Genomic DNA, 116,128 nt, shown 5'->3' with positions numbered 1-116,128 from the left:
ACGATCATTTTCCTGTTTACCTCAGCCTTGAGTGAGTAGAAACGCTATACTGCAGAGTCAATAGAATGCGATTTGGGGCACACGTTTCCTCATTCTGTGAAATAATCTATAAACAGATTATTGTTTACGACCTGCTGTCGATTGCAGGCCCTTGTCACGGAGGCATTTATTGCAACGAAGGCAAGTGATTCTTTTATTTTTTTTGTTCCTGATACCATACTACACAGAGATATTGGTTGATGGTGGCTTGTTACTATCACTGTCTTCTAGATATCCGTCGAGTGTTTACTCAGTCAGCTGTTCAACACTTCTTAAGTTCCTCTGAGGTTCGACAATCGAATTAATAAAGAAGAATACGAATTATTAGGAACATTAGGAAAGACGGCTTGGATGAATTAAATATATGCTGTTTCAGGGGCACGTTTGCCAGGCCTATTGCGCCCGCACAAAAACTCCTCAGAAGTTGAGGATCCGTGGACATAGCATCACCAAGGTTAATTCGAAGAACTCCTCAATGAAATTTAGAAATTGGTGGTAATATGATTTCAGATCCATTGTGGGATTACAAGAGATGAATGGAACGCGCTATCCTTGCCCGCTGCGGATGATGTGAGGCTGTCATGGTCTCTGGGGGCCGCTCTGACGTCAGAACAGCCATGAAGGTTGTCAATAGGACTGTTAGATCTGTCCAGCTCTGTCACTGTGCAAATCGGAACAAACACACAACGATAAACGGGCCAGTTCTGCATGTTTAATATTGACAGTCGGCTTGGCATAAACACATGGCAAGGTGGAGATGTTATTTTGGGGGGAAAAATGAGCATTTCACTGTCGATAAGTAATACTGTTCTACACACGTAAGTCCTAGCTTATTTAGAATGGTCTTCCACTAGGAAACAGGTAAATATATTTATATGTATATGGTTTCGTTTCAGGTTTGCGTGGGAGGTGACTCAAAGACTGAAATGCCATATTGGTAACCGTTGACCATTTAGTTGAACTATTATCATAGATGTAATGGCGACAAACACAAAGCGTCATAATGGCGTGTTGGAATATATAGAGTTAGTCAACGGGTGACATGTATTCCGAAATTACAGATGGGTGTCACTTACACAAAACGCTCTTCTTCTACTGCACATCTGCATCGCACTCTCCTGTCCATATATGACAGCAAATCATTACTGGACTGCTCAATAATCAGCATTTCTTGAAACTAAATAACGATGAGCACTATTTTCGAGATGGCATCTTCATCTCTCGAAGTATTTCATTTTAACGCAAATGTGTTAGGTGAGTGGTAGATTGACCATTAAGCTCGTCATTGGATAAAAACTCTCCTCCAAAAATCAATACATTCTACGAACGCATTCTGAAAGAGCCACTGTACCATTTGATAAAATATAGACGGAAAAACGATGTCTGAGGCAAAGGAACAGCAAGCAATATTCTGAGTTCTTTTCAAAAATAGGTTTCTCGCAAAATGCCGAATAAATGTCAGATATACCTAAATGTCATTCGAGGGACTTTTTGTCACAGAGCGGCACAAAGGCATGTGGTTCTATTGGAAGTGGAACGTAGAGATTGGCTCCTTTCGAAAGACTGCTGTAATCGTTGAAGATTTTTACTAACATTATTATTTTGTTCAGTGATGAAGGTATAAAGACAGTAGTCTTGCCCAAGCCGTATATATGGCATTATATGTCGTGTGATTCATTTATATAGTTGGTGACTGACAAGAGGCTTGTATTGAGATTCAGAAGGGCACTATTACTTGCAGGGAGAGGTCGATTCTGCGTGTAAGTGGATACGCTATTTGTGCATAATAAAGAAGGGTAGTGTTGATCTTCAGAAAGACTATATTGCTTTAAAAGAGAGGATGACTTCGCGAATACGATGATGATAAGTTTGTGCAGAATATAGGAGTTTTGTGTTGATCTTCAGCAAGATGATATTACTTGCGCAGAGATGTTGATTCTCTGTGTTAGTGGATGCACAATGTGTGCAGAATAAAGGAGACCTGTGTTGAACTACGGAAAGTCAATATTGCTTGCAAAGAGAGGTTGATTCTGTAAGTGGATGCTCTATTTCTGCAGACAGACAATAATACCGGGTATCTGTCTAGAGACATATTGTATCCCTTCAGTTTGGCAAACACAATTTGCCACTGAAGAACTGGAAAGAGCCAGATGTCGCAGTTGTGAAGTTATTAACGTAGCATGGGAGCTTTACACAACTAACTCACATGTGTGAACCTAAGTAATGTAAACATATTGTGTATTTGGTAGCTGAATCAGCATGGGTTACGATGACTCTGAGTCGGCCGGATCGAAACCTACTTACGTTATTTCTAGTCGGTCGTTACGGTGTACTCGAGACATCGGGGGCTGTTCCGTCCCTGTATGCTATGTGCTTGAGTCAACAGAAAAGACGGCTAACATGTTTACTAGACATGTGTCGATAAGTCATGCATTTTCGGGACAAATGATGCTTATTTTACATAGAATTCCAACAGGAACTCCTACGAGGGGGAGCGTATAAGTGAGTTTGGTGTTACTTCCTAGTCCCGCACTGAAGCTAAAGGGGACGCTACCACGTGTTTGAGAGATTGCAACCATATTGTATAATCGTGCCGAGGGTTATTGCAAGGCGAGTGCCGAATCTCTCACCTAGAGGCTTGGGAAAGACCAATGAGATGAATTAGTTTCAGACAGTAGTTCATCTTGCGGAAAACAGTGTGCTTATATATGAGAGGAAGAATGAACGATTTTCAAGTTTTCCTCAATCACCTTAAACCTGGACTTGAAACCATGGGGTAAAACACCGACTCCAGTCTGTGAGTTGTAGGTCTGGTTGTGCAGTATCACTGCAGTCGCGAACACACAAGCGAAGATTCTGCCAAACGTGACCTCAGTTCAGAACCCTTCGTCCCTCTCTGCATAAATGCGTAAACAATTGTTCGCTCGTCATGCTGAGGACCAGGGTTCGATTCCTCACCTGAACTCACTCACTCTAAAAGCGCAAGGGGGAATCGTGTTATATTGAGTTCTGTTTCATGCTGCTATTTCAAAGTTTGTTATATATGTGCATCTCTAGCAAACTGACAGTATATGACATACTAGTGTATGTGATAATGCTCAGAGGACTTTGATCTTTGCTCACGGTATCAACCACATGTTTGCAGGGTGGTGGAGTAGCCTAGTGGTAAAAGCGTTCGCTCGTCCCAGTGAAGACTCATGACCCGTGAAGGTCCCGGGTAGACTAGGCCTTCAGCAACCTATGCTTGCCATAAAAGGCGACGATGTTTGTTGCAAGAGACGACTAAAGGGATCGGGTGGTCAGGCTCGCTGACTTGGTTGACACATGTCATCGGTTCCAAATTGCGCAGATCGATGCCCATGTTGTTGATCACTAGATTGTCTGGTCCAAACTGGATTATTTACAGGTCGCCGCCATATAGCTGGAATGTTGCTGAGTGCGGCGTAAAACTATACTCATTCACTCACTGAAGACCCAGTTTCTATCAAAACCATGGGTACAATATGAATAGTTTGTTTCCAGCGTCACTTGCTAGAATACTGCTAAAGGTGGCACAAAAACGTTATCGGATAGATTGGTGATATTCAAACTTTGAACGTCCAACCATGACAGACAAATCTGTGTCCGTCAAGCAATGCTTGGTACGCCAGTGTTCGCCCTAAAATGCTTGACACGTGCCACACAAGACTTGGCACTGTGTGTTCACCCTACAATGTTTGGCACGCTTGTGCTCGTCAGATAATGCTTAGCATGTATATGTTCGTCCTACAATGCTTGGCACGTCAATGTTCGTCCTACAATGCTTGGCACGTCAATGTTCGTCCTACGATGCTTGGCACGTCAATGTTCGTCCTACAATGCTTGTTACGTCTGTGTTCGCCCCCCAGTGCCTAACACATCTGTGTTCGTCAGAGAATGCTTAGCACACAGGAGTATGCCCTACAATGCTTGACAAGTCTGCGCTCGCCTTAAACTGCACAGCACATCTGTTTCACCCGTCCTACCAGAAACTTGTGTTGCCTTCCTTCAGTCCAGCAGGACATGGATCTATTCATGCACTGTCATACCGGATAGTATCAGCTGCTGGAACCTTTCAGAGATCAGAGGCTCCACTTATACATCATATGTGTGGCTCAATATTTGATGAGAGATCCGGAGAGACAACCATAGGCCATCAGCGACGCGTTCAGCGGGCAGGGTTATGTCAATCATAAGAGGTTTAGGTGTGACTTGTCATCCACTTACTCCGGCCACTCTGGAAATGGGGTCACGTCTTTGGTGTCGTTAATAGAACTTTATGATGTGGGAGCTGACTGGCGAACGTGATCTCATAACCTGCTCACCGCATTCCATTCCTCACTGCATTCGGTGCTGTGCTATAGGCTTCTGTTCCGGACATACTTCGGATTACTGTTTATGTGTTGTGCTTTTACAAATCATCCTGTTGTGTTGATTTTACCCTGGATAATTCAGTTAATCTTTAGCAACCCATGCTTGCCGTAAGAGGTGACTAACGAGATCGGGTGGTTAGACTCGCTGACTTGGCAGACACATATTATTGTATTCCAGTTTCAGAGATCCATGCTCATGCTGTTGATCACTGGATGGTCCAGACTCGATTACTTAGAGACTGCGGCCATATTGCTGGAATATTGCTGGGTGAGGCGTTAAGCAACCAATGAATCGAAGCATTGATGAATGCACTTCCATGCTGATGCAGCGTAATATATTCTAATATCTGAAAACATATTTGTGTTAATTCGATTAATAATGTTTATAGTGTAGTGGTGTATCTGTATGAAATAAGGGGAATGTAATATGAGTAGTTTGATCTGTGGGGCATGGATGCACCAGGGGGTTGTAACGTTATATCTCCGCTCGTACTTTATTGATGAATTAGATGTTACATTATTATATTATATCCCAGCATCATTTTCACTGAAATTCTTTTGCCGTGCATAATTACATGTTGCAAATGTTCAACATGTAAAGCACAAATCAACTTATTCGATAGTATCAAATTATAATCAACTTATACATGAGATCTGTGATTTCAAACTAAGGGTAATCCTTGAAAACTAGTGGGTCAAGATTTAAGGTAATCGAAGTTTCCGTATCTATCTATCTATCTATCTATCTATCTATCTATCTATCTATCTATCTATCTATCTATCTATCTATCTATCTGTCCGTCTGACTGTCTGTCTGTATATATTATAAAGTAAAGTGATTAATATTCTCTTGCAGGTCACTCTAACATTGCTCGTGTATTAAATAATAAATGATTGTTCTACAGGTATAAATTTGTACCGCCGAAAGTTGGAGTAGACTGGTGGTTAAAGCATTCTGAGGCTCGTCATGCTGAAGACCTGGGTTCGATTCCCAGCATGGATACAATATTTGAAGCTGATTTCTGAAGTACCCTGCCTTGAGCATTGCGTAAAACAGCGTAAACCTACTCACTCACTCATGTATATACCTTTATCTTGTATCTGCTAAGTTATCTGCTAAGTTTTTGTTTATTGTATGATATTCCAGCCATGTGGTCTGAAGATAAAAGAGCCCGAACCAGACAATCCAGTGGTCAACATCATGAGCGTCGGTCTACACAGCTGGGATGCCAAGATATGAGTCAACCAAGACAGCGAGCCTGACCAGCCGATCCCGTTGATCGCCTCTTACAACAAGCATGAGTTTCTGGAGACGAATTCTTCACGGGTCTATACTATGAAGAACTACACGTATCACAACACAATTGGGATACAGTGACAGGTGCCAACCTATGGGAATTCTGATCACCGTGGCTCCGGTGGCTCTGTGGAAGGGGGCTCTGTCCCACATCAAAGCACATGTGAAGCATGTGGTCTCACCCTAGGCAAGTATGGGTGTTCATAACTTATCTCTGCTAATGGGTACCCGGTGGGATTAGATATATGACTGTTTAACTTCAGGCATGTCGGGTACATATTTTGATGATTCGTAAGTCTGGTATTGCTCAATACCATAATCATTTCATTTCATTTTGTTAATCCTGTGTAATTATTTTGTTGTTGTTGTTGCTTAACTTTTTGGGAGCAGTATATTATCTACAACTATCGTAAGTCTTCGTTAGGGTATTGGAGGTACGATCGTCGCACCGCTAAGATCTCTTTGTGTAAGCGTACTCTGGTCTTTATAGTTCCAAGTTGTAAGCATACAGACATCCGTCTCAGAAACCATGCTGTCATGGTGAGAATGGTAAGGTAATTGCCAAACCGTGGCAAAATATGAGCGTATCGGTATCCTTCGGTACTAAGAGCATACCATCATCTGTGGGAGGTCAACAGTATTGTTTACTGGGCCAACTGGTTTCATTATTGCTAAACAAAATAAGACTGTCTGTCTTATCAGCTGTAAACTGTAGATGGGAAACACTAAAACAGACCACAAGGCTGTAGGCAGACCATTTACAGGAACAAAGCTATTCTACCCCATGCTATTATTCTCCAAGGCATCTAGAAGCCTTGCGCTGAAATGAATTCCAAACAATTACCCCAGACAATATTTTCTTACCCCATTTGTGATGGTTTGCATGTGGACAGATAACAAAATATGCAAATGTTTTGAACAATATGTAGGTGTAACTCAATACAGCATTATTGAGTTTAAAACTTCTCTGAAACTCGGTTTAAGCTTGTACTTTAAGATAAGATGAATAGCTGCATACGCCCAACGACAACGAAGCAGGCAACGTCCACGTTCGACTCCTCATGACGTTAAACAACGTCAAAGCATCAAAACACTTCCATTACAGTATAACATGTATCTTTGTTTCGCCAACAATTAGATTCGAATCCGGGACCTCCACAGATGTAAGTATTCTAGCAACACCATTGTTGTCACTGTTACTGACGACCACATGCGTCCCATTCATATCCTTAGGAACAATTGATTTACGCTAATTGTTTGACGTATTGTTCTTCAGCGTAAATATATAACGTCCACACTACAGAATAATCTCTGCCCGACTGGGTGAAACAACAACCCGATCTAAATCCAGCCATACAGTTCATGCATAATTCACATATAGTTCCCTCTGCATGATTCACACGTGACACGATAATATACTCAAAAGAAATAAAAATGTTTCAGTCAAATGAACTGAACAGTTTCACGCCCCCGACGTGCAGTGTAAACTGTTGCCATTTCGTTTGCAATGGATACTACTCAGATGGAGTACATTTTTTGAAGAACACCTTATTTCCTGGTATAGTTGGAAATCTGTTCAGTCATGATCAAAAACTTTCAGGATGCAGCATACAACTAAAATAACTGACATGGTGGGACCCAGCTGTGCGCTCAGACAGAATAATTGGCATAAACAACCAGAGGTTATTCTTGTAATGCTATCGTTCAGACAGATTAAGCAGGTTTCAATTGCTTCTCATGGTACAATTTGTAATTGATTGATAACTTTTACGTGCACAGAAGGCAGCAACTGTGCGTCCATAGGTGTCATCGTCTACTGTCATCAATGACAGAGCAGCGAGCAGAACGTCAATACTTCTAACCTTGGAATCGCCATACCAAAGGACTCACTCACTCGGCAGGCAGGCAGGCAGGCAGGCAGGCAGGCAGGCAGGCAGGCAGGCAGGCAGGCAGGCAGGCAGGCAGGCAGGCAGGCAGGCAGGCAGGCAGGCAGGCAGGCAGGCAGGCAGGCTCACTCACGCACTCACGCACTCACTCACTCACATTCACGCACTCACGCCCTCACAAATACACGTTAAAGCACATCGCAATGTAAGTACAATAGTGTTTACCCATGAAGATCCGGTTTGGAATAATTGGTCAAACAACCCATTCTTGTCGTAAGAGGTGACTAACGGGATCGGGCGGTCATACTAGTGTAACACTTCGAAACATTAATATTTACAGTGATAAATAAATAAACACAGAGAGAGAGAGAGAGAGAGAGAGAGAGAGAGAGAGAGAGAGAGAGAGAGAGAGATACGCATGCATGCATGCATACATACATACATACATACATACATACATACATACATACATACATACATACATACATGCATGCATACATACATGCATGCATACATGCATACATGCATACATGCATACATGCATACATACATGCATACATGCATACACACATACACACATACACACACATGCATACATACATACATACATACATACATACATACATACATGCATACATGCATACACACATACACACATACACACACACATGCATACATACATACATACACACACATACATACATACATACATACATACATACATACATACATACATACATACATACATACATACAACTTTTAGAAATATTAAAGCAATAACACTTGAAAATGGGTTCAAACATTGCCACCTCAATTCACCCTGGAGGATCACAAAAGCATCCTATGGCGTAATAATTAAGTTCACAGACACAAAGCAGTCTTGGAGATTTATTAACGAATGCTCTAGGTAACGTCATCCACACGTTTTCACGGGCTCATAGGTTTCTCTTTGTCACTCTACTGACGTACTGACGGTGACATTACTGATGACAATGACGATTATATTTATGACGATGTCATTACTGGTCACGCTGACGACATTACTGGTGACGATGAGGATAACATTACTAGTGACAATGACTATGACATTCCTCATGACGATTTCATTACTGGTGACGTTGACATTGCTGATGACGATAAGATTACTGATGACAATGGCGATGACATTACTGAGCACGATTATATTACTGTGACGATGACACTACTGGAGTCAATTATATTACTATGACGATGGCATTAGTGGAGACGATTGTATTTCTGTATTAATTACTGTATTACTGTATTAATTGTATTACGATCACGATGACATTATTGAATACGATTACATTACTGGTGGCGATGACATTACTAATGACAATTACAGTACTATGACAATGACATTAATGATGACGATGACATTACGCAGACACCTACTTCACGTATGACTGAGCCAAGCTAACCATGCTTTGTGTCATGGAGCTACTAAGTCACTAGTAACATTGATCCTTGTCGGAAATGTAACTATTATGACCGGACATTATTCCTCGCAAATACCTTAATCTATAGCGTCTGTGTTATCCGACTAATATAATAGCTTGACACGTGTGTGAATATAGAAGGTGACAATAGCTTCATTTTCTGAGGGGAGGCGGGTTATAAATTTTGTTGTTCTCCAATTTAGCTGTGTGGTCACGTGGGTAAGACAACAGCCAATGGTCTTATGGTTGCGGCAGTAGGTATGATGTATATATGTCCTGTATATTCATATATCAGAGAATTACCCTTTGGGACAAGCTGCGTCTTATAGGTCGGAATAACAAAAACACTGTTTTGCCCATACCGTAAATTACTGCAGATTCGTGTGATTGTTCCCCTAAAAGAATCAAATATGCGGGTATCATACTACCCTGGTCTAGTGGGTCGGTGGTTCAATCCCTCACAACGTCATACTAACAACCGTATGAGTAGATGATAGATAATGTTAATCTGCCTGGTGCTTAGCTGTAAGGGAAAAGGAGACTCGTAACTGACACTAACACTATGAACAATATACTCTGTCGGAGTAAAACCAAATACAATAATACATTGATTGTACGTCAGGAAATATTCATGCAAAAGAGGATAGAGTATAGGCGGTTCCCAACCTCACACCTTCAATCATTACAAACTAATCAATTTGGTTCCTGAGTACACAGTTTATTCCCGAGTTCTGACTTCAAGAATGCCCTTCAGAATAATGTGCGCCTGTAGACACGTGGCCTGTCGTCAGCTCGTTGAAGAGAGAAGCATGACTCGGAGAAGATAACTCTTCTCCACTCACGTGCTGTTTGCTTCAAGACTACGATGAAGACGTTCTGGCAGAATTGCCTGCCTGGCTGGATGTCGTGGACACGTAGACGTCGGTACGTGTATGGTACGGGTTGTATGGATTGCTGGCTGGAACCTTTGTAGGAGGAACACGGTTCGAATCTGTTGGTCTGGTGGGGTCGTTACTGGCGGGCAACCACTACGGGGACGGCCTCCTTTTAATGTGACTATGCTCACAATATTTCTCGAATATGTCATTCTGCTTTCAAAATTCATGCCATTCAAACAACTGCTCAGTTGAGTTTGCTCAAGCAGTTTTACAAACTCTTTCTTCGGTTCTAATCCAATTATTCATTCACAAGATTACCAATGACGGGGGCATGGTGGGCGAGCAGGCTAAGGCGCTAGGCTAGTGATTGTGGTGTCGGTATCGAGCCCACCTGTGACCGGGTGTAAAAACCTTGGAGTCGACATTGTGTGCAGACTCTTACAGTGTTGTCACAACCCTAGTGTGAAGTACACAGCCCTAGTGCACAGTACACAACCCTATGCACTTTAAAGAACCCACGAATCCGCTGGTTTATGTCCAGATGGTGTCTACATGTGCAAACACCTAGTTGCGGGTACAGCAACGTGCAGTGAACTTGGACAAAGTACTGTGACTATATGTCCCAATTCACCCAACTGTTAATGGGTAACTCGTGAGAATCTTGGTGCGCCAAGTGGCAGCAAGAGTTGTATACTCCCCAGGGAGTTGAGATTGAAATACGATGTGCTGTTGAGATTGACATCTAGTGATCGAGAGAAAACTACCAGCGCCTTGAACATGCACTAGTACGGGGATATGTGTGCTATATAAATATTCTATATTATATCAGTGACATTGTTCCATGTCACAACAACTTTTGCGTCTGAGTACATACCGACCTTTTCAATCATAATTTATTCTTTGGTTTTCTTTTATGTTAAAGTTTTTATCTGACAAATTAAGCACGTATACTGTGGGATCAGATCAACAGCATGCTTCTTTACTCATTTACAGTCGTCTATGAAAATGTTACCTCTTTTCATAAATCACGTTGAAACGTTCCGTCCTGTGTTTGATGGAAGGGAAGCCACTCCCTCCCTTTCTGCGCTTCGCTATTGCTGACATTGTGTGAACTACATGTAGTAAGAGGGTTCGAGCCCCCCTCCCCATCTAAGTCACAAAATGTTTTTGTACATTTATTTGACAAAATGACCCGGAAAAAGATCTTAGTGACAACTGTGTTTTAGTGACTGAATTTAGCAAATTAGTGCTGATTATGAAAAGTATTTTGTCGCCTTCATTTAGCGTGTCTATACCCTGCAGTAAAAAATATAAGCACGTAGCATCGGAGTGTAAATAGAGGGCCTTTTTTCTAATGATATATCAGCAGGCCAGTCACGTTATATTTACATGGGATTTTCCAGTGCAATGAATGGAATTAGATGGAAAGACCATCGAATCCACAATCCTGTAAAGATTTTACTCTAATATCACTGGAGTGTATCGTCCTAATCTAATCCTATAATAATCTGATTCAGTATTTGTTTCAGAAAATCATTGAACATTGTGCATATCATCACACCCAGCACAGCTGTCATTCGTGACCATCTCGTGTTTTTTCCGGGACAATCCGAATTGCTCCGGAAAAGGGCGAGTGCTTCTATGTTGAGACGAGCATTTGTAAGTGCACACCAATGTTAGATGCGGTAATACATGCGTAAAAAACTTCACCCCAAATGTATGGGCTGACACTGAGCTAGACATTTTGTTACTTATGGTTTCACATTAATTGTCTGAGACTGCCAAATTGTGTAAAGAAATTCATCAGGCAAAAGTCCAATGGATGTCATCTTCGCTGACAATTCTGCACCAGGGCCTAGATTTTCGAAGTTCTCTTAGTGCTAAGACCCTCGTAAGTTAATGCTAATGCATGGTACTTACGACTATCTTAGCGCTAAGAGGGATATTTCGAATATCGATCCATGAAGAAACTGTTGAAATACATTGGCTCTTACGACAAAATCGGTTGCTGAAGACATGTTGTATGCCAGGTTTCCGGAATTATTTATCAGTTATTTAAAGTACCTTGAAAGAATGTAAGGACAACGTTAAGGTCTCAACATTACTGATAATTGTGACAAGAATCTTTTACTTGGTGAGTCTTGAACGTCGCTCTCGTGGAAGAAAATAGTATATTTTACGCACGTTTCGCAAAACAAACGCCCGCCAGACCGTTCTGTCCACAGAATGAAAGACAAGGCTGCCTCGTAGTCCCTCAACCACATCATTTTCCCTACTGCCTTGTCTTCTCTGCAATACTAAAGCCCAAAATGAAGCAAGTGTAGATTTCCACGGGTCCGGTTCTGAATTTCTGGTGTCCCTGGGGCTCCCTTCCAACTTAAATGAGTTTGTTTGTTACTGTCAAAATTATTCATATTCAAACTTTAGTTTGGATGAAAGACCTTTGGTATATTTCCCTGTAAATGGTCCTAGGACACCTAACATGGAATTTGTCGACTCTGTGTGGTTGAATAGAAGAAATGTTCTGATTTGTCTTGGCAGGTTATATGCTTTGGAATAATCGGTGCTAAGCTTTTACGTCGATTATATGTCCCCCCCCCCTCCCTTAAGTTGAAGAAGGAATGAGTTGTGTTTTACGCCGCTTTCAGTAATTGTCCAGCAATATCACGGTGGGGCACACCAGAAATGATCTTTACACATCATACCCATATAGGGAATCGAACCTGGGGCTTTAGCGTGACAAACAGGCGCTTTGACCACTAGGCTACCCCACCGCCCTTGATGTGCAAAGTTACATGGGGTTTAACATCTGGTTAAGGAGCATGTCCAAAGTTCTTGTTCGAATCCCCTTAATTCCAAGCTTTAGTTAGGGTTACAAGGACCAAGCCTTGAGTCATTGGCTGTGGGCTAATCTGGTGGTTAAAATAAGTGTTTGTTCGTTACACCGAGAACCCGGATTCGATTTCCCCTTATGCTAACAATGTGTGAAGCCCTTCTGTGGTGTTTGATTTGATTTTTGTTTGTTTGTTTGTTATTTAACGCGCCACTCAGCTATATTCTAGCTATGTCATGTGGGGGTCTGTATATTGTTGGCTGTGGATGAGGCCATCCAGTGATCAACAACATGTCAGCGTGCCTAACCACCAATTAGTCGCCTCCTACGATAAACACGGTTACCGAAGGACTATTCTAACCAGATTCGTCAAAGTGGTCTTCAGGGAATAGTTTAAGCTGTATGAGAACTTCACAGTACCACAGAATCATAGACGTTAAGGCAGCCTCTTATGGGTCTCACAGCACCACAGAAACAGAGACGTTAAGGCAGCCTCTTATGGGTCTCACAGCACCACAGAAACAGAGACGTTAAGGCAGCCTTTTATGGGTCTCACAGTACCACAGAAACAGAGACGTTAAGGCAGCCTCTTATGGGTCTCACAGCACCACAGAAACAGAGACGTTAAGGCAGCCTCTTATGGGTCTCACAGCACCACAGAAACAGAGACGTTAAGGCAGCCTCTTATGGGTCTCACAGTACCACAGAAACAGAGACGTGAAGGTAGCCTCTTATGGGTCTCAGTATCACAGAAACAGAGACGTTAAGGCACCCTTTTATGGGTCTCACAGTACCACAGAAACAGAGTCGTTAAGGCAGCCTCTTATGGGTCTCACAGCACCACAGAAACAGAGACGTTAAGGCAGCCTCTTATGGGTCTCACAGTACCACAGAAACAGAGACGTTAAGGCACCTTCTTATGGGTCTCACAGTACCACAGAAACAGAGATGTCAAGGCATCGACTTATGGGTCTCACAGTATCACAGAAACAGAGACGTTAATGCTCCCTCTTATGGGTCTCAATACCACAAAAACGGTGACGTTAAGGCACCCTTTTATGGGTCTCACAGTACCACAGAAACAGAGTCATAAAGCTACCCTCTTATGGGTCTCACAGTACCACAGAATCATAGACGTTAAGGCAGCCTCTTATGGGTCTCACAGTACCACAGAAACAGAGACGTAAAGGCAGCCTCTTATGGGTCTCACAGTACCACAGAAACAGTGACGTTAAGGCAGCCTCTTATGGGTCTCAGTACCACAGAAACAGTGACGTTAAGGCACCCTTTAATGGGTCTCACAGTACCACAGAAACAGAGTCATTAAGCTACCCACTTATGGGTCTCACAGTACCACAGAATCATAGACGTTAAGGTACCCTCTTATGGGTCTCACAGCACCACAGAAACAGAGACGTTAAGGCAGCCTCTTATGGGTCTCAGCACCACAGAAACAGTGACGTTGAGGCACCCTTTTATGGGTCTCACAGTACCACAGAAACAGAGTCGTTAAGGTACCCTCTTATGGGTCTCACAGGACCACAGAAACAGAGACGTTAAGGCAGCCTCTTATGGATCTCAGCACCACAGAAACAATGACGTTAAGACACCCTTTTATGGGTCTCACAGCACCACAGAAACAGAGTCGTTAAGGTACCCTCTTATGGGTCTCACAGCACCACAGAAACAATGACGTTAAGGCAGCCTCTTATGGGGTCTCACAGTACCACAGAAACAGAGACGTTAAGGCACCCTCTTATGGGTCTCACAGTACCACAGAAACAGAGATGTTAAGGCATCGTCTTATGGGTCTCACAGTATCACAGAAACAGAGACGTTAATGCTCCCTCTTATGGGTCTCACAACACAACAGAAACAGAGTCGTTAAGGTACCCTCTTATGGGTCTCACAGCACCACAGAAACAGAGACGTTAAGGCACCCTCTTATGGGTCTCACAGTACCACAGAAACAGAGATGTTAAGGCATCGTCTTATGGGTCTCACAGTATCACAGAAACAGAGACGTTAAGGCAGCCTCTTATGGGGTCTCACAGTACCACAGAAACAGAGACGTTAAGGCACCCTCTTATGGGTCTCACAGTACCACAGAAACAGAGATGTTAAGGCATCGTCTTATGGGTCTCACAGTACCACAGAAACAGTGACTTTAAGGCAGCCTCTTATGGGTCTCACAGCACCACAGAAACAGAGACGTTAAGGCAGCCTCTTATGGGTCTCACAGTACCACAGAAACACAGACGTTAAGGCAGCCTCTTATGGGTCTCACAGTACCACAGAAACAGAGACGTTAAGGTAGCCTCTTATGGGTCTCACAGCACCACAGAAACAGTGACGTTAAGGTACCCTCTTATGGGTCTCAGTATCACAGAAACAGTGACGTTAAGGCACCCTTTTATGGGTCTCACAGTACCACAGAAACAGAGTCGTTAAGGTGCCCTCTTATGGGTCTCACAGCACCACAGAAACAGAGACGTTAATGCTCCCTCTTATGGGTCTCAGTACCACAAAAACGGTGACGTTAAGGCACCCTTTTATGGGTCTCACAGTACCACAGAAACAGAGTCATTAAGCTACCCTCTTATGGGTCTCACAGTACCACAGAATCATAGACGTTAAGGCAGCCTGTTATGGGTCTCACAGTACCACAGAAACAGAGACGTTAAGGCAGCCTCTTATGGGTCTCACAGTACCACAGAAACAGTGACGTTAAGGCAGCCTCTTATGGGTCTCAGTAGCACAGAAACAGTGACGTTAATGCTCCCTCTTATGGGTCTCACAGTACCACAGAAACAGAGACGTTAAGGTACCCTCTTATGGGTCTCACAGCACCACAGAAACAGAGACGTTAAGGCAGCCTCTTATGGGTCTCAGCACCACAGAAACAGTGACGTTAAGGCACCCTTTTGTGGGTCTCACAGTACCACAGAAACAGAGTCGTTAAGGTACCCTCTTATGGGTCTCACAGCACCACAGAAACAGAGACGTTAAGGCAGCCTCTTATGGATCTCAGCACCACAGAAACAATGACGTTAAGACACCCTTTTATGGGTCTCACAGCACCACAGAAACAGAGTCGTTAAGGTACCCTCTTATGGGTCTCACAGCACCACAGAAACAGAGACGTTAAGGCAGCCTCTTATGGGGTCTCACAGTACCACAGAAACAGAGACGTTAAGGCAGCCTCTTATGGGTCTCACAGTACCACAGAAACAGAGATGTTAAGGCATCGTCTTATGGGTCTCACAGTATCACAGAAACAATGACGTTAAGGCAGCCTCTTATGGGGTCTCACAGCACCACAGAAACAGAGACGTTAAGGCACCCTCTTATGGGTCTCACAGTACCACAGAAACAGAGATGTTAAGGCATCGTCTTATGGGTCTCACAGTACCACAGAAACAGAGACGTTAAGGAAGCCTCTTATGGGTCTCACAGCACCACAGAAACAGAGACGTTAAGGCAGCCTCTTATGGGTCTCACAGCACCACAGAAACAGAGACGTTAAGGCAGTCTCTTATGGGTCTCACAGTACCACAGAAACAGAGACGTGAAGGTAGCCTCTTATGGGTCTCACAGCACCACAGAAACAGTGACGTTAAGGCAGCCTCTTATGGGTCTCAGTATCACAGAAACAGTGACGTTAAGGCACCCTTTTATGGGTCTCACAGTACCACAGAAACAGAGTCGTTAAGGTGCCCTCTTATGGGTCTCACAGCACCACAGAAACAGAGACGTTAAGGCACCCTTTTGTGGGTCTCACAGCACCACAGAAACAGAGACGTTAAGGCAGTCTCTTATGGGTCTCACAGTACCACAGAAACAGAGACGTGAAGGTAGCCTCTTATGGGTCTCACAGCACCACAGAAACAGTGACGTTAAGGCAGCCTCTTATGGGTCTCAGTATCACAGAAACAGTGACGTTAATGCTCCCTCTTATGGGTCTCACAGTACCACAGAAACAGAGACGTTAAGGTACCCTCTTATGGGTCTGACAGCACCACAGAAACAGAGACGTTAATGCTCCCTCTTATGGGTCTCAGCACCACAGAAACAGTGACGTTAAGGCACCCTTTTATGGATCTCAGCACCACAGAAACAATGACGTTAAGACACCCTTTTATGGGTCTCACAGCACCACAGAAACAGAGTCGTTAAGGTACCCTCTTATGGGTCTCACAGCACCACAGAAACAGAGACGTTAAGGGAGCCTCTTATGGGTCTCACAGTACCACAGAAACAGAGATGTTAAGGCATCGTCTTATGGGTCTCACAGTACCACAGAAACAGAGACGTTAAGGCAGCCTCTTATGGGTCTCACAGCACCACAGAAACAGAGACGTTAAGGCAGCCTCTTATGGGTCTCACAGTACCACAGAAACAGAGACGTTAAGGCAGTCTCTTATGGGTCTCACAGTACCACAGAAACAGAGACGTGAAGGTAGCCTCTTATGGGTATCACAGCACCACAGAAACAGTGACGTTAAGGCAGCCTCTTATGGGTCTCAGTATGACAGAAACAGTGACGTTAAGGCACCCTTTTATGGGTCTCACAGTACCACAGAAACAGAGTCGTTAAGGTGCCCTCTTATGGGTCTCACAGCACCACAGAAACAGAGACGTTAAGGCAGCCTCTTATGGGTCTCACAGTACCACAGAAACAGAGACGTTAAGGCACCCTCTTATGGGTCTCACAGTACCACAGAAACAGAGAAGTTAAGGCATCGTCTTATGGGTCTCACAGTATCACAGAAACAGAGACGTTAATGCTCCCTCTTATGGGTCTCAGTACCACAAAAACGGTGACGTTAAGGCACCCTTTTATGGGTCTAACAGTACCACAGAAACAGAGTCATTAAGCTACCCTCTTATGGGTCTCACAGTACCACAGAATCATAGACGTTAAGGCAGCCTCTTATGGGTCTCACAGTACCACAGAAACAGAGACGTTAAGGCAGCCTCTTATGGGTCTCACAGCACCACAGAAACAGTGACGTTAAGGCAGCCTCTTATGGGTCTCAGTACCACAGAAACAGTGACGTTAAGGCACCCTTTAATGGGTCTCACAGTACCACAGACACAGAGACGTTAAGGTACCCTCTTATGGGTCTCACAGCACCACAGAAACAGAGACGTTAAGGCAGCCTCTTATGGGTCTCAGCACCACAGAAACAGTGACGTTGAGGCACCCTTTTATGGGTCTCACAGTACCACAGAAACAGAGTTGTTAAGGTACTCTCTTATTGGTCTCACAGCACCACAGAAACAGAGACGTTAAGGCAGCCTCTTATGGATCTCAGCACCACAGAAACAATGACGTTAAGGCACCCTTTTATGGGTCTCACAGCACCACAGAAACAGAGTCGTTAAGGTACCCTCTTATGGGTCTCACAGCACTACAGAAACAGAGACGTTAAGGCAGCCTCTTATGGGGTCTCACAGTACCACAGAAACAGAGACGTTAAGGCACCCTCTTATGGGTCTCACAGTACCACAGAAACAGAGATGTTAAGGCATCGTCTTATGGGTCTCACAGCACCACAGAAACAGAGACGTTAATGCTCCCTCTTATGGGTCTCACAACACAACAGAAACAGAGTCGTTAAGGTACCCTCTTATGGGTCTCACAGCACCACAGAAACAGAGACGTTATGGCAGCCTCTTATGGGGTCTCACAGTACCACAGAAACAGAGACGTTTAGGCACCCTCTTATGGGTCTCACAGTACCACAGAAACAGAGATGTTAAGGCATCGTCTTATGGGTCTCACAGTATCACAGAAACAGTGACGTTAAGGCACCCTTTTATGGGTCTCACAGCACCACAGAAACAGAGTCGTTAAGGTGCCCTCGTATGGGTCTCACAGCACCACAGAAACAGAGACGTTAAGGCAGTCTCTTATGGGGTCTCACAGTACCACAGAAACAGAGACGTTAAGGCACCCTCTTATGGGTCTCACAGTACCACAGAAACAGAGATGTTAAGGCATCGTCTTATGGGTCTCACAGCACCACAGAAACAGAGACGTTTATGCTCCCTCTTATGGGTCTCACAACACAACAGAAAGAGAGTCGTTAAGGTACCCTCTTATGGGTCTCACAGCACCACAGAAACAGAGACGTTAAGGCAGCCTCTTATGGGGTCTCACAGCACCACAGAAACAGAGACGTTAAGGCAGCCTCTTATGGGTCTCACAGTACCACAGAAACAGAGATGTTAAGGCATCGTCTTATGGGTCTCACAGTATCACAGAAACAATGACGTTAAGACACCCTTTTATGGGTCTCACAGCACCACAGAAACAGAGTCGTTAAGGTGCCCTCTTATGGGTCTCACAGCACCACAGAAACAGAGACGTTAAGGCAGCCTCTTATGGGTCTCACAGTACCACAGAAACAGAGATGTTAAGGCATCGTCTTATGGGTCTCACAGTACCACAGAAACAGAGACGTTAAGGCAGCCTCTTATGGGTCTCACAGCACCACAGAAACAGAGACGTGAAGGTAGCCTCTTATGGGTATCACAGCACCACAGAAACAGTGACGTTAAGGCAGCCTCTTATGGGTCTCAGTATGACAGAAACAGTGACGTTAAGGCACCCTTTTATGGGTCTCACAGTACCACAGAAACAGAGTCGTTAAGGTGCCCTCTTATGGGTCTCACAGCACCACAGAAACAGAGACGTTAAGGCAGCCTCTTATGGGTCTCACAGTACCCCAGAAACAGAGACGTTAAGGCACCCTCTTATGGGTCTCACAGTACCACAGAAACAGAGAAGTTAAGGCATCGTCTTGTGGGTCTCACAGTATCACAGAAACAGAGACGTTAATGCTCCCTCTTATGGGTCTCAGTACCACAAAAACGGTGACGTTAAGGCACCCTTTTATGGGTCTAACAGTACCACAGAAACAGAGTCATTAAGCTACCCTCTTATGGGTCTCACAGTACCACAGAATCATAGACGTTAAGGCAGCCTGTTATGGGTCTCACAGTACCACAGAAACAGAGACGTTAAGGCAGCCTCTTATGGGTCTCACAGCACCACAGAAACAGTGACGTTAAGGCAGCCTCTTATGGGTCTCAGTACCACAGAAACAGTGACGTTAAGGCACCCTTTAATGGGTCTCACAGTACCACAGAAACAGAGACGTTAAGGTACCCTCTTATGGGTCTCACAGCACCACAGAAACAGAGACGTTAAGGCAGCCTCTTATGGGTCTCAGCACCACAGAAACAGTGACGTTGAGGCACCCTTTTATGGGTCTCACAGTACCACAGAAACAGAGTTGTTAAGGTACTCTCTTATTGGTCTCACAGCACCACAGAAACAGAGACGTTAAGGCAGCCTCTTATGGATCTCAGCACCACAGAAACAATGACGTTAAGGCACCCTTTTATGGGTCTCACAGCACCACAGAAACAGAGTCGTTAAGGTACCGTCTTATGGGTCTCACAGCACTACAGAAACAGAGACGTTAAGGCAGCCTCTTATGGGGTCTCACAGTACCACAGAAACAGAGACGTTAAGGCAGCCTCTTATGGGTCTCACAGTACCACAGAAACAGAGATGTTAAGGCATCGTCTTGTGGGTCTCACAGCACCACAGAAACAGAGTCGTTAAGGTGCCCTCGTATGGGTCTCACAGCACCACAGAAACAGAGACGTGAAGGCAGTCTCTTATGGGGTCTCACAGTACCACAGAAACAATGACGTTAAGGCACCCTCTTATGGGTCTCACAGTACCACAGAAACAGAGACGTTTATGCTCCCTCTTATGGGTCTCACAACACAACAGAAAGAGAGTCGTTAAGGTACCCTCTTATGGGTCTCACAGCACCACAGAAACAGAGACGTTAAGGCAGCCTCTTATGGGGTCTCACAGCACCACAGAAACAGAGACGTTAAGGCAGCCTCTTATGGGTCTCACAGTACCACAGAAACAGAGATGTTAAGGCATCGTCTTATGGGTCTCACAGTATCACAGAAACAATGACGTTAAGACACCCTTTTATGGGTCTCACAGCACCACAGAAACAGAGTCGTTAAGGTGCCCTCTTATGGGTCTCACAGCACCACAGAAACAGAGACGTTAAGGCAGCCTCTTATGGGTCTCACAGTACCACAGAAACAGAGATGTTAAGGCATCGTCTTATGGGTCTCACAGTACCACAGAAACAGAGACGTTAAGGCAGCCTCTTATGGGTCTCACAGCACCACAGAAACAGAGACGTTGAGGCAGCCTCTTATGGGTCTCACAGCACCACAGAAACAGAGACGTTAAGGCAGTCTCTTATGGGTCTCACAGTACCACAGAAACAGAGACGTGAAGGTAGCCTCTTATGGGTATCACAGCACCACAGAAACAGTGACGTTAAGGCAGCCTCTTATGGGTCTCAGTATGACAGAAACAGTGACGTTAAGGCACCCTTTTATGGGTCTCACAGCACCACAGAAACAGAGTCGTTAAGGTGCCCTCTTATGGGTCTCACAGCACCACAGAAACAGAGACGTTAAGGCAGCCTCTTATGGGTCTCACAGTACCACAGAAACAGAGACGTTAAGGCACCCTCTTATGGGTCTCACAGTACCACAGAAACAGAGAAGTTAAGGCATCGTCTTGTGGGTCTCACAGTACCACAGAAACAGAGACGTTAATGCTCCCTCTTATGGGTCTCAGTACCACAAAAACGGTGACGTTAAGGCACCCTTTTATGGGTCTAACAGTACCACAGAAACAGAGTCATTAAGCTACCCTCTTATGGGTCTCACAGTACCACAGAATCATAGACGTTAAGGCAGCCTCTTATGGGTCTCACAGTACCACAGAAACAGAGACGTTAAGGCAGCCTCTTATGGGTCTCACAGCACCACAGAAACAGTGACGTTAAGGCAGCCTCTTATGGGTCTCAGTACCACAGAAACAGTGACGTTAAGGCACCCTTTAATGGGTCTCACAGTACCACAGAAACAGAGACGTTAAGGTACCCTCTTATGGGTCTCACAGCACCACAGAAACAGAGACGTTAAGGCAGCCTCTTATGGGTCTCAGCACCACAGAAACAGTGACGTTGAGGCACCCTTTTATGGGTCTCACAGTACCACAGAAACAGAGTTGTTAAGGTACTCTCTTATTGGTCTCACAGCACCACAGAAACAGAGACGTTAAGGCAGCCTCTTATGGATCTCAGCACCACAGAAACAATGACGTTAAGGCACCCTTTTATGGGTCTCACAGCACCACAGAAACAGAGTCGTTAAGGTACCGTCTTATGGGTCTCACAGCACTACAGAAACAGAGACGTTAAGGCAGCCTCTTATGGGGTCTCACAGTACCACAGAAACAGAGACGTTAAGGCAGCCTCTTATGGGTCTCACAGTACCACAGAAACAGAGATGTTAAGGCATCGTCTTGTGGGTCTCACAGCACCACAGAAACAGAGACGTTTATGCTCCCTCTTATGGGTCTCACAACACAAGAGAAACAGAGTCGTTGAGGTACCCTCTTATGGGTCTCACAGCACCACAGAAACAGAGACGTTAAGGCAGCCTCTTTTGGGGTCTCACAGTACCACAGAAACAGAGACGTTAAGGCACCCTCTTATGGGTCTCACAGTACCACAGAAACAGAGATGTTAAGGCATCGTCTTATGGGTCTCACAGTATCACAGAAACAGTGACGTTAAGGCACCCTTTTATGGGTCTCACAGCACCACAGAAACAGAGTCGTTGAGGTGCCCTCGTATGGGTCTCACAGCACCACAGAAACAGAGACGTTAAGGCAGTCTCTTATGGGGTCTCACAGTACCACAGAAACAGAGACGTTAAGGCACCCTCTTATGGGTCTCACAGTACCACAGAAACAGAGATGTTAAGGCATCGTCTTATGGGTCTCACAGCACCACAGAAACAGAGACGTTTATGCTCCCTCTTATGGGTCTCACAACACAACAGAAAGAGAGTCGTTAAGGTACCCTCTTATGGGTCTCACAGCACCACAGAAACAGAGACGTTAAGGCAGCCTCTTATGGGGTCTCACAGCACCACAGAAACAGAGACGTTAAGGCAGCCTCTTATGGGTCTCACAGTACCACAGAAACAGAGACGTTAAGGCATCGTCTTATGGGTCTCACAGTATCACAGAAACAATGACGTTAAGACACCCTTTTATGGGTCTCACAGCACCACAGAAACAGAGTCGTTAAGGTGCCCTCTTATGGGTCTCACAGCACCACAGAAACAGAGACGTTAAGGCAGCCTCTTATGGGGTCTCACAGTACCACAGAAACAGAGACGTTAAGGCACCCTCTTATGGGTCTCACAGTACCACAGAAACAGAGATGTTAAGGCATCGTCTTATGGGTCTCACAGGATCACAGAAACAGAGACGTTAAGGCAGCCTCTTATGGGGTCTCACAGTACCACAGAAACAGAGACGTTAAGGGAGCCTCTTATGGGTCTCACAGTACCACAGAAACAGAGATGTTAAGGCACCCTCTAATGGGGTCTCACAGTACCTTTCTGTACAGTAAAGCTGTTGTGCTTCATTGAGCATGTGTGGATTTCCAGCAATTTCATGATCATTAAATCTGTTTTCATTTTTAATAGTGTTGTTTCATGTTATTATATATTTTTTTCGGAGCCAAAGTATGTGAACCAGGCGTGTCTATGAGGAGAAAACCCGAGTATCAGATACTTGTTGACAGCTATGACGGCCCTGAGGTCACGTCTGCTGTCACCCGTTATCTGGTCATGCGATCTAGGAAGGTCCCCAGTATGCGTGTAATAACGCTAATAAGCCGATCAGCCGATATTAGAAGAACCTATGTCTCTTGAATAAAAGTTAATAAAAGTGTTTGTGGACTTCCAATGACTATAGACCACACTCTCAGCAGATACTGAACCCCAAGCAGCTACTGATAATGCTAGAGCCCTAATTTCATGGGAAGAAAACTTCTTAGAAACCGATTCCTGATCTAACCCTTGATACGCAAGAACAATAGTTTTCCTAAGCCATGAAGCAATAGTGTTCCTGGAAATCCCAACCTTAGTTTTACATGTCTAAAGTTCGCTGTACGATGTAGATACCATCTCATCGCATCTGCAGGACCCAGTCTAAAGGCATGGGAAGGAAGGGCTGGTATATCATAAGATCTGTGACCTAAAGGACCTGCGGCAGCAGACTGGTTCTTAGCTGTAAACTCGGTTACAGTTCTGCATGACATTGACTTATATCTTGCTGTGAATGCAATAGACTTAACATCAATTGCATGTAACTCTGATACCCTTGATGCTGTAGCAAATGCTAACAGAAAGGTCGTTTTGAAACTGAGAAACTTTAAATATATGAGTTGCATAGGTTCAAAGGGATATCTCTGTAAAGCTTGTAAAACTACACACAAGTCCCATTTTGAAGAAAAAACAGTCGGGGAGTATAGTCTTTGATTTGGAATGATCTAATAGGTCTGCTTAAGGAGCAATCCGATTCTACTGACAATCCTTATAAATCCAGCACAGAAGCAACAGCCGGTCTATAACCTTCGATGGTATTGTTTCAACTTCCTAACAATTCTTATAAGCATAGGAGAAAATCAGTTATGGCAGGCATGGGGACACAAGAATTCAGGAGGTGTCGCTTTGATCTCTACTGGATAAAGACATTCCACATGGCGTCATAAAGGGTTGCTGTTGAAGGTCTAATGGACTCAGAGATGGCCACAGTTGTCTGTTCATTAAATCCCTGTATGTATGTAGATTTTTGCACGGAATGTTACACGCTCTGATATAACATTTCACCACGTCCGCTGAATAACTCCTGTGTGATCTGAAGAAGCTGATAAGATCTCGTTCCTCATTGTTTGTTTATGTAGTACACTACCGTATTGTCTGTAACTAACATGATGCCAGGACCAATGGGAAAAAGCCAAATCCCGAACGGTTACACTTGAAGCTGGAACCTCCGGCCGTTCTCTGCAAAAGGAAGATGTTTCTGCAAGTGAGGACGTGCAGATAAGCATCCTTCAGGTCCATGCTGATAAACTTTGAATTCTGTTCAATCAATGTTCTCAGGTTCCTCAGTGGATTCCATCTTGAATTAGGGTGGTTTCCTTAAATAGTTCTTGTTTACAACTTTTAAGTCCTAATCATCCTCATCATCCGTGTCCTTCTTGGGAATGAGAAAAACTGGGGAATAGAATCATCAACCAGGTCGACACCGTCCCTGTCATGTGAAGCCTCTGGTTTCTCCCCTTGTGGGGAACGGCTTTCTGATCTGGTCGGAAGGTGATATCCGGACCTCCCGGACAGCGCACCATAGACGAAACCTTTGAGGTTGTTCAAACAAGCTATGGGTAACGTAACGTCAAGGGAGGTAACTCTGTAGGTTAGGATTACACCACTAGGGATAGCTATGACTTAAGTGTTCATTTTCATTTCATTTGGGTATGTGTATTCGAAAACGACAGATTAAGGCAACCGTAATCCAGAATGAATGTTTACCCTATAATTATTCTAAATGCCATATTTGCTGCAAGAGTCGTATGACACCCTGACCGTTGAGATTAACATCAAATAATCCAGGGAAAAAATACCAGCGTCTAGAGCATGTACGGCGATATGTTTGCAATATACAAGAGTATAGGTGAGCACAGTTCACATACTCCTGCTTCCCATTTGAGACCTTAAATGACTACTATTGATATATATTGTGACAAGGGTCAGCAGCTCACAAAACTTTCGTTGTTTTCGTTGACTGTACTAAGCTTTATATACATGTTAAATAATAGTTTCCATGGTTGTCTTTCCATGGAAACAGCAAAAAAAACAAAACCAAAAAAACCCCAACTTCTGAAAAACTTCAAAATAGCAAATCTTTGTGTAATGATTAACATGTGTGTGAAGTTTGGTGAGCTCTGGATGAGACAATCCAGTGATCAACAACATGTCAGCGTGTCTAACCACCAATTAGTCGCCTCTTACGATAAACACGGTTACCTAAGGACTATTCTAACCAGATTCTTCAAAATGGTCTTGACGGAATAGTTCAAGCTGTATGAGAACTTCACAAATAATAGTTTTCATGGTTGTCTTTCCATGGAAACAGCAAAAAAAAAAATTCTGAAAAACTTCAAAATAGCAAAAGGCACATCTTTGTGTAATGATCAACATAGGTGTGAAGTTTGGTGAGCTCTGGATGAGACAATCCAGTGATCAACAACATGCGATCAGCAATAGGCACATCTTTGTGTAATGATTAACATGTGTGTAAAGTTTGGTGAACCTAGCATGTAAATATATCCCGGACAAAGTTTCGGTACGGATGGAAGGAATAATTACTTCGTAGCGGGCTTATGATCATAAAATAATAATAAACATATCCCCAGCATTACCTTCAATTTCAGTTCTGCTCCGGAAACAGACTGATGGGGTGCATTTTAATACAGCCCGCAAAACGCGTTGCGGAAGATAGTATTATACTGTACCCAAAACATTAACCCATTCACTACAAAAAACAAACTGTCACAGTTGGTAAATACATTTTATTGCAAAATGAAATTCATTGCATAATTTTCTACAAAATAAAGTACATACCATTTAATGCAATAAAAATGCTGCATAGGTATATGAAAATAAGAGTCTTAGACAGCCCTTGGCTCAATGTTTTGCTTCAGAAAAAGAGTGGCACATTCTGGCCTAAGTCAACATGTATTTGCAGATAAAACCCAAATACCAATCAATATGTGGCTTAGGTTTAGTTTTGGTGTGGATTATCGTTGTGGTTTATTTTCAATTAATTTCACATACATTGTAAACAGATCTTCACATTCCATTCTGCTGTGAAACATTATAATTGTTTTATTGACAAGATTGTAAGTATTTGTGAAATTGTAATAGTCTGGACTTAGCAGTAGCCCATGTATGATTGTGACATGTCAGCTCAGACGTTAAACTGAATCAACAACAGTCAAAGTTCACAATCTGAAAAAGAAATTCTTTGACATGGAGAAAATCTGTGAAATTTGGAAGCAGCAAAGAAAACTTTTCATTCAAACCTGGACTCATAACAACGCATTGTTACATGGATTTCTTTGAACTTGATAACATAGATCAACATAGAAATTAATATTGAGTTCATGGAAGCTGATCATAGGTTTCGATAATGAGTGAGTGAGTGAGTGAGTTAGTTTTATGCTGCACTCAGCAAGATTCCAACTATCTGGCAGCGGCCTGTAAATAATCAAGCCTGGACCTGACAAAACAGTGATCAACAGCATGAGCATCAATCTGCATAACTGAGATACAATGACATGTGTCAACCAAGTCAGCAAGTCTGACCACCCAATCCTATTAGTTGTCTAATACGACAAACAGTCAAGATCTTGATAATACATGATTTATAAATGGTATCCTAAGCAAAGTGCTAGTGAGAGAAGGTCAACAGCCTTCATCACAATATATTGTTTCAAGTTCAGAAAATAAACCTGTCAAATTTTATTGAGCATAAAGCTTTCCTTTACTGATGAAAGTTACAAATTGAGAAGTTCATGCCATTTACCACACTTAATGCATGTACAACATTCATCATAATAAGAACCCCAGATCTTTCGTAAGTTAACAAAATAGTGGTGTTTATCAAAATATACTCAGATTTAACTTATTGTCAGCGACTGAGTGGTAGAAAACAAATGTAGCATTAGCAAAACATTGTCAACAACAGATACTGGCCAGTTACATACCCCTTTCAACTCTGTTTTCTGTAAAGATAAAGGAATATACATAGGAAAATATGGACTATCATATGTTTGGGGGCTTTGTGAGAATTGCTTAAATAATTACCTGAAGAGTATTTTAGAAGTTGTTCAGGGGAACTTATTGGAGATGGTTGCTTAATACAGTAAATATAGTTAAAGTGTTGATTCTGTGTTGTTTTAAACTGGTTTTCAGTCATATTATAATCTGTAAAAGCTTACTGCCCAGGTAGAGACCAATGCCAATACAGGCTGCAGACCAGGGCATAAATTTTCATAGCTCTCATAGCTCATCGTAAGTGCCATTTATTAACATTATCCTAGTCATACAAGAGCTTTGAAAATCTAGGCCCTGACCACTAAACTGAAACACTCAAACAGTGGTAAGACCCTGGATTGTAATCAGCAGATACTAGAGAGGTAAAGGGAAGCAACTCTGCACAGTGACTTGCACCTCTAATGCCTCAAGGTGTCAGGACGTGGAAATCAGGAACAGGTCACCCTAAGAGAATCTCTTAAGAAATAAGTTAAAATACCATCTTACTTTTAGGGGGGAACCCAAATTCTCCCCATGTCACAGCATTGATAAGTAATGATTGAACTCTTAAAAGCCTAGTGTCTGTTTCCCAGAACAACAGAACAAACACAGCCAATGTGTTTTCTGCAAACCTGGAGACATGTACATTTACTCCTGAAATTGCCTTACGAAAGTTGTCCAAGGTAATATATCAGTTTGTGACCTAAGTACAATCATCGTCTCCTAGAAGATGGACCTGGCGAGATGATACGATTGGCCCAAAACTTCTAATGTGCTGCAACTCTTCCTGCAAAGCTGCATCCCTTTGGTATCCAAGGATATGTGACTATGAGTCTGATCTCAGGGTTCGTTTCTGGTCTGTCAACACCAACCGTACCTGAGGTGTTCAGGATAGCAATAAACATCCACAACTGACATCATCCTGGACCTTTCCCCCATACATAACCTCACACGATATGATACAGCTAATATAATCATCCATATGGTGATCAGCTTAACTCCCTGATGACATCGTCACTCGCCATTATAGAAATACATGCTCCTCTCCTCCTACAACATCTGTTTCTAGCTTCAACAATATCTCACGTCATAAGCTAACAGAAATTAGGGATTGCCTGGTAGTTATAGAAATATTTACAAAATATACATTCAAAAGCTCTTTGAGCCATATTACAGCCAAAGACAATGTACAACTGGTTAAAAATCGATACATTCAAATCATGTAAATTATCCATAAAAATGTAAGCATTTTGATTTTTTCTCAACAAAATAATATTCAGTGGCTACAAAAATGATCACATGAGTTTCTACTGTTATTGATGATTGTGCTCAGTATTCAGTAGGTAACCTGGAGGTGGGTAGGTGGAAGAGATCTGCTTGATATGGCCATTAAATCACTGAAAATGACCAAACATAGTGACTACTAAAAATGTTGCCCATCTCTCAAACATCACTAAAGATTTTGAAATTTGGAGTTATATACAATTATTGTTCCTTTCATAACAATAACCTTTTGAAACATTAATGATTATTTTTAAATGGAAAACATTCTTCACCTCTGAAAAAAAAAGAGATATTTTTTTCTACTGCAAGACACTTTTCTGGGTCAGAATTTCATTGTTTCACAATCTGAACAAATCTGCAGTACACTTCTGATAAAGCACTATCGTATTAAAAATACAGCTGGCAAATGAATAAGTTATTGCAAGTCTTACATCGCACAGCAATGCAGAAGATTTGTGAAACCGAGGTTTGAAGTTTAAACAAACACAATTCCATTGTTGTATAATATGTACCCCTCACAAAATCTTGCAATATCTGTTTTTGAATAAAGTAGAGCTTCTAAACCAGCAACTGATGGTTAACACAGTTTTGTACATCTTGTTTACATTTAACACATGATGCCCTTTTTCTCCAATACAAAAAAGGGCCAAAATTAAATAATTTATCTGTAATACCAAACTCCAAGTCTATTTATTGTATTGCTGTATGTGTACTGTACTTATCAAATATATATATATATATTTCATTAACTGAATAACTGTCATACAACAAGCAGGAAACATTCCACAACATTCAGTTTGTAAAACACTGGAAGAAATCCTGCCTAACATTAGATAAGTTATCAAAACTACCTTAACAGTATCCAATAAAAAGACTTGATAGAATTTATGTCTAAAGAGCCATTTACAAGCTATGACAGAAACACCATGAATTAACATGTAACTGTTACAGAATAGGATTATACGATTTCTAGTTTAAAAACTGACATTATTACTTTATAGAGTTGGAAAAAGTGTTACGTATCATGTTAAAAAAGTCAGGTGAGGTACAAAATATAGTTTGGTTATCGAGCCTGATTAAGCTACGGATTTTCAAGCTGATGATCATGACATAACCACTGATGATCTCAATACCTGGCAAATCATGCTAGGACATGATGTCCCAAACTGGCCTGACTGACAGAAACTGACATAAACAGTTGCATCTATAAGACTGGAAGACTAGGAGAATAACATGTAAAAGCTGGACGACAGCGACGGACAACAGCGACAGATAACAGTCACTGACAACAGAAATGGAAGCCTCTAAGAGATTGCTTACAATCTACTTGACTGAGGTAAGAGATCTAGCCACCGACACGAGAGCCACTTCACTCGAACGAATACATTTTAGGAGACAAAACTCTGTCCTTAACTTGCAGTCATGTTTATTTTAGATTGGTTGAGTGATTATGCTTTACACCACTTCAAGCAGTATTCCTGTCATTACACTGCAGGGACACCAGGAATGGGCTTCACACATTGTACCCATGATGGGAATCAAACCTGGGTCATTAGCATGGTAGTGAGTGCTTTAACCACTAGGCTACCCCACTATATTTAGACTGTTGAGACATGAAGGCAGGAAGCAAACCAACATGATGTCCTATCAAAATAAACAAGTTGAAGATCTGTTTCAGTAATAAGGAAATTCAGACTATTCTCAAGACTAAGATAAATTTCTTTAAATTCAAGTAATTTCAGGAATTTAAGATAAAACGTTTTCCAAAAGGGTGTTAGACAAAAACTTAACAGATTTCATCTTTCTACTCAAACAATAAAAAAACAAAATTTGAGATGGTTTGAATTTGGAGTTTCCAAAAGTGCACCTACCTCACAGCAATGAGCGAAATGGGTGATGTGTCAGTGTCCTAGATGAAACCACCACTATGGTTGCTTGTGGGTTTGTGGGGCATGATATTCTTACATCATAGCAGATAAATGCTAAAGATTCAGTATCACGTGATTTATCCAGCAGCCGATCTAAGTACAACCGGCATATCCTTTTCTAGACAGTTTTCTTCAAAATAGTACATTCACTTACTGCATGAGACGTAACTATGAGACATCTAAAACTCAACAAGAAGAGGCATTGTTCAAGAAACATATTACTAACTCACAAAATTGGCATCGTCTGGTTAAGTATAAATATTGCTACAGCCATTATCACTTCCTGGTAAAGTAATACTTAAAACAGTTTGATTTAATTCATATTTGCACAATCAATTTTTGATTAAAATGAGTACGCTAAAACTATTTAAAACTGGGACAACAGACTTCAAGAACAGCAATGTTTGGCATGTTATTTCACAGTTTGGGCTGTCGGGTGGGGGGAAAAACACATATGTATGTACATATATACAAACAGGGGGCCCTTCATACAAGAACCACAATTGTGACTTGATATGGTACAATACACTACATAAAAATAAATACAATTTGGGTTATCTATGACATCAGAATGACCTATGTACAAGAGTTGTATGTTACCATGGAAACGGACTTCATGATGCTTATGCTATGAAAACTGTACACATTGAATAATGCTCTAGGTTCATATGTACAAGGATGACATATTCAACTGACCTCTTTGTGGTAAGCATTAAAACATCGGTGCCAAAGGGGTAAAAAAATCTCAATAAATCAAATTAAGATTTCAACACTGAACTGATAATTTCTGTCTCATTTAAGATGTATTCCAAATTATTTTGTATCATTTAACAACAGATATACATTTCAAATCTATCTGATATGGGATCCACGCCATTTGCTTATTCTTTAAAAGGTATGCGCATAAATTATAATTTATCACAAACGATAGTTGAGCATGGAAAACAAACAATTCTAGTGATATTTGCAGTCATTCAAATAACGCTGAGATTTATAACTATATTGCCATTATGTGATCTGATAAACAAACAAAGAGGGATGCAGGTTTGTTCTGATGAAGGGAGTAAAGGCTGATGGAACAATGAAATAATTTTGTAAATAAATTATAAAATGCCATTTAAAGACTGTCCGTGGTGGGAGAGGTTAGGTCACTATTTTGCTGGAGCAAGTTTATTCTGTAAGTTTGATCAAGCTCTTTTGCTGGCAGACTATGGTCCAAGGGAGATAATGCTGCAAGACAAAGGCCTTCGTTAATTGTTTTAACTTGCATTTTAAATACAATACTAATTTCAGGATTGTGAATGAATACCTTTTGGAGTTGTAACAAAGATAAAGAAAGATAGCCATAAAATAAGTTGGCCAATTAAAGTCAAATATATGCAACTTCTAATCACAGAAAAACACCCATTAAACTTATACATTATCAAACTATTTTAGTAAATTATTATTCTACAGATAGATAGAAGAAGAAAACATAGGGCAGCAGATTAGAATACTCATTTTCAAATGAGTGTATGTCTTTAGGTTTTCATTTGTACTAAACAGAGTTATCTCCCTTTGGCCAAACAAGCCTGTAGAATTAGTTTCTCATATGATTCAACAAAACAAGTTGCTAGTCTAGTCACATAATCACAGATGAAAGGACCCATGATATCAGCAAATTAGGCCAAAACATCCATGAAAACATTGATTCAATGATTACATTTCCTGTAGATTCATTGATTCAGTCACTGAATTCTGCTGATCTACACTTATCTGAATAAATCATATCCCAACTCCATATAGTCCTGTTGTTGAGCAATCAGTTTACAAAATGCATGGAACGAGACATGCATGATCATGAAACTTGCACAAGGCTGGGTGTGGTTGCACTCCACTTTCCACATGCTGCCACATCTGTCGGGGACAAGCGGCGTAGACGTGGCGAGTCCATACTCGGTGCTCCGTTGCACGCTGGGTCGGTGGGCCAAGCAATCTCCTCATCAGTGAGAACAAGCATCTGTACACAGCACTATATATTCAGCATTCCCTGATTAAGTTTAGATCCTGTCTGCCCGATGTCATCATGACTGAGACAGCTTTGTGTGGAGGTCAATGCTCTCTAACATCTTCCCCAGTGTCTTTTTAACACGCAATGATGTGAGTCTGGCTGCTGGGTTGGGGCTCCAGCACTCGATCATCACCTTCGTCAGGATCTTCATGTACTGTGGAGGTAAGACAGAGGTAAGGTCACACACAATGCTAATTAATTACTTAAAAATGAGAGAAACTGCGACAGCTGAGTCTCAAATAAACAGAAAGTTTTAATTTAGCTGTTTTTCTGTTGTACAACGCTACACTCAGCAACATTCCAATGAGGCAGCAGTCTGTAAATCTGGACCAGATAATCCAATGAGCAAAAGTATCAGTATCAATTTAAGTATTTGTAGAAGTTTCAGTTAGTGCTGATGATTTAGAAGATGCTATACTTTCAGTACATGAGGTACACAGGATTCTAACAACAAACATATAAGTGATACTTATATCCCAAACTAGTCTCATGTTCTACAGACTGCATGAGTCGCATCCCTGAACACAAAAGCTGTCTAAAAGTAAGTTAAAACTCACTAAACTGTTGGTAGCTAACTGATACCGTCAACCATCTCAGCAGAGTGGTGATATTATGAAAAGATTACAGGAAGCAGTGGTGATTGGGTAGACAAGGGGTTTCATGTTTTTATGGAAAACAAGAGTCATCAGAAGATGACATATCCCCCGGCCCCCACATGTTTGAAAGGACAAATAATCTGAGAATTACTCATTGTTTTTTTAGACTAAGTTTGAATTGTTTCCATGGAATTCATGAAAATTATAAATGCCATATATCTGTAACCGGCAAAGTCACAATTGAAAGATCTGGCTCATATGCCATGATCAGTTACGAAATGGTTTTCGAGTTGTGCTCTGGGAACGAAGCCCATCCCTCCATTTTGAGACTAAGTCTGAAACGTTTCCATGGAAACCAAGAACATAATACATCACAAAAACCTTTGAAACCAAAAGGCACCACTTTAGGGTCTGCCTAAGATATCTAGAAAGTTTTCTAGATGCATATTTAGAAGTTTTTTTGTTCTGCTCTGGAAATGAAACACATCTCTCACTTTTCAGACTAGGTCCATTCAATGGTAATTGAGTTCTGCTCTGGAAATGAAGCCCACCCCACCCCACCATTAGACTAACACCAAAATGTTCCATGGAAAAACCCAAAAATTTACATGCCAAAACTCTGTAAATAGCAAAAGGAACAACTAGAGGTTGAGATTATTATATCTATCAAGTTTGGTCTATAAATATTGAACGGTTTATGAGTTATGCTCTGGAAACAAAATGATTACGGATGGACGGACAGACAGATGAAGCGTCGACTATATCCCCTTGCATTACATGCCCGGGGGATAAAAAGAAATGCAAAAATTATTTATGAAACATCTATTTATGACAACTATTCCTGAGGAAACAGAAACAGGTAATCAACAGTTCTTTAATTGGAATTTGCGGTCATTATCTCTCCCCAAATTTCACTATTTTCAAAATTCTTACCTTGACACAAAGTACGATTCCATTGCATAAATAATATCTGTGAAAGTTTATCCAGATGACACTGATAAATGTTGAGTTCAAAAAATGACAATTCCAAAGCTGCTGAATCAAATGTATATGAACACTAGAAGCACCAGAATGACATTTTAAAATGCCATTGGTGATTTCTTTCAATTCCCTGAAACTACTCACAGGATCGGAGATCCATCTATTTGGTATGGCTGGTCGGATCTGTTCAACACATACTATCTTCCGAACATCTTCGAAGCTGGGATCACTATGAAGACAGTCGAAGTAGGGCAGGGCATGGTCCTCTGCTATTCCTGCATCAAGAAAGTGCTCAAATTAATCAAACTCTGATAATATTAGACACTGATTTCTCCCCAACTGCATGTCTAAACACCAACACATTATCATGGAAACTTCTTAAAAAGGTCATAGTGTACAGCCGAACCTACCAACATTTTTTTTAATTATTATTTAAAAAACAAAAAATTATTCCAGTAAATCAGGTTACAGGCAGGTGTGTATTCACAAACAATGGATACAAATGAGTAGCAAATAAGCAACAGTTCTCAGTCAAAACAATCAATAAAAGCATTCACAAGTGAATGAATGTCAACACCATAGGCCTTACAAAAAGGGTTCACTTGCAACTTGTTCGCTGGTCTAACAAGTCAATGTCAAAGTGTATGTATAATATTACAAGGCTATGGCACATATGTTCAAAGCGAATGACACAGACATCATGAAATGTAAGTGAGATTTAAAAAAATAAATATTACACGATAAAGAAGTATACAGCCCAACAGACACAAAGAGTACCATCAGAATGATCCAACCAATGCATAATGGTTTTGAAAGACTAAATCAAGTGACTTCTTCATAAATGGCTGACAGAGGAGGTCATTTTTTGAAAAGCACACCCTTTGTTATTCTTGCGGGCACTGAATGTTTCAACAGAGTATATATCTGTTTGAAGATTTTTAACATGGTATCAACTGAAAGGTTTTCACTTTTAAAACCACTTAAGAATACATGTATTTTACATAACAAGAGCAAGTGGTTAATTAACTTAAATTTGGCAAAAAGAATAGCACAAGTGTCCATTTTTATTTCTTCATTGAGAAGCGAGTTCAAGAATAATTCCACACTCAATCAGAATTCTTTGATACGATTACATCCTAGAAAAACATGCAATAATGGTTTCACCATCAAGAGGGAAATCCACACTGAAATTTTCAACACATTTGTTACACACAGGTGGCAACTCGTTACAAACATTAATGTTATCATAGAAAAATCTAGCACACTTACCAGGTTTGAGAATATCTGTTTATTTATGACTAATCACATATTTGAATTATTGATACATATTTGGTCATTAATACGATTTGTTCAACTAGGAGGAATGAAGCTTAGCATCTAATGGTAATCTAAAAACGCTACTGCTACACATGCCTTTTACAAAATAAATTCCATTACTATGCCATTGTTTATTTAAAAAGGTTTTTATGTTTAAAATGATGACTCAGCCATAAGGGTTGGGACAAAATATAATTAATATTAAGAGAAATTTCTTTTTCTATTCTTACATAGTCGCCCAAGCCTCCCAAACACTTTGCTAATAAGACCCATGAAGGTCCCGGGTAGAATAGGTCTTCAGCAACCCAAACTTGCCACAAAAGGCAACTATGCTTGCTCATGTTATGATCACTGGATTGTCTGGTCCAGACTTGATTATTTACAGACCGCCGCCATATAGCTGGAATATTGCTTAGTGCGGTGTAAAACTAAACTCACTCACTCACTCAGCCTTGCTAATAAAGGGTTCTCACAGTGAATATTTATTAACCTTGGCACCCAGTGTGAATATTTCATATACAGAAAAGCAACAGGGTTCTTGAAATTAGGTGATTAATGATGAGCTTAAAAATCAGATGCACATTCTGACTCTTGACTGCAGGGACAATGAATAATACACCCTGGATTTTTTCACTTTTGGTTAGGCGAGTCCAAAATGCCAGAAGCGTGTCCTGCCAACATGGCCCCAACTTACCTCCAATTATACACCTTCTGGCCACCTCCCAAACCACCAGCCCAAAGGCATACATGTCAGCCTGTTTGTAGGCATCAAAGTGGTTTTTGTTGACTCTGTCTTCCAGCACCTCTGGCGCCATGTACCGTTTTGTACCAGATCGGGTGTTAGGAGCAATATCAACTTCGCTGCTTTCACTGTAAACACATCACAAAAAAGCACTGCATTATATCATTCAGATGATAAATCTGAGACTTCAAACACACCCATTTCGGATCAAAACATGGAACTGCACAGCTGGCACCAATCACGGGTACCAAACCAAAAAATTCATCTACAAGAAGTCTACAAACCATTCTTTATTCTCTTTTGTTACATGAACACAGATTAATGGAGTCTTTGTGTCCTATGGATTTTACTTTAATGCAGGTTGTCTAAAAAACTTGGAGAGAAGAATTTGTTTCTCTCTCAGCCACAGAAGAACTCCAATACAAGTAAACAATCCGCTGAACACTTATTTACCAAAAATGATATATTCATGTCAGATGCTTGCCTAAATAGCAGAAATCTGTTCCATATTATTAAGAAAATAACCTTTCCACTGAGATACAACTGGTTTGTTCGTGTCACTTAAGACAATCTAAACAGTTGCTCTTTCAGAAATATTGCATGTTTATACAAGTGTCAATCTCGGGGCCCTGATAATGTTGACAGCACCAACAAACCCCTCCAAGAGCATGTTCTTGTCCTAACTCCTATACCACCTACCTGATGTATCGGACAGCCAAGCCCAGATCGGCGATACAGCATGTACCATTTTTCTTAACCAGAATGTTCTTTGTCTTGATGTCTCGGTGGGCAATTGCTGGTTTCCCTAGAAGTGAGAGGCATATCTTGATTGTCATGAACTTGACATTACATACTATTAATAATTTTGACACAAAACGTACAGAAAATAATTAACCTCACTAACTCTTGTCATATGTTTCAATGACCCATTCAATGTTCTTGTACAATCCCTTCTAACAAAACAAGTCTCAACATTTTATCATAAAATGTCCATTTTCCATAAGCCTAAATATGTGTAGAAATGTAAATAATCAACTCCAAGTCCTATTTGTCTGTGATCCTCCCTTCTATCACCCTGACCCACTATCCTAAATAATAAATGACCAATCCTTTTAAAAGTACAAAAATTGAGAATAATTCATTTTGAAATCTTCAACAAACTAGAGGAGAAACCATCACATGACAATGATATCAAACTTTCAACAACTTGCAAACAAATAACAAGTTGTTGGTCATTACAGTTATCTTCCCTTACAAGACAATGGAGAGTTATTCCCCCTACTGACCTCTGGTGCCAAATATCTCAGTGTGAAGGTGAGAGATGCCACAGGCAGCACTGTGACACAACAGCAGCATCTCATGAGTGTCCAGTGTATGAAGCTGGAGGTAATCGTATAAAGACCCATTTTCATGGTAGTCTGTGATGAGAAATAACTGAGTCCAAGACCCTGTGCCCTTGATGTCAGCAGCAATGAAACCTGCAAACAAAAGAACTGATTAGCTGAGAGTACTACTTCCTGTACAACATTTTAATAACTGGTGACACCATTAACGTCTGTTGGAAACAATTATTTAGCATGATCAATTGTTCTGCATATTATCCACAGAAGTACTTGTGTTTTTAAACAGTTGCCAAAGAACAATTGTAGGACTGAAAATTGCAAAACGGTGACAGTTTGAAATATCCAAAATATGAACACCATTATTAGTATCATAAGAAGTGGAGTTCTAATGTCTCTCACAAAACCCACAGCAAATACTGAAAACTACATTCACCCCTGTTCCTCTCTAATCCTCCCTCCTATTCCTCTCTAATCCTCCCTCCTATTCCTCTCTAATCCTCTTCTTTGCAGCTCAAAAACTGAGAGACATGCAGGTTCCATAACAGGACTATACGCATTTCATCAACCTTAAAAATAACTATGATTTCCATGGCTAAATGTAAACCAAGTTCTTTAAGCATTTCTCAGGTGAAAATTTCACAACCTCACAAAATCATGATAAAAGATTGATCATGATAATATAATTTAAGTATTATTACGTAACTCTTTGACCCGTTGACAAATCCAGACATTTTCATCCTTCACCTGTCAGATGTGTTATCTTTTGACAGCTACAAGAAGGACAGATTGTGACTATGATATACATGCTACCATCAGATAGTATACCTACTGCCTCTTTCATGTGAGTGAATAAGTGAGTGAGTGAACGAGTGAGTGAGCGAGCAAGGTGAGTGATAAGACAGCAGGGACACAAGAAATTGACTTCACAAAGTGTACCCTTCTGCAGATTTGAACAGAAATCTTTAACATGAACCATGGATTGACTTGGGCTGTGATATCAGAATTTTTTCACATCAACTGCTATAAAATCGCACTCATATATATCTGCAGCGATTTAAAATCACATTCTGCTCACCTGTATGATTAGAAATGACAAAGTGTTTAAATCTGCTTTACTCAGAATGTCTTTGTCGTTGTTTTTTTCTGTTAGAGATATTCACGTTGCTTTCTACCTATTTTTAATCTTAGAAACATAGTTTCCAGTATGGAACTTCAAACATTGTTCCACAGTGCTGTACAAAACGAGCTGCACTGCAAAGAGTATGGTAAACTCTGAACCTCGCAGTACATTCTTGTTAATGCACAGTGCCGTGCTGTACCGAGTTCGCGTTCAGGATTTGCGTTCTGCAACATCATGCCTCCCAAAATTCATCAGCTAATGAAACCATCCATGGGTTTACCTCCCTTGAAATGAAGCAGCCGTGATAATGAACCAAGTCAGAGCTGGAGGGTGTGCATTCAAGTGTAACGTAGCCTTTTGATTGGTGACTGATTTATTTGCCAATATGCTTGGCCAACTCTTTGTTTATGGCTCATAAGCCCGATAGGTGTTAAATTCAAATTGTATGTGGTCAATGATTGCAGTTGTGCATTGCATATTGTCATTAGCAGAGAAGCAGACGTAAAGGTGTCAATAAAACCGACATTGAGTTTTCTCTGTGACAGAGTCTGCTTATCGCAATCAACATGCTTTTTTATGTAAAAAGTAGATTATTTACTTGTTTGTGTACAGCACCAAGATTAGATTACTGCACATGACCTCATACTCCGGACAGGCATACTGTTTCAAGCTCAGCGAAGGTATTTACTGTGCATGTCTTACGAGCACATTGCAGTACCACTTTTTCCCCAAACACAGGAGGAAAATTAATGAATCATTTGAACTTCGATTTTGCAGGCTTTTTTCATCACATTTCTTTTCAACTTTAGAGGTTGAATTCACATTTTTGATGATTTGTTTTGAATCTGCAAAGCTGTGTTTTACGTTGCAACCTTTAATGAAAGTGGGCCATAAAACCCTGCCCAGACAAGCATGTGATTGATAATATAAACAACAGTCCAAAATGTCTGAGGATGTCTACATCAAGTCTGAACATGTGATCCATTAACTACTTCCTCTGGTACAGGTTGCAGAGGATATTTTTTAAACTGGAATCCCTTCGGGAGACATACAATAATGAGAAAAATACATCTGTCATTTCAGACACTACCAATGCAGTATCTTCACAATGTCATAATCAATTATGTATACAACACACTACAACACATACAGACCTGCACCGTGGTATCACATTATAAAAGCACGAACAACATCAATAGTGGTTTACTTTCAGACTGGACATGTACGACAAGCAAATATTACCATTACATCCACTGAAGTCCCAAGAACACAACACCTCATTTCTTGAACCATCCTATACACAACCGTAATTGTTTCCTTCATTTACACAGAACTCTTAACTCAACGAGCTACAGCACAAATTTCAACACAACATACAGATTACAAACGTTGCTGCTTTTACAGAGCCTGTTAAGTAATACAATATAGAATAACTTTCTATGAATTCCCTTGTGAGCTCTGCTACACCACACTCTGATTCTGATGCTATTAACTCCTCTGAACATAGATCCCCCACTGCAATTCACCGAGTAACAAACGCTGCACACATTGGCCTCCGTGATAGTATGTGACACCAATTAGCTTAATGTCATAACAAATATTCTCCTCCTGCAACTTTTATCTTGGTGTGTATATTTTTTTTCAGGAAACTGTTTGCCCGCAAGTCCTGATATTCTCTCTAGAAATACTTTAATGGTGCATTAGCACATGAGAAGGAATACACTAATAGAAAAAGCGGAAGACACAGAACAGAAACCTAATTCCTGTCATGTAATTTGTTAACAGGAACCCTGACAAATAGCTATCATAGAAGCCTGCAATGGAGAAACCTGTTTGGTATTTATAGCCTAGCTCTCACCTCTAAGCCGTTAATTTCCATTTTTCTTCCCCTTCAAGTTCACAAATACGACCCATAATAGTTTTCAAAATACTATGTTATCAAACTGAAGTTTTTTTCCTGGATACAATTACAGAAACATGACACCTTAATCCAAGATAAATTGGACATCAGCAGAGGGGCCTTTCAAGCAATCCTTGTCAAAAATGACACAACCACCACGAAGACTCCCAATGGTCTGTGTAATTTGGTTTATAACTCATTCTATAGCTGTATGATGTGATTTTGGCCCACATGAGATTTCTAGAATTGGATTTAGGTAGTTAAAACATACAGTATTGAGTTATTGGTATCAAATTATCGTTTGAAAAAAATTTCCCCTGCAAACATTGTAATCTGAATGAAATGTAAGTATCACTTTTGTACTTGAAAATTGGAATTTCATTTCATTTTCTTCCATAACAATGACATGGCTAACATATTACCTCGGAGATAAGGATGTAGATAAGTCAAGAGAATTGTGGATGATGTCAACAGTATGCTTTATTCACAAAAGTAAAATCTTTAGAAAGATTCTTCTCAGCCTGTGAAAAATGACAAAGTTCTGTAATGGACTCGTGTGTTATACCATTAATGTATAATACCCTAGCTGTATATAATTTCAAATCTACCACAAATCCTGTGTCAACTATTCAGATTTCATCACTTGTGCAATGGTAAATTGTGTTGAAAAGTATCTGAGAAGAACAATGAAAATGTGCAAGGACACTACAAAAAATGGTAAGACTTTCTAAGAGAAAGCCCATTAGCACCTATAACTCCTACAAAACTGTATTCAAAATACAAAGTGGCCAAGCAGCTTTCACAGATGATCCCCCAAATTTCAAATCCCTGAAGCCAAATCTGTCTCTACCCAAACAACAAATGCTTAACAATGGCCTACACAAATGAGAGAATTGGCAGGGACTTCAAATCAAAATCAGGAAGAAAAGCATGTACATGTGTTATCTAAACATTTAACTCATGTTAGACAATAAGGTAATTCAACAATATCACAGTTTGAGCGAGTGAGTGAGTGAGTAAATGAGTGAGTGAGTAAATGAAAGAGTGGGTGGGTGGGTGAGTGAGTGAGTGAATTTAGTTTTATGTCGCAGCAATATTCCAGCTATATGGCGGCGGTCTGTTAATAATGGACCAGACAATCCAGTGATCAACAGCATGAACATCGATCTGCACAATTGGGAACCGATGACATGTGTCAACCAAGACCACCCGTTCCCGTTAGTCGCCTCTTATGAAAAGTTTAGTCGGCTTTTATAGCAAGCATGGGTTACTGAGGGCCTATTCTACCCCGGGACCTTCACGGGTCATCACAGTTTGAGGCAACAAGAATGGACCATATGTGACACCAATGTAGGGCATGGAACCCATGCCTGCAGAGTGATGAGTGAATGTACTGAACAGTGGACTGCATCATCGCCATACTGCCAAATCATAAGCATTAAAAGTTCCTATAGTATCCTTCACATGGGTCTAGTAACAGTAATCCAAGTGAAAAATGTAACCTGAATGAACATTAGTCGTAGCAGTAATTTTATCTCAGAGAAACACAGACTATGTGTATGGCTATAGGCCTACTGCAATCTCACTCTAGTCTCCCCATACTGGCAGTGTATAAGGATCTGTAACCACTCAGTGGACTTAGTAATATGTTTTCAGGAAATGGCAAGCACAAACATAGACGTATCAACAAAATCAATTTTCTGTAACTTAATTGACAACCCTATTTCAGCTAGCCTACAGTGCAATCAGGAAACGTAAGCGAGACAGACAGACACTAGGTACGGAAGTGAAGAAAATTAAAAGGAAGCAGCCACAGGTGTGTGATCAGAGTTTATAATCATCTTGTTAACCTTAGATCAGCTGACAATTCAACATTTTTACTTTGGAGAATTTTCGAATTCAGAACAAATATATTTGAGAGTGAGCATTCATATGAAACAGCTCCAAGTGGACTAAAAAATTATGTCACATTGCATCTGATGGATAGTGATCAGTTTTGCAATATTGAAATTCTCATTCTCATTAAAACTTTTTGTCAGGCTATTTGAATAATACTTCAGTTAAAAAGTTGCTATCTGTAGAATATAATGAGACATGACATTCAGCCTGGAAACCTTTTTAAGGGAATCTGTACATGAAAACTTAACCTGAAGAACATCATGTCAAGGAACCCTGTAGCTCACCTGACATAGTTTTCACAAGGTGAGTGAGTGAGTGAATGAGAGTGAGCGAGCAAGTGAATGAGCAAGCGAGTGAGTGAATGAGAGAGTGAGTGAATGAGAAAGTGAGTGAATGAGTGAGTGAGCGAGCGAGTAATGCTCTGAATACTTTAGATACACTTAAGAGCCTTAGCTGAGAGTGGGAGAAATGGGTGAATGGGTAATGTTGCTTTTAGCAACATTATAATTACATTTTGGATAGAGACACTTTACATGGTGAATGTGGAATGAAAGCACATAGCAACACAGATGGTAGTCACCAGTCTGATGTAACCAATAACAGCATAAGATTGCTCATCGCAAACCAAGAATCATATTTCACATAAATATGAGACACAAACAGATCAGCAGATCCTGGCACACCAATGGGACATAACTGGGGTGAGCTGAACCAATGTCCATTCTTTGAAGAATCTGAGATTCAAACATAAAAATCAAATGATCATTGAATACCAAAGGCAGGCATACTTGCACGCAAGCGGAGTTGCTGAAGACCACTAAATCACCCATTACATGACTAATCCTGTCACAAAACTAACACTTCTTTTTATAAACAAGAAGTCTTTCAATAATGCTTTTCTAACAACCCACACGATCACTTGATTACAAAGAAAAACAACAGCCATAGGTCATGGAAGTTAACATATTTGTAAGCTTCATAAACATGACCAAGATGAACATATCAGGCAGCCACATCACACGTTCCAGGTGAGCTATCTCAAGTATGATACTTTAACAACAGATTTAGTAGCAAATCATTCACCCTGTGGAAACCGAGACAAAGGCTCTTATGTCCAACATTTTCCAGATTGAGTGACGAACGAGGTTTCTCGCTATCAGAAAGGGTAACGTGTGACAGGCAAGTGCAGCATGCCCTCAGGGGGAGGAAGGCACATAATTAGTGCATTGATTTTCCCCAGGTTAACGGAGAAGCGCACATCAAGAAATTATGCCATTTGGAAATTTAAGGCTTGCTATTGATTTTATTTTGTGTAATTGAGAAAACTTCCGATATGATTAAGTGTAACTGAAACATAAACAGTTTCAGTGGAAACATCTTATTGATGTTCAAAGGCATAACTATAATGATGTATTTTGTAAGATAATAAAAGTGATGTGATTATCTTCGTCATGGAATGTAGGGCAGATTCATTCTGTTTTCTGTTTTATTAAGCTTTAGGGCAAGTAGAAAATTGACCTTGACCTTTCATAGTGTCATAAGGTAAAATGGAGCCACACAGGAGCATGTCCCAAAAAATTATCTACATCATCTTAAACAAGTGGTAATAAACATTGGGCATGGACCTGAATTTTCAAAGACAATGGAAATAAAACACAGAAATATTACATCCAACACTTAATAAATTCGCTTGCAAACATGCCTTTATAGTTCATGACCATGTCAAAGTAATGCACAAAAACACTGCACATGTCGTTGAAACTGTCTGCAGCTTACAATGATTTACCAGCTGAAGCAACTGCCTCCTCGAAGTACAGTTCTGTAATTTCAAACTTTACGAAGTCATTTTTCTGGCATGTCCCAAAAACGTATCACATATAATACAGTGTAATGAAGTACCATGGATGTTTCATGAATTTGAAAGATAATTTTAATCAGAGACTCTTACAAACTTTTAAACATGTTCTAATACTGATTGGCATATCAAAAAATTGTTCCCATTTTAAATGTAAATTCAAAATAACTAGATATGCAAGTATATATCTGTCCACAAATTTGTATCACTGGCTACACTAAACTATGACTGCAAAAAGGACACAAATGTTCCAACCACGTAAAAAACATTTCCACCTAAATGTCTGCTTCAATTTCAAATAGCAGAAAATCCTCCAAATAGGTGACATCATTACAGCGTGTATAACAGGACAGAGCTCTGAAAGTAGCCAATCAAAGATTCCGAGGCATGTAGCGGAAACTCCGGAAACCTCACTCCCAAGAGCTTCCATCCGATGAGCTCCATTATGCAACGCTGGTTCTCAGAATCACTCGCATGCCTGCCACAACTTTTATTATGCCCTTGAAAGATCAATACCAATCAAGCCTATCGCCAAGTGGACCTACCTCTCAGATGGGCTGCTGCAGCAGCAGCTTCTGTTAAGGCACTCAAAAAATCCCCAAATCAATGTAAAGACTACAAACATAGCTTTTGTTATTTTGGCAGTACCCTCCGCCCAATATGGCACCAAGTAATTTTGCAATTTCATGCCAACGCGAGCCGACATGAAAAATCAAATGGCTCCATTTGTTGTCCTACGTACGTCTCCATGGATACCATTACCTCCAGGTCCCATTTTGTGAAAGTATTCAAACTGTGACTGAATGGCCAGGCTGGTTCTGACCACTACAAGTTCTCGAGTTCCCTGGTGGACGATCACGTTACAGCTGACTCAGAAAATCACAGTGCAACAATAATCTGGTGGTATAATGCAAATGTATCACACACATGGTAGACTGTGTGTAAACAGTGGACGAGACCAGCTCTCGGGGGGAAGGACAAACAACCTTCAGTATAGTCTTTCTGTGCTGGAATACATTGGGACCATCCACTGGTGGATCGAAAAGGGGTGGGGGAAGAGCACTCATCTTCATTTTTTCAGATGTCATGACTACAAAACTGTATACACTGCTATACTCAGCAATGATTGGCAGAAAATCTCCCCACTTATGATTCTGTGGTATCTGTACATTTTTCCTAATATTTTCCAAATATTTAATTAGATCTGGTTACAAGTATTCGTAATTGACACAATTACAAAAGCCATTACAGCTGGATGAGAGATCCATATTCATTTTAGAGATACATGCTAAGTTGACAATGCTCTTGGTTAAGTTCCTTGGTAACTGGCTTGGTATTCTCAAAACATTCATAGCCCTACAAACTTCCTAAACCCATTCTTAACACACTGGCTACAACCAAAGTTTAGAATTCTTAAGACTACGAAAATTTTGTGAATAGGGGAACTGGACATCAGAATCACCCCTTTGTCAGAAATCCACGGGTCTGCCTCTGCCCTTCTAACTGTACTTCATCTCACATCACCACCTAACATACTATCGCTTAAATAACACCTGGTCTCTGCACTGGAATGTTTTCACGGAAGTGAGTGAGTTTAGTTTTACCTGCAAAGTAAATCCACCCTCTAGTATTGTGAGTGAAATACTAAAACCACCTCCTCCACAATGGGAAAATATTCATATGCAATTATCCTTACAAACAAATCTTTTCCATTTAATTAGATTCCAGATAAATTACCAATATCCTATTTTTGCCATGTTCTACATCCTTCATTCAAATTCTGCTTTTGTTCCATTCATGGGTTGAGATGAGTGATGTTATGCGCAGATCTGTCCTCATACGCCCTGTTCTGTAAGCTCTATTCACTTGCCATGTCAAAATTCATTCAAAATATTGGCAATTCACTCAAAACTATTGGCAATTTAAGAATAACTATTCACATGTGTCAAGTAAAGCAGTGCTCAAAGCACTGACTTTTTCACATCTGCCATCAAATGCATTTCTAAATGTTTCTCTCAGTGATGTAAACATTGCTCTATTCTCATGTTCTATGTTATGCATTGCTCAATTAATATCTGAAATGTAAACACAATCTCTATTCCAACATGTCAAGTTAAACATTGCTCAACACACAGTGGTTATGTCAATACTGCCTTATTCACATGTGCCATGATCAACACCATCCTTCTCAAAGATATTTACACTACCACCTCTGAACTGCCCTTATAGCATAGTATAATCCATCTTGATATCTTGATAAAGATTCTTGGCAACCACCCAACTGTTTCAGTCTTATACTAAAACTGGATAGTTTCATGTTTACCAGAAAGAACACATGAAAATACTGGACTATTATTGAAAAATTGTCCAATCAACTCATTCCAAATTAATGGACTCTAGTCGTTCACTTTTCATCACATGCAATGAATTATGCCACAGAACATTGTCTCCCTGGATGTAACTTACCTTGTGACAAATTACATATCCAACACCACAAGCGCTATGTCCACGTCGGTATATGTGGTTTACTCATCAATTTCATACATTGGAAAAAACAGTTACCACCCCTTTGTGTATACCCTCCCACAATCTCAGTGGTGAAGAAGTTCCTTACAGCATTGGCTTCACCCCTTTCAACACAATCTCAGTAAAGAAGTATTTCAGTGTCTGCACTGGCTTGGACCCTCTCCAAGTTAGATGGCTGCAAATGAGACCTGAACATCAGATGGAAAACTTTTTATAACCCTTGAATACAGCTGCTACCATTATTGGAGTATAATGCATTTCCCAAAGTCTGTCTGTGATGATTTGATATCTATTATTGAGGAAGGGGTTCACATGTTGCGCAACTTGCAGGAGAGGTACCACATGAAAATATACCAGGAATTTACAAGACTTTCAGACAACCTTGTAACTGAGATATTTACAATAGAATTCAGTGTACTTGACATTTGCTGGCACTTGTTCTTTTCCCAGACAAACTTCAGGCACTTAAACAAGTCTTTGTACTTGTGAATGAAGTTAACACACTTTGATCATACAATTACTAGTAACATAAGCAAGTAAATGACAATATTTCACACAAATCAGAACAGTTAAAGAATAGATCATATTTTCATGGGTAATTTTTCATACCATATCAACTATTCAATTGTTAATTTGTCATGCTACAGTAACTAAATAATGGTTAATTTCTCATAAAATATTAACTACATGATGACTGATTCGTCATCCTGTTTTAACAATATGTTAGTTAATTTGTCATGCTATATTATCTTTATGACGGTTAATTTGCCATCCCATATGAACAATATGATGGCTAATTTGTCAGGCTATATTAAGTATGTGCTGGTTGATTTGTCATTCTATATCTACCATATGGAGGGTAATTTGCCGTACTATATTAACTACACAAGACTTAATTTTCCATACTATATCAACATACTTCTCTGCAAGATTTGGTTGTTCAACTCAATAGTATATATAATGCCACAAAGCATAAACAGAAAACATAACAAAAAACATTCTTAACATCTTTTGAGTTGTGCTACAACAGCTGTTAGTGGTGTCAATTTCACAACACGCTTACTCTGACGCTTCCCCCATCCAACTCTGTGGTGTATGTCAAAGACATGCATCAGAAACATTGACTTACAAAGTAAAATCAGGAGAATTTGTAACATACTTAAGATCTTGGGAAGCAATCGTGCAGGTTTTTGAGACAGTGCAAAATGCAAAACAGATTGCATGCCAGAACAAACAGCCTTATTAAGGCAAAAGCGCTGAATCTTTGACAGCTGTCACAGAACATGACGGACTCAGCAGGAAATCGCGTTTCGCTTGCGTATCACAGATAGTGCCTGTCACTCATAGAATAGCTCGACTTTGTCAATGCGTGTTATTCTTCAGTATTCAAAGGTCAAGAATTCTCTTCCATAGTTCTCAAATCCAATCAACTTAAGGCAAATATATTCCATGAGGGTGTTGAGGGAAGGCTTTGATGGTTCCACTGTCCGGCACAGTTGTGTGTAGATCAGATCAGATCAGAGCATCTGCCTTCTTCCATGCAGCTCCACTTCACTGTCAAAGACGCTTGCGTCTTTTTTCTCCAAATCTACTTAGAGAGCTCGCGACTTCTATTACTTTTTGTGAGACTCGGAAGCTAAACATGTGACAAAAACAAAGGACAAAATAGCCTGCTAATCAGATTGTACATCTATGGTGTCGGTTCTGGTAATTTGATGTGGGCACTTGTACAGACTGTGATTGGAATCAATGTCCACCTCCCATCTCTATGATGTATATAAGCTGCAACTGACAGTCAGTGGGAAGGAAAGGCATAACGCATTGGGCTTCCCCATGACAAACACACTTTTTCTTAATCTATCCTTGATACAGCATAACTCAAACTTCAGTAAGACATGGAAACATGGTATTTCATTGTTCCAAAATCGGTATTATTTTCACTGCATTTTAATTTTGAAAAGTACAAAAATGGTACGATATGACATGTAGTAAAAATAATTTCAATGACAGTGGATATAGCCAATCAAGAATTTATGGCTATGATGTGAAAGAGGCTAGGAATACAAGGGAACTATACAATTAAAAAAATGTATCTGTGTTCAATGCATTGTGTATTCCATCTTAACGATTTGATTTGATTCAATAAATGGTTAAAACTTTGAAAATGACACTAACAGAAGCAAAGGAAATACTTCCTCACTAACACACAATATTCAGACAAAGGAATACTTTCACACTAGTGAAATCCAACATTTCATGGTCAGTACTAGTTTTCAAATCTAAAATTTAACTCAAAATTTAACTCACTGCAATGACGTCATGATATTATAACAATTAATCCTGGGCAATTCTAAACATTGTAAACATGAATTTCAACTATGAAACCGATATAGCTATGTCACTAAATTGTAAGTGAATGCTATATGATGATGGATTATGGATTATTGAGAATTTCAAGTGATTTCACAATCATAAAGTGTTATGCCAGCCAGTGTGATACTAACAAGGTCTATGAGGCTATTGTGTCAGATCACAGCCAGAAGAAGATTTTTGTTTACATAAATTTTCTCAAGTGTACTTCAGTCCGCATCTGCCAGACAGGGTGTGATAAAATATTGCCAGATGATTTTGTATGACCTGCTTTGTAATCTGAGTGTTGCAGTAATCATGACAGAGCAAACAGATTCACGTCACAAAAGATAAAGATATCATTTAAAATGTTACCCTCCTACAAGTAAGAGGTTTTTTTACCCCAGATGTCCAAGACATTGTTGCATGACCTAAGGCATTATCTGTTTGATTTGGTTTAAAACAAGGTGGTATGTAGTACAGAAAAAATGTGCTTGCACTCACTGCAAGGACCTGTTGATTGACAGTATTTCCACAAAGGCTGAAGTGGAACTATGGTCTCACAAAACAGGGATATGAAACAAGATGAGTTTGGGCCAGTCTTAACCAGCATTGAAGACAAGAAATATCTGCTTCCAAGTGAGGAGAAATGAACTGGTCATTAGTGTGAATGCCCTGACAACTGACCCAACCTAATACAATGAATCTGAGAACAGGCTCATCAGAAAAAACTGACTGAGTGGCTATGAACCCATGCTGCTGGGTACCACTATCTGATGTAATTCAGCTTCATTAAGGCAGAATGTGAATGAGAGTTTGTTCCAGACCAATGAGTAGTTGGAAGTATGTCCACACTATTTACAAATGCTGTTCAAATCTTCATAACATTGTACTTGACACATTGCATCCGTTTGATCCTCACTAGCTGCCACTTGTGACCATCCTGAGATACTAGGGGCACACCAAGAATTTCCATCTGGGCGCTGTGTCTGAACCAGATCATTTCTGATGAATACAAACAGACAAATTCTGGCCAATTGTTGCCCTGGACCTCCTTTCACAAAGCACAAGGGTGATCGTAACTCACTGAGGTACCTTGTGTACAATGTCAAACAATGGGAACTATGGTTAACCTGAGTAGATGTTACTTTGTGAAAAAGAGTCCCAGTTCCAAATTAAAATGGTTCTAACAACTAGCATTCAGTCATGGGTACCTTCACTGGTCCAGAATCCCATAGTGATATATCAGATTTCCACATAATAGTCAAGAAACAGAATGGAATAACAGTATCTCAGAACAGCACCAAGTTGTATCTAACAAAGGAAGGAGAACACTTACCAAGTATGTTGTCATGTCTTAGGAGGACTGTTTGGTAAAGCTCTGTTTCACGGAACCAGCTCTGCTCTTCTGTGGTGAAGAAGATCTTGACAGCAACATTCTCGCCTCGCCATTTGCCCTTCCATACTTCACCGTAACGCCCCTTGCCTATACTCTTGATCAGGTGAATTTGCTTAGCAATTGTTCGTTGAACCTAGAAATCAAATTATCAATGTCATGCTGATATTCTCAATTGGAAATAGTACTTACTTATTCAAAAATGACATCAACTTATTATTCATGACGCCAGTCTTGTATACTCATGTTTGAAAAAGTAATACAGACTAACATGGTTAGAAAAGACCACTAGTCAGAGGCTAAGTTAAGTCCAGGGGAACTACCTGTTTTCTACAACTGTTACCTAAACTGCTTGTACTAACTGGCTATCGACGAGATGGCTTTACATCAAGGTGTCCTCAGCATCATGCATTCTAAGCAGGAGGCTGTGCATGTCCCTGCACATTAATATTTTTGCCAGCAATTACACCCAAAGCTAATTTATCCTACATTGTCGTCTTCTGATTGGCTGACATCTGATCCAATTCAGTCCGTTTGCCAAAGAGACACTAATCATCATGCTAATGATAAATTTAAAATTAAGTTTTAAACTTAAAAATTGCCATTGAAGAACCATACAAACCCAAACTTTTACAGTTTGCAAGTGCATATGTTTTTTTCCCTTTGGGAGATAGGATTATGAAGGATACATATGTGTCACAAAAGAGTATTTTCAGCATACTCTGAGAAGTGATCTGTTTCTTTGACAACGTAGCATTACTATACGCTAATCCCTGGTGTCAGTCATGGTGACAGAGTGACACATGTTCTATCTTGTCACTGTGTATGATGAAGTCCGATACTCTTGCACTTCAGAAAACATGCACACCATTGGAGTTGCGTTTACAGCCACAATAAATAAAAACACGAACACCTATCAGCAGACAAAGTCAGACTTGAGATCACCAAGAAACAGACCTTATCATAACCTTTGAATATTCATCAGTGCCAATTATGAAACAGATGACATGGTTTTATTGATAAAACTAACTTGGGTCAGGCGCTAACGACATGTACAAGAAGTTGTCAATACTAGAGCCTATCTATATCCTCATTTGTCCAGGGAGTGGTGTTTTTGCAGTTAGCTGATATTTACCGTCTTACAATGCTATGAATAATGGCATTGCTGGTAAAAACTACAGTCGGATAAGTGTTTCCTTAATGAGTTGAGAGGTAAGGTGATATGTTACTTCTGCTTGAGGAATGAGCTCTGAGGGGAAGCCAATCTTCCGCTGCTTCAAAACTGAATTGAAAATAGAATTTAAGGTTTCACAACTCTACTTCCCCATTGTTACTGATGCAAAAAAAGAAAAAGAGTTCAGAAAAAACCTCAATGGCAATGAACTCACACATTTTCTTTCACATGCTCTTTACACCAGGCCTATCTCAATGCCCAGCAATATATAGGATTAGAAAAACGGAATGTCTCAAACTGGGTGTGAAACAGACACTGAACTATCCCAGACACTTACCAATGATGCTATTATCAACAAATGTAAAACATAAACATATGCTGAATGTATGGTCTGAACTTTCAGAAAAGAAAAAAACCCAAAACAAGACAAAAATGTGTCCAGGGACACGGATGCCCCCGCTGGCTCTTGTAAGAAGCATTCCCTACACTGAGTGTGCTCTGGTGATTAATTTCTCCTAAACAAGTTCAATGAACATCCATGTAACTATGATATGCACACCTTTGAGTCCAAACGAAACACTGTACAAGCTTAATCAATTCTGTTCAGCAGTTTTTGTGGAGAAGTGGATAGACTTAATCCCTTATTTCACTATCATCAGAAAGAAATTCCACACAATTTACCTAGGTTTACATGTCTCTAAACATACAAAAACTATAAAGTACAAAAACAAAATAGTGTTGTGCCGTGGGTTTTGAGGAGAAGTGGATAAAGTACACCCCTGCTTTTTGGGAAGAACAGGATGAATAGAACTAAGTTCAAATATCTGTAGAAGTGACAAAATTAAGAAGTTGGATGAATAAGGTATGACATGTACATCTTTAAAGTCCCAATGAAACACATGCAGAACATCACTCAAGCCGTTTTTGTGGAGAAGTGGATAGACTTCATCCCCTTCATCTACATTCACAGAGAAATTCAATAATATTTATGTAAGTTCAAACAGTATTAATATTGGAAAAGTAAATAAAAATCAAAAAGAAATTATAAAACACACACCTTCTGAGTCCTATAAAGCACATGTGTAATCAAATGAATTCCATAAAGTAGTTTTTGAGGAGAAACAGGCAGGTGTTGTTGAGTCTGCTGAACTCATCATCACTGTAACTGTTCAGCACTTCTGAACTCAACAAAGTAACTGTTCAGTACTGCCTAACACATCAACACTGTAACTCTTCAGTACTGCTAGCAAATTAACACTGTAACTGTTCTGTACTTCTGAACTCAACAAACTGTTCAGTACTGCCTAACACATCAACACTGTAACTCTTCGGTACTGCTAGCAAATTAATACTGTAACTATTCTGTACTTCTGAACTCAACAATGTAACTGTTCAGTACTGCCTTACACGTCAACACTGTAACTCTTCAGTACTGCTAGCAAATTAACACTGTAACTGTTCTGTACTTCTGAACTCAACAAACTGTTCAGTACTGCCTAACACATCAACACTGTAACTCTTCGGTACTGCTAGCAAATTAATACTGTAACTATTCTGTACTTCTGAACTCAACAATGTAACTGTTCAGTACTGCCTTACACATTAACACCGTAACGGTTCAGTCCTGCCTAACACATTCAAATTGCAACTGTTTAGTAATGGTAACAACTATGAAAACACCATTTGCAACTGTTCAGAAATAATAAACTCAACAATACTTGAGCTGTCTTCTACTGCAGAACAACTCAACAATGAAACTTTTCGATTCTGTTGAGTAAATCAGCATTTCAACAGTAAACTACTGCTACACACATCAAGTTAATGATCACTGCAGTGCAGAAGCCACTGTAAACAGATAATGCTCACTGGCAATCTGTGTTTGTATAAAATATTAGTGTTGATGGTCCATCAATACAGCTACAAGCCTAATGTTCATTGCAACAAAAAATCCTCTTACCAGTAATGGAAGCCCTGAGCCACTGCCAGAAGACTGGGACTGCTCTATGAGGTCGTGCAGTGTCTCTCCTGTCCCGATGAAAGTCTCATTCTCTGCTTCTTCCAGGATCTGCTCTCTCTCAAGCTCACGTTTACGATACCTACACACCATCATCAGCAATCATAATCGTGATCATCACACCAGTATCATATTAGGAAGAGAGAGAGAGAGAGAGAGAGAGAGAGAGAGAGAGAGAGAGAGAGAGAGAGAGAGAGAGAGAGAGAGAGAGAGAGAGAGAGAGAGAGAGAGAGAGAGAGAGAGAGAGAGAGAGAGAGAGAGAGAGAGAGAGAGAGAGAGAGAGAGAGAGATGTGCAAAAGGCAGATTAATTCTAATATGAAACGATTTTGTGATCCTTACCTTCTGTACATTACTATAAATATACAAGTGGTATTCAAACATGGATCATCTGACACAAAATATCAATAAGCATCAACACCACTGTCATGGCTAAGTTACTGCTGAATTGGTCACACCTGCTAGCAAAATTTCGGACATGCAAGATAATAATATTAAACACTTTGGCAAGTGAGGTAAAAATTCGATTTCTGACCTTGATTTATTTGAGAATTCACTGATAAAGATTGCTAAGTTTAGTAACAAGTGACTTATCAATAGACGAGAGTCTAGGGGACTAACTACAAAACATTTATCAATAGTGATCTCTAATAGTGGATCTTAGTGAACAATCGTGAACAATAACTGGCAACTAACATTCAATTTGGCTAATAAATTCAAATTTTTATTTAGCTAAAAACAATTAGTCTAAATATGAATTTGGAGTGTTCAAAATTGAGATTCATTTTAGGGTTCCCTTTTAGAATTTGAAATAAAGGATCTCCTGAATACGTAATTCTTAACAGAGTGATGAAAAGGACCAACTGACCTTCAATCTGAATTATGGGCAATAAACTCTAAGGGTGACAGTGACTACAACAACCTGTGTCATCAAATTCCACTGGCACAGTTTTCATTACATCACACAGTAGAGTTTCCTGGGATACTACTCTCATGAACAGGTTTCATAACAACCACTTGGTGTTCATGTTAGCTGCCTCTTACAAGCACAAAGTACTACTCAGCCACATGGAAAACTGGAGAACATTATCAACAACGACAGACATCAACAGCTATAGAAGTTGTAACATTTATTCACTGGAGACATGACAGAGAAGACACAAGCAGACATGATATATGTTGGCCACCTACCTGAGGTACACAAAGGTCACAGTTATGATGAGAATGACAAAACACACAGTCACTGATATCAGCAGCGCAATGTGGGTGATGTTTTCATACTTCTTGGGCACCTCGTACTCTGCAACAAACAAACCAGACAATCACAGGCCGTTCACCAGTGAAGGAACTCCAGAAGCACAAGGGACAAGTAGAGTTCCAGGATCTCCTGCAAGACTCCTGTTATGTGTGTCCACTGCTTCATTAAGTTGTCACTGAAAGTACTATGTGCACACAGATTCTTTACTTGTGACCATAAACCCCAGTGTTTGCAATGATGTGGAAAACATGCGTATTTGATGCAGAAATTAGCACAAATACGTTGTGAATTTAGAAAATTTGCTTCACTGTTGACACAATGCTTCTGTGCCCTGAGTCAACCGCTTCACTGAGCTGACATTGATAGTACAGGGCACACACATATTTTCTACTTGTGACCATGAGCCCCAAGCGCATGTGGGAGCTTGGGAAGGGCCAGGTGGGGCACCATGACCTCCAGTAACACTGCCTCATGTGATACTGACAGTACAGGGCACATACCCATTCTATAATTGTGGTCATAAAACACAGCATGGGCACCTGGATAGAGACAGATGGAGCACTAGCATCTCCTGTGACACTGCAACATGTTTCCAGTGATTCATGAGAGGATACTGATAGTACTGGGCACACACAGATTCTATACTTGAGATCATGAACCACAAGGGCAGATGGGCACTTGTGTAGGGACAGATGGGGCACTGGGATCTCCTGCAACACACAGCACCATGTTTCCACCGATTCATGAGTTGATACTGATAGTACGTGGCATTTTTTTTTGTATCCTTGAGATCATGAACCCAAAGGGCACATGGGAGCCTGTCCATGGACAGATGGGGCGCTAGGATCTAGTGCAACACACTGCATCATGTTTCCAGTGATTCATAAGTTGATACTGATAGTACTGGGCACACACACTTTCTATCCTTGAGATCATGAACCCCAAGGGCACATGGGCACCTGTCCAGGGACAGATGGGGCACCAGGATCTCCTACTTCATGAGTTGATACTGATAGTATGAGACATGTACAGATTCTGTGCTTGTGACCTCACTGTTTCTGCCATAAACCCCATTTATTATGTCCCTGTCATTTCAGTGAACACAGCATTAAGACTTGGCCATGATTCAAGGTCCTTCCTGACAGAGATCTTACAAGTAGGATCACAAAGGTTTTATAGTTAAAGTTAACTCATGCACTCTGGCTGAAAGTAATGCAGGCATTAGTGAAATGAACAAAGAAAGGAAGGTGTAGGCATACCTGCATGATGTAAACAACTGGGAAACACTGAATAATTGAGATTGGAACTTAGGTCGATTACCAATGATCCATGCTACTGGGACTTGTTAGTTGAGCTAAGAGAGTAATTTACACTTTATGTCGTACAGGAGTTGAGCTAGGAAAGTAAGCAACACATCATCTGATATCTGTGTTGTATAATTAAGACTTTACCTTGAACAGGTGTTGTGCTGGGAGGAAAATGTCTTACCTGGTACAGTGTTGTGCTAGGAGAGTAATTAACACGTCATCTGTTCCAAGTGTTGTGCTAGAAATTCATCGTCATACCTGGCACAGGTGTTGTTCTAGGAAGGCATCTTCTTACCTGGTACAGGTGTTGTACTCCGCTCCACCACTGTGGGTGTCAGTTCCCAGTTGCAGTCATCTCCGCTGTCACAACATGCTATCGTCTTTGGCACATGGTGTGGCACCAGGTCACCCTTACACTGCAACAGGATAAGATGGGTCTGAGTGTGGCTCAATGTAACACCATGGAAGTGAGTGAGTGAGTGAGTGAGTGAGTGAGTGAGTGAGTGAGTGAGTGAGTGAGTGAGTGAGTGAGTGAGTGAGTGAGTGAATATGGTTTTAGGCTGCTCTTGGCAATATCTCAGCCATATCATGGCAGGGTACCTCAGAAATGGGCTTCACACATTGTACAAATTGTGGGGAATCGAACTCAGGTCTTTGGTATGATGAGTAAATGCTTTAACCATTAGGCTCCATAACGTCTCTCCCACGTCAATAAAGGAGGAGATTTATCTTGTATGATTAAAAGAAAAAAAATAAAAATTCTTTCCTTAAAAGATCAATCCAATAAAATACCAATAAAAATAAAACATAAATGATCACAGTTTTACATTAAAAACATACATTGAACATGGATTGTGTACTGCATCACAAACTCCTTAATTTCAAAGTATTTAAGTGATATGTATGAGAAAGAAATTAAGAAATTTGGGGTCAAGTTATAACATATCACATCAATATGGGTGGAAAGGCCAAAGCAAGTCAAGTATTAGGTATTACCATTCTGATGAAACCCAGGAGCGTGGCTATGAAGGCAACAAACCTCGAAATATTATCAAAGAAAACAGGATTTGAACACAGGATCTCAGTTTCCTGACACGCTCCAGGGATGTCCTCTGCGAGAGGGCCACTGTCTACTGGGCTACCTAAGCCCTCACAGAAATCAAGGCTGTCTGAACTTTCAGGAGATCTGAAGCAGTGGTTGAAGGAGGGGGAAGCAAGAGAAACTTTATCAAGGCAAACAGGGATTTGAACACAGGATCATAGTTTCCTGGCATGTTCCCAGGATGTCCTCTGTAAGAGGACCACTGTCTACTGGGCTACCTGAGCCCTTAAAGAAATCAAGGCTGCCTGAACTTGCTGGAGATCTGAAGCAGCGGTTGGAGGAGGGGAAAGGCAAGAGGAAGAAAAGGGAAAGGGGGAGAAAGTGTGGCAGGGGGAGAAGAATTGTATCCAACTTTTGCACAGGTAATAACAGAACAAGACAAACCACACATGACCTTTTGAAAAAGGAAGCCATTCAAACAATGAGAAAAGCAGGCTGGGCAGAAATTACACCTCGTTAGAACAGCAAAAAGTGTGCGGATTTGTGCGAAAAGAGAGGCTAGGGATCTGTGGAGGCTGAGAGTATTCACTGTACAAACTATCAAAACCCAGCCCAAGTTGGCAACAAAGTCCTCTATTTACTTTGCTTTCAACTTCTTATCTTGACGACACAGCGGGCAAACACACCAGTCTCTAAACATCAAGTGTTAGATTGAGGCAACACTGTGACGAGCCCCAATTATTTTTCTAGCTTTATTTTTAAAGCTAAAACACCCTTGTTGAGCCTGTCAGTGGTGTTGAACTACACCTGGCTTTGTCCTGGTGAGAGGCTGTGGCGTGAATGCACAGTCTAGTGACATGCACCCTCAGAAAAGAAGAGCAAGTCTGATGTCAAATAAAAACTGTTTTCCTTCACACTAGTTGTCATATTACATATTAATCCAGTAGACCACTTTCAAAATTAAGTGCAAAAAAACCCACACATGATACAAGTCAAAAGTTAACATAACAGCATTGAAGATGCCCATTTTATCTCAATAACATAGTTTTAGTTTTATTTAACTGTTGCCTTGGAGATTCAAACAGAAATATTAACAAACTTAAAACATTTTGTCAACTTTTCTTTTTGGAGTATAAAGTGTAATAATTCAACAAATCTTAGATCTAAGAAAACAGCTTGGCTGTATCCTTCAAGGAGTGTCAGCTAGCCTCAGAATATTTAGTCAAAAGACTGCAAAAAAGGCAAAAAATCACACACAATTTCCCCTATGTTCAGTTCACCTACTTCAAAGGACAGTCACTGGAGACTTTCCACAGACAATTTTTGTCTTTTCAACATGACAATTTTTACAGAAATTGCTTCCAAAAATTGTGACATGGTCCCCTAGGACATCAACAAAGCTGTCTCTCCCGGCTTTTTGTCCTGTTTTTCGGGGGGAAGAAAGGCACATTTATTGTGACATGATAGCTCCCTTCAAAGGTTAAGCACTAAGTTGATGTTCTTAAGTATCTCTATAGAAATCTCACTGTTCTAGAGAAAAGAGGTTACAGGGGCAGAGGGCTTCTGTGCTTTATCACTGCCTAGCGTAACAAATAATTCACCATTCACATCACCAATAGGCAATAAAATGATCATAGAAGTGATCATAAATTTTTATGCTCTTCAGGCTGAGAAAAGGCAAAAACTGCCTAGACTTGCAAGATACTTCAGATAATGATCGTGAATCAGTTTACGGTACAGTTAGGTGGTGAGATGAATAGGCTAAGGTTGTGCTCAGGGTGATAACACTTGTATAGTAATGTGCATACGTCAGGGTGTCTGTGTCAATCTGCATGTTTGTGTCTGCGAGTGTCTGTGTATGTCTGTGTGTGTGACGTGTCTATGTCAGTGTGCCTCAATGTCTGGTAACGCTAAGAGACCATACAGATTTTACTGTGCTTGTGACCTCAGACATCACATCACGTCACATTTTTATCATGAAAACCCTTGATGCAGCACTGACTTGGACCCAACAAGTCTTTTCTTTTAACCTGTCAATGCCCAGCGCCAGTCAGGGTAACAACAAGTACAATCTTTCAAAGGTACGAAAACACCAACATTTGGGTCTCTGCCCAATAAACTAGTCCTTGGAGGAAGTTCTGTACAGCTATGAGATGTTCCACCAATCTCCACTGTCAGTGAAGCAATATGCTTCATGCAATGATTCATGTACAAAACATTTGGTAAAGGATTGGAGCATCTTTCATGCTGACTTGTCCGTATTATCTAAACACCTGTTCACAATGTCTTAGTAGGGTTATGATGACTTAATAATGGATGATATACCACATCTGAACAAAGGGATATGAATAGCTTTCACCATCCTCAACTACAAACAGTGATAACATGACCATCCATAGTGATCACATATCTACTATAGTGATCATATGACTACCACAGTCATCATATGACTATCCATAGTGATCACATGACTACCTATAGTGATTACATGATTACCCATAATGATTAACTGACTACCCAGTGATTTCATGAAAACTTGACAACTCATAGTGATCACATGACTACCCATTGTGATCACATGACTACTGCAGTGATCATATGACTAACCATAGTGATCATATGAAAGCTAAAAAGGGTTTACCAACACCTGGAATAAATTCAGTTTTTAATTTACATTTTCAATCCAAAAATCATATTTGATAAATTTATATCCGACTTGTAAAACCACTTCCACTAACGCCAGAACAACTTCCTTATGAAAGAGTAACAAATACGAACATTAATGGCTTAAACGTAAATCAGTCTTCTTATAGTCTTCCACTATCACAAAGACTATTTTCACACTTTCACGTTGAAGTGGTCAAAGGATTGCCCTGTGGGATGTGTGTCAGGTTAGCAGGAAGGAAACTCTGGTTCTAATATAGTACTAGTATGCCCGCATGGATAGTGTTGGTGATGTCCTGATTAATGACACCAGGATCCTAGCTCATGGGTTTCACCAAAGTGTTTAATCTTTTAGACCTATTTCATTTCAGGCATTTGTCCACCATTTAACTGAAAAGCAATTATTTCCCTCAGACACTCTTCAAAGTGGCTTCAAGCCAAACAGACTCATTCCTAATTCATTATGCAAGGGTTAAAATTTTACTGAAGGTTGCACCACAAAGCCCTCAATCTTTTTGCGCATGTAAACTTAAAGATATAAACCACAATCCATCAATCAGCTGGTCACCTATGTTACTGCATACACAAAGGTGGAAATAACTTTGCTGCTGTACTCGCATATGTCGCACAAATCCTTTGCCATGATAATTTCTCCACTATAATGGACAATTTTCTTGTTGGTTTATTACACCGGTACAATATTATATACAAATCTACTTGCCTGACAGAACACTGGAATGGGACATTGGGCAATGGGTTATTTCCACCCTGATACAGATTAGAAATTCAGGCAATGTTAATCAATTTCAGTTATTAATTCCATCTCACATCCCACATACGGAATGTCAAACAGGAAACCACCATTCTCAGCTTTGGAGAACAAAGCTGGTGACAAAATCAGCCTGCAGTGGCAGAGAGCCAAGCAGGTCAAGGGGAGTGACAGGACACACTATGTTACATGTATGCCTTCTATACTTTTCTGCATCACTGAAGCACAAGACAGAGTTTAATCCTCATTTTGCCAAAGCTTACCCAGATAACTTTTTACATCCACTACATTTGTAAAGGTAGCAAATGCTTGTATTTGTTACGTGCACAGACGCACTTGAACGTTGTATTGATAGCAGTTATTAAATGAGGGGTCGTTGAGAGCACGGGACACCTGTTTCAAATGAATGATAGTCATCGTGATATGAACGATTATACTTGAGGAAATCTTTATCTAACAGGAAACATCTTCGCTCATGCAAGTAGAAGTTATACTTAACTACACCGTGTATTACTATCAAGGCTGGTATCTTTAGGAACACCCGCTTCATCTCAGCCACCGCACCTAATACTCCATTGAAATGCTACAGCAGTCAGCACCGTAAGAAATATTTTTATTATGAATGAAACTGACAACAATCACTTGGACAGTTCACCCGGAAATTCTGTTCACAATTTGGAGGGGAATATGGGAAGTTAACGTATGTACATAGCTTCAAAGTAAAATGTCTCTCACACACTGCATCCCTTCTATCATCGTGAGTTAGTTTCAAGATGTATGGGGTATGAAACCCTCTTATGTTAGTTATATACCAGATGCCGTAAAATGTACTGGACCATTATGCTTTTGTCTTTGTCTTGTTTAAACTCAAAACATAATGACTATTTGATCCTACACCAAACTCACCGTCATGTTCCTAAACATTTTTCAGTCTGGTAGCTAAATGTCTCACGGTCCTACTGCAAAACATCTCATGGTCCTATAGCTTTACAATGTCAAGGTCCTATGACTTATTTGAAAATCTCATGGTTCCACAACTAACCATCTCAAGGTTCTGTAGAAAAACCACCTCAGCTAGCAATAACATTCCTCATACCTACTCCTCGTCGTGTTTCTACTGTTAACCAACCAATGGATTTCAATCAAAATTGAGTCCTTCTTAGAAACATCACCAACCCATGGTTGTTGTAAGAGGCGACTGACAGGATCTGAAGGTTAGGCTCACTGACTTGGCCGACATATCATCGGTTCCAAATTGTGTCGATTGATGCTCATAATATTGATCACAGGACTGTCTGGTCCAGCCTCAATTATTCACTGACCAATGCCATATAGCTGGAATATTGATGAGTGCGATGTGAAATAACAAACAAACCATAGTTAGTGCTCATTCATTCCCCAAACTGGATAAAAAAAACACACAATAACTTCTTTGAAAGGAATTTAGTAGTTGTATAGGTGAAAGAAATCAACTTCTATGGATAGTCAACTTCTTTAATGCAATGGGTGCAAAGTTTCAGTGTAGGTACTAACACCATTATCAAGCAAGAGATGACCTTTAATAGTCACACATTTGCCTGATAACAGTGTTAGTACCAACATCAAAATGTCGCAGCGATTGCAATAAAGAAGCTAACTATCCATAGAACTTGGTTTTCCTTTATCCCAAACCACACCATTTGTCATAATAACTTAATGCACAAATTGAACATGTCAATAGCAACACTTCTATTTTGGCACCACAGTAAACATCAACAGCTACTCAGTTGCCTGTACTACACACAAGAGTTCTACAAGTATCAGCTTGCATAGTGCGAAATAACCCTCGACATCATCTCCAATGCAATGACATGTCCACAAATTCATATCTATTTCATATGCCTTCGTTAAGTCCCTGACAAAGCATACAAGTATTTGCTCAAATCATTTCACTACTCAAACACGCATCCAAGGTTAACTTCAATCCCAGAAGCCAGCGTCAATACGGTAATCCAGGTAAATCATTGACTCACGATACGACTTATGTTTACCAAACGATTGATATCTACCAGTTCTGCCTGGCTTGGCAAAAACAACAAACATGGGTTGATATAACACAATCCTGCAGCCAAACATATCCCGTCACATATAATCCATGTTTCATAAAACCCTTTGTCAGTTTCTCATAAAGCACTTGTCAGTTTCATAAGACAAAGACTTAGTGTTCATGCTGATGGCATATTGCGACTATTAAGCGCCCCTTTGGTTGCATGATCGATCTCCATGATATATGGCATTTTATTGTTCTTAGGACACAAGTGAGAACAGAGAAACGGCACAAGTCGACAGATGTGACCATAGGCTTGAACTACTGGCGCCAATGCTCGCAAAAAATGCTTCACTTTCCATTAGCTGCATGACAATGCATACATTAAGCTGTGAGGCAGCCCATAAGAATGTTATTGTTCACAGAAAACACCTTCTAAGTTGTCAGATGATAATTCACTGAAGCTCCGATCCTTCTTCATTTTATGTAGATACATGGAAATTGTCAAAAAGATTAATAAAATGTGAATTAAACTTTTTAAATTTCATTATTAAATTTTCACACTTTTGTTTTCTGTGTTTCATCCAATAATTCTGTCCACTGTTTGTATTATGTAACACTGAACCAAATTATATTTCTCTATTACAGAAAATAACATATTTCGCTACATTTTCTTACTCCCAATTTCGTAGCAAACTATTCTCATTTCGAGTCTTCTTTAAAGGGTAGAATACAGGAAGCATTTTGGTTACTCTATAAAATTCTAAAGGATTTGCTTTGAAAATAGGAACATATACCATATGAATAATTCATTTCCAATTCATTGTCCATAAATAAATATTTTCAACCCTCAAATGACACCATTATACATAAATTATTTCCCATAACCAGTATGGATGCCAAAATCCCACAAATTTAGACAACCTAAAACTTAAAAAACTATCAAAAGGATATCTTAAATAATCTTCACATAAACATCCTTGTTACATGATATGCTAGCTTTGAGAAAAGAAATACTTTTTAAACAAAATGTTTTTGCCTCTATGACCATGAGATAACCGTAAAGAAAAGAAGCATGAGAAGAACTCCTAGCATATTCTTTCATACCGAGCTGAACATCACAATTCAAGTGTTTAAGCACAGAAATCCAAATATACATCACAGATAACTATCAAACTAATTTGCAGAGGCTGAGTGAGGCGTTAGGTCACTCCCTTTCATTAAAATCCCAGACAGTTCACAACTCAAGGCCACCACCACCTCCTACGGAGAGTAAACAAAGACTTCATTGAAATCTCACCCACTTTGGGGCTTACAGGAGCTGACTTCATGGATCTACCAAGCGAAAAATACCACAGCACAGTCAAGGTCCAGAGAAAATAATTACATGGATGTAAACAAAATTACTTGAAGTCTTATGTTAAGGCAATTTATTACTTGGGGAAAGGAAAGCTCGGAGACATCCGTGGACACAAAACAAGAAACCTATATCCTAAAAGCCTTGATATTTAATTTCCAAGGTTTTTGTTTTTGTCATTTGTATCCACCATATTTTAACAGTTTATGTTAAACCAATCACAATCTGCACAAGACAAAGGGTTTCTGAATATTGGTTAAATTCACAAGAAACACTGCCACAAACAACTAGCCAGTTATCACACTGGTGTCATGATATTTGAGTGAGTGAGTGAGTGTTTGTTATTACTCACAACAGTGACTGCTTTATGCTGGATGAAAGTGTCTTGGGTGAAATTAAAGAAATGCAGTAACACTGGAATGATGAGGATAAACCAAATCTAGGATTCAAATTTTTATCCCTGGATTCTGATATGCCATATGGACAAAGTGAGCCCTTAGAAAATTAGTGCTTTTCACAAAAGGGCTAAATGTATCACTCCAAACATTATTCAGTTTCTACTACATATTTTGATTAAACAGTAGACACTTCAAAGTCAATATACTGTCCTCTACCCTTCCCAATGACAAGTCCATGATAATACCATTACATTGCAAAGCCATTCTTCGGGCAATTACACAACTGACTGAAGTGTGACTTCCATCACACAAGCATAAATTCCACATCTAACCATGCTCGGCTTGGCCCATACAACTGCAGGATTGGTTTCGGATGGCAGCCGTGTTGAGTTTCCGTCCATGCTGAGGTGTAGGCACTCCTACTTACTGCACTTCCCGACTGGCTCGCTGTTCTAATGCAGACAGCCAGGTGCAGGGCTGTAGGTCTTATGTATTTTGTAAAAGATATTTCAAAACTGTTTGATTATGATAGTGCAAACACACAATCTCGTCACATTGCCTCATCAAACAAGCATTTCAAAATCAACAATATGTAACGAATGAATCAGATTCTCAAATTGTACTCAATCCTTCTTCGACATGCTAAAACGATTTTGCAAGATTATAGCTTTTCCACGATAGCGTTATTTCCATTTGAATTTTTAGAGATTTAGAATCTGAAACTGCACTCACCAGCAGCAGGCGACACCAGGAATATTACAGACCATTATTATCTTTTTTCAGAAGCTTTGGTTTCATTCCATATGTTCCTGGATATTATTGATGAATAAAAATAGGGATTATTTTTTTTTCCAATAGCACCTATTTTATTGTGGAAAAGGTCACGATGGTACTGCTTGGCAGAATACACATAATGCTTGAGGTCCCTGTTAAAAAACAAGCTGACACTGACTGATTGCCTGCCAAATGGAATGTCACTCTTCTCCACAGTTTTATACACAGCTACAAATTTCAAATGACGAAAAGTGTGTGTTTTTCTCCAGAATATGCTTTTTTCCTCTCCACCACAGCATCATACCATTGGCTGAAGCTATTCTACCTTGCATTTTCGCCATTTCTTCTCAAACTACTAATTACTGTTTGAAACATGAGCACTAATGGCTAAAAAAAGGACCTTGGCAACATTTTCTATTTAATTTGTTTCAGGTCAAACTGTGAGGCTAAAACCTGCTTCTTCTTTCCAGAATCTGTGTCTAAAGACCACTAAGCACTGGTGTTTGTACACACAAACTTGAAAAACAGGATAGAAAATTCATAATTAGTCGGATGAGGATGTGAAAAATGAATCTACTGTGAGCGACAACTGACAATGAAGAACTACCCTGATGAATGGACCGGATAACCCAAGGCTTCCAAACACAGAGGAACAGGAATGCAGCTACAGTGAAGACATGATCAGCAAGGCGCTTAAGGTTTACTGCACATCCTGAGTATGTTAGTCTGTCTATAGATGCTCCAAACTGATAATGAAGAACTGTGCAATACCAAAATATATTGTTACGATAGCCTGTTAATGAACAAATGCTGATAGACCATCATGAGGAGCTCCATCTACATATTATAAGATTTACTTGTCAGCTAAGAGATTTTGAGAACTGTAAATAAGAGCCTCTAAGAGATCATTATGAACTAGATATGACTGACTCTTAACTATGATAACGTAGAAATGAGAGGCATAAAGAGATTATGATGAACTTAAATTATAGCCCCATACAGATTTTGATGTACTGTAAATGAGAGCCTTATATAGAATTTGATGACCTGTAAATGAGAGCCCCATACAGACTTTGATGAACTGTAGATGAGAGCCACTTACAGATTTTGCTGAACTGTAAATGACAGCCACTTGCATATTTTGCTGAACTGTAAATGAAAGCCCCATCCATGTTATGATGAGAACCACTTACAGACTTTGAAGAACTGCAAATTAGAGCTGCACACAAATTTTGATGTACTGTAAATGAGAGCCCCATCCATATTTTGATGAACTGTAAATGAGAGCTGCTTACAGATTTTGATGAACTGTAGATGAGAGCCCAATATGAGTCTAACAAAACCTAGCAGAAGGCCGCGTCAGGTAACCTTTGAGTGACCTGTGACCATCAAATCAAACGCGCGACGGTTAGATAGATTTAACCAATCAGACAATAGCTACTATTTAGGGATCGGAGGGACTTTCAAAATATTCAGGTCACTGACACAGATCTCTCCACAAACAGAAATCTGCATATAACACAGTTATTTGACCTGCAGTATAGACGCTTTGATGTTTCTGTTGACATAGTTACCATTAGCTAATATTTCTGCAAGACGACATCTTTGAATATTGCCAAAAACACTATTTTCAGCAACTGTTTACTTACCGTTGTCATGGTTGTAACGTATGCCATGTGCATCAGCCGGAAGCGAGCATACGCTAAATAGCATTTGGAATCATTCGGGTACAAACCTTTTCGAGATAGAAAGTTCAAAAGGAAGGTGAGAATGTGCACTTTCGCGATTTGGTAAGCTGTGTTCTGATTGGTCAATCTCAAGGGTTACCTGACGCAACCTCCCAAAAGGTTTTGTTAGACTCGGTAGTGGAGTGTAACGAAAAGTATTGAGGATAAGTTTACCTAGACTGGAGCCCAGTACAGATTTTGATGAACTCTCGCTGAGAGCCCAATACAGATTTTGATGTGGTGGTATGATGGTGAGGTTCCATGTGATGGTAAGATGAACAATGACGTGTGGTATGGTGACATAAGATCCCATGGTAAATCGGCTGTATGTTTCACAATGGATTGTTTCATAAACTGATACATCCACAACTATTGGTATATTTAGAAGAAAATATGATTGGGGATATATGATAAATAGTCACAATAACAAAAACAAAAAATTCCATACCTCGGTGACACAGAAAAGCTATTTAATCCCTCCTGCCACGTGAGGCATTAGAAAACCCACATAAATCTAGCTCAATTTTAATGCAGAACTATTTCCACATCAATTTAACACCCAACCTGAGAACCTGTGAGCCTGCCCTTAGGCCGGTAGCAGGAAGATCTCAGACTGGGCCCAGTTTCACAAGTGTATGGTCTTCAATAAATTTACATCTGGATTTATTATTCTCACAAAAAACATTTTTTCCAAATTGGTGGTGAAGAGCTACGTTTAAGCTCAGGAGGTTCTAAATTCTGTGAGTCTTTACAGACTGGCATGCTTTATCAAATAGCGTTGAAAACACACATACACATCATTGTAACAAGTAAATTCTTATGAGAAGCAACCGCCTGAACCAATGACTATAATATTCATGCGTACATGTTAAACTTTCCCGTCCCGGAGACTGACTGTATGCTTCCTGTGTCTGCAGTCCCTGAGTACTGTGAAGTCATCAATATCATCTGTAAATCCCCACTATCTTATGTCTCCTTTCTGATTACTGGGAACAGCCATCATTAAGTGCTCATCAAAGTGTTGTAACATGTTCTAAGCCTGTGCTCCCAGCATGGGGAGAAATTACCCTGGCATCTCTTACACTTAATGTGTTTGAGACTGACAGCACTAACATTCACTGCAGAGAACATTTTTCACAAAACCACACAATACTGTCTCAATTAAAACGAACGGAAATCAATAAAAGATGGATTTTTATTCAATGTTGAAATTTACAGCCCGATTGCTTCTTTCAGAATTTACAGCTTTAATTTTTCTTTCACATATTTAGTCAATATTTTACTTGTCCTTCTTAAAAATGTTTTCTAATGACACTGAATGCTTCAGTGATTGTAGATTAGGTTTAACAAACATTGTGCTCTAGCCACTTAAGTAGTACTGACGTGGTCTTATTATGACAACAGGCCCTTTGATGTTGAGATACATCACGACTATACCAGGTCAATAACTGGACTCAAGTGAGCATCTTGCACCTCAGTTCATTTTCCCAGGAAAAGTGGCATTAGGATATCTTCATAATTCTATCAATTTAGCATGAAAGGACATTCATTTTGATTATTACTCATTCTGAAGAACAAATCTTCAGGTAATCTGAATGATGGTCTCCTATTAAATTGAAGTGATCTGAAACCCAGCACTTATCACCATATTCTACCATTTACATTTTTCATATCAACTGCAGTAAAAGGAACTTTGAATGCAGGTCATTTCAATGATTAAATATTTTCCAATATCATGAGGCAAAATCAGTTTTTAAGAACAGTTTGCATATCTCAGTCTACAATGTTGTGCCTAAATTAGGAGATAAACATCATGTGTTGGCCAATTTCCGGGTGTTATTGAGTATTTGAAGCACGGGAATGCATTTGGAACCAACGGCGTCAGCCGGAGGTTTCAAATGAAATATTCCCGTGCTTCAAATACTCAATAACACCCGGAAATTGGCCAACACATGATGTTTATCGACATTGTAAACACAAAAGTAAACCAAAGGGGTTTTAGTGTCTGCACTCGTTTACATCGAATACGGACACAGCGGTGAAGTGTCATCAGCTGGCCGTTTCAGCTGGTTCTCATGGTAGCATCTGGAGTTGCTCATTTGTGACGTCATTCTAACTTTACGTCACAATGATTTGAATGACGTCACCACTGTTGATGACACAACAAAACAATTGTTTACGTGTCAATACGCGGTGAATAGTCTTTCAGTTTCCGGGAATCTAATACCATTTAATAATGTTTTTCAACCAATCAGATTACAGAACACAGTAACTTTTGGTTTACAATCTAAAATAAAATGGCGAAAATATGCTTAATGAGTGAATGTATAGTTTTTTGTTTTCAAAATCAGAAAACTTTCCAGCTGCTGATGTCAATCCATATCACAGCCCAACCATGACCACAGCGTATTACCATCATCTGTTTGAAATATTGTGAGGTTTTAGAGCATCCATGAAACACACTTGCAATGAGGATGTACCTAGTGGGTGTGAATTGTGCAAGAATGTGCTGAATGTGTCAAGTTCCATCAGTGTCACATCTTAGTATCTGTTTCTCTACTGGATCAAGTTCTCATATTTATCAATTCTATCGATACCACCTTACCATCCTGACACAAGCTTAGACTGAAACTATTGTTTTAAATGATACTCATACATGATCCCAATCTGTATCCTGGTACAAAGTTAGACTGAACTTACATCAAATGATATTAATGCACAATCAAAATCTGTGCCCTGATACAGAGTTAGACTGAATTTACAATGAAAGATACTCATACACAATCCAAATCTGTACTCTGATACAGACTTAGACTGATATTACATTAAATGGTGCTCATACACAATCCAGATCTTTGTCATGATTCAAGCTTTGCCTGAACCTAGTGTCTCAATAACACTGCTTGTATCTGGTGGGAAGAGTCTTGCCCTGAATTTTAATAAGACATTTTTTATCTGACAGATGCTTCTCCTATGAGAACTAAACCATGACAAGAGATCTTCCTTATCAAGACACACCTGACTAAAAATTCCACGTTATGATTCACCCTGTATTAGATTGGCAAACAGTTGACCAAAACTGACTGAAGTATGTCTGCTAACAGGGATTTCTGTCATTATGTTTACAATAAAAATATTTTCTACAGTGCAAGACCATCACAATTTTTACAGTAAAAAGGAAAGCAAGAAAATTGCTTCCTTGAATACATGATATTGCTTTTTGTCTAACATAAGTCATACAAAGGGGCACAGTCAAAATATGGACCCAATTATACCACACAGGTTTCAGAGTTGTCTCTCTTTGTGACCTCCAGATTTCCAACTCCAATGAATCTTTGACTGAAACAATGTCAAGTATTTGAAAACATCTTACTCAATCCTCAGAAATAGTGCAGATAATACAATGAAAAACTTAGCAACTAACAAAACAGTATCTCACGAATCTGGCCATTGCATCAGGCACGCCATGAAACCTTACAAGCAGATGTGAGGTAAAATCAACACAGCGGTGAAAGAGGATCTAGGGGGTGAAGAAAGCCCTCTTCTCCTGTCTCCTATCTTTGGTAACATCTGCCTATAGGTGCCTGCTCTCAGGCATTTTATGTGGGGCCCAAAGGGCCCGTAATGTGATCCTCAAAACAACATGCTCCACCTGTTTTGAACACTAGAGATGTGGTGCTTTTGTTTTCCTATACAAGCTCCTTCAACCCTGAATATGCTATGGGCCTGATGTTTGCCAGTGATAAGGCAAGCATTGTTTCCATGTAATTTGTCCTTAACAAGAGGCGGGCTCTTGGATAATGAATTTAGATTCTACAGAAAATATTATCTTTATGATATTTACTCTTCCAAGAGGAAACATCTTCAAGCGGGATGGCTGTTTAGGATTTCATAAGGTCATGAAACAGGAATGTGAAATATATACAGACAGATAACATTAGATGGAGTTTCACAACTATGAAGGGATGACCTGTTCCATGACTATCCTCTTCACTGTAAGATGAATGTCGCTTTATGCTCAAATCAGCAATATTTGTGATACATCATAACTACCTGCACAGAGCCAAGGAAACAAGTGGCTAAAATCAGTAACAAGTATCAGGACAGGATGACATAACAACTATCTTTATCTGCTTTGACAAACATGACTGAGATTAGGAGATGCACATGAGTGAGTGAGTGAGTGAGTGAGTGAGTGAGTGAGTGAGTGAGTGAGTGAGTGAGTGAGTGAGTGAGTGAGTGAGTGAGGCAGAGAAGGAGCGACTTGAGTTGAGTTTTATGCTGCTTTTAGCACTATTCAAGCTGTATCATGGCTGGGGTCACCAGAAATGGGTAAGAGACTAAAGCATAATCTCTGAAAACATATATACCTCTGATAGAAACAAGCAACTACATAAACTAAAAAGGAACAAATAAACCTGTGGAAAAGCTAGACTTGATTTATTTTGAGCAAAGTTGGGAGTGTGAGAAGAAGGGAAGAGAAGCAGACATATATTAGGAACTGTCCTTAGAGTCTCTTGATGTAGTCTGCCTTGGAATTTCGCTATCTGTGTCAGTCCATCAACCGAACATCTTCATTTTGAGAAGATGACTTATGAGAACTCATTTATTAGGCATACATGAAGTTTTGAGTCTGATTTACAGGTTTTAGACCACATACAAGAAGAAAGATGCTTTTACTTACAATATTTCTAAATGTTTCCACTTAAATCACACACAGTGCCTTTGCTAGAATGAAACTACATTAATCAATCATGGCATACATAGATATGGCATACTCTTCAGACTTTTAAAATACAAAAGGGTGGTGGGGTAGTCCAGTGGTTTAAGCGTTGGCTCATCATGCAAAAGGCTCAGGTTCAATTCCCCAGATGGCCACAATGAGCTAAGCCCATTTCTGGTGTCCTCCACTGTGATGTTGCTGGAATATCACTAAAAGTGGTGTAAAACGCAACTCACTCATTCTAAAGTACAAACACAAACTTCAACTACCATTCAAACAATCAGTGATAAATCTGGTCCCCTTTACTGTCTACATCATAGCAAAGCTAATCCATCATAAACCCTCATTTACATTCTCAGATTAATCAACCCTGACCCTTACTTCATTCAAGAAAAGCATCTGCAATATGAAGGAAATAAAACTGTCCAATCCAAAAGCAAAAGAGCTGAATAAGGAGCCAAGTCCAGGAATATAAAATGAGGTGCTTGACACGTCTGATACAGGACTCAATATCATTTGATCATTCACGAAAGAACATCATCCAAAAAACAACTCTGAATACAATGTCTTTGAAGCAGAGTTAATGAGAATACTAACAGTATTTTCTGTTAGTGATCTGTCATGAGAGTTGACCGTCCCAGAGGCAGTCTTCCTAGCTCAATTGCGTGTCATATTACTGTCATAATTAACACTACTAATCCCTCCATTTTCCTTACATGTGACTTTCATTGACTTAATATCAAAGCTGAGGGCACAGCAGATGTGCTTCTGGCAAGATGCTTATTACTGAAAATAAGCTATCTTATTGTTGCTGGCAATACTGGTGTCTCATACAGTGATTAGTGGCCGATTAGTGGCTGGACAGCTGATTCATGATGGGATCAACCTCAATGGTTTACAGGAATGCATGTGTTAAGGTAGATAGGCATACCGGTTTTCAGACTATACACTCTCCAACAGCAGCCTCATATTGATTTATTGGGGATTGTCATTTGTTATGAAGGTTTTGTCATAAAACTTTATGAAATCTTTTTTCCTGGTGGAATTCCCACTTAATACTGGAACACATTTACGATCTTCCCATACCTATGTATGCTATGCTTCAGTTTTGGTCTGACATATGCTTGTAAGACGTTCAAAATTATCAGTCTAACATACCCTTACATCACCTAGTTTGAATATTTATAATCCTTTGGTGTAACACAACCAAAACTGTGCTGTGACTGACATCCACCTTATTGGTCTAACATATCTTGTACATGACCTACACAAGATATTCACAATATGGCATTCACAATCCATGATCTAATGTATGTTGTCCAAGACCTAGGCTTGTCATTCACTTGAGCAACAATCAGCCATGACTACCACTTGACCATCCATGCCCCACTCTCTTTCACCAACCCAGGAGGATGGTCACCTGACTACTACTCAACCATCCAACCATCCATGCCCTACTCTCCTTCTCCGACCCAGGAGGATGGTCACCTGACTACTACTCAACCATCCAACCATCCATGCCCTACTCTCCTTCTCCGACCCAGGAGGATGGTCACCTGACTACTACTCAACCATCCAACCATCCATGCCCTACTCTCCTTCACCGACCCAGGAGGATGGTCACCTGACTACTACTCAACCATCCAACCATCCATGCCCTACTCTCCTTCACCGATCCAGGAGGATGGTCACCTGACTACTACTCAACCATCCAACCATCCATGCCCTACTCTCCTTCTCCGACCCAGGAGGATGGTCACCTGACTACTACTCAACCATCCAACCATCCATGCCCTACTCTCCTTCTCCGACCCAGGAGGATGGTCACCTGACTACTACTCAACCATCCAACCATCCATGCCCCACTCTCTTTCACCGACCCAGGAGAATGGTCACCTGACTACTACTCAACCATCCAACCATCCATGCCCTACTCTCCTTCACCGACCCAGGAGGATGGTCACCTGACTACTACTCAACCATCAAACCATCCATGCCCCACTCTCTTTCACCGACCCAGGAGGATGGTCACCTGACTACTACTCAACCATCCAACCATCCATGCCCTACTCTCCTTCTCCGACCCAGGAGGATGGTCACCTGACTACTACTCAACCATCCAACCATCCATGCCCTACTCTCCTTCACCGACCCAGGAGGATGGTCACCTGACTACTACTCAACCATCCAACCATCCATGCCCTACTCTCCTTCTCCGACCCAGGAGGATGGTCACCTGACTACTACTCAACCATCCAACCATCCATGCCCTACTCTCCTTATCCGACCCAGGAGGATGGTCACCTGACTACTACTCAACCATCCAACCATCCATGCCCTACTCTCCTTCTCCGACCCAGGAGGATGGTCACCTGACTACTACTCAACCATCCAACCATCCATGCCCTACTCTCCTTCTCCGACCCAGGAGGATGGTCACCTGACTACTACTCAACCATCCAACCATCCATGCCCTACTCTCTTTCACCGACCCAGGAGGATGGTCACCTGACTACTACTCAACCATCCAACCATCCATGCCCTACTCTCCTTCTCCGACCCAGGAGGATGGTCACCTGACTACTACTCAACCATCCAACCATCCATGCCCCACTCTCCTTCACCGACCCAGGAGGATGGTCACCTGACTACTACTCAACCATCAAACCATCCATGCCCCACTCTCTTTCACCGACCCAGGAGGATGGTCACCTGACTACTACTCAACCATCCAACCATCCATGTCCTACTCTCCTTCTCCGACCCAGGAGGATGGTCACCTGACTACTACTCAACCATCCAACCATCCATGCCCCACTCTCTTTCACCGACCCAGGAGGATGGTCACCTGACTACTACTCAACCATCCAACCATCCATGCCCCACTCTCTTTCACCGACCCAGGAGGATGGTCACCTGACAACTACTCAACCATCCAACCATCCATGCCCTACTCTCCTTCTCCGACCCAGGAGGATGGTCACCTGACTACTACTCAACCATCCAACCATCCATGCCCCACTCTCTTTCACCGACCCAGGAGGATGGTCACCTGACTACTACTCAACCATCCAACCATCCATGCCCTACTCTCCTTCTCCGACCCAGGAGGATGGTCACCTGACTACTACTCAACCATCCAACCATCCATGCCCTACTCTCCTTCACCGACCCAGGAGGATGGTCACCTGACTACTACTCAACCATCCAACCATCCATGCCCTACTCTCCTTCACCGACCCAGGAGGATGGTCACCTGACTACTACTCAACCATCCAACCATCCATGCCCAACTCTCCTTCTCCGACCCAGGAGGATGGTCACCTGACTACTACTCAACCATCCAACCATACATGCCCTACTCTCCTTCACCGACCCAGGAGGATGGTCACCTGACCCCTGCCTAATACTCAACCATCTTTGCCCCACTCTATTTCACCGACCCAGAAATGACAGTACCACAATTCGAAAGCCCCACTCTGCACCTCCACAAAGATGATCACCAGCAGACTTCACCTACCTGCAACAGGGTGCTTTCATCATCCCCCAGACAGCCATAATCCCAAGTCTCTGTGGTCTCATCCTCCAGGTAGTTGATGGTGACAGCAGTGAAGCACTTGCTGTTGTCTCGAGCCAGACATGAGTTGCTAGGCAAGCCAATCTTTGGTGGACACTGGTTACAGTAGCAGCGAAGACCCAAACCTGAAATACACATAAAACTTGTCTCAAACCATATCTTTAAAAGACTGAGTTGGATTTGATGACTAATCTGGTAATCAAACAAATATTTATGACCCTGGCTGGACCCAGCATGCCAAGGGTGCCATGAAAAATGCTCAGACAAATCCAGTCATATCTAGTATACATGACCAAATGACATATCATTAAACTATGCATCAGGTTCTCTTTTTTGTCGAGTAGACACTAAAGACAAAAATATGAAACCTGTTAAACTTTTTTTCTTCTGACAGAGGAGTTCCTGTTTTAAAGAGGACGTGGTTCTTAGACATTCATAAAAAAATATGTTTCTTTGTGAGAGAAAACGACAAAACACCTTGACAAGAAAGTGAGGTGATGTCAGTTAGCACTGCCATACTTAACACAACAGCTCCTGCTAACGTGTAAGGGAAAGAATTTCACATTTCTAGTACTTATCTTGGATACAACATTCCACAAAGAACCAAACTCTTTTCACACACAGCATCGTGACACTCACTCACAAAATATTTCATGAATTTTCTGAATGTGTTGCTGTTATTAATGACTACCTGCTGCTACTTTGAGGCTTCTAAACCTCCAATTTGGTTTCCTTACCTTTTAAATATATTTTATTCAAAATCATAAAATTCAGTGCCAATAATTAAGGGAGACATTTTTTGTGTACCAAGTGAGTGAGTGAGTACACAAATACATAATGCGAAATACAAAGGGACACAATATTGCCTTTGCTACAACCAAAGCTATTGATCCACGGGCAACCTAAAATGTTGACTTTGTAATAAATCAACTATCTAATGTCAACAACATTAATCAAAGAGTGAAATTGTTTAATACCATTAAAGTCAAAAACAAATTTATAACAATGAATAATGCCACCAACAATCTCTTAAGCCATATCGATTCCAGCTGAAATGAGCACTGTGCCTACATCTCACCAGGACATTTTTCTTTACCCCACTTCAAAGTATAAAAAAATCATGTTTAGTTTCTCGTCCATCATTTGTTATTTTTCTCTCAACCAAATGTTTGGCAATATTTCCAATCTTCAAGTTGTCAGTCATAAACAACAAAACTCAACAACATTTGGGTGAAACAAATAAATAATCTTACATCCCTAAATAGATTTCAACATGTGGAAAACATATTTCTCAACATAAAATAATACCAAACATTAATACAGTTACAGCCAAAAACGTTTGTTACAGGCGTACACAAAATATTTAAAATATTTCGAGCATGAGAAAATGATAGCAGAGCAAGCAAACCTGGGCCCCTGTCAAACATTAACCATGGCGAACAGATTTCTTTTGAACTATACCATCTGGGATGGGGTTGACATTCCGAAAACACACAAGTCTGATAATATTGCACCACCATGCAAGTAGGCGATCAGCTGGGCGACAGTATACATGTGACAAGGACTGTCAAAACACAATGCTCGATTGTCACCAGCCTTGTTACCACAGCCATACCGGTGACTGGCGACCACCTTTGGCTGCTGGGATTACTGGCAGCAAACATGGGGCGAAGTTCGACAAAATTGGACAAGAAAAATAACACGACTGGTGAGCTGGTATTCCCTTTTGAAGCTTTTTAGCTTAAGCTGCAACAGGAGTGGGTTGAAACACTTTCGAACTATTTCTAGGTCCTGATTCAAAATGTTGTGTAAAATAATCTTTTCCAAATTGTGATTTTCCCATTGTAAACCAATATTCAGATTTTAATAACAATTATAATTTTTTGGTTCGAAGGAAAGTGAACTACCAGTACAAAAAAGAGCTTATAATATATGCAATAAAACTGCAGTGCAAGTATAAGAACTTCATATTTATCATCCAGTATGCATTTAAAATTACATATTATTAATTAACTTAAAACATTAATTCAGACCCATCTTTTAGGAACAGATGATCAAAAATGTTCTATCATGTACTGTCACACATTTTAGCTTAAACTATTGACATAGATGTGCTATTCTTGAGGTGTGTGTGTTTTACAAATTTACCCTGGTTACAAGATGCTGCACAAATAAAGCCCTTCTTCCCTTGGGTAATCTATGTGATAACAGGCTGGTCGCTTGACGAGTCAGACAGATTGCTTGTCGCTCATGACTGAAATCATGTACATGGCTTTCCTGATCCCTGATGTTATCAATCACAGCACACTAAAACCAGCATACATTTCACTACAACCTGTGTAAATAGCAAATCACCCAAACAAAAGAATTCCACTAATCTCCAAAGTCCAACCTATTTAATACATTCCATTCTGACTTCTGTATCATACCAAATAGGAATTTGATTTGAAACTTCAGTCCCAATTGAAACTTGACATGTGAGTGTCAAAACAAACCTGAATTCACATGGTGTGCATCTTGCTTAGCTCAATGCATACTAGACCATCAGTGATAGCCCAGCTTTTCACTTCTGAGTAAGCAGAGATAAGTAGTGTACAAATGCTGACTTGTTTATTGAGGTAAGCTAGGAGCTGCAGCCCACAGACAGGGACAATGTTGTCCGACTCTGGGACTTCTCCATGGTAATTATGCTTCCACTCATATACACAACCCACACACTGCGCTCTAACACTTCCACCGTTAATCAACAACCAATCTGGCCATGCCATTTTTTAACATCTACACTAATCTTAGCATTATGATACTAAGTTACTACTACTATGTTATGTGGTGCTCTGTGTTTTATAAATTGGCTGTTTTGATTTACTGGTCAAAACTTTCAGTCCAGTAAGTAACATGTTTTCCTGAAGCAAGAAAGCAAAGAAATGTATACTAAAAAGATTGGCACAAAAGTTAAGTAGTACAAAAGAACCTGTGTACATGTATCAACCATCATCACTGTAACTCAATGAAATGTAAGATATGGTTAAAACAGTATGTACAACTCTTGACACAGTCTACATAAATTTTAATGTCATAAAGACCACCCACAACAGTGTAGTTCATTGCCTTGAGTCGACTGTGTTTATTTTCCAGTCTGAAGGCTGAGTGTTTATATTCATGAGTCTGTGGCACCATTCCATTTATCCAAAACCTATGATGTATCTTTGATGAACACGCATATGTCAACCTGTTGCTGAAGCTTCTCACAGACAGTCTCACCCTCGTGTCCTTTGCGATCAAGTGTATGAAGACTTGTTGATCAAGTTACAAATATCTCATCTTGCCAAGGATATTTTTACTGTTATCTACATGTCTTGATATATCTGAGCTTGAACATGAGGGTGAGATTCTGTTTATCATCTAAAATCAAGTTTCCCATTTTTCAGTTTGTATAGAGTCATAAATAATTTTTAGGTTGATTCCAAGGAATTTGATTGGATAGCCAAGCATGGTGGATATATTCCATAACAACACTAAACAATAAGGATCACTTAAGTCTGTTTGCTGCGAAAACATACAGATGAATTTCACTTAAAACAAAAAAGTAAATCAAATAAAGTGAAATTAAGTTTGCGAATCCTTGCCTTGCCAAATGAACATTTAAATCTGAGAAGTTTATTCAACATATGACAACAATTTTTTTAACAATCAGCTTCATACCATTCTTTTGATTTGTATTACAAGGGGGTATACACATTAAATGAAACACTGAGAACAGGTAGGATTGGCTTAAGCTGACACTCATCATGCACTGCACGTACATTTGCTTCTCTGTCCCAACTACTGACCTTACCCCCTTGTAATTCAAACCAATAATACTGATTTTAATCAATGATCATTTGTTAACCAACTTTGAGCGAGCAACTGAGTAAGTGAGTGAGTATGGTTTTATGCCACTTTTAGCAATAGACCAGCAACATCATGCAGCGGACCCTAGGAATGGGAATCACACATTGTACCCATGCAGGGCATCAAGCCTAGGTCTTTGACATGACAAGCAAACCTTCAACTTCTAGGCTACCCTACTTTCCCAAACACATTTCGAAAACTAAGAAGTTTTGAGAATATTCCACAACAATGTCTGAAAGTCTCTGGAAATATTTGTGAGAAACTGTATGCTTGTGGCTTTGTTGAGCAAGCAATTAAGTCATACAAATCATTCTTGTCAGACTAACTTCAGAAGGATCCTATTTACATTCATCCAATAATCATTTCCAGTCCTTATACGACCGATTGATTAATGGTTGTATGTCACGGGGTTCTTGTTTCAAACCAGCTAGGTTGCTTGTCCATATATCTGTGGAACCAGCGAGAGCTGAAGTGACCTTGAGTCACTAGACCTGAGATAAATCACTATTAAACACCTCAATGCCTCAACAGCACACTTGTAAGAATCAATACGTCATAACCTGCTTACATAGGCAATTAAGTGGACATCAATTTTCAGCATCAGTTCAAGCTTATTATGAAGGAATGATCAATTACACAATTTATTTTACACAGGAGGAGCATTTTAATTTTTTTATGGCCACCAACTGGTTCTGTCACTTTTGCAGTTAGACAGCATCTGATCAGACGGACTCTTTAGATATGCAACACTTTTCACTTTTACAGTTAAAAATATGTAAGACAAACTAAATATTGAGATTAATCCGGGAATGACTTGCTGAAACATTTCAGGCATTGCTTGATATCCCATAAAATTCACAACTTGTTAGATTTTCGACATTATCATGGAGTAGTAATTCATACAAAAATTCATCATTAATTATTACCTCATGATAACATATACAGTTTGTTCAGCTTGACCTGATCAAGTGAATACTGATGCATTGTGCAAAAGCACAAGAGGTTGGGTATATTATTGTGACAGGGTGCACCTTTGTCAGATGATTGTCAGCATCCTCGAACAGCTGAAACAAGGTTGCAGTATAACAAGTAGTCTGTCATACAGACCCTGAAGTATATATATCCATGAAAGCCCACGCAAGTCAAGAAAATGTGGCAAGTCTAGATTTTCATACCTTCAGTCTCAGGGCTCCATTTCATTATATTATTTTTTTTCACTATGAACGTTTTTTCAGTAAAATATGTTCATTTCAGAGACCAGCTGTTAGTCGATATGACATCTTACTGTTGAAAAATCATCAGCAATGTCCAAACTTTCTTTTAAAAGAAGCTAGAGATGGTTCAACATTTCTGATGTATGCAAGCTTCACTCTAACGCAACATCAGCAACATTCTCTGCTCCTCTATTTAATGACGTAAACTTAACCTGACGTTTGTGCCATTTGACCTCAAGGGCCATGAATGTGCAGAGTAGCTCAGGTCAAGCTGGACAAGATGCACAGACTTTGGTGCTGCTTTCAAATTTGTACAACACAACAATCAGCAAACAAACATCAGATTGTAGCAGACAACACAAGCAGTGAGGGACATTAGGAGAATCAATCTAAGCTATCAAGGTACTAGCAGACCTCAGAACTCATGAATGGAAAGACTGGGGTACATCCTTGCAATATTTCTCCCATAGCAGTATTGAAACATTGTCTGATGTGGCACCAAGTCAGCATTATTTTTACGTTGCTTTTAGCTATACTGTACATATCTGTGTACCTCACACAATGTACCCATGTGAGGAATTGAACGCAGGTCTTGGTGACCAGCGAATACTTTAACCACTAGGCTACCCCACAGCCTCCCAAGGTCAAAAGTACGAGCGAAACTATACATACACATTATCAGACAAAAAAAAGGACTATCTTCCCATCTGGAACTCGAACCTAGACCTTTGTGATGGTGAACAAACACATTAACTGGGTTAACCTTCTCCCCTAAACTACAGATCAAATGATGGAATGGCCTGTCAGGATCTTAATGAAGGTCTGGACAAGAGTTAATGGAACATATGGTCCAAGCAATCACATCACTTCTGCAGTCAGCTGATAGGAAACTCTATCCTTCTGTGATTTCGTGAAACATCTGACAACAGTGTTTCATCACTATTGTCCATTGAGGTCTGGCTGTTTGGCGTCACCGCAAATCCGCGACAACTGTACCTCAGCTTCGCTGAATTCTCTTTTAGGGGGTTAGGTAACATACGGTGTAAAAAGTTCCTACACATAATGACAGCTCCTTCAGAAAATAATAGATTATCTATCTCTCTGGAAAGGGAGAAATGTTAAAGTTCCTCGTTGAAGGTCTTGGATTCCAACACTCTTGGTACATGAAGACAATCCTGTAAGATTCTCCACTGATCCATAATTCACATATTAGGGAGAAAACATAAAGGTCACCATGTATCATGTTCAAGTTACTTACATCAAGCCCTGTGACTTTAAACCTTGTTGCTGACAACTACAAAAGCGTTCAGACAGAAAATCTAATATATGAACAGCTAAAGCAATGTTATGAGATCTGAGCATGACATATTTATTTCTCGGAACCTTGTCAAATGAGCATTAAGTTAAATAACTGGGTTTTTTTTAAAAACAATATATGAATGTTGTTTCTGTGCAGTTTTGATTATAGTACCCTCAAGGGACAGTCAAATTTGATGAATCTTTTATTAACGTTAACTTCAAGTATGTTTCTGAGCTCTGTTTCATCATGTCCAACCTTCCTTGCATTGTTAGCATATGGAAGACAGGGAGCAATCAGCCACTGTGAGGAGCTTGAAAGATGAATGGTAACTGTGGCATGAAAGGACGCTCAGTCTCAACAAGGACTGCCCCTTCGAATGTAACAATCCAGAACTACAGACAATACACAGACTACAACTACTGTAACAGGTAATGATGGCTACTGGATCCAATCAACTTCCAGTTCCTACTACAAGGAGTCTACAGAACTCAGAGAAAAAAACTCCCCAAAAAAGTGTGTTCTTCAACTCACACACGACAGTTCTTCCAACTGTTCTTACATTCATTTCCTCTTTGACTTGTTAATCAAGAAGCCATGATGATTGATGAATGTCCCCTCCAATGCCAGCCAGCTGATCAATCACCCATCCCCACTGTAATCACACGTTGGTCCCTGTGGAGCCACTGTGAAACCCTCATGCACCTTAAAATCACCTCGTACTTCAAACCTCCCTAAAATCAACTCTTCATCTTACATTGGATGGTTTGAATCTTAACCACCCGAGTGTGTGTGTAACATGTTACTCAAGAAAACCTATATACAGTACATCACCTAACAAACTTGCATAACATCTACTATATCGAGGAAATTATATGAGTGCCCATGTCATACTGTGTTTACAACACGAGTGCCTAAATGTTGGTATTTCCCGAGCTAGAGCAAGGCATATATATACCAATATTTAGGCACAAGTGTAGTAAACATAGCATGAAATCAGCATTAATATAATATTCTGTTTATTACTGAAGTTATCAAATTGAAGAAAACCAACCCAAATCTTTCCAACATAAATTGGCTACTCTTCCTCGCCATATATAGAATGAAATGTGACAGAAGAAATGTGACGTCACAGTGTTCACAATGTCATGTCACCATGACAAAGTGGTATTTTAGGCATATGAAAATTATGAACCCTGATATTTTCGCCCTTGTAGGTAATAGATTAGGATCTGAACCAATTAGTTTGAGGCTTCTTAACTACATTTGACATAACGCTGTTTAGACTTGGTTGGATTAACATGGAAAATGCTGTTTCAGGATGGAGAATAATTACTTTTTGTAGCAATGTGTAAATGCAATGTTTTCTTTGGGTGTTTGAAGTGGCACAAGACTAAAAGATTTGATATTATTACTTGAATTATTATTTTGTTTTACTTATATCCTCTTTTCAAATGCACAAAAGTGGCAGACAAACATGAAATAAAAATAAAATATTATATTTTAAGTCCATGATGATTGTTTTTGGCTCTAGACAGTTGGATCAATAAATCCAAAAATACAAATAATGTCACCAGATCGGATCTATGACCACTGGCCCACTCACGGCTCCTTAAAACTTGACTATCTCTGCAGGATGGTGCTTGCATCAAAGATCACTCCCAGCATCATAGACGTGGATCACATTAAGAGGAACTGAACTCTGTAACTACTGTCCAATTATACAGACAAAATCAACTCGATATCTCCATGCATCTAGCCCTTCGTTCTCACACCCTAGGGTGTGCTACTTTAAACCTCACTCCATCTCTCCGCTCTCCTAGAAGCAGTGTCTAGCAAGCTGAGTGTGAAGCAACCCCAATATCTCCCAATACTTCAAGAAATCACGCAAGATGGTCTTGTGTATCAAGCCATAATGCTACAATCACTGGTGTTAATCTACCACGTCTAGTCTTGCTCAGAGCACCTCATAGCGTCCACCACGCTGGACTATCTGTTCAGTAGCCACTGCAGACTGCAAGACGCGCAGTTTAATTCAGTGTGTTTATTGACTTGATGCTACCACACTCAAACTCACAGTAACATGTCCGTCATACAGATCAGCAAATCAAGCCGACACTATACCATGCAGCGCCCATTTCAACAATGGCCAGTATCAACTACAGTGAAAGCAGAGGCATTGCATCAACCAGCTAAACAGTTGTCAAAGACACTTTGCATGGCCTGCATTTAAACAAGCTAGAGCAATCCTCTGACATGAATCTGTAACTAGCCTAGCCTGATTAAAATAGCAAAACACAATAAAAATTCATAAAACACAGCATGGTCCTTTAAATTAACTTAGAGTGAGTATCTTAGTCTTGTTTAAGACATTCTGACCAATTTATATTCTGATCAAGCATGCAGACTTTCTTTCATAAATTCCCCCAGTACATTAATTTCTTTTGCATGTCAGCTAACATCCCAAAACACTGTCCTCCCAGGTTGTCTACATAGCTGAGGTCGTAATTTCCATAATAATTCAATGTTTGGAGAAAACAGTGGCAAGATTTAGTTTTTACATTGAATGCCTACGGGACTTCTAAAAAGAAAATATGGTAAACAGCAAATTAATAAAAACAAAAATTATTTAACAAGGTGTCACTTTTTCAACATTGTACGCAAAGTCAATGTAATACTTTCTACCTATGACTATAAAATCTGACAAATTTCAGCTCAAGACTGGCAAAACTCCCCACTTCCTAATTACAGCGAATCTTCTGCAATTCATTGAATATTTCACCTTCTTATGTCATGCACATTATCTCCAAACTTTCCCTGATTTCGCATGCAAAATAATCAGCAAGAAATCAAACAAGTTTGGGCTGTTTGGTATTGACAAGCTCATTAAAATGCAATTGATCATTAGAGAGTGATAGAAGAATGTCCCCTCTCATTTGCTTGTCAGTTTCCCTGTTTTGCCTTACTCATCATTCACCGGTTTATTATTGCAGTTGTTGGTTTCAATCGCCCACATCTCCTCCACCATCTTGTTCAACAGCTTTTCCTTCCATTACCTCACACACATATGGTGTTAGAATCTGGGAAAATACACACAGCCTAGTAGAAGTCTTCCGCCATCAACACAATATGGTAAAGTTTTCACACTCCTAATGACAAAACTGGTTCCTCCTGGCATCACATTCAAGCAGGAATAAATCATTCCCAGCCAAACTTCATCTGTAGCTTGCAAAGAATTAATAAAGATACCAAACATTTTTGTTCAACATCATGTGATGACAAATAATTATTTAATCATATTTGTCCAGTAAAAATTATTGAAGATGCTAAACTGTTTTCTTGTTTCAACATCATGTGATCAAATCATATTAAGAGTTGAACTGAGTTGAGTTTTATGTCACACCAGCATTATTCCAGCCATATAGGAAAGAGTGAGTGAGTTTAGTTTTACGCCCCACTCAGCAATATTACAGCTATATGGCGGTGGTCTGGAAATAATCAAGCCTGGACCAGACAATCCAGTGATCAACAACATGAGCATCGATCTGCGCAATTGGGACCCGATGACATGTGCCAACCAAGTCAGCAAGCCTGGCGTTAGTCGCCTCTTACGACAAGCATAGTCGCCTTTTATGGCAAGCATGGGTTGCTGAAGGCCTATTCTACCCCGGGACCTTCACAGATACAATATAGGAAAGAGGTCAAGTCTGAATTCCTCCACATCTTAAGTACAAAAGTACATAAGAGATTAGGTTGGAAAATAGAAAATGTCGTAGCACCAAATTCAAAAGCAGACTACTTGTTATTCACATTTCATGGCAACAATTTATGGTACAAATCAAGTTAATAATACTCATAAAATGGTCAAAAACATAAGAAAGCCTTTACTAAATGTTCCTTTGATTTGAAAAGCGCCTGTCTACTGCTATTTACAAAGACACAAGATGTTGTAAAAACAACCCCAGAAACACGGAAATAATATCGAAACTACCAATAAAACATGATTATTTTGGTTAAAATAGGACTAGCATAACTGCACAGTAGATAACATAGGATTAAGCAGGATGTGTGCAACACAGACACAAAGAAATTAGTAGCTGATGAAAATGACACATTTCATTGTTTAAATTTAGATTAATTTCATGGGCAATCCTTATCTTCAATGCCAACACCATTTCTGTGACTGCAGAAGATACACAGTTTCTGGAATAACACAGATGACCAAAAACTCACATTAAAAGTATTCAACATTCTACCTTACAAGTTTTAACGCCATTTTGTTGATTGTTTTTGTCATCATATTCTGTTTTTCACTTTGTTTATGAAACTGAACAACACCAAACAAAACATCATGTCAGAAAAACCTGCTTTGCACCATCTTGGTATTATAATGAGAATAGATGACAAAAAACCTATAAGATTTCATCACTGCTGTTCACAAAAAGTTGTGAATCATAGGTACAAAAAAATTTATTCTCACACAAAGGACCTTATCAATCATCCTTCAATTATCAATTTATCAAATCTACTTCCATGACTGTGTGACATCTGACGCTATTTTTTAAAGGTGGCAGTACCTACTCGTTTATTAAATTTCAGCAAACGTGTTGTAAATCAACTAAATACAGATGACCTTACCCCATTCACCTGCTGCTGCTGACTATTTGTAAACAATCTGTTAAGGACAAGGGACGTTGGAGACACCTAGTGGTTAAAGACTTCGCTTGCCATGCTGAAGACCCCGGTTTGATTCTCTACATGAGAACAATGTGCAGCTCATTCCTGGTGTAGCCTGCTGTGATATTGCTGGAATACTGCTAAAAGCATTGTAAAAATCATACTCAGGCAGTCGGGGTTTTTTAAAAAAGTGACATGACTTCTACAATCATTCCAGTAGTACATAAGGCCAAAATCAGGAACCACCCAAAGAATGGGTTCCCCCAAACACATTCTATTTCATTTTTCATAATTAAATGTCTTGTGTTTGATCCTATGGATTTATTTGTTACTATACATATTTTTCTCTACCATGTCACTACACAAGCATGCGTGAATGAGTTTAGTTTTACTCAGCAATATTCCAGCTATATGGCGGATACAAACATGGTGCCCTTTCATCAGGTTTGTACCATTCATCAGTGTTTGTAATACTTTAATTTACCAGCTGGCCATCATTTGGTTAAAGTCAAACCAATACAAACAAAACAGACTAAACTGTAGTGTACACAGTTTCACACTGATTCCAAAAAAATTAAGCAAAGCCAAAGAAGTTTTTATTTGTTAGACTGGAGTGGTCATTTGTATGCCAAAGAACTGAAATACCAGGACATAACTGTTTTTCCATAAATTCAACTTAAATATCTAGATTGTTCATATAAAGGATACATTCCAATTCCAAACACAGAACAATATAATTCTACACATTCTAACTGTTTTATCTCCCTTCAGAGAAAAGGTTCATATTTGGTTACATTTTCAAGTAAAAACGTACCTTAGTCTTTATTACCCCGCCACAAATTACAAATATTCTGCTCTCCTGAACTCATTTTTTTCTGAGACATAAAAACAAAGAATAATAATACTTAAAACCAATGGCAAGGTGCTGAAAAACCCAGAAAATTCATCAAGGGAAACTGGGAATGAAAGGTATATTCTCTGTCCCACTCCCAGTGATATTGTGGTACCTAATAGCCAAATATTCATCATTCTGAGAACTTATAGTTTCTGAGAGATACGACAGGACACAATAAGCACCCTTTATATTTCCCCTTCAAAATACAGATTACATCTGTGTGCAAGATTTAAATACCTCATAAAGTTTCAGGTTCATGTTTCTGCTGGTTTGTAGGAGTTGAGATTTAACGGATAGATGGAGGAGGTAATTTGGAAAATATATGGATCCATGGATCATAAAGTTTTGTTTAACACTGCTAAGTATTGTATTTCGGTTACGTCACAATGTGTGTGCATACTGAGAGAAAGGTTCAAATTGAGCAGGTTGGGTTTACCACTACTCAAACTAGTTGTCAACTTGATGGCAGTTGGGAGAAAGCTTGACATGAGATGTGGGTCGTGATGAAAACCCTTAAGCACCGGTATGGTGGCATCAAACAAAGCGCTGCAACCTGGCTAAAGCAGGGTAAATGCCCAGAAAATTGGGGCCCATTATAGACACCAGGATTTGAATCCACAATCATTGGTTTCTATGCACAGAGATTTGTGGCCCCCTACAGTCATCAGGATTTCAAGTCACAATCACACGTTTCTCTGAAACACTGCACTGTAAAAAGGGGCCACTTATTGATGGATTGAGTGAGTATGTTTTACGCTGCAATATTCCATCATGGCATGGGACAACAGAAATGGGCTTCACACATTGTACAGATGTGGGGAATTAAACCTGGGTCTTAAGCATGATAAGCAAACACTTAACCACTAGGCTACCCCGCTGCCCTGGCCCTTAAATGACACCCATAATCATAGGATTCTGTGAAATTCTGTAGTGTGGCCCCTTATAGTATAGACACCCAAACTTGGTATACACCTTGATCAGGTGTATTGTGCTGACAAAGCCAGAACCATAACCATAATCTCGAATTTGAACCGTACAATTGCAAGAATTCTTATGCTAAAGGGAGGCGACTGTGCACAGGTCACTATCGCCCACAATTAAACATGGAGTGACAGTGTATGCAAAGGAAAGGAAAGTGTTCTGATGCTTTCAGTTAGTCTGTCTTGCCATAAATGTCAGGAAATATGAAATATCATTAATACCATTTCATGCATTTATAACTGACAAATCAACGCATAACCTTTGTATGAAAAAATGCATCAACCATAGGGCCACTCAAACACCTACTTCTGCTATTTACACAGACACAAAAACTGATCTCATAAGAGGTACATATGATGAAAACATACTTCAGCATCACTCAAGTGTAAAACTAGTGTCTAAAAATCTCCAAATATACCCAAAATAGCCCAGCTGCCATGGTGACTCAATCAAAGCTTTCAAGTCTAAAAATAGTTGGCAATCCAAGTCGAGTAACTCTTCCTTCTATCACTCATGATTACGTTGTCTTACTCATCACATGCATTAAAGACTACCCTTAATTAACGTCTAATTTCAACATGTCAGAGTTTGCCAAATGGGACCAAAACCATTCATCAAAGTCATCAAAGCATTAAAATTGTACCACTCCACAGAAACTGAAACCATCCCTTGATTTACACACCTAATTGGTGATGTCACAACCTCTGATAAAACCACCAAAGCCACGAAGATAAATTTCGAATTCTGATGTTGACCTTTTGACCAGGCGAGAAAGGTGTCTCCCCCTAATGGAACACATACAGAGGAGCCTAACCAGCCTCACCATCGGTGTGACATGACTGAAGCTGTGACAGTGATTCAATTAGATTATTACTGTCATCCCCAACTATAGAAGACCAAATGTCACATATATTTTCATCCTCTTGAAACAGACATGAATACACACCAGCTGGTATACAACATGCATCTATGTTAGGCCTCCATTATTCAACCTCACATGTGTCAACTTCAAGCATTCGTCATGTTCACTGTAATCCCCATTTCAAGCTGTGCTGCTTATCAATGTTAACGATAAATATAAAATCCCTTAATTTTAAGTGATTTGAAAGAATTAGTTTTGGGTAAACACTCCACTTTTGGTTGACCTGATGAGTGGTGGTCAAGTCTGGCTAAAAGGATTAATAATCAGAATGTTGCTGGTGGCTATCACTTTTAATGATCATTGATAAGAAATTTAAGTAATCTATAATATCGTAAATAAAGAATTGTGATGCAATAATTTTAAAATTTAGTTTGAAAATATGCACAGTTAGGTCTTAATTCATGGACTGCTCCTAAAGTATATTCAGGTTGTACAGCTGGTAAACCAAGCCTTAATATGTCACTACTAATCTCTGATGTAAAATATGTTGATTTCTTTCATATTTTTAGTAATTTAAGCTCAAAATTACTTCAATAATATTTATTGATAATCAATCAATATTCACTTAATGATGATTGAATAGTATGATCTATATCCTTAACCAGCCATTGTGATACAAGCCATTGGTAACAGACAGCAAATGTTTTATTGCTCTTGTACATATCTCACACTGAGGCATATTCACTTGCTTACTGTATTGTTTTAACAGTTGGCATAACACTGCAATGTAACATCCATGTGTGACACTACGATTTTTTCTGTTTCTTTTCCTGAGACACATGTTCCAACCATACCTAAATAACACAAAGCCATAATGACAAAGTATCAGGTACATTTTTTCAAGGTAATATTTAACTAAACATCAGCAGAACTGTAACAATATCCTGTCCTCTGTCATGATGCGATTAGCATAACTGAAGTTAAAGTTGAGGGTTAGGTGAAGATCTGGTGAAAATCCATCAGCCTTCACATAGGAGGCTATCCTGCTCTATTCCAACAACACCGACAGGGACATAATCTCAGACAGATGAAAATCATTGAACTCCAGGTAACAACTGTGGTATTATCTAAGCTTGCAGAGAGGTCGATATTCAGGTCGAAGTCTACAGCTAATGTCAGTAAAACTTCACAAAGTGGATTAAACCGTCCCCTTTTAAGGATACAACTACAACTGATGTTATAATTTGTCACATCCATTTGTACAGGTGACTTGTATATTTCACTGACAAGCCAGCAAAATGGGACTTTGTCTTTCTTAGAAACTGTAACTGTGAGTTAAATAAAATGTTAAAATCAATCTGTACTGAAGAAAATACCTTTGCAAAGATTCTATTTTGAACAAATTTTGTGATTTTTTCCAAACTGACACAAGGGTCTTTGTTGGAATTGTACACAATTAACTCTTGATACATGTCACATTATTAAAGACAAAATCCAGACACATCTAGCTATGAATGGCAAACCAATAGGTGCAGTTTTACAAATGTCTCACTCCCATGAGAGTAAATTCACGACATCAAAATTGTTTTGTAAAATTCAACTTAGTTGGTCCAGAAATTATTTAATACATAACTTAACGATTAGCACTGCTATTTGTCGATTGTAAACAAAAATTATTAAAATGGCAACAATATATAACAGATTTATGTTGTGAAAACAAATTTATATACATTAATCAACATTTCCTCCAAAAACATAACACAATATCACAGCATGTCACTTTCCTGTAATACACAGTCAACCAAAGAGAAATTGTTTAATCAATCCATCTACTTCTAATTTCATACTTATATTTGTCTGTCGAATTTAAACAAAGTAAAAATACTGACTGCAAACCTCCCCTCCCTCTTCCTTTGTCACACCATTCTCAACATCTTCACCCTACACTCAATCCATTCTTGAAACTAACACTTACAGACTGGAGGGTTCCCAAGGCATCCCAAAAAGAATTATTCTTATTTAACATTACAAATAACTTAACTTCACTCTTCATCAAGGTTTTGCATAAAATTAATTTTCTCTCACTCTCAGGGAGCTGTACTACTGAGCTCAAAATGATTTACTGGAACCTTGCATTAGGGATTTCAAAACAGATCACTCTTTTTTTCTGTAAAAAGCTCAGTTACTTGTAAATTTTCACTTCAGGCCAGAATTATTAGGAAACACTTTTGAAAAACCAGACGACACATAAACTGCCATAGCCTCTGTGACACTCTACATGTATGATGTTGTGCTCCGAATACAACACTATCCTACCTCTATCATGGAGCAGAGGCTTGTTATAGATACAGATAAGTTGGAGACAGTTGTTAACTTTATACTGATCGATTATTGATAAATACTGGGCAGGTACATTTGAGCAAAAATGCACAAATACTAAGGAAACCAACATATTTCAGATCAAAAGGCAAGAGGGACACATTTGTGTATATATTGCTGTTTCAGTGTTCCAAACATAGAAGTAATCCTTAAATAAAGACACGACTTCAATTCAAACCATGTTTCATGAAAACAATTTATGAAAGAAACCATCGATGACAATTTTTGTATTAATAATCAGTAATAATTCATCCCAACAGCAATATGTTGGATTATTGACCTTCATAGATAGTCCAATAAGGAGCGTAGATAGATAACAGTCATCCATTTTTCAGTGTTTGTATCAGCTGAAAACTAATAATACTTTAAGAGCATTATGCATCTGCAGGTGAGTGAGCATGGTTTTATGCCACTTTTAGCAATATTCCAGCAATATCATAACAGGGGACACCATGTCGGGAATCGAACCTGATGTTTGGTTTCTCTAGTGGATGCTGTAACCTCTAGGCTACCCCGCCACCACTGCATAGCCGGCAAGACTGACACTGACACAGCAGGCATTCATGAGACCATGACTGGACTCACTAGATATTAACCACAAGGATTTTCAAATTGGACATATAATATTGTGCAAATGCTCTCTGACCCTTATTTCAATGAATATGAGCACATTATACAATGGAGATAAGTAAAAACAGTGGCAGGTGTTCACAAAGAAAGAACAGGAGCATTTAAGATAAAACCAGTCAGCTGTGCTTGGAAATTGACAGGTAAGATAATCTGTAATTTACCACTAGCTATAACTATCTGACAGGCAAGACAGACCGTTTAAACCACACACCAAGATTCATACAAACTGTCAGTGAAACTTTCTCAGCCCTATAAGGACCCTCTGATAACAAATGCAACATGTTTGAGGTGGTAATGAATTTAAACACTAGCATCATGTTTTAAGGAGGACGTGTGTCAACTGCAGAAGATTCTGCACTTGTCACTGATTTAGTCGTTAAATTGGCAGGGAAAACAGGTTGCAGTGTTATCCGTGACAATTAAAATTCAAAAGAACAACATCAAACAGGACTGTCCTAGTTGTCTCCGCTGTTTCAGACGCTGGAAGAACTAACGTCATGTAAACAGTACATGCTGAATGACAGTAAAGAGTTAAAAACGTCATTACAATTGTGCGATACATAACACTAAAGGAGTGAAGCATCACCTGCTTCTTTGATATTACTATTAATAGTATTATGCTGGCAATCCAACTATTTCACGTTACTATAGCTTATGCCTCACAAATACATATGAGATAATCAGTAGTCCGTATAGTTTTATGTAGTCTATCTTGCATGATACTGCACAGAACATAGTAATACTCTCCTCTAGTATTCATAGAGTGAGTGAGTTTGTGAGTTTGATTTTACGCCGCACTCAGCAATATTCCAGCCATTTATTGGCTAGTATTCATAAACCTTATTAGTATACAAAATACTGGCATTTGTCAGTGCTTACTGCACGTTGCCTCATGTAGAAGGTAAGTAATCCTTACATTTAAAAAAAATAACACCTTACACACAACCACTGCAGTCCCAAATATAACATAGGTTGCATTTGACTTCTTCCTAAAAGGCATTTTGTAGTCGTAATAATTTTTTCTAAAAAGTGCCTTCAAACATTTACAGTCAAGACGTAATGATTATGGCTTAACATTCATAAAATTTGTGATTTAATTCTTTCATGGGACTGAAAGCATTAAATCACAGATAAGGTCAATCAACACATGACAGATGACAGCAGCGTCAATAACAAGCACCTGTCACTGCTATAGATATCTAGTGATCCACTTACATGCTCGGTGGTATATCAGCAAATTGACGACGCAGATGTAAAATTAACTTAGTCAGTCTGTCATGAATTGTAATGATCACAATTGGTTCACAATCACAATTAACATGATCTGGAACAGTTGAAATTGGCATGGGTTCAAATAAAGGGTAGAATAATTTGATTATGACATGTAATTTGCTAGGTGTAAATATCACATTACATCACACTATGCAATCGAACACACTGAGCCATGACATAACTAATTTACATTCACTGGAACATGAGTGGATACTTAAAAAAACAGGATAATCAGGATTTAGTGAAGAAACTCATACACAATACTTATGCTTCAAACTGTCAGTACGAATTAAACAGTTAATGAACATTTGCGTTGTGTAAGTGATCAAACTGGTTAAACCATAAATATAAAAATATCAAAAGATCACACACATGATCTTGGGGTGCCACGTGCACTGAAATATCCCAGAGGTTAACTATATAGACTATCCCACTTCCTACATACCAAAAAACATAGTATCAAATACTTTGATAGCTAAAGGCATATATTGTGAGTAAAGCATCACTGTTACATTTTATACCAAGGTTACCATCAATTACTAATGAGCTATTTGAAAATAGTTAACAATGTATAGTACATACGTGCCTGTATGTCAAGTTTGCCATGCCACAAGAACAAGTTCTTATGATCTCACTGACATCTTTAAATGGGTCATAAAAGTAGGAAAACACCGTGACAACATTTCAAGTATGACCCTTGAGGTGTTGTGTCTTTCTTTCCCTTTTTCTTGACATAAAAATAAAGCAACAGAAGCATGGGTTTCCTCGATTCGTTCACAACAAAGGCCAAGTTTACACCACGATGAAAAGTTTTTGTAAAGCCCACATTAGTCAGAAACAAGGGCATTGTCACTCATATTTAGGAGGCATTGGCTTCCCGAGATAAAGATCCATAAATCAAACCATTTACACAACTTCTGCGAAATCAAAACAAACAGAACCTAGATTTTTAATTGGGAGCGCTGATGCTTTTCATTGATCAATTTTGACACTGCTTTCCTTGCCGCATGTGTTTGTCAAAACAAACCTTGTAGGATATCCCGGCCTGGCTAAACAACACCTGATCACAAACATCTCAACACATCTTTGAAAATTCTGATTTGTAGAAAATTGGTGTAAATACTTTGCAATCTGTTGGCCACGTCTCGAATCAAATGGACATGGCACACTCGTCCACTTCGTAAACATTCGGGGAAGGAATACAGGTCACGCATCAAGTCTGTGTTTTCTCGCGATTACAGGGATATTCGAGTACAAATTGCACATAGAGACACGAAAATAACTGTCTAGTCCTTTACTTACCAACATATGACAACTGTAGCACCAATATTAACGCTCCACATATCCTGTATATCTTATAACCCCACAAACGCACGTCCGCCATCTTTTTGTGAAGAAGATTGACCCCTAAGTTAGTGACGTCACAAGGCTGTTCCGACAGATTGACTGCCCGCCCGCTGACAAAATCTTGTTGAGCGCCTTCTCTGCGGTTGGTGCAGAAAGGAGTAGAGACGAGGGGTTATATGCACATCAAACGGAAAGCACTCTGAAATGAGAAAGAACGGAATTATCAAACGCTAACACAAATTCAGCTGAATACAGTGTGAGTGGTCAGATCAGCGCTCATAATCAATTAGTTTTACTTGTAAGTGCACATGCTTACATATGTCAAGATTTGTGTGTAAGAAAGTATATTCATGCGTTTATATCCGATTTGTTTTTGCACCTAATGACAGGAATACACAACAGCTGAGTGGAGATACCCCACGTTTATCGAGACTGTGGTGCCCGTGCCACGTGTGTTCATACGAGTACAATACAATATCAAAATTGAAATTGGAAGGTATACAAAACCTGCAACCCCACCAGAACAGGGCACGTTTCTGCGAAATGAGCAGTGTCTTAGAAGATGAGCAGCACCAACTTATCCTGTACACAACATTGAAAAGAAAGAGAATCACATCACAAACAATGCTTAATCATAATAAAATAAATTGCTACTCTCTCCAAAAAGAGCAGTTCTTAACAATTTTCACAAACAGAAGTCCTGAAATAATTTCCAAAAGAGTTCATCATAATTACAATTTTAAATGAATTCTGTGTATTACCAGTCTCCGCATATTGTTTCCATGTCTTTACACTACATATGATATGTGACAGTGTTGCAATATACATAATTAATATGTGAAATGTATCTGTATTTCGATATCTTTGTACTTGCGATGCATATATTTGAAGTTTATAGAATATTTCCACTGTTTCTTCATGGAATGTTAATGCAATAAATATCTTATCTTATGTTTATAAATATACTTTTACATACATACTGCCGAACTGACAGAACAACACTGAAGTGACACACATTCGAAAGACGATGGACACGCTATGCCGAAATACATCTTGTTTTCTATCAAAAAGTGAGGCTAACCTCAGGATTTCTAAAGAAATTCTTTCGAAATCGTTTGGGCAAGTGATACTGACATCCTCACCCTTAAAAAGAACCCAAACAACAATGTTTCTACAGTAGATTATTAAATGAAAGGAACCGACGTTACATTCAAAATGTAAGGAAGTTATATCAAAAAGCAACAAAGGCTTATTTCAGATAATAAATAAAAAATAACAACCCCTCCACCCCGAAACAAACAAAACAGACAATAAATAAATAAATAAATAAATAAATAAATAAATAAATAAATAAATAAATAAATAAATAAATAAATAATCCTGATATTTGATATAATACTATCGACCCGTGATATTCCAGGGTAAAATAGGCCTTCAATAATCCATGCATGCCACACACGGCGAGCATGCTTGTTGTAAGAGGCCACTAACGGGATCGGGTGTTCAAGCTCGCCCTATAGCTGGGATATTTGCATAAAACTAAACTCATTCGCTCCCTCCCTCCCTCACTCACTCACTCACTCACTCACTCACTCACTCACTCACTCACTCACTCACTCACTCACTCACTCACTCACTCACTCACTCACTCACTCACTCACTCACTCACTCACTCACTCACTCACATGCTACTATCAGGTACTTCGTCGTCAGACAGACCGAATTCGATTCCCCATATGTGTGAAGCACATTCCTGGTGTACCCCTGGTGTCCCCCAGTGAGATATTTCTCGCTCATTTTAATGACATTTTAATGCCATTAGTTAAAATCCAAAACACAGTATTTTTCAACGTCTGTAGTAAACGCTAACTCGTTGGGTGTCGCACCTTTCAGTATTGACTCGCAGTTTAAGGAGCACTATTTATAGCATCCCCTCGCCCTGTATTTAAGTAGTCGATCTCCATTTGAACATTTCGGTTCCCTTGACTTAAAGGCCACGCCCGTCAAACGATATTACTCTCGGCTGACCCACACATCGCCTTCAGCGAGACCGGCTGACCAGACGCGAGGACGCGGGGCGTTGTTTGGACGTCGCCAACTGTCTGGTCGAGTCGCCTAGCTGGACATTGCCTCATTGCGAACTGATTTGAGAATGTTGAGGCAGCACCCTACGGTGGTTGTATGATTAAGAAAAAAAACAACTGGAGTTGATCGAATTTACAGCACTTGTTGAATAGGTCAAGTTACTGAATTTTATACAGAGAGAGAGAAAGAGAGGGAGGGAGGGAGAGAAAGAGAGAGACAGAGGGAGAGGGAGAGCACAAGAAATGTAGAAATGTGTAAGATGTAAGTGTGTAAGATGTAAGAGAGAGGGAGAGAGCGACCCAGCACAAGAAATGTGCGTGTGTGTGTGTGTGAGAGAGAGAACAAGAAATGTATGAGAGAGAGAGATCAAGAGACAGAGCACAATAAATATAGGTGTGTGTGAGAGAGAGAGAGATAGAGAGAGAGCAGGCGAGGATGTTGAAGAGCACTGTTAACATACAGTCTTAGAAACAACAGTTCTTTTTAAGGTTAGGTAAAAAATGAACACAACGCGAGAGTGAGCTGGAGAGAAACAGAGAGACAGAAAGAGAGAAATATGTTCATTACTCCTGCATCAGAAAATATATAACCTTTCAAGCTTTAATGCTCAAACGGATAAAAAATACAAACCGAGGCATGCTAATTTTTTTTAAAAAATCAAAAAGAAACAAAACAGAAAGCTCAAACAAAAAAGCATACAAGCTAACAAGCAGTGGTTTTAGAGGTACAAGAGACAATTGTGACAGTTATGTTGCAAAGTTATTCAATCTGTTTAAACAAAGCGGCGTCGTTATCTTTATCTCGAAACACTTTCTACTGACAACAGACACTGAAAGTGTCAAGGCTGTTGCTTTTGGCGTGAGATTTTTGTGAGTCCTTTGATAAAGACGAATATAGCCTCAAGACCCTTTCTGAGAATCATTTCGAATAGCCGTAAGGATTTACAAGATAACATATTGTGTAATTTCGTTGCTCCATACCTTTTCTTGGCGCCGATAATCCTGGAGTAATCATTAATTAACTGTCACGTTGTTCGAGATGTCGGCTTGTGGTGAAAGGTACGCGGAGTGTTAATTTCGCACGCACGTGTCAATTGTATATTAGGAATGACAGCCACGCGATGGTGTATATAGTTGTTAGTTACACGGCGGGTAATAAATGGACTATTTGTGTTCAGTACTGGCGCAAATTGGATAAATCAAACAATATGACAATTCTACACTTATTGACCCGGTAGCAAATAGAGTGTATTTTACGTGCACGATAATAAGTCTTTGAGTTACTTATAGAATTGATTCATTTGGCTATGTTATACATGTACGCATCAGCAGTATATAAGGTTATACTCCGAAATGTCTCTCAAAACAAAGAACCTGACATCCATAAATTCTCGCTTTTTAGGGCATCATGAACTTTAGCTTCTTCAGTGTAAAGTGCATATTTTGGAGTGATTTTTACGTCTTCATTTTGTCGAAAGAGTAAGTATACACTCTTAAATGTCCGTGTTCTTTATAACAAAGAAGTTGACATCTATAAATGTTTACCTGTTGCTCGATGACACAACAACAGACTATGAAATCTACATCTGGACACTGGAAATTTGTATCTGATATATAAATGGCCGGGAAAAGTTCGCCCGTACCAACTAACCCTATCAAAAAACAAAATTATAAACTGATATGAGTATCTCCCCATGCTCCCCCAAATATACATTCAATAAACCAGAACAGGTATAAAAAATACAGTCAATGAACTTATTTCAGTGTTGGAATATTACACCGGGAAGGACTATCCCGGAGCAAATTTACTATGCAAAAAGATGGGGGTTGGCACGGAACTCTTTCCAAATGGCCACCCATATAAATCTTGTCAATAAAGATACACCCCTAACTTCAAAATGCACCCAGAACGGTAGGGTAGTTAAAGCGGTCACTTGTCACGTAGAAGAACCGGGTTTGATTTCCCAAATGGGTTCAATATATGAGGCTCATTTCTGGAATATACACGTATTGAAAAAATGCTTTTCGTCACTCGATCACTCACAGATCACTGTCATGTAACTGAGTACTTTGGGGTAACTGATATTATTGCAAACCCTACCAAAATGTTACATTTAGTGATTTCCTGCATAAAACTGTGTCGAGATCAAAACTTACACGAAGCAGTGAGAAATGGTTGACATCTAGATACCTCGATCTATACATATGGAAATTAATTAAGCAACACCAAATTCAAAGACACATAAAAACTTAACAAAGTTTAACGAAGTAATTTTGATGATTGATTATTCAATTTTGATGTATTGACATACAGCATGAGCTTTTCATGGGTTGATATGACGCGCGTGAAGCTTGCACAGCGCACGTGCATTGCTTTAACCTCAACTTTCGAAAAATGCACTTTTTCCCTGGGGTGTTTACAAGCGCAGGTTGTCGATTGCATTCGGTTTTTCATTCATTTCAATGTCATGGCACGTAGGAAATTATCAGAGGCCACTCGTTGGCAAATAATCGGCATGAGGAATGCTGGTATGTCTCTAAGACAAATCGGGACTCAAATCGGACGACATCATTCCATAATTTCAAAACTTTTGAAAAAATACCGGGCCACTAATGAAGTTAAAGACCTGCCTAGACCAGGAAGACCCAGGAAGACCACAGTCCGGGAGGACAGAGCTTTACTGAGACTTGTACGGCGCAGGTCCTTCGACTCGAGCTCTCGGTTGAGACAGGAGTGGCTTCCAGGGAGACCCATCTCGAACAGGACTGTTCGGAATCGTCTGAAAGCTGCAGGATACCGGGCAAGGAGGCCAATCAAGCGACCCAGACTGTCTCCAGCCCATAAGGCAGCCCGACTGGCCTGGTGTAATGACCGTTTGCACTGGAACATTGCCTCTTGGAGGAAGGTCCATTTCTCAGATGAGAGCCGGTTCTTGCTGCACATGGTGGACGGTCGTACTCGGGTCTGGAGGCAGAGGAACACAGCAATGGCTCCACGGAACATCCAGGAGACTGTGGCCTTTGGGGGAGGTTCCGTTATGGTATGGGGGTGCATTTCCATGAACTGCAAGTTGGATATCATTACCATCCGTGGCAACCTTAACGGTGTTCGTTACCAACAGGAGGTTCTTGACAGGGCTGTGGTACCTCATTTTGAGAACCATCCTCTGGCACCGAGACCCATATTTATGGACGACAATGCTAGACCTCACAGGGCGCATGCTGTAAATGATTTTTTGCGGCAAAATGCAATTGACAGAATTCCATGGCCTGCCATGAGCCCTGACCTCAACCCCATTGAACATTTGTGGGACTTTATTGGCCGTCGTGTGAGGCAGAGAGACCCACCAGTCCATAATCTCAACGAATTGACGGCTGCCCTGCATGAGGAGTGGAACAGGATCCCCCAGAATCAGATCCGGAGACTCATCCAAGGAATGAGGAGGGGTCTGGAATCGGTGGTGCGTGCGCAGGGAGGACACACTAGATATTGATGAAAGTCGGTGTGCAGACTCTCAGATGACTGTTCTTTCTTTCCATGTGACATTTGTGTTAATACACCTGACAACAACGTCTGTGGATGAATAGTAAATTGTGTCCATTTTTTCATGAATTTAAGACAGTTTTAAGAATTTGGATTTCGTTGCAATAAAGCAAAGTCTTGATACTTTTTCCCTTTAAGTTGTTTGTCAGAGATCGTCTGTTGAATAAAAAAGTGTCAAACTATATCAACCCGGCATATTTTGATTGTCAGAACACTTCAAAGTTGCTCCAATAGAAAAAATTGGGGTGTTGCTTGATTAATTTCCAGGTGTATATATAGCGGGAATAACAATCACTCGTGCATATTGTATTGTATCGCACTGTTTCTGCTGTTGTACCTGTGAAGACCCGAGTTAGACTTAATCTTCAGTAAAGATGCTTGTCGTAAGAGGCAACTAACGGGATCGGGTGGTCACGCTCCCTGACTTGGTTGACACATGTCATCTCATCCCAACTGCGTTGATCACTGGGTTGTATGGTTCAGAATCGATTATTTCCAGACCGCCACCATGTTGCTGGTATATTGCCTAGTGCTTCGAAAAACTAAACTCACTCACTCACGTTTTCAACTGTATGGCCGTGATCTGTCAATAATCGAGTTGCCAATAACCCAGTGATCGATATTGTGAGCAACGTCAGCGCCGTTAGAGTGTGCCAGAGGACAAGATCCATTTGGTCGCATTTAAAGATTTGCATTTACGTAGGGCCAAACACCAACAACAACTCATCACCACCACAACCATCATCATCATCATCATCATCATCATCATCATCATCATCATCATCGTCTTCTTCTTCGTCGTCGTCGTCAACTACAATACCAAAGTAACGATAATATAACAACAAAATACATGTCAATTACAACACAAATAATTCACTCAACATCAAAAGCACGTGAGATTCGGGAGGTGGAATATCGACATACGCAGTTTGGTGAAATGGCTAACCAGGGGCACCTGCACCGTGGCTGACACGAGTGACGCCATTGTTCACCAGTGTACTATTATTGCAGTCACTCCTCATAAATTGCTCATAATTATTCATATCTGCACAATAGGATAAATAGACGGAACCGCCTGAATACAGATGTATATGACATATACTGCTAATACATAATATACCGTGTGCTTGGCGATTCTTTTCGTTTCTAGTGGGGCAGCCTGGTGGTTAAAGCTTTCACTCGTCACGCCGAAGACCCGGGTTCGATTCCCAGCATGAGCACAAATTGTGAAACCCATTCTAGTGATATTGCTAGGCTATTGCTAAAAGTTTAGTAAACCTAAACTCATTCGTGTGGGGTAACTGGTCTCCTATATATGTTCAAGGGGTCACCGTCATTGGCTCAGTTCTTTCAAAGGCGGTGTCGTCGTGTGTCCATGTTTCCCACATGGGTACAATATGTGAAGCCCTTTTTCTGGCGTCCCCTGCCATGATAGTTCTGAAATAGTGCTAAAAGCGGCATAAACGTACACTCACTCTCACTCGTTTCTAGGTGAATCATACATCATATCCTAACAGTGCTTTGTAAATGAAGAAGCTGGTAACAACCCATATTTGTATTTGTTGTCTTAACTGGAACGTGCATGCAATATGTAGGTACATCAGAGAGTACGATATTCTCAACCACAGGTAGGGCATGATGGGCCGTCGTATGCAACAAACAGATCCTCCTGTACAGAACCTGGCCCAGTTGGAAGCTGTGCAGGAGGAATGGCGTGGACTGACCCTGTCATACAGTCACATGGGTGTTACACTCCGTATTGACCTCTAATCGTGTAAGATATGCAAAAAGGTATTTTGAATGTTCACATTCAACAATGAAGCCAACATTAAACATTCGAGGATCATAGTTTTGTAGGAAAATCAGTGTTTAATTAAAACGAGCACTTATCATCATATAAGCAACATGGAAGTCGTCATTGTCGTTTGCTTTATGTGTCAAAGGATCATACGTGCCAGAAAAAAAACTCACGTTTCTCCATCGTGGTCACCACGAGAAGTTTCATGTAGCATTCAGCAGAGTCTGCATTACAGAAAACATGCACCAGCTCGCGCATAGGGTGGGTGTGTGCATTATAAGTATAAGCAGACCTTGAGACTTTTCTTTTTTTATTAACTTTCAAAATGCACAGAAATGCGACAAGAAACTAATTAGGTTTATAAGACAAAATATAAAGACGTGCACTGATTTTTCAGTCCTAAAGGGTTTTTTATACCACTGGCATGTGAGTAAACTTCAAGGTGTTTGATTTGTTTTCATAATAATGAAATAAAAATGACTTAATCTTTGTTGATCAGTCTATACTAGTCTTATTCTGTCATCTGCGCATATGGGTGGCGCAGCAGAGGTCACGAAATCTGTCACGAACTAGTCACGAATTCTGGGATATCATCAGGGTACAATAACAAAAGAAACAAACAGTCCACGGAAATTGATCTGCACAGTGCCCCTTTAAAAACCTATCATTACAGAAACACTGGTGCTGAATTGAATTCATTGTGTATATACGTATGTATATGTGTATGTAATAGTCTGATGTTGCATTTCCGACTCCTTGTGAATGACAATACAAACAAGCACCAAATACACCATACGACAAAGGTGCTCAGCTGACAACTGTTTTGTCCATCGTTGATCGATGCAGCCCGTCAGTTGACCTTGAAATATGTGCCATTAATCATTATCCTGTGAGTTAATTACCCGTGAATATTCGGGTAAGAATTGATCTTTAGCAATGCTGATAACGCTATCCGGTGGTTCGATGACTTGGTTGATATCTGCCATGATATCCAAATTGCTCTTGATGGAATTTCAAAATGCCTGGATCCGCCTATGTTTAGTCAACCAAGGCAGATGGCGTGACCACCCGATCCCGTTAGTAGCCTCTGACGACAAGTATGGGTTACGGAAGATCAAGTCTAAACCGGATTATCACCGGTCTCTATCTTTGAGGGATATACACGTGCTATTCGTGGTACTTAGTCCGACTTGTACAGCGCGAATCAAGTACAATTAGTCTGCTCCTTTACCAGGTATCTGTGCTAGTGCTAGCGCCATTGCCGTTAAACGTTGTCACCGGAAGTAGTAAACTGCGCAGACTTTGCCACTCACCCCATCAGTGTTGAATGATGACCAGTACGGCAACGTTTTTAATTTGCTTTACTTCTTGAAATTTACCTGGTGGGATTTTACTGCCGTTTCTTTAGGTGCAGACGTCTTTTTCACGTGCATGGCATAAAATGAACGCGCATCGTCATTTTTCTGTGTGTTATCTGCGAGGGAACGTCATTTTGAAAGTGCGAGAAGATTGATCACCTGTTAAATGACTGCAATTCTAAATCGTTTGCTTAAGATATCTCATACCATTTAAAACATGCTTCACAAACGTTTCAGTTGTTTAACCTATTAAAAAAGGACCTTTACGATTTACCATATCCTCATCAAAAGACGGTAACTTCTGAAAGATCTGAGACAATTTATCCCATACTGAACACACAACGGCACCGCCTTTGAAAGAACTGGGCCAATGACGGCGACCCCTTGAACACATACAGGAGACCAGTTACCCCGCACGAATGAGTGAGTGAGTTTAGGTTTACTCCGCGTTTAGCAATAGCCTAGCAATATCACTAGAATGGGTTTCACAATTTGTACTCATGTGGGGAATCGAACCCGGGTATTCGGCGTGACGAGTGAACGCTTTAATAGTTAGTCTACCCCACCGCCCCTATCCTATAAGAAGTGTTTGACGTTAACCTCCCAAAGATCTGAGACCATCCTACGCAAACGATGGTTACTCCTTGCTTAGAAAGTGATCCATACAATAAAGACTTTACAAAACGGATGTGAAGACATGCCATAAAATCACACCAGCCCCACAAAACCCCGACAGCGACATCACAGGATGTGACCTACGAGACTGCGCCATGAATGAACAGTACACAACTACACTGGAAACATGACTCTGAAAAAGGCTACGAACATCGCAAGAAAAACACCACACTGAAAGGAAAAACCTACACGTGATATCACACTGGCTACGCCGTGTTTATTTTTGTTTGATTTATTACGCTAACAAGGTTCGATAACATGTTCTCAGTTGGCCGACTATCGAAACACACTTCCTGTGAAATGAAAGACAGTTATTCATAGTGTTTGATGGCATATCAGCTACCGTAATGTCTGTGCAAATCTGAAATAATAAATATATCGGTATCAGTTGATCAAACCAACAAAATCAATGGTTTGTTTAATGCCCTGAGAACCGTTTACTGACAGAGATGTAACTTGTCCATTGTTACCCAACCCCCAAACAGAAGCCTTGAAGTCGTCACTTGCAAGCTCTTCATAAATATTCGTCTCTTTCCGGGAACTGCATCACGCTAGAACAAAAGGACCGAATATCTATGAAAGAGTCCCAAAATCATATACGATTTCTTTTGCCTAGCCAGTTTTGGCAATGCAAAAAAAAAAAAAACCCACGCAACGAAATCTAGATGTTTCCCAGGTTCGTGAATTTCCATCTCACTCTGCCTCCTCTGCAAATAGAGGTACCTGGTTTTACGACAATCCTGTATGTCAGAGGTTAGTCAGAGGTTAGTCTAATCGATGACAGTATTTCATTATTTCGTACAGATCTGTTCAATTACGTTGCTGTAATGTACATTTGGAATGAATCCACCCTTACCCCGTTCCTTGTAACAATTAACAACACATTCTGAAAGGTCCTCCTCCAAGTGAAACCAGACATGAAACAACCAAAAAAGGGAAAAGCTTTTTTTAGACAACTAACTAACTAACTAACTAACTAACTAACTAACTAACTAACTAACTAACTAACTAACTAACTAACTAGGAAATAGCAGTTAAGAAAATTGTTTAGAGATGACAAATGAGTAAATGAAAAGGGCGTGGTTAGGGGGTGTTAGGTGTGTGTGTGTGTGTGTGTGTGTGTGGATTGGTGCTGTGATGTTACCTTAAGCTACCCATGATTATAGGACATCATTAATGGCGGAGGCCTATTCCCGTGACGTCATACAAAAGAGATGGCATCGCAGGATAGCCCTGGCAATCTAGCTCTGTTTAAGGCTGATTCGGAAAGGTTCTTGCAATGATTGTTACTTTACGTTCTGGAACGACCGTCTTCATGCAGAGTGCAAACGATAGAAACATTGCAGTTGGCATCACCTTAACCAAGGACCATTGGGACCCATCTTCTAGACCACGGAGAATTTTTGAGGATATGTTGGGATGGAAATTAAGATTAAGTGAAGCGAGAAGCGAAGATAAGGTGTGCCCTTGATAGTGGACAAGTCTTTACCTCAGCCCAGTCCATCTGGTGTTTCTTCAAACAATAGCTCCCAACCACGAACAAAACCAATGCGTGGCTTTTAACCACATTCAAGCTACATAGCGGCGGGCCACACCAGAAATGGACTTCATACACTGAACTATGTGGAGAATCGAACCCGGGTCTTCGGCGTGACGAGTGAAAGCTTAAACCACAAGGCTACCCCACTGCTCTTCAACGCGAATGGAGATGCAAGCAGTTGGGAAGAACAAGTAGGACGGCCAAGGTCAAAGAAACTGGGACAAACAACTATAACATCATGGGAAAATGTGATCACAAGGTCATGAAGTCTTCAGGGCAGGTCTTCCCATGTGGGAGCAGAGAACCAACACAATTCCTGTACATTCATACTGTTACAACCTAATGCATGCATATTATGAAACACTAGGAACCAACACGTGCGCGGACAGATGTGTGATTAGTTAATAACAAGAACCTTTTGAAGTTAGCGCTAGCCCCATGGCGACATCTACATAACGGTTTTAAGCAGTCAAATAACATTCATTATATCATACATGTATTTAACGTAACGCAACGTGTATGATGACGCTTATCGTCTCCAAATCACGTACTTTTCGTGATGTCAGTGTCCTTCTGTGGTTATTTCAGCGCAGTTTAGCCTTTTCAAAGTGTACTTCGCTTTTATAAAGGGAGAGGGAGAGAGAGAGAGAGAGAGAGAAGAGAGAGAGAGAGGTTTTATCCCACTTTCAGCAATATTCCTGTAATATCGTAAGGGACCCCTGAAATGGAGGGAGAGAGGTAGAGAGGTAGAGAGAGAGAGAGAGAGAGAGGTAGAGAGGTAGAGAGAGAGAGGGGTTTTACCCTACTTTCAGCAATATTAATGTAATAACGTAAGGGACCCCTGAAATGGAGAGAGAGAGGGAGAGAAAGAGAGAGAGAATGGTTTTACCCCTCTTTACCCCACTTGCAACCCAAGATCGGCACTACACTCAGGGTACTACTATTTCGTGACCGTACTGCCACGGGTGAAAGCAAAGCAGCCAGGGTGCCTGGACTTCAGAGGATATCCGGTCAAACTGTAGGGAAGAGGGTGAAAGAGACTGGTCTGAGAGCCAGTAAACCCGACGTTGGGGTCGTGCTACGTCGTCACCATCACCTCATGGTCTCCGTTATCTTAAAGTATCCACTTCATTGTATAGACATTGCCTTCTTTTAACCTGGTGTAAAATGTCATGCACTAACGTCTATTTGTGGACGAGTTCTACATGTTTGAAAATATAACATTTTCGCAACAGATTTCTCGTCCATGCGTTTCTTCTTAGGGATAGTATACAAAACTGTATCACTGGATGTGCAAGTTTCAAATAAACAACACTAAACGCATTTGGTGAATACCCGTGAAGATCCTGATTAGAACTGGTGCCCTTGGCAACCCATGCTAATTGTCCGTAATAAACAGTGTCAACCAAATCAGCGAGCCGGACCTCCCGATCCCGATAGTCTCCTCTTGCGTCAAGATGGGTCACTTAAGACCAATTTTAACCCTTGTTTTTCCTTTATAGTGAAATGCATGTACAGGGTGCGGCCTGTTAATTCTGTATTTCATTCAGCGATGGTGCCGAACGCTATAGGGTCTTAGATACAAGAAAAACGATGTTTTTGAAAGTAGCTAACAAATAACCTTTATCTGTCAGCGCTGACTGAAACCCGTACGTACTTTCTTGTACACACCCATAATAGCCGCGGGGAAAATGCTGTGTGGAACAGTGACCAGAATTGGCACTGGAACAATTTACATCAGTTTTCCTACAATTGCATAAAAAGTGAAAGGTCACAACAGAATATACAAGCGGAAAACAACTGTATGAAGAATTCCTTAGATTTTTTTTAAAGGAACTGCCAGATTGAGTTTGAAATTTCGTGTCTGCTGTCACTCCGTAGAGTGACATGACCGTCTGAATTCTGTTTCTTGCCAGTGTTGAGTCTTGAAACAGATATTTCCTCACGAAACATACATAGATACGTACGGTGCACTTATATACGCTTACATTCTAGTGGCACAGTCATCAAAGTCGCCGAGATGTGCTGTGCAGAGTTGGGTCCCTCGGGAACGCGGGAAACATGTAATAGAGGGTTCGATTCCGGCTCGTTCCCATTGTTTCTAGCCGAGTTGCCCAGTCGCCAATGTCGCTGAGATTCGCTTTGCAGAGGTGCGTCCCTTGTGAACGCTAGAAACGTATGGTTGAGAGTTCGAGTGAGTGAATTTTGTTTTACGCCGCTTTCAGCAATGTTCCAGCAATGTCACGGTGGGGGACACCATGGTGATTGACACCATCAGGCGGCCATGTGTTTGTCTCGGGAGACAAAGACACAGCGTGAACACGCGGGACTATGACGCTAACGACACACCACATTGGTCACCACTCGCCCCTTTCCGTAACCTCCAAGCTCGTCCCGGAATAACACGAGTTGTTAACGACTGGACACAACAAAATATAAACTGGTTCTCGGTTCCCTTTGCTTTTATGCGAGACGGGGCCGCATTTAGCAACGTATACCACCGGAAGCCTTCTGCAGACAAAGTAAGCTTTCGGGAAACGTCGATGGTCAAGAGTTATGCTGTCTGGCGAATCTATAGTTCCCCAGACGTCCACGACAGGCTCACTGGTGTATATAGAGACACCGAACCAATCCCTCGTCCAAGTCCTCGAGCGCGACAGATATGATGTTTGTGTGGAGCTGGCGGGAGACGCTGGTCTTGACATGACATTACACTGGCGCCTACTGTCCTTCCCTTTACTCTCGACGTTTTGTCGTCACGTCAACGTGAGCACCACAGTGGGTGGTCACTACATCCCACATCACCACGGCCTGTGGTCAGTATTGGCTATGAGACGTCATCGGAAGACGTTAACAAAGCCATTAAAACCCTCGTCTCGCTCGATCAACCAGGCACTGGTTTCCTGATAAGATGGAACAAAAACTCTAAAAGACCACTTGACCGTTGACCAAGAAGATACCTCGTGGAAACTACAAATGTCTCTTGAATCTTGGTTTTTTACTCGTGCGAAACACGTATGTAAAGTGCCCGTTACAGAAAGATCACTTGGTAATATAATTACCCCATTTTCCACTTAGGACTCGGGCTCGTGACAATCATGAATTCATGAATAGTTATGAAATGTTATACGCATATGCACTTTGTTAGATCTGTTGTAAGCCATCAGGTAGAAACAAGGAATGCATTTTGAATCTTGTTGTGCTGGACGTGCGCATAAAAGGTACAAAGGTACTCTAGGTAATTAAGATGCAAAGAATGCCCCATTTTCTAATGAGGACAAGAAGTCGTGGTAATCATGATGGCTGCTATGTTTTCCGCACTAAGCAATATTTCAGCTATATAGCGGCGGTTTGTAAACGTTGAGTCTGGTCCAGGCAATCTAGCGATCGACAGTATGAGCATCGATTTACGCATGTGGGCCACGACAACATTGGTAATCATGAATTCAAGAGTGTACCTTGTAAACTGTATGACATTCATGATCGGCGACATTTCCGTGTGGCGTCTGACGTCCTGACGTGGGTAAATGGACACTTCACTCAAACGCGACATCCCAAATAACAACACCCGGTATCAACTGCAACCCTATCACAATAGTCGCCCATGCATCCGTCCTTGTCCTAACATCTGACCCAAGGGTGGTTTCACGACGTATTATTTAGATACATTGTAATTAGAAAATATTTATCAGAAGACTGCATTGGTCTAGATTTGAATATCCTGTCAGGTCGACGGCTTTAGCAGAAGTACACGTATGTCTGTATGTTTCACAAAACAGCATTCTTTTATCCAACTTGACACGGCGCGGTGGGGTAGTCTAGTGGTTAAAACGTTCGCTCGTCACGCCGAAGAACCGGGTTCGATTCCCCACATGGGTACAATGTGTGAAGCCCATTTGCTGGTGTCCCCCGATGTGATATTGCGGGAATATTGCTAAAAGCGGCGTAAAACTAAACTCACTCACTCACTCACTCCAACCTGACTCATCCTCCATATGTGTTGGGGCGATGGAGTAGCCTAGTTGTTAAGTAATGTAGTCTAGTTGTTAAAGCGTCTGGTCGTCATGCTGTAGACCACGGTACCCCATCACTATTTCATTTCACTGTTAAGCTATATAAAATCCGGGTTAGAACTGGTGTTTAGCAAACCGGTCCAGTGGTTAAAGCGTTCGCTCGTCACACCGAAGACTCGCGCTCGATTCTGATTTCTGGGTACATGGCGTGCGTGAAGCCCATTTCTGGTGTCTCCTGGAGTGATATTCCTGGAATATTGCTAAAACCATACTCACTCATTCACTCACTCCACAGAACGATGCCCATGATGCCATTCATTGGATTGTCAGGACTCGAGTATTTACAGACCGCCATCATATAACGGAAGCACTGCTGGCGGCTGCTTTTGTCAACACACAAACAATCGTGTAAAAGCAAAAGACGTACAATTCCAGTCACACGGTTGTAAAGTATATAAGTATTTATTGTATATACGGTAAAATAGGGGTGGTGTCACGTGGTTGTGTGAGAGTAAGGTGTGGCCTCTGAAACGGTGTCAGCCAGGGAGCGTGCACAACATCTTACGCTGCTTGTTCATGGGCTGTAGTGCGTTAAACACGGCAGTAAACCCTGCATCTGTGACGCCTTGTTCAAAATGTGAAAAAGACCCTTAGAAACTTAGCTGTGTTTAATGACTTGTGACCCACAACGCAATTCCGGCCAAGTTTCAAGTGCGTCAGCTCTGTGGCTTACACAGCATTCAGATGTGTTTCATTGGATTTTAAACGTTGAATTTTTAACTCGTACTCAGCGAGGATGTAGACTGTAATTGGGATACATCAACAAGGTGTCAGCAGGCGGTTGAGACGCAGTATACATTGATTTACAGGATCACCCTTTCATCATGATGGAACTCGAAGACTTCTTTGACATAGCGAAATGATATCTTGGCTTATCAGCGTTAATCAGAAGGCCATGAAGAAAGTGGACTTTGGGGTTTCTCTCCTCTCATACACAACGGACGGCTGTTAGGTTCAGGCGGTGCTTCCCGTGTTGTAGTGATAATAACAGTGATTTTGGCGATAATATGTTCTTTCGCGATAGACACGTGTGAACGTTTTGGAACCACTAAAATCCCTATTGCGTTTTCTTATAAAGATATTTAATCTCTTACTGGTTGGTGCCTGTGACACACAAATGACTGGTTGTTGGGAGGCCAAGTCATAAAATCATGACGTACTTTAGCTTCCGGGTATTAAATCTCTAAGATAGAAGTTTAGCATTTTTTAAACGGTGCAGATGGTAGCGTGAGAAAAAGGAACATTGGATAAGGTCTCCAAGGAGTGTATGTAGTGTAAGAGGACTCATACATCTGTTTAATATGTTATCATACTGTTCCACAAAACGTCGTAACACAAAGTTAACCTCATGTTATAAAAAATGAGGTTGATCCGCCCCAACCCCAGCATCACTCATGTTCACGTTAATATGTGTATGTTATTAGATAATGTATATTTACACTTAAAAGCTTCTTATGGTAAACATTTGTCATGGAGAGAGAGGTAACTGGAAATGCGTAATTTAATTTACTTTTAATATATATAAAAATCTAGATGGAATTTGTGTTAAGGGAAACAGAATAAATGTCGATCTGCGTACATGGTTTTTTATTGTTTTGTACTCAGGGTTTGTCATGTTTTGTTGTTTCACGCAGCACCGTATTCGAAATATGTCACGACGGTCTGTAAATAACCGGGTCTGGACAACACAATCCTGTGATGAACAGCATGAGCATCGCTCTACGCAGCTGGGGTACGATGGCATGTGTTAGTCTCCTCTTGCGACAAACATGGGTTTTTGACGTGAGTGAGTGAGTTGGGTTTTACGCCGCTTTTAGCAATATTGTAGTATTGTAAATAAAATAAAATAAAATAAAAGAAAGAAAGAAAACAATAACAATTTTCTGTGTACATTATATATTATCGATACCCCTGTTGGCATGGGGAATTAACATGAAATGAAAGCTAACCGCTTTTTCTAATTATCTTAACTGCCGGTGGGGTAGCTTTGTGGTAAACGAGTTCGCCCGTCACGCCGAAGACCAGGGTTCGATTCCATACACACGTGAAACCCATTTCTGGTCTCCCCTGAAATGATATTGCTGGAATATTGCTAAAAGTGGCATAAAACTAAACTCACTCACTAATCATCTTAACTGTAATATGCATAAATATTATGCATCGTAAGGACTTCTTCCACACACCCTACTCACAGAATTTAAACATATACATCTTCAGTGCGAATGGTTCCGTACGTAAACAAATTCTGAGTTGGCGCCGTCAAGTCGAGATCACTGCATGTATAAAGTAAAATGGTGACATTGATGCCAAAAGAGACTGATTACACTTGAAATAGACTTCGGTGACGGGAAATCAGGACAAACACACAGAGGGCGTCCTAACCTACGGTGATAATAGGAACACGTTCCTTCAGGCTGGGCTTACAAACCTGTTTGTTCATGCCGCTCTATGCTCTTGAATGTCATCTTATATAATGACAAAGAGGCAGGCTCGCCCAATCGTGGTTGATATATGGGATGTTCGTGAACAGATTTATTTTTATTGCATAGATTTTATGCCCCGATTAATGCATTGTTTATGGACGCCGACTGGTGTGTGTCTTGGAATACATATTACTGGCGCTTCTACGAGCGGAGATAAAGTTTCGTAAACTGTCTCATTTCTCCCCATATACTAAATGACTTTAACCTAGGAGACGTTTTAGAGCAGTTCAGAAACCATGTCAGTAAAATCATTCATCAATCTTCCGGTTGACAAGATGGTACAACAGCAGGAAAATGATTAAGATTCCAAGAGTTAACTCCCTTAATTCTTTGCCTGACTTTCATTTTATATTCGAACTCCATTTATCGATGAAAAACGACGCTGTTACATTTTGGGACACTTCGATCCTATTAACTAAAATTTTCGATAAACTGTATAACATAATCTTTACAAAACAATCAATTGTCCTGAAAATGTGCCTTCATGAAAAACACAATCAGATTTTAAACGTATGTAATTATTTTGTCTTTCTAGTTACTGATACTTAATATATACTGGTGTCATTAGGTTGCGTGGTAGCTTACCTGAAGTATTAGGCTAGAAACAGCGTATTAGAAGGATTGGTAAATATGGACACCATACACCAGAAAAACATGAATATACCATGTGTTGATTGTCAGGATTAAGCAAAGGTTAGGTTCACGGATACAGAAATCTATACGGATAAATTATATGCCATCAACAATATATCGCAGGCTGTGTTATAGAAACTGTGCACTCAAAACAACATTTGTCACTAACGTCTATGTATGAAGCCCATTAGTCTGTCGTACAGATCCTGTGGTATAAATATCCAAGAAAGCCCACGCAAGTCTAGAAAATGTGGCAAGTCTAGATTTCCATAGCTTCTGAAAATGAAGAAACTCTCAGGGCTCCATTTTGTTATATTATTTTTTTTCACTAGGAACATTTTTTCAGTAAAATATGTTCATTTCAGAGATTAGCTGTTAGTCTAGAAGCCCATTTCTGTGATGTCGCGTGAATATTGCTAAAAGTGGCGTAAAATCCAGTCAGAGAGCTCCTAACAACTATCTTTAATCATGAAAACACATATTGAGGTCTTGAATCCACGACATAACTTTGGACTTTGGCAGAAATGGATGTTCCTTTGGATGAGCAGATCTAAAATGCCCCATCTCTCTTTTGAAAAGGTACACACAGTCATGCAGCTCATCAAACCATGTATGGTCGATCACAGCATCGGAACCAATACTCAGAGGTGACGAGGATTTTACGTGCGCTTCAATATGCTCCCAAGCCCCGACCGCCACCCAACTCAACCATCCATTATCCTCAGCCATAAACGTCCTCCAAATGCTCTGACATGCTCAACCACGCTCGCAGACATGCATCAGTAAACAGCAAAATAGTATAACGGTAAAAAATATGGGTGTCTTGTTTGCAATGTTTAAAACATATAACAGACACCGTGCCGGGAACCAAGAGTTCATGTAATGAAAACATTGCAGTATATTTACGAATGTCCAGGCATATTCCAGGTGAACTGAAAACGATTCCGAACATCGTCACTGATGTCATCGTCAGTTGCTGGAGTTGAATAATACATTTTTCACTAAATTATACGCGATTAAAATTCAATTTATGATAACTCACCTACTAGAACATATACAACAGTGATCAGGTAGCAGTTCACCTTAAACGCCGATTCAGTTCAGTTCTCGGCACATTAAGAGGGACTAGAGTCACGGAGATCTGGCTTTTATAACGAATTCTTCAATGCCTTTTGTAACTACTTGACTGTGATTGGTTAGTAGTCAATCAGACTGATATAATTACGTCGTACAGGTTTCTGATTTTCTGTCGCTGTGATTATTTTTAGTTTGCTGACAATCATGACGTACACGAAACTAGCGATACATGTCAAGAAACTAGCGATACAACAATGGATAAGGTCGATTTTGCCGTTTGAAATCATTAGTCTGATTTTGAGGTTTGATTAGTGATGATAAACTGATAAACACACTTCTTGCACAAATCACAAAGAAAATGGTAATAATGACTTTTTACTTCAACATCAAAGAAAACGATTCAGTTAACTCTGGGCAAAATATCTTGTGCTTTCCGAAAGAGAATATTCAGCAAGAAATAATATGTTTACGTGAATGTCATATTTCGCCAAATATAGATTAAGCTATTGTTTGTTGCATGAATTCTGTATTTATCTGAACTTATTATCAGATTTTCCTTTAGTACACGACTACTCATGCTGGCTCGTTACCGGAGGACATATAACCATCGAAAGTCGAAGCGAGTGAGTTTTACACCAACTTTACACGCGCTCACGCACTTACACACACACACGCACGCACGCACGCGCGCACGCGCGTGCATTCTATGGATAAAGTTTTGATTAAGAAAAACAAAATCTAACTGTAGATGAATAAAGTTTTCAGCTTATTCAGCTCCAATTTGTGCTGACTACTTCCTTTAACATTCCAGTGAGTGGGGGCCGGGGTATACGGAAGTGGCATTGTTCAGAGACTGTCAGGCCCACTAACTGGACGTACTAGCTGGATGTCGGTACTACGTACATGACAGAAATGGCAGTAAAATTAATTTCGGGCTAGACAGAACATTATCGTGCGACCCCTACATGTATGATCCCCAGGGAGTTGAGATCGATAATAGGATGCGCCGCTGTGATACACATCCGCTGATCGAGGGAAAAACAAAGCGTCTTCGATCAGCTGAGCTAGATATCGGCGTTATACAAGCGTAAGTATGATCTCATCATGCTGGACGAAGACAAACACGGCGATGTGACACATGTGGCCAGTTACCGCCATATCCGAGTACCGGATCCGCTGTTAGAGAGGGTCACCACAACAACTGGGTTAAGAAGTCTCATCCCCAGTCGGAAGGATGCGTGGTGGTGATAGAGAGATGGGTCGACCTGAATAATATCACTGGCCTATTGTAACTACTAGTGAAAAGAATATTTTGTTACTTAAAGTCTAATTTCTTTCTTTATGAAAATGCATATAGTTCTATAAGAAAAGCCTGTCTACATACGATATATATTGAAATGATATTACAGCTCTCAGCTCTACAGATCAACTATTACAGATCTTGTATTAAGAGTGAAAATCGGCAGTATTTACATTTTGGAGTGAGTGAGTGAGTGAGCAGGGTTTCATGCTGTCTTGACCAGTCCAGACATTTCAGTTTAGTGCACTCCTTAGACCTTTGCTTCTGTGGTGCCTCTTTTGAGCACCTACGGTGATGATACACTTATCAACATTTTCAGGGTAGAACGAGATTCGAACGCGCGATCGTGTCCAAACCGAATTGTAGCCTCTAAAACTACTGAGCCACCCACCCTTCCCGCAATTTTAAACAACTATAGCGTTTAAAGAACTGCACTTTAACTCG

At 40.1% G+C, this 116,128-nt stretch overlaps 1 protein-coding gene across 1 annotated transcript; it reads right to left on the bottom strand.

Moving 5' to 3' along the window:
* Window positions 1–26,314: 26,314 nt before the first annotated feature.
* Window positions 26,315–95,180, bottom strand: LOC137284864 (bone morphogenetic protein receptor type-1B-like). Its single transcript, XM_067816884.1, has 11 exons — window positions 95,075–95,180; window positions 75,618–75,799; window positions 56,913–57,033; window positions 55,244–55,352; window positions 53,998–54,136; window positions 50,810–51,002; window positions 37,765–37,956; window positions 37,178–37,283; window positions 36,431–36,606; window positions 34,564–34,694; window positions 26,315–32,996 (listed from the first exon to the last, which is right to left on the bottom strand). Exons 1-11 carry the CDS (start codon window positions 95,154–95,156, stop codon window positions 32,856–32,858), a joined length of 1,572 nt encoding a protein of 523 aa, XP_067672985.1. The 5' UTR covers window positions 95,157–95,180; the 3' UTR covers window positions 26,315–32,855.
* Window positions 95,181–116,128: the final 20,948 nt, after the last annotated feature.

Source organism: Haliotis asinina, chromosome 5 (genome assembly GCF_037392515.1).
Source record: "Haliotis asinina isolate JCU_RB_2024 chromosome 5, JCU_Hal_asi_v2, whole genome shotgun sequence".
In the NCBI taxonomy this organism is placed as follows: domain Eukaryota; kingdom Metazoa; phylum Mollusca; class Gastropoda; order Lepetellida; family Haliotidae; genus Haliotis; species Haliotis asinina.
The sequence above is the reverse complement of the archived record's forward strand: the minus strand, read 5'-3'. Positions and strand labels throughout refer to the sequence as shown.

What these genes read in the sequence shown, in the direction of transcription:
- LOC137284864 (XM_067816884.1), bottom strand. Translation starts at nt 95,156, where the DNA reads ATGGCGGACGTGCGTTTGTGGGGTTATAAGATATACAGGATATGTGGA. An exon ending in GCTACAGTTGTCATATGTTG is followed by an intron (nt 75,800 to 95,074) that starts GTAAGTAAAGGA and finishes TGTGTATTTCAG; the next exon opens with GTTTGGGTCTTCGCTGCTAC. An exon ending in GTGACCTTTGTGTACCTCAG is followed by an intron (nt 54,137 to 55,243) that starts GTAGGTGGCCAA and finishes GATGGTGTGTAG; the next exon opens with GTATCGTAAACGTGAGCTTG.